This window comes from Arvicanthis niloticus, chromosome 17 (genome assembly GCF_011762505.2).
Source record: "Arvicanthis niloticus isolate mArvNil1 chromosome 17, mArvNil1.pat.X, whole genome shotgun sequence".
Taxonomy (NCBI): Eukaryota; Metazoa; Chordata; class Mammalia; order Rodentia; family Muridae; genus Arvicanthis; species Arvicanthis niloticus.
In genome coordinates this window covers 15,070,168-15,214,346 of record NC_047674.1, presented here as the reverse complement: position 1 = coordinate 15,214,346, position 144,179 = coordinate 15,070,168, and the positions used below count along the sequence as shown (strand labels likewise).

At 46.4% G+C, this 144,179-nt stretch overlaps 1 protein-coding gene across 2 annotated transcripts; it reads right to left on the bottom strand.

Annotated features, from left to right (window-relative positions):
• Positions 1 to 25,545: 25,545 nt before the first annotated feature.
• On the bottom strand, positions 25,546 to 132,748 carry Drc11 (dynein regulatory complex subunit 11). Of its 2 annotated transcripts, XM_034521801.1 has the most exons (19): positions 132,459 to 132,748; positions 124,054 to 124,378; positions 121,930 to 122,049; positions 120,858 to 121,049; positions 119,270 to 119,341; positions 109,891 to 110,096; positions 87,273 to 87,357; positions 80,645 to 80,785; positions 74,339 to 74,414; positions 65,902 to 66,008; positions 65,641 to 65,733; positions 62,692 to 62,759; positions 59,075 to 59,157; positions 51,911 to 52,018; positions 48,237 to 48,436; positions 36,582 to 36,668; positions 31,805 to 31,982; positions 29,948 to 30,186; positions 25,546 to 26,166 (listed from the first exon to the last, which is right to left on the bottom strand). In XM_034521801.1, exons 1-19 carry the CDS (start codon positions 132,467 to 132,469, stop codon positions 26,047 to 26,049), a joined length of 2,511 nt encoding a protein of 836 aa, XP_034377692.1. In that variant the 5' UTR covers positions 132,470 to 132,748; the 3' UTR covers positions 25,546 to 26,046. The 2 variants fall into 2 exon arrangements, with proteins under 2 accessions (XP_034377692.1, XP_076770937.1); XM_076914822.1 differs by lacking the exon at positions 29,948 to 30,186 and having other exon boundaries at positions 25,875 to 26,166.
• Between the last annotated feature and the right edge of the window lie 11,431 nt (positions 132,749 to 144,179).

Here is a 144,179-nt window from a genome sequence, read left to right as displayed (position 1 = left end):
GGAAGCCAACTGCAGAATGTGGCTTCCGATCTGAAGCCAGGTGATCTTTCTAGCAATCTCTGAATTAGACGATGTTCACAGTCACTGCCGGCTTCCTCCTCCCACACCTGTTTAAGGCTGGCCCTTTCCAGGAAGCAGCAGGACCAAAGGATACTTCTCAGTAGCAGAACCAAAGAGAACTCAGAAGGGACAAAGCCACACAGCAAACTCATTCTCATAAAAGTACTGAAGTACTCGCCAGGGATTGCCTGGGAAATGAGGGGGAGACCAAGAGCCTCTGGGAGTGTCTCATGGATTCAACTTTATAGTGCAAACTTTGTGTGTAAGGGAGCCTGAGGCCAAAGGCACCCCAGCAGTGTTCTCCCTTGTCTGCAAAGTTTTAGAAACTGAGCTAGGACAGAAACAGGAAATCAAAACAACACATGTCTTAAAAATCCTAAAACGTCAGGGCTGAGGAGATGGCTCAGTGGTTAAGAGCACTTACTGCTCTTGCAGAGGACTCGGGTTCTGTTCCCAGCACACACATGTTGGCTCATAATTGTCTGTGACTCCAGAAGAATCTAATGACTCTTCTGGTCTCTGCAAGCTCTTGCACACATGGTGTGTGTGAGCATCTGTGCTTGCACACAGGCACACACACAAATATATACTTAACAACTTGGGATGATCAATCAATCACTATCTGCAGATGATTTTGCTTGTTAGAAAACACAAAGACTGTGGATCTGGCTTAGTGTATAAAGTGTTTGCTGCACTTGTCTGCGGACCTGTGATCAGGTTCTTAGCACACGGGTCAAAAGCCAACAGTACATCTGTAGCCCCAGTGCTGGGGAGGCATAGGCAGGAGGGTCCCTGAAGCTAAACTGGGCAAATCTAGCCGAATGGGTGAGATCTGGGTTTAGTGAGAGGTTTTGTCTCAAAAAATAAGCTGGAGAGAGATTGAGGAAAACACTAATGTCAGCCTCTGGCCTCCACATGCATCTTCACATGTATGTGTGTATGTATACCTGAACACATGCGAGTGTATGTGTGTGAACACCTGAGCATACACGTGCTCAAACATAAGGCACACACAGGGAAGATCATACAAGCAGATCAACTGAAACATTTATTAGCACATGTAAAATACTCAGTAAGCAAGGCTATTACCTACAAAATGTCAAAAATAATAGCTTTTCTATAGACCAACAAAGTAGAAAATTGGACAAGGAGTGAGAAGGGACTCCTAAAAATCAAATCACATCGATGTTGAGGGAATTTAACAAAAGCAGCATGTCGGGAGAAAAACACACTCTGCCGAGTATGTACCAGCTACAGAGGGGTGTGGAGTAGCAACAGAAGAGTCCTGGGCAAAGGGGCCAAGGGGCCAAGGGCCTTTACAGCTAATTCACAAGGAAGCAAAACTACCACTAGATCATTCAAAGCAATGCTGAGTTTCATCATATGTAAAGAAATACAAATTTCAAGGAGACATCCAATTGACGAAGGACGACTTGCACACCCCTGGGACGGACATAGAGATATGGAGAGCTGAGCGTCTTGTCTGATTTCACATTTGGAAGTGTGCGTATGAAGTGAGGCAGAAAGAAAGAGGAAAGAGCCTAGCTACTATATCAACGGTCATCGCTTAACAAACATTTGTAGCTTGTCACTTTTCTGTAAGAAAATGCTGCTAGTTCTGTGACTAGTTGGTACTGGGAATAGACCCCAACACCTCATATGCTGTCTTAGTTAGGGTTTCATCGCTGTGAAGAGACAATGACCGTGCCAACTCCTATAAATGAAAACATTTAATTGGGTCTGGCTTACGGTTTCAGAAGTTTAGTCCATTATCATTCCGCGAGAAGCATGGCGGCGCGCAGGCAGACGTAGTATTAGAGAAGGAGCTGAGAGTTCTGCATCTTGATCCACAGGCAGGAGGAGGAGATTGTGTGTCACAATGGGCATAGCTTGAGCATGTAAGACCTCAAAGCCCACCTACATACTAACACACTTACTCCAACAAGGCCACACCCACTCCAACACGGCCACACCCACTCCAACAAGGCCACACCCACTTCAACAAGGCCACACCTCCGGATAGCACCATTTCAAATAGGTAAAGCACTCAAACGTGAGTACTTACCTATTCAAATAACTTCATATGATAACTGTGCAGTGCTCCACTGAGCTAAATCTCCAGTGCTCAAAGCTTTTTTTTTTTTTTTAATAATACATTTGTGAGAAAAGTTTAGAAAATGTTGAGTCAGTAGTAAAAACAGTGGCTCAAAGACAAGAGGAGACTGGGAGCGAGATATGGGCATGGGGATTAGAGGCTGATGGAGCGGAGAGGCACAATTGTCCTCAGTGGATGCTGGGTCTTAAAACTGTTGAGCTGGAGAACTGCCATTTGCAGGAGAGTGAGCCCTTTCTCCAGGGCGTTCTTCTTCGGGAGGGGCCATTTGATGAACCCCTGCAAGCTGGAACCAACCCAAACATCCACATGAGGGAATTGGCTCAGTAAACTGTGGTACGTTGGTCCTGTGGGCTCTGCGTCTGCGTGAGAGTGGGAGCGCTGTGATGGCGGGGGTATTTAATGGCACAGAAATTTGCTTACTGTTTATTGTTAAATGAGAATCTGTTTTTAAACCGTGTGAGGGATGGGTTTGATCGCTGCCAGGGATGCGCTTTTCAGGGGAAAGATGAGCAGGAATTTTAATTTTATCTGAGTTTTAAAAAAATTAGTGAAAAGCAGAAAAACAGATGTATTCAATGTGGTCACACTGGGGAGAGGGACAGAGAGATCCAGTGACCCCACAAAGTCTACCTTTGAGGACCTGGAGTGAGGCTATGGTTTAAGTAGAGAACAGAGTTATGCATATCTAAATGGTTCCCCAGGCAAGGTGTATTCCTACGCTCTATTGACCCATGTGTCGCCTCTGCAAATCACTCTAACAAGCTGTAAACTTCTTCTTTGAGAAGTTTCCCTTCTGACCGGTTCAGTCACTTTTCTATAGTGTGGGTTTTTTGTTTGTTTGTTTGTTTGTTTGCTCGTTTTGGTTTTTGTTTCCTGGGAGAACGTTTTAGATGCAGCTCACATTCAGTGAGCTGACCATGTGAGGAGACCTTTAGCCTCTGGACTCCAAACGCCAGAGATGCAAAGACAAAACCATTGTTTTGTGAGATGGAAGCTCAAAGCCACTCCACCCTGGTGCCTTTTCTTTAGGCTTCCTCTGGTTTTTGACAAGCTTCATGCAGCTAACTGCTCGAGTGGTGCTATACTTGGATGGTAGAGAGCAGATTAACAAGGTAAGAGGTCACATCCTTGTGTTTCTCTAGGCAGGTGAGTAATGGCAGAAGACAGAGAGACAGTGAGGGTCAGGAAGGCCAAGACCCACAGGGTGCATGGCTGTGGGGACAGGAGGGCCTCACCTGAGAGAGGAAGGTGAGCTACCCATGCGCAGGGACCTGCAAACCTGCAGATTTGGGTCAGGGTGGTTTAATAACTACATCTTCCAGAATTCTCTAGACATTTTTTCCAATTTTACATTTATTTTATTTTTTATTTCATGTGTATTGGTGTTTTTCCTGCCTGTGTATCTGTCTGTGTGAGGGTATCAGATCTCCTGAAACTGGAGTTACAGACAGTTATGAGCTGCCATGTGGGTGCTGAGAATTGAACCCGGGTCCTCTGGAAGAGCAGTCAGGGCTCTTAATCACTGGGCCAGCTCCCAAGCCCTTCAAATTTTAGTTTTTGAGTATGTAAATGTTTTCCTTGCATATATGCGTGTCATTTGCATCCAGTACTACAGAGGCCAGAAGAGGGTGCTGGGTCCCCTGGAACCATAATTATAGACAATTGTGAGCTGCGGTGTGGGTTCTGGGAACTGATCCTTGGTCCTCTTCAAAGCCAGTGCTTTAGCAGCAGCCGGTGCTCCTAACTGCTCTTCTGTCTTTCCAGTCCCATCTTCCAGGACTCCTGTCTAGAAGAACAGACAGAGGGCATCAGTAATAAGATTACCCAATAAACATTGAGAAGGTGCCAAAGACAGGGCTGTTGGCATGGTGATGCTTGATAGATGCAGAGAGGAGAGGGCTTCACAGGCAAACGGGAGGGACAGGCCAGAGAAGCAGAGGTCTGCACGGAGCCAGTGCAGGCAGGGATATACATGTGAAGGAATACGGAGACTCTGAGGGCAGGCTCTCATGCAGAGACTAGGTTTGGAGTGGAAACTATGGATCAGGCATTGTGAGACATTAGAGACTTGAGTGTGTGTATGCCCCATAAGGTGGAAGCTCCCTGAGAGGGACCTCACTCTACTGAGAGTGCTGGCAACAGAGGGGGAGAGAGGAGCAGGTGATCTGAGAGCGAGGGCCCCGGGCAGGGACATCCCACAGATGCTGGAGAGATGAGACAGCTGTGAGGCCATCCACCATCCAGACTGGTGAGAGTTCTCACAGTGTCTTCTGCAGAAGAGAAGTTGAAGTCACTTTCCCCCAGCAGGGCATGATGTTGGGATGGGGGAACTGAAACACAGCAGGGAAGATTAGAAGTTTGTGGCTGTTGGCAGGGACAGAAACTCATGGGGAGTGGAGAGCTGAGTGAGTGGAGTCAGATCTGTGAGTTTAAAAGCCAGTAGGATTTAGAAAGTGGAAATGTATTTGCCTAGATGGGGGGAGGGAAGAGAGTGAGCAAAGCGGAGAAACACATGCAGACTGGCCAGCAGAAGGCACCATGTGACCATGCTGCCCCGGGGACTGGACACTGGAAACTGGGTCCCTGGTTTTCAATGTCAACTGTCAGTGAGAATCTATTCAAGTTTTCTGGAGGCATCTTGTGACCCTGGAAGAATGTGGTTTGAGGAAGGTTAATCTGGCATAATTTATGGGCAGGGGAGGAAAGGGGACTCTGGGAATAAGGAGAACACTCCCTTGTCACAGACATCTAGAAAGAATGGCTAATGACTGGCAAAACAATGAGATTAAACAATCCATTGATTGTGCATTTAAACTTCTAATTTTAAATCTAGCACACTAATTAAGCATAAATTATTTTGCCATTCAAATGTATTCTGGTTGAAGCTTTCTCGCTGTTGGAGGTGACAGGGGAGGAGGGTGGAGGGGAAGTAACCTCAAGTCAACAATCAGCAGCATATCTGCTTCCCCCCAAGAGCTCTAGGCTGTGTGGCCTTGCTCGAGGGTCTTACCTCGGGCATGTGCAACTGGGGCCAGGTTCCAGTCTCCGAGACATGCCATTCTTAAAGGTGGACTGGAGCTGCCTTGGCCTTTCCAAGTCCTTGACTTGCCAAGGGCATCTGGAGTGGAGCACAGGAGCCAGATGCTTCTGTGCTAGAACAAGCCAGAAGGTAAACCAGATACCACACTGAATATATAGCCTTTAAATAAGGCTATGTGGGATACTAGCCATTGTCCTTGTGGTAAACCAGGAGGTGTGTGTCAAGTTTAAATGAGCAGAGAGAAGTGTAGTATCTTCAGCCATCCATGATGGGCCTGCCAGACTGCTTGGAGGAGAAGCAGGAAGAAAGGGAAAGGGAGGCAGAGAGGCAAGACTTGCTCCTTGTTTGCTTACGCATACAGCTGTGTCTGAGGACCTGTGTCTTCACAGAGCTTCTGTTGCTCTCTGACTTTTGGGGTGGATTCATTCTGCATGCCAGTCATGTTACTTTACCTGCTAGACAAAACCCCATTTGGGGTGGGAGTAAGCTCTCTTTCCTGGCCAGCTGACCCAGAGATGGGCCTCCATTTCTGGGGGGGGGGAATTCTGAGTGATTGATTATTGGTCTGAGCTGAGACTCAAGCAAAGTGAGTTCCTCCTGGCTTGGAGAAGGTGGAGGGTACAGTGTGACCTCATTCTGTGTGAGCTTTGAGACAAGACTGACAAGCCAACCAGACAACTATGAGTCTGTAGGATTAAAGGTAAGAAGCAAAGGTGGATCAGGTGACATTCATGCAATGACAGAGTCACAGAAGATGTCTGGGAACTCGGGTTTTATTCTGGAGAACGCCTGGAAGAGATGAGATGGAGCCTAGTCTGGAACAATGGATGCTGCCAAGAGGTAGATGGAGTCAGAGTGATCATCAGGGTACTGGGGATGTAGTGGTGAACCAGAGAAGGCCCTCACATCACAAGCACAGGTACTAGCTTGTGTGTGTGGGGAAGTGAGCTCATACATATTAGGGATCACAAGGTGGAACAAAGGAAGATGAGGGGTAGGGAATGCTGCGGGGGTTGGTGGATGCTGTGTAGAATGGCCACCTTTTGATTAGGTGACATTGGGGCACTATAGTGGGAGAAAGCTGTGAAGATACAATATATATATATCTATATCTATCTATCTATATATATCTATATAGATATATATCTATATCTATATATCTACCTATATATATAGATAGATATATAGATATATCTGTATTTATATATCTATATCTATATATCTCTCTATATAGATATCTATATCTATATCTATATCTATATCTATATCTATATCTATATCTATATCTATATATATCAGGGACAAAGGCATCTAAGCAAGGGTTATGCTGAAGCAGAATAAGGTCCAGTGAATGGGGGCTACATCATGGAGAGGCTTCAAGGTCATTGTAAGGACAGTGGCTCTTCTACAGGAGATGGAAGCTATTTAGGGTCTAAAGCAGCAGGCAGCTCAGCCTACTTAGTTATCCAGAGACAATCAGGGCAGACTGTAGGAATACGAAGGGAGGGGAGTGAAAAGAGGGCAAGAGGAGGAGCAGAGGGAGCACGGGGTTTTCGTGGACTCAGTGGGGAAGGACTAGAGAAGAGCTTTGTGGAGTTTGCTGTGGACTTTCGAAGAGCCGTTTGTCCATTCTGTGTCCAAGGGTAGGCTTGAACAGGAAATCGGAAACACACCTGCAAGTTTAGTTATAGAAAAACGTGATTTAAAGTGATTGGCACGTAGATGACATTTGGGATCTTTTATCTGGTGTGCTGTTATCTAAGGAGTGGTCTAGGGGATGAGAATCAGGCAGGTAGGAAAAAAAGGTGAGGGGTTACCACAGGAGAAAAACAGGGGCACAGTCAAGTCCCCTCCCCTCCCCTGTATGGTCTGAGCTTTGACAATGTATTTGGTCATGGAGTCACCCACTTCAGTACCACCACCTTGGGGAAAGAGAGGAAGTGGAAGTAATATTGTGGTGAGTGTTGGCAGAGGGACTGTCTCCTGTGCTGATGGTGTGGGGGTCTTCAGAGCATTCTCTATCTGGAAGCTCGGCAGCAAGCACCAGCCTAGGAAAGGCAGCTGAGACTCAGATGGGCTGTATGTGGCTCTGTTAACTGGGGTTTCCCCAGGAAGATGTGCCATAGAAGGACAATGGTGAGCCTCCCACAGTGGGGACATTTTCCCCAGAGAGAGAGGGAAACCCCAAACAAATCCAAAAATCCTTCGGCCTGTATTCAGTTGAATCACAGTTGAATCTCCACATTTAAAAAATACTTTATTTTAAAATTGTCGTGTGTGTGTCCATGAGTATAGGTGCAGGCGGAGGCCAGAAGAGAGTGCCAGGTCCCCAGGATCTGGCATTAGAGGCACCTGTGGTCTTGCCAACACTTGGGTGCTGGCAATTGAGCTCTTTTTGTCTGTAAGAACAAGGTCCACTTTAATCACCGAGACACCTCTCCAGCTCTGGATTCTCTCTTTTTAATCGAGTAGTTTGAGTTTTGACAAATGTATTTGGTCTTGGGCACACTGTTGAAGATAAGGATGAATTCTAGTGGGAAAAAAAATGTCTTTACCAGCTCCAGGCCAATGCCTTGGCTGTTCTTAGGCAGTGGTTCTGTAGGTGCTTGAGGCAGCTGTGCTGAACAGTTCAACAGTTAGTGAACAAAAGCCTGAGTCTGGCTCGTGGAGAAGTAAGCAAGGCAGTGTTTTATCACCTATAGCTTGTATGGAGAAGCTTGCCTGCCAGGTCATACATAGTGGGGCCTGGGATTTCTCTGTGAGTGTGATAGAGAGGCCGAATGTCCATCTAAGTACAAGTCCATCTTGCCTCGGGACTGAACACATTTCAGACCAGTATAGTACAGTACAGTACAGTGTTGACCTGGGTGAATTGTGGATTATTGTCTGTCCATGGGCTCAACTCCATTTCTGAAAGGCCTTGGATTCTTCCCTGGTAGGAATTATAAGATGGAAACCCTCCCTTGGGATAAGGGAGTGTTCCTATCCAAGCTTCTACCACTGCCTACACCAGGGAAGCTGGAGAGACTGCCTTTCAGGGAACCCCATCAACCAATCTCCACAGAGTACTCACTGTTGGTGAATGGAGAGGATGTTTTGATTCCAGGGATGACCTTTACTGGTCACTTAGAACTGGCAGAAGCTGGCTTTGCTCTCTCTCCCTGAGCAATGGCTGGAGGCACTGCAGTGATCAGCCAGCAGTGGGCAGCAGTGGGCAGCAGTTCCTTTGCCACTGCCAATTGCTGCCCGTCCTGGATGTGAGTGATAAGACTTAGGGAGGTGAGGCCCAGCAAGTGGTGATCAAAGAGATCTGCATGCTCACTCTGCGAAGGAGAAGTGGGTGTGGCTATAGAGATGGGGTTTAAGTGTAACTAACACAGCCATTGTAGCCTTTGAGGTGGATCTGGGTTAATATCACACCAGTCATGTGTGAATTGGGTTTTCTGTCCCTCAGTTGCCTTGTCTGTAAAGTGGGAGACCATGACACTTCTCTGGGCACCAGCACCTGGACAACTCTGTCTTGGATTTCATTGGCTGGATTCTGTGACCTTGTGGGGGACAGTGTTGGGGCAGTGTCTTTTCTTTTCTTTTCTTTTCTTTTCTTTTCTTTTCTTTCTTTCTTTCTTTTCTTTTTTCTTTTCTTTCTTTTTTTTTTTTTTGTGGATCACGTAGCCAAAGCTCTGTGTTTCTATGATTACCTTTCTGTGTCGAGGAGAGGAGTTGAGGTTTCTCCTGAGAAACATGGCTAATTGCAGAAAGTGCAGTCTCATAGGTCAATCACCAAAGTCAAGGCTGGATGTAGAATAAGATCAGGTTCTGTGATCTGTCCCTGTCTCAGTTTCTCTTCTATGTCAGTGGTGTCTCGGGCCATCTTATGTGCAGGGTCCTGTTTAGGTGTGAGATTCTCCAAAGGCAAAAAGGAGTGCACCAAAGAAATGGAAGGCGTTTCCCTGGCTGCCCAGAGTGCCGCTGGGTGAGCCAGTTTGGCTGGAAGCACCGAGCCTTCGCCTCCTGTGTCCAGGTTGGTTGGAGACGTTCTTGCTGATGGTCACTTCCTGTACTGTCAGGCTTGGCTGCTCTCTGCACGTCCAGAGATCAAACCAAGACAGCTTCTGGGTAGATGTAGGTGGGGACCAGGAGCCAGTCATGGTCGGGAGAAGTGAGGATGAAGGAGGGCAGAAGGGGGGAGATATGCTTGTTCAAGGATGGGCAGCACCGGCAAGGAAATGTGAGTCCATGTGAATACACACGAAACTAAGGTAATCTGAACAAGAGGCTTATGTCAACATGAGTATTTCTGTGATGTTGCACTATGTTTAACATTTAATAATAGGTGTGTGTGTGTGTGTGTGTGTGTGTGCACACGTGTGCATGCCCACATGCTCGTATGTGTGTGGGTACCTCTAGAGGCCAGAAAAGAGCATCAGATACCCTGCAGCTGGATACCCTGTAGGCTGTTGCTAGCCATCTGACATGGGTCCTGAGAACCAAACATCCTTTGCAAGAACTGAAAGAGCTCTTAGCCTCAGAACCATGTCTCTAGCCCCTGCATGCTTTTGTAAGGCATCGCCTCAGGGAAAAACACATAGAATCCTCCTCTGCTCTTGTGTTATTTATTACACAATTCAGTGCAAATGGACAGTGATCTCAAAATAGAAAGTGGTGTGTGTGTGTGTATATATGTATATTCATATGCATGTGCCTGTTTGCATGTGTGCAGTTTGCATATGTGTGTGCATGTTTGTATGTGTGCAGATGCACATGTATCTGAGGGTGTGCATGTGCAAGCCAGAGGACAACTTCCAGTGTTGTTCCTCAGGCACTGCCCTCCTTGGTTTGGAACTCACTGAGTTGTTTAAGCTGGACAATGAACCCCGGAAATCCACTTAGCTCTGCTTCCTGTTGGGATCAGTGAAGGAGCAAATGCCCCTCCTCAGAGGGGTGGGCCTCATGTCTGCAAACAGAGACATGGGTCCCATATGGCATCGCACCATACCGGAGCTGGTGCCTGTGGTGCTTCATTATAGCCATGTGGCTTTGCAGGAGTCTAGAGCAGCAGGTGACTGCCTCAGGCAGCCAATACACTGATGTCTTCCAGGTGCTGTCCCAGGTGCTGCCCCAGGTGCCAGGGACCTGTGTAGGTTCTCTATGTCCCACCATCACTCATCCACCTCTTGGTCTCAGGTGCCATGGATGATGCACAGCTCTGTCTTCCCCAAATCAGTGGCCAACTGTGGTCTCTTTCCATGTTGTAGGCATCTAATTTATGCTTCCTCTCCACACTCACTAGCTGGGTCCTCTCTGTAATCTGAGGGGCTCCTCTCAGAGACAGAGTCTGGTGGGCAAGCTGGAAGGTGTATTATTGCACTATAGCTGTTCCGAGACCTGCAGAGAGGTGGCAGCATGATAAATATGCTGTCCAAGCTTCCGGAGATCCATGGCAGTTGGCCCTTTGGTACTGGGGGAAGGTTCAGGGAGATTCAGGAGGGCTTATTTACCTGAAAACACACAGGGAGAAACCAGCATGTGCTTCTAACCTCCAAGTAGCTCTTAGTGACCCTAGTACGGTCACATGTTCCCTGTCCTCTGGTTCCTTTTACGATCCCCAGCCATTCTCTACCCTAGGGAGAACCAAGAATGAGGGAGGCTTTGAACCATCCTGCTCAAGGGACTTCAATTTATCTTCAGGGTCAATGGGGACCTTTAGGGTATAGGGTCCTAAAGAATTGTCCAGGATGACTAAACGGTCTTAATAGTGACTGCCATGCTTACATCTAGAGAGGAAGATTTGCATCATGGTGGGCAGCATGGACCTGATCTGGGGGTGACGGTGAATGGAGCCTGTATATGTTCGCTTTGAGATCCATGAAGCAGAAGTTACATGGGTGTCCCCTTGAGGTAAGCTCCGTTCAGAGGACCAAAAGTCCTCAAGCTTTCCCACGCTCCTGGAGCTGTGAGCCGTGGTCTCGTACTCACAGGGATGGACGGTGTGAGTTGAGCGACTGGCTGCATCTGCTCAGCGTGGGGACGTTGCTAAGTGTCCTTGGCCTTTAGGGGTGTTACCAGAAAGGAGACTGCCTGCCATTCTCTGCAGATACAATGGACACTTGAGTCTTTTCCTCACTCTGATACCTCTCTTCCAGTCAGTTGGTGGAGGGAGAGGCTGTTCTTCTTTTTCACAGAGCCCACAGTTGGGCTACTCTTACTAGCATCGAGCTCGCTGCCAAGTTGAGGAAGCCAGGCCCGTCAATGACAGCAGAGACACTAGCCTTCCTGGCTCTCGCGCTACCACGGTTGACCTCTGAATGACCCGTTCTTCCTCATTTTTCTGGGCCTTGAAGAAAAGACAGAGCTGTTTTCCCTGTGGCGACAGTTGTCCCAGCCCAAGTATTGATCCCGTGGAGGATGACACAGGCTAGTCTCCATAGGAACAAACAACCTGAACTCCGGCAGCCCTGAAGTTTCTCTCTGTCTGTATTCACGCCACCTCGCCACAGGGGCAAACACGGAATCGCGATGATTCGGTTTTGATTTGGGTTTTTTTTATCAGCTCATTACCGACAACGCTGTTTAATCCTGGTTGCGCAATAATCCTCCCCCTGTGTATGAGCGAGTATGTATTATGCGTGATTCAAAGCCCCTTGATGCTATGAGTAAAAAGACTCTGCATAGGGCAGAAATAATTTGCAAGACCAACTTGGGGTAGAGTATTCTCAAATGAACGCCAGTGGGTCCTACAGCTTTCATAGGGCCAGGCGGGCAGCGCTGGTGAAGGCCTGTGTGACAAAAGGCCTTGGCTGGGTGCATTGTAATTTGCTCTCATCAGTTCCAAAGTACTCGCATTTCCAACGATGAGAGGGAAATACCGATGGCACAGGACGTGGGCATTGTGCTTAGGATAAATACCCACACAAAGGCGAGGTGAGGCGGTTTCGGATGTCTTGTTGGGGAGAACGTAATTAAAAGTACTTTTGAGAAGGCTTTGAAGTCTGGGGCTCACCGTTTCATAGAAAGGTAGTGTTCCCATCAGTTGCTCTGCCAGTTGCAGAACGGTAGCAAATTGGGAAAGTTGTGGAGGCAGAATCAATTAGTTCCCACTCATAGGGCTGGTGTCCTCTCTGTCTCCATTGTGGTCAGTGCCAGCCTTAACTGGTGAGGACAGTGGACCTTGAGGGGTGCTGGCCGTCCACACAGCCACCAGTGTACATGGTGGAGAGGCCTCAGAGCACCCTGGCATCAGCCCAGGCCTAGCCTTGTTTGACTACCCTAAGGTGAGAAGCCTCTCCTCAGAGCCCTGTGACCCTTGCAGCCTGGCCAGTAGCTCATGGGTGCACAGCCATGTAAGTGGCACCACCCCCAACTGAAAGTGTTGGAAATGGTTCAGTGCTGTGTAGGTGACCTGTAAATGTGGGTGTCTGACTGGATTTGGAGGCTTGTTTCTTTCTCTCTCAGGGGAGTGGTTTCAGAGTAAGCTCCAGTTCATATCTATTTTCCCATTAGCCCCCTTTCTCAATCTTACACCATGTTCTTTAAGCTGCTGTCAGCAATCCTGTGTCTGTTCTGCACTTGCAGCTTTGACTCAGTCCTTATCCAGTGTGTCCCCTCTCTAGCATCCTGGAGTCTAAGAGACACTGTGAAAGAAAGGGGTGGCCATAGGCAAGTAGGCAGAAGGCTCCAGGACAAGGTAGGACAGAGCAAAGAGGACAAGCCAGGATAGCTAGATTGTGGATTTGTAGCTGGGCAGGGACTGTGTGAAGCTGTCTCAACCTCTGGTGCTTGCTGTGATTTTGTGGTTGGCCATGGGTGTCACAGACACGTGGGTGTCTGACCTAGCACTAAGCCAGGCCTGGAGAGCAGCAGCTAGGAGTGACGTCAGATGGCAGGTCTAGGTGACTGAGCTGGGTAGCCTTCTTTCCCTCCTGTTCCTTGTCTTCTGGTGTTTTTATTCTACAAATACTCAGAGGTCACCCTGTCCCTTTACTTCCTTGGACATTGGTTAGTAAGTATGTGTTCATTTGTCACACTGTCAGAATCAATTGATTTATTAAAACTTAACAGTTCCATAATTTGATAGGTTATCCTCTTAAAACCACTCTAAAAGGTTGTAGAAGTGTTTCCCTGGGATATGCTGAGAGAAGATACTAATACAAAAATTAAAATTAAGATAGACTACAGGACCAAGATATACACACACTTCCTTCAGCGGCCACTAAACTGATGGTACAGAAGAACCAGTTCTCTCCTCTCCTAAGCTTCACACAGCATAATGGTGGCCTCATCTCCATTTTTCCTCAGCAGTACCTGAGTACCATGAATCATACATGTTTAATTTTAATCACAAATATATAATATATTATATATACTACATAGAAAGGTCCTATCAAAAGATTTAAAAATGACAATGAAAATAAGCATTTCTGTGAGCCTACAGAAGACAACTGACCTTGGCACACATCCTTCTGATTCTATTTGCACATGTAAATCCTGAAATGCATCACAGTAAATAAACATTTTTCATACAGCTGTTTTTAGCTTAATCTTGGTAACTGTTAAGTGATAGAACGTCAGAGGAAAACATACAGTCTTCATGAATAGATTGAAAAGAAAACAGGCTGAAAAGGAGCCAAAGAGTTTTCTTTGTTCTGAGGAAATAGAGAGACTGAATGAGGTCACAAAAAAGAGTAGAAGGAAAGAAATTTAAAAAAAAAATACCAGAAATCAATAAAAAATTAAAAATGCTAGATACAGCCATCAAGTCCAAAAATTGACACTTTGAAAATTTTGGATTTATAGTTAAAAAGATAAAAGACCCTAAGAAGCTGGTAAGGGAAATGGAGAAGGCAGAAGTAGCCAACACCCAGAATGAAATGCAGTGTGACCTCACAGACATTGACACCAGGGCTGTTTGAATCTTACACGGGTTCAACACGAGAAGAGTATATTGTGATGGCTTTATGCTGAAAACATAAAAGAGGAAATAAATAAATTTCCCAGAAATATGACTTCCCAAAACTGACACTAGAGGAGATAGAAAATCTGAAATCTTATCTCACACTGACAAATGAGCTCGGGAAATTGGAATCCATTCTCCAAAGAAAACTTACCAGTGATTGCTACCAACCCGTTAAAGACACCACAGTGCTAATTTTATAGCGATCCTTTGAAGCATAGAAGAAGAAAGAATATTTTGTTGCTGATTTTTAGGAATTCTTGGCGTGAAAGTCTAGTAAGGATTTTGTATGAGAAGCACATTACACGACAGTTTCATGTAAGAACATATACAGTAGTTTAAACAACAGTATTAGCGAATGGATCTGAGGATGTGCAGAACAGATGGCAGATCACAAACACAAGCTTAGACTTGAGAACACAAGGCTGGTTTAATGATTAATAGTCAACCAGTTGTTATACAGTCATCAGAACAACTTTATTTAGCACAGTAACAGTATCAGATATCAAAGATCATATGGAAAAAATGGTGCACCCATGTATTGCTGCTGAAAATACAGTTTTTGCCAGTGAAGAAATTTCTTCTATCATATTTGGGTATTTGGCTCAAATTTTCACGGGAGAACAAACTCACTCCAAACCCCATTCACAAGTGCTTGTAGCAGCTTTATTTGAAATGGTAAAAGAAACCCGAACACCATCGTATATCTTTGTTAGAGGAATGAGTGAATGAACTGCAGGACATCTGTAGTGTGGAATGCAAACCACTGGGTCGCTGCTATACAAAAAATCTGGGATGCCTGTCTGCAATCACACTGAATAAAGAAAGCCACTTGCAAAGATAAGATTCTGTCCAATTGAGTTAGCCCACATATGCAGCATTCTTTATATGACAGCGTTTTACAAACAGGAAAGTTGTGACTACCAGGGGCTAAAGAGGCGTGGCAGGAAAGAAGAAGACTTGGTTATAACCGGACTGTGTGAGAACGGATCTTCTGGTATTAGAGTCACTCTGTGTTTTGACAATGGGCATAGATACACAGATACACAGATGGCAAAAGTTACATAAAACTCGATGATATAGCTAGCCTAGCTGGGTAGCTTGCTGTGTGTGTGTATGATGTGTGAGGGTATCCTTGTCCTCAACTTTTGAGTGCTAGAATAATGTGGGAAAGTTATACTGAGAAAGTCTGAATAAAATCAGTATGTTTTAATGACATAATAGTTATGTATAGTGTTACAACTGGAGGATAGTCAAAGTGTCCAGTGATCTCTCTGTTGTTTCTTATAAGGATGTGAATAAATAATTACCTCAATGGAAAATTCAATTAAAATCATTTAGTTAAATATAACATGACAACAAAATGAAAGAGAAAGGTGATTATCTCAACAGATAGAGAAAAGTACTTGATGCACATTCATACTGATTTTATTCAGACTTTCTCAGTATAACTTTACCCACATTATTCTAGCACTCAAAAGTTGAGGACAAGGATGCCCTTACACATTCATTGCCACACATCAAAAAATCTTAGCATGCCAAGTCTCATAATTAGGCCTTACCATTTATTTCACATGTTTCTCTGTGTGTGCATGTATATGCACAATCATGTATGTGGGCATGTGTGTGGCCACATGTGCATACATGTGGGTGTGTGTGGAAGCTTGAAGTTGGGAGTCTTTCTTCTCCACATTGTTCATGGACTCAGGGTTGCTCAGTTGAACCCAGAGCTTGATGATATGGCGAGCCTAGCTGAGTATCTTTCTCTCTCTCTCTCTCTCTCTCTCTCTCTCTCTCTCTCTCTCTCTCTCTCTCTCTCTGTGTGTGTGTGTGTGTGTGTGTGTGAGATGTGTGGGGTAAGGTGGATAGGTAGGTGGGGAGGATACTTGTTGTCAACCATCGTGTATTATTGTGCTAGAATGATAGCTGGCTGCTATGACAAGTTGGTATTTACATGAGCTTTGGAGAGCCCATGTAAACTCTGGTCCTCATGCTTGGATGCCAAGCACTCTCCCTGCTGAGGCATCTCCCTAGTCCCCAGCCGGGTTTTAATGTGACAAAGTAAGTTCATAAAACTTACATGGACTTTTGTGTTGACTAGCCACGTGCTGAATGTTCTTCCAGTGGAAGTTTGAGATTAACATTGCCTGTTGTGACTTCTATTCAACATCATAAAGAAAGGGCCGGTCCAGTGCGATGAAGCAAGAAAAAAATAATAAAAAATGATGGTTGCAAATAGATCAAGCTTATTTAAAGAGGCTATGATTATGAACATAGAGAATTACAGGTGATACTTAAAATTTGATTTGAAGGTAACATTTCTGGATATAAAATTAATATGAAAACTCAGTTTTTATTCTATCTATCAGCAATGAATTGGTTTTAAAGTCTCAAAAATAAAATTCATAATGTAAAGACATATACTTAAAAGTAAATATTAGGAAAGGTGTGTGAGATCTGCAGAGACACTCACTGGTAAATTCATTGCAGTGCAGTTCATAATACTGAGATATAAAATCAGCATAGCTGTCCACCACCAGATGGAGGGATAAAGAGAGTATGCTATTCTCTTTGTGTATATACAATGCATATATACAATGGAATTTATTGAGGTATAAAGGATAAAATTATGTCATTTGCAGGAAAATAGATGAAACCAGAGATACTCCTGTTAAAACAAACCAGACACAGGAAGACAGATGCCACTCATTCTCTTTCATGGACACAATCTGGGACTATTTGGGGGGAGATGGGGGCTCAGCAGGAGGGACACAGGAGCTAGGAAAGTGGGTCTGAATGAGCAAAGCTCACTGATACACTTAGAGAAAATGCCACAGTGGAACACAGTATTGTCTTGTGCACTGAAAGATAATTAAAACGTGTGAGATCCCTATGCATGAAGAACAAAGCATCACAAGAAAATTTAAAAGTCTAAGCTTCATGCTGGGAGACATAACGTTCATGGGCTGGAAAATTCAGTAATGCAAAGATGTCAGTTCTCAAACGAATATGTAGATTTGATATAATGTACGTTAAATACCAGGTGTTTTGGTGGAAATAGGCAAATCAACCCTAAATTTGTTTAGAAATGCAAATGGTCAAACCTATATGATGCTTTTGGAGCGAAACAAGGAAGGTAGGGCCATTTTACAGACACAAAGAATCTGTAAGCTCCTGGATGATTGAGACTCAGTGCAGCTAACTGGGGTGGGGCGTTCCTAAGGCACTTGTTGTGTCTATAAAGACCTATTTTAGTTTCTCATTGTTATTTTTGAATGTTTGTTTTGACAACACAGAGAGCCCTGCAGGGTAGCAGGCAAAGGAGTCTTTTTTAAATGAATGGTCCTGGGCCATTGGGTCAGATGTATATTCATACAGATTAAAAAAATAATAAGACTTAAGCTATTAGCAAAAGTCAATTCTAGGTGAACTGGTAGACACAAATCTGCTCCGTAAAATAACTAGACTTTCAAGAGATATCAGCAAGAAGACTCCCATAGCCTTGAAGCAGTTGAAGAATTCATTCACAAGACACAGTGAACCTTATATTCCCATGGAAAAACAGATTAGCAATGTGATATTAACATTAAGAATTTATGTTCATCAAAAACCCATTATGACAGCTGTATTTGTGGCTCATATACCCATATAAGTTTCCCCTGGACACTTCAAACTCCCTAGAAACCTAGAGTTGGGAAGAAAGATGACCTAGTGGACATGGGGCCAACCAGCTTCCCAGGCATGTAATACAGACTGTAGCAGGTGACTCTCACAGCCTAGGGAGAGCTGTGCCCTCCAGTAGTCACCAGGGGAAAGAAATTCAAATACGCCCGTGTGGAGTGAATTTATAATCCTAGTGCCTGTAGAAAAGACACACCATCCAGCTATTTCATTTGCAAGCCATAACCCTAGATTGGGCAGGTCTGGAGCTATACTCTCTTATTCTCCAGCTATAAAGTCTCTTGTTACTTGCTGTTTCTCTTCACCACATGGTCATGGCCCATCTCTTCTCATGGCAGCCTCTTCCACCTCCATCTTCTTTCTTCTCTCTCTCTACCTGCAACCCCCTCACTCATATATCAAGTCCCACCTTTCTCCCTCTACTGCCCAATCACAGGCTTTAGGCTTTTATTGACGAGTTAATTACTCCTCAGGGAGACAGGTTCACAAGACATCACTTGGTGTATGTGGGAATCTGCAAGCAGATCTCGAGAAACCAGTATTTAGCATTAGCATACAAGCAACATCAGGCCAACTCATACATCCCTGTGGCTCCCACTCCAGGGCAAGGACAGTGAGAACAGCTCACCACTCTGAGTGTGGAGATGATGTGGAATAGTGAGAGTCTGTCTGTGCTGATGGGGGAAGTGGGTAGCCTTGGCAATAAGCCATAGAACAGCCAATCACTTTGGCGGCTGCTCTGCCAGGAGAGCAGTAGCCCTCTCAGGTACCTCCCTAAAAGGGCTGTACACATGTATGTATCCATATATACACTTGTGTTCACAGCAACATCATATACAGAGCCCCCAATTTAAGGGCAAAGACAGATTCTCATTAACTCTGAAATAAAAACTCCACTGCAGTGTCTGCACAGCAATCCAGTTCCACAATGACAGTGGATGGATGCTGCTGCATAAGAAAAGCTCAAGAGACTCAGTTGCCATGTGAATGAGAAGAAGCCAGGCAGGAGAAGAGAGCATGGGCTCGCATCTCTGTGGAGTTCAGAATCGGGTGGGATTCACCTGGGCTACCTTCTCAGGGGGGATATGCAATATCTGAAGGAGATGGTCCACCTGGTCCATAGGGAGTCCTTTTCTGTATTGGTCAGCCTCCAGTAAACAACAGTGTTTACTCCCTCTAAGTTATTTGCATTTTGATAACCAGTCATGGGAAAGTTTCTCTTTCAAAAGAACAATGATATTCCAGACAGATGAGGGAATGGTGTTAATTGGACCACTGAAGATCTATCATCTACATATCTATTATCAATCATCTACCTGTTAATCATCCATCTGCCTGTCTGTCTGTCTGTCTGTCTGTCTATCTTTCGATCTAATCTAGCATCATCTATTTATTATCTACCTACCGATAATCTATATATTTATTATCTATCAACTGTCCATCCATCTGTCTATCATCTATGTATCTAACTTCTATTGTCTTTCTTTCTTTCTTTCTTTCTTTCTTTCTTTCTTTCTTTCTTTCTTTCCTTCTTCCTATCTATCTATCTAATCTATCATCTATTCATTATCTACTTATCAATCATCTATATATTTATCATCAACTGTCCATCTGCCTATCATCCCTGTATATAGCTTCTATTGTTTGTCTGTCCGTCCATCAGTCCATCCATCCATCCTATCATATAGCTGTCTGTCTTTAGTGTCTTTGCTTGGAAATAATGAATTTTTACTTGAATTGGGCATTTGGTCCCACAGCCTAAAAAGGGCCAACATATCTTCATGTCTCTGCCTGTGACGGAGGCTCGGCACACAAGCAGCCAGTTTCTCCCTTTTATTATACTTGGGTGTAGCTATGTCTGTGCTGAGAATGAGCTGCAGACATGTCCACACCACTGTGGGTCTGTCTCAGAAAGCCTTCCTCGTCCTGCTCATCCATAGGAAGCATGTGGTGTCTAGGGTGAACTTGGAAGGTGCTGGGTGCAAGCCCCTGAATACATCTACAACTTAAATGGCAGAGGAGTATTTACTGAATGACACTTTGGGAGTTTATTGGTAACAGTGGACTTCCTTTAATCTGTACTCTATTTATCAGGTGTTGAAGGCACACTGTTCTGAGGTCTGGAGACATGGTTAGAATCTGACTCTTTTGATCCTCTCCATCCACCAGAGCTTGGGGAACAAAGGGCAGATGCCTAGACATTGTGTCCAGAGGCTGCAAAGACTGAGAAAACACAAGGCAGGTTTACGTAAGAGTTGCTGGGCAGGGCATGACCACCAAGCTGGTAGTTTTTGAGCCAGGAGCAGGTAGCATCCTGGGTGTGGCAGAGGCAGCCCATCTTTCCCAGCAGCCTCCTGGGGCATAGGCACAGCCTGGCACAGATGGCCATGTGGGTAGCTAGCAAGGATCAAAGGTAAACATTACCTCTGCTGTCTGGGATAAAGGCAGCTTTGGACTAGAGTGTCTGTGGCACAGACACTAAAGCTTGGTCTTATATAAGCCAGTATGCTCAGAGGACCGTGTGCCCCGTGGGAGTTGGAGCTCAACCCTCCAGCTGTTCATGTCATTCCTGAGTATTGTGTCTTGTTCTTTCAGGATGGAAACCCTAACATGCTAGTCTATCTTCTGGGTGAATGATAAATACCACGCCTCACCTCCCGAACAGCTCAGTGTTTATCATGGCTAGGGCCCTGTGGATCTCTTGTCCTCAGAGTGACAGAAACTCAGTGATTGAAGGAGCAGTCTGGAGTCTCCCCAGGTCTTTCATGGATGAGGAAGAAAACAAGACCCCATATCATCCAAAGCCCCACTCGTGCCTACTACAGTCCAGTCAGAATTGGTGTCTCCCCCAGGCTTCTCTGAGTCCTGCTGCTTAGTGGAGATACCCTCACAATGTGGCCTGTATTCAAGGTGCTCTCCTGGGGAGCAGCTGTGGGTCCATCCTACAAAGCTTATGAATGAGGTCCATCTGGGGGTTGTGGCTCCAAGTGTCAGCCTTTCCTGACACAGCTGGGGTGTCTTTTGTCAGGAAGAGGATGTTTGCATAAAGTCTAGTGAGTAAACAGACAACAGGATTGGAACACCTGCCCGAGTGTTTTTCTGCATTTGCTTGGCTGGTTTGCTGTTTTGGTCCCTGCTGCAGCTTCCAGATGTGGCTTGAGGCCCAAGGTTGTACAGGCCAGAGGCACCTGCCACTATCCCTCCGAGGAAGTGGGGGCCTCAGGGCTGAGTGTGTGCATATGTGTGAACATGCTGTGTATATTTCTACATCTGCTTTTATGTTCATCTCTGTGCACATGTCTGCAGTGGGTGCTATGTGCATGTGTACACACATTCTGTATACATGTATGTACCTGGGTATGTGTGTGTATTTGGCATAGTTTGTATGTGAGCATGTGTGAGTTTATGAGTGTCACATGTAACCTGCACACAAGCATGAAAAGTGGTCTTCTGTGGGCATGTGTGCTTGTATGTGTGGGTGTGTTTGTATGTGTGCATGTGTATGTGTGTATGTGTAATATATGTCTGCGAGTGGCTTAGAACAGACCATGCCAGACCAAATGGTTCCAAGTGGGGTTTATTCAGGAGATAGGGCAAAGATGGGGGAGGGGAGAAGAAGAGGAAGAAGATGGAAGAAGAGAGAAAGGTCAGGGGGTTCTGCCTGTTTTATATGGGTGGTGATGTAGGCTCTTGCAGGTAAGGGTGGGAGGTAGCCAGGTGGATTCTGGGAATGTATGGTGGTTCCCTTGGCAATGATGTGGGGGTCCCTAGATGTGATGTCACTGGGTTCGCAGCCTGATACCAACAATGTGTATGTGGGTGTATTTGTATGTCTGTATGTATGTGTGTATGTGGGTGTGTTTGTATGTGTGTATGTATGTGTGAATGTATGTGTGTGTCTGTATGTATGTAGAGTACCGTGACCCTCCTCATAACATGCTACCTGGTTTAACTGTCAGGTTGGGGCTTGAGAAGAGGATGGAGACAGGGCTTCAGGGATGAGGTCAAGGTATTTCAGAGTGCTGTATAGCTGTGTCCTGGACCCCATCCCCCAAATGATTCTCCACCAGTAAAACAAATATGAAAGATTTGAGATGGAGGGATGAGGGTATCTGCAGAGGGTCCCCAAGTTCTATAAGGCTACAGGGGGACAGCTCTGCAGGTCCTCTAGCCTCTGGAAGGGTCTTCCTATCCTCCTGCAGGTAGAGACCTGGCTGTAGCAGTCCTGATGGGCAGAGCTTGCCTTTGCTGCTTGGAAACCCCTAAATGCTAGGTGGGGTACCCTGTGCTGGGCAGTCACTAACTTTCCACTGGGCTTGCTTCATTTCCCCATCCACAGCCCAGCATGCCAAGGCATAGTATATGACCATGAAAATACTGCATGCATGCAGAGCTAGCTTATTTTGTATGTAAACGGCCCTGGGTGTAGTCCCCAGCGCCCAAACAAAAACAAAATTGAAAGAAAAAAAGAAAAAAAAATTCCTATCTTTATAGAGCTGACAGAGTAGGCTGGGATAACAAGTGTGAGTCAGTCAGAGGCCTTGCTCCATACAAGTAAAATTGGCTGTCTAGTTACTTTTAAATTGATGAGTTCCTAATCCTTTGGCCAACAACAAAAAGAGTAGTTTCTAAGCTTGTTTTTTTTTTTTCCCCAAGTGGAGGAATTGAATTAAATGTCACCCAACAACAACAAAACCAGGGTGTGGTGGAGGATCCTGGGTTTCTCTTATCTCCAGAGAAAGCCCTCCTGGAGGCGGGCCCTGACTAACTGATGAGCTGTGTCCCTGCATCCCATGGGTTTCCTGGGTGACTACAGAGGTGTGGATTCAGGAGAGCTGACTCATGCCCCTCATAGGGCTCTGATACCTGAAGGTTCCTGGGAGAGGCTAGTGGCAGTGAGCCTGGCTTCTCGGCCCAGCCTCCAGGGCTGCCCAGAGCTTGTCTGTACCCTCATCCACACAGCATTTTATTGATGTTCTTGACCATCTGGGCCACCCAGCAACTTCTTGAGCATCACCTAGAAGGTGACAGCCCATTAGAAAGATCAAGAAGACTGCTAGGCTGCAACCAAGCCTCTGAGGAAACTGAATTGCTAAGGGACCTGTGCCAGCAAACATACTCCTGAGAAGGGCTGGTCCAGGGCTGAGCCAGGTGCTTTGAGCGGCAGTGCTTTGCTCCAGAGTCACCTGGGTTTTCCAAATCTTAGTGAGACAGCTGGCAGGCGGTTCCGGGATGCAGCTGTTTCTCCCTTCTGTGTTTGCTAACATCGCCCCTGCTTCCCTCGTGTAAATGCTTAAGGTTTCAGGTATATCACAACCCTCTTATCTCAGTGGCTTAGGTCCTACAGTAATGAAAAATAGCGTAGCTTTGGCACAGTTACCCTGTGGTCACCCATCACAATGCCCGCCTCGGTCACGGATGCCAAGGGAAAACCTCAAGAGCGGATTCTGCTATATTAGGTTTCTTAAACTTATGATTTCCGAGCAGGGGTGTTTGCCAAGGGTCTGCTGGTCTCTGGGGGCATTTTATATGGGATGCTGGGATGCTGGAACTGGGATATACTTCTTCACAAGTGCAGGCTGGGTGAAGAGCCACCGTGAGCTCTAATTCCACTCCAATCAGATGCAATTCCATAGTATACTCCCTTAATGAGGGTTAATGACATTAATTACTGCCCCCTTCACTCAGGAACACGCTCAAGAGGAGCTAATTGCTATGTAATGGCCCAGGGATAACTGAGACTCTGGCAGAACTGCAGAGGAGTGTGTCCCCTTTCCTCACCCGCCCCTCCACCCTACCCCTGCCACCACCTTGCTTCCTTTCCTCACCAGAAACTTCTGTGCATCCTGGGTTCACTGTCGTGGAGAGCCTAGGCTGGGTCTTAAGTGTCATTGCAGGCAAGTCTATCATGTTTGACAACTGCAACTTTTCTGTGGAATATGGTAGGACAGACTTCCCACAAGGCCTGAGTGACAGGTCTCTCCTCTGTACCCCTAGCCCCTGCAAAAGGGTGCAATTACAGAATCCAAAGAAAACACAGGTGATTGGGCCCAGAAGTTTCTCTTTTAGGATTTTTCTTGGACAACTGCATTCTCTGGTGTACACAGATCAAGGTTTGTACAGAGGGGCAGTGAGGGTCTCTGTATCTGCTCATATGTGCTGCCCTCCTCATACAGCACGGGCTGGGACATGTGTGGCTGGGGGACACTGAACGGTTAGTCTTCCTGTGGACCATGGGCCATGCTGCTGGGTCCTGGAGAACTGGGATGTCTGGCCTAGCCTGTTAGTGGGAGACATGGTGACTCTGTTGTACCCCAAACTGTTAGATGGGGTATCCTTAGCGTTGAAATGAAATCACCTTGTGAAAATAAAATTTGAAAGCAGCGTTGAAACATTCATGGTCAGCAAAGACCACCAACAATTTGTTAAATTTAGTCATAATAAAATATTAAGTCCCTGCAGGGGCAGGGTGACCAAAAATAAAGGCATGCAAGGGCGTGCCCAGACAAGTCCAAACAAGCCCAAGTCAGTAATGGGCTATCTGGTGTTTACCTCTCTCTCCCTCCCTTTCTGGAAGGTCCTAGGTGCTGCAAGTTCTGCCGGTTCTGCAAGTTGTTGATGTTTGAAATATCCAATCATGTGTAGCCGCGTGAAAGTGCAACCAATCATATGTAACCGTGCCAAATTTTCCCACTCTCCCCAACCCCTAACGATAAATATCCCAAGTTTCCTGGGTCCAGGGTCGGAATCTCTATCTCCTGCGTGAGATATGTTCCAGCCCGAGGGCCCTCGTCATTAAACCTCTTCTGCAATTGCATCAAGATGGTTTCTCGTGTGTCTTTGGGTTTGTGCAGGTCTGGACTTGGGTGAGGGGGTCTTTCAACCTCATCTCAGTAATCTCTTTCTGTAACTAAACCCCTCAACACTTTTTTTTTTTTTTTTTTTTGTTTTTTGAGACAGGGTTTCTCTGTATAGCCCTGGCTGTTCTGGAACTCACTCTGTAGACCAGGCTGGCCTCGAACTCAGAAATCCGCCTGCCTCTGCCTCCCAAGTGCTGGGATTAAAGGCGTGCACCACCACCGCCCGGCTCCTCAACACTTTTTAAAGTATTCTTTTTCATCAAATAGCCTGTTATGATTTTGCAAAATTTAAATTTCTGTTTTGATCCCTTACCTCAACCTATACTCAAATATTTTTATTTATCTCTTTATAGTTCCTCATTTGGGTTTTTATTGTATTTGCACTTACCCTGTTTTATTTTAAAAAAGGATTTATTATTTTTAGTTATGTGTGTGCATGTGTGTTTCTGTGTAGGTATACATAGGTGAGTGTGGGTGTCATGAGTGTGAGTGTCTTCAGAGGCTAGAGGGCGTGGTGGATTACTGGAAGTTGGGGTTAGGGATATTTGTGAGCTTTGGGCGTGCTAGGAACCCAACCCAGGACTTGTGCAAGCACATACACTGTCAACCATCTCTGCAGTCCCTACTCCATTTTTTATGTTGTTGTTTTTTTGCCAAGTCTTTGGCCTGCAGAAGTCAGGTAGCTTCTAGGAGCCAGGTACCTTCTAGGAGCCAGTTGTCTCAGAGGTCCAACTATCATCCGGGCCCACCACACTTCCTGAGCCCCGCCTAAACACTAGGAGACTGTCAGACTCCGCAACTGAGGATTTTGCTCAACTCCAGCGACCAAATTACTGAGTCAGTTCAAGGACAACAGCTTTATTTCATTATGTGATATTCATGACTACAGCAAATAATTAATTTATTAAAATATGTGCAACAAAATATACAATGGGTATGGGTTAACAAACAGCTAGTGCACCAACAGTACAATTACAGTGCTCTCGCCACTGGAGAGACCTCCCTATATGTTGTAATCTTGGTGCTAACTAATGGGACAAATGCGAGAGCTGGGGAGAGTAGGGGGCACGCGGGAAGCAAACTGGATATAGACAGACTTTGCATGAGTTAAGGAACAGTGGCAAGCAGTAGATATGGCTGTAAGGGACATCTCGCTTGGTGTGCAGCCTCCAAAAGGATAACAGGGAACACAGTGGTTAGGGTACAGTGCCTTGGAGTGGCTGCTTGCATCTTAGCTTCTTCGTGGGCTTCCCCAGGTGGGCAGGGATGAGCCTCTTCTCTGACAAGCTGGGGCCGACACCATCTCAGAGATGCTCAGGGTTGGCTGCTGAGGAAGACATTACTTCTTCTTTTTGCCCTTTTTTCCTTTCTTTCCTTTGTCCTTTTCCTTTTCTTTGTTGCCACCAACTGTTAGTGACAAGACTCGCTTTTTCCCCAGAGGGGTTTTGGCATACCAGTTCTGGAATAAAAAGATGTTTAGGAAATGATCAAATGACATGAACATGCTGAGATAATCCTGGAGGTAAAGCTGTAGACGCCTGCCAGAAAGGGGATGGTAAGTGGCTCTTACACATCTGATATGTGTTCAGTACATTTCCAACTTGGATTTCTGTGACTTGAAATGTGTCCTCTGGTAGTTAGTAGTTTTAGAGAACCACATACCAACTCCCGTGCACAGTCCTGCCTAGTTAAGACAGCCTGAGGGTGTGTCCTTCCTGGTAATGTGTATGGCTTCTGGCTCACATGTGGCCAGCCATTAGTAGCTCAATTGGTAGACACTTGTGACCACAGGAGGCCTCAACACCCTCTGAGGGAGGTGATGTAGAAAACATGGCACTGATAATACTTTATTCAAAACCCGAGAAACCTTTCAGTTTACAGATAATCTCAGAAATGATTATACTGGATATTAGTTATCAGTTTTCTTACAAATCAGTTAACAAAGATTTTTTTCCCTCTCTCCTCTGCCCTTTTCTTTCTTCCTGTGTAGGTGTGTGCGTGCGTGCGTGCGTGCATGCGTACGCTGATGTGTATGCAGGTACTTGGGGAGGCCAGAAGAGGGCTTCAGATCCCCTGGAGCTGGAATAAATAATGGCAGTTCTACATCACTTGATGTGGATGCTGGGAGCCAAACTAGGCATAGTTTAACTTGCTGTTACCAAGTTATTTTCTGTGAGTGGGAGGCTATTTGAGTCATTTGTCTTCAAATGACTTTGTTTCCTGTCATTTGGGTGCTAGTTTAGCAGGATATAAATACTAGCTAGATGATCATTCTTCCCCTTCCCCCTGCACTCTGAAGGTATAAGTCACTGTTTTCTAGTGTCTCATGCTGTCAAAGAGATGTTTGATTGCCTATGCTGATCTTTGGGGCAATTTGATAGCTTTTAAGCTTAGTTTGTTATCTTATTCTTAGACGTGTAATAATTGACAAAAATGAATTTGCTCCTGTTTGTCTAACTGGCTGCCTGGAATTTATGTTTAATCTGATAACTCATGCTTTTGATTTGAGTAAATGCTCTGCAAGTATTACTTTAGACTTACCCTATGTTCTTTTTTTTTTTTTTTCTTTCTGGGAATTCTGGGAATAATTAAAGGTCAACTCCATTCAACTTGTCTTTTGCAGGTTTTAATTTTACTTTTATAATTTTATCTGTTTTATTTTTCTGTGATGCCTTCCCTAGGGCCAATTTCTAGTTCTGTGGTCTGCTTTTGGACCTTTACTAGTCTAAGACCTTATCCTAGTTTTAATTTAATTAACTAGTATTTTTCATTTATAAGTATTGTTTTGTGATTTTAAAAGATTATTACCTTATTATTTAATTTAGTATTTTTTTCTGCTACAAAAGTTCATTTCTAGTGGACATCATATTTTCACTTATTTTCTTGAACATGAAATTATATGTATTCAAAGCATTTTATTCTTTGTGCAATTTAAAAAGTATGTTTTGAGATTATAATGTGATTATACCACTTACTCCTTCTTTTTCCTATCTCCAAACCTTCCCATGTACCTTTTGACAAATTTCTCAAATCAGTAATCGGAGCAGCACAATTGGGACCTCGACATTCTGGGACAGTCTCAATGGTTTAGGTCAGGGCATGGGTAGGGCTGTGTGCCTCCCGGAGTCCCCAGAAGAGAGGATGTTCTCTGGCCTGCTGCAGCTTCTGCAGACCCCTGCTCTTCCAGTCAGTGGTTCCCTGTCCAAGTAGACTAGTAACGCTGGGCTATGGGTATCCCTTCAATTGTCCCTCCCTCTAACTCTCTTTTGATCTCTTCCTCTCTTTTCAGGGTTCTATTGGACTAGAATAGTTCAGGCTTAGGCTGACGATCTTAGGGTCACCTGGCAGCAAACTTACTCTCCCTTTGCCTTGCAAGCTCTGTGAGCTCTGTGTATCAAGGTCCCTTTGCCAGGTGGTGGTGGTGGTGGTGGTGGCAGTGTGGGCCTTAATTCCAGCACAGGGGAGGCAGAGGCAGTGGATCTCTGAGTTTGAGGCCAGCCTGGTTTACAGAGTAAATTCTAGGACATCCAGGACTACATAGAAAACAGACAATGGGAAAACATTGATGTTTACATTATAATTCATAACGGCAGGAAAATTATAGTTAGCAAGTAGCAATGAAAGTGACTGACTGCATGGTTGGGGGTCAAGCACCATAAACATGAGGAGCGGTTTTAAAGGGTTGTAGCATGAGGAAGGTTGAGAACCACCGCTCTAAAGGAAAGAAAGAAGCCCTTGAGGAATGCCCGCCAGCCTAGGCACTAGGTCAAGGTTTCCTGACCATGCCTTGGCCCAGCTACAGAGATGAAGTTTTGGCCCTCAGCAGCTTCATTTTCTTTAGAAAGAAAGACATGAGATGAAGTCTCTCTAGGTCTCTGAAAGATAGAAAAATCATAAGTTGATTCCCTGAACCCTACTTTTAAAAGCAAAGACATAAAAACCTGTAAGTCAAACACTGTGTCGCCTCAGTCCCAGGAAATTAGCTGACCATTTGAACAGATGGCCCTAACTAAACAAACCTTAAGATTCATGGTGTCAGGATGCTATGGGCCCGAGATTAGCTTGGCCGGGCTTTGAACTAGCAGCCCTGAGACAGTTGGTGCCAGGATGCTAAAAGTTTGAGATAAGCCTGACCCCCTTGAACTGGAGCTCATGATATATAGTGTGAAACTACTTTGAAATAGCCAATTATAAAGTGACACACCATGCATCTTAGGAATTTGAGATCAAATGTATCCATGACCTAGTGACCTGTTCTCCCTCCTTCCCCCTTCCCTAACTCCACTCTCAGCCTTCCCTCTTCCCTAACTCCACCCCCACCTGGTTTGTAGATGCCCCCTTAAAAGCTGTAAACTTCTTTTGTTCTTTTGCTGAATTCCGCTGCCCCTGCGCGGGCTTGAAGGAAAGACAGCCCTGGCTAGCCAGTAAACCTCTTGCAATTTGCATCAAGTTGTGTTTCTCGTGAGTGATTTGGGGTGCGTCTGCAGTTCTCCACGGATCGGTGAGGTCCTTTTCATTTGGGTTTTACAGTCTCCTCTGGATCTAGAACCTCCCATGAATATACTGGAATGTCTCTCAACACTGGCAAACTGAATTTTGATGATCTGTATCATGTTTCTTACTGTGTGTACCCAGGAGACTGAGAGAGGAAGGACACTGAGGAGAGGGACCTGGGAGCTTCTGCTTGAAAGATGCACAGGCACAGTTTTCCCTGTCTCAAACCGCGTTCCCTGCTATAAAGTGTGAAGTGAAAGCAAATGGGAGGGAGGTGGGGAGGGCGGAGAGAGGGGGAGAGGGTGAGGGAGATGGGGAGGGAGGAGAGAGGGAAGATGGAGGAGAAAGGAAGGGGAAGAGGGAGATGGGGAGGGAGACGGACAGGGAGAGGTTTTGTTTTTGGCAGGCAGGGTTGGATGCTGAAACCAGGGCCTTGTACACTCTAGGCAAATGCTGTGCCACTGAGGCCGTGCCACTGAGCATCCTACCTTCCCAGCTCCGAAGTCAGTGGCTTTCAAGCTATCCCTTAATTCCACAATTTAGCCTTTACTCCAGCAGCCACTGATCAGCCTAGAAAACCAGTGCCTCCCAGGCACCAATAAATGCCTGAGCTGCACAGGACTCTGTGAGTTTCAAGTTTCTCCCTAAGGGCAGGACTCAAATCCACCGAGGCCAGGAAAATGCAGGGAGAGGGAGCTCGCGGACAAGTGTTTGCCTAGGATTTGTCTGGCAGGCTGTTCCATTACCTTAAAACTCTCTTCCTCCTCCCTGTACACCGGGTTCATGTTGGTCATCATGGAGATAAACTCCATGGCAGTGAGTGGCTTGTGAGCCTGCTGCCGGATTCTGCGTTCGGTGAGCACCTCTTTGATCACCTGGACGATCTGTCCCTGTGTGAAGCCATCAGTGACCTTTGATAGGCAACTAATGTTCAAGGAGTTGGTGAGCTCACCTCCGTGGCGTAGAATGATTTGTTTCCACAGAACTGTCACATCGGAGATAGTGGGAAAGAGAGAACAAAATTACGTAGAGCCGTCATTCTCACAGAGAGAGGAACTCTCAGAGAAACCCACCCCGGCTGGTTTGCAATTCAAATGAGCAGACAGTTGAATCAGTCTCCTCTGGAGGCTTTTCCAGCAGGGGGATGCTGACTGGAGACCCTCAGGTCTGTGGTTCCAACTCAGGTCTCTTGTAAATTGACAATGAAAAACGAAACTTGTGTGGTTTAATGTGAATGTGGCAACTTTCAAAATGGGAAATTGACCCCGGGTGTGTGTGGTTTCACTGCTCCTCCAAGTGTTGTGTTTCCACGAAAGTTTGGATAAGTGGGAGATGAATGACTTTCTCTTTTTAATTATAAGGTTCATTTCTTGTATTATTGTTGAAACTGGAATAAGAATATAAATTCCCATTTTCTATTAGCCGGTGCCAGGCTCCACACAGTAACACCACACAGGGGACCAAATAGAGCAAGTGTACTTTCTGCCTTCCCCCACCCCCCAGCCCCCCATGGCTGTCAACATGCTGGTTGACTGCAGCTCATCAGATGGGTGCTGGGGTTGGGGGAACCCTTCTGTTAGAGGCACTTCCTGCCTGTGAGAAAGGGATGCCTTTTCTACCACGATGATGAAGCCAGAAACCATTTAGGAACGTATCTACACTATGACCTAAGTGCTCGGAGGTGCCTGGCATTTTTTGTTTTTGGTCACAGACTCCAATTGCCTGTGATGTCTGTTGACAGCTTCCCGTTAAAGACTACAGTTTTGTTTGTTAGTCCTTTAAGATGACCACAGCATCTCTTTGCCATAAAGCAGTGTAAAATATGTGCAATAAGAGAAAAGGAAAAGTGAATGAGGTGAGGAGGGAGGGGAGCACTGAGGAAAATGGAGTGAATGAGATGAGGAAGGAGGGGGAGCACTGAGGGGAACGGAGTCCTCCATATTGCTGCAGGAGCAGGGTCCTCATCTCTCTGCCCTTCCCAGCCTAGCCTCCTCACTGGCCCCTGTTCTGCACAGCCTCTTCATTTCTCCTCATCTCTTCACACTGTCCTCATTTCCCCTCATCTCTGCCCAGCCTTCTCCACTGTTCCCTCCTTTTCTTTCCTGTTATGTCACCTGTGACACCTACCAATCCCCCTTCCCTCTGTTCTTCTGGCCTGGCTGGCCACTGTGGGCCGACATGACAGACAAGCCCCAGGTGGATAGAGACCTAACAGGTCCTAGTGTCTTCCTTGCTATGTGTGTAGTGTGGATTTTATGAAGCCAGGATCACACTCGTTGCAGATGGAGTGATTAACAACCTTGGCCCCTGAAGTGCTCACATTCATCTAAACCAGTGGTCCTCAACCTTCCTAATGGCGTGACCCTTTAATACAGTTCTCCTAACCATAAAGTTATTTCACAGCTACCTTGTAACTGTGATTTTCCTATTGTTATGAATCATGATGTAAATATCTGATATGTAGGATCTCTGATATGCAACTCCCCAAAGAGGTTGTGACCACAGATTGAGAAACACTGTTCTAAGCCCACCCACAGCTCTCCTGCTCTTCTCGCCTGCAAGCTGGCCCTTGGTGCCTCATGGAAAGTCGTGATGATACTTGCCATATCTGGAAGCATAGTCAGGTCTGGGAACCAAAATAATCTTTTGGTATACTCTGCAGAAGGGCTGGAGCTCGGCATCGAAAGGTCGATGTGTGGTCCCCACAATCAGGATCCTATCATCTGGTTTCAGGAGCTTCAGGAGTTTGGGGAGGTATCTTTTTAGGCGTTTTGGTTCATTCTGGGAGGAGGAGACAGGAGAAAGATTAGGCCACAGGGAGAAGAAAACTGAGAGCGGAGAACACGAAGGGGCACGTGTGGTGGTGTGGGCTCGGCGAGGCCACTTCGAGGCTCTGTTCGCAGCTTCTCCAAGTGTGACCCTGGATGCACCTTGGAAAGAGCCTCCTACTTGGCTGACTTTTTCTTGTGGCCATATCCTGCCTTTGGCCTCTGGCATTCAGACTTGGGATGGAGAAGGAAGGAAAGGAAGCACCTGCAGGAGAATCCAAGACCTTGACTCTCAATGGGCCATCCAAGAAGGCTAATTTCTTAGAGGAAGGAGCCCACTTTGTTCTGAGCTGTCTAGAAGATGGACTCAAGTTTTCCTTTGCTGCTCAAGGCACCACGAGGACCATGAGAGTCCTGGCTCTCATGTCACCAAGGAATCTGCCACTGTGTCAGCAGCTCAATGGCAGCTCCAGGCTGTAGTATTTCAGTGTCATATCCACACTGTTATGGTTTGTATATGCTCAGCCTAGAGAGTGGCATTATTAGAAGGTGTGGCTTTGTTGGAGTAGGTGTGGCCTTGTTGGAGTAGGTGTGGCTTTGTTGGAGTAGGTGTGGCCTTGTTGGAGTTGGTGTGTCACTGTGGGTGTGGGCTATAAGATCCTCGTCCTAGCTGCCTGGAAGTCAGTCTTCTCCTATCGGCCTTTAGATGAAGATGTAGACCTCTCAGCTCTGCCTGTACCACACCTTACTGGATGCTGCCATGCTCCTGCCTTGATGATAATGGACTGAACCTCTGAGCCTGTAAGCCAGCCCCAATTAAATATTGTTCCTTGGTCATGATGTCTGTTCACAGCAGTAAAACCCCAACTAAGACACACACCAAGAGGGAGAAGATGGAGTGTGGGTGAGTTCTGCTTGGGACCCCAGAGAGAGCCAGAGCTGGCCCTGCTGCCATGGGCAGTGCCTGCATTGGAGTTACGTCTCACTGGTACAGCTAGATGAGGAGGAAGCATGGAAAAGCAACTTAGGTCGAGATGCCCACGCCCAGGATTGGTCATCATGGCTCCTGTTAACTAGTGACTACCAGTATTCTGCATCTCCTCATGAGCTTAGTGGTCAATTGGTATCTCCTTTGGGAAGATGTAGATTTTAGCTCGTTAGAAATTGGGGGCTTCATTATTTTGTCTGGGTTTCTTGAATTTCCACACAAACTTAGGATTCGCTGTAAATGTGTGTGCATGAGTCACCTGCCATGCTTGTGAGGGTTGCACTGCACTGGTAGGTGGATCTTGGGGAGATACCATCTGGGCTGGTTAGTTTGTCAACACAAGCTAGGGGCATCTGGGAAGAGAGAGCCTCAGTGGAGAAACTGCCTCCATCAGATTGGCTGGTGAGCACTTCTTTGAGGCATCTTCTTGATTAATGCTTGGTGGGAGGTCCTAGACTACTGTGGGCGGGGCCACCCCGGGCAGGTGATCTGAGTTAAGAAAGCAGGATTGAGAAAGCAATGAGGGCCGTACCAGTGAGTGGTGTTCCTCCACGGTCTCTTCTCTGCTTCAGTTCCTGACCCTGGGTCCTGCTTGAACTCCTGCCCTGGCTTCCCTTAACGTACTCTTAAGAGGTAATACATCTTTTCCTTTATTAAGTTGGCTTGGGTCAGTATCACAGCTAGCAACCTAACTGGATCCATCTCAGCAACATCCAGCCTTCAACCCACGCATACTGAATGTCTTTAGGTCTGTTTAGGTCTTCGAAATCTCTCAATGGTTTTGTGAGGGGGGTGGGGGTGGGGCTTGTGCTGCTTCTGTGCTGTGGTGCTTTTCAGAAGCATTTTCTATGGAGTGGAGAGGGAATGGTGCCAGGCTGAGAGGAGATGCGCAGGGCAGACGAGGCCTTTAAGGAGCAAAGTAGAGCAAACAAGCCCTGTAGGTGGGTAGGATGTGAGGGGTGCACGTGTGAGCCCCGCAAAGACTGGTGGAGAAAGGATTGACCCGAGGGTTCTGGAAGCCTGGAAACAGGGACACACCTGCATGGCTGAGTCCGTTCACCCTTAGTAGCCCAGTTGCTATGGTGATGGCGGTGCCCACTTTCCCCTTTCTGAGGCGGGATATTGCTACTTGCTTGTCCTGAAATGGCAGGGAGAGCTGAAATTAAGTAGCCTATTTGGATGACAAATGTTGATCTTGGGTGGCATCCACGGGGACACTGTCACACTGAGGGGGTGTGCATTCTCTCGAGTGGGGAATGGGGAAGCAGGGGTGTGTTCATCCAGTCCACGGCTCCCCAGTACTCAGGCCAGTACAGTTCCATTTCAGAGCTGTTCATTCAGCACGGGCCTGCTCATCAATCATGCTGGGAAACAGCTCCTGATTAGCTGGCCACCTCCACATCCACCCCCCCCCCCCACGGCTGGCCTGCCAGTCTCTCATGACTGTATTACCGTGTGCAATTTCAAATTAGTGGCTAGCATCCACATGGCAATTTCAATTTGCTTTTCTGCAGTTAGCTCCACAAAATGAGCGTCGCAGCCAGCGCCAACAAAGCAAGCAATTCCCCGGTGGAGACCTATTGTGGCAGCAAGGAAGGCTGGGGCTCGATGAAGTAACAAAGGGTAATGGTGCAGTAAATGCAGGAGCAGGCGCCCTTGTCTCAGTCTGTACCTTCGTCTCTGACGTGACTGACCGTCTGCTTATAGCAACATCATGAGGCAGGTATCAGCAAGGGTCTGCCAGGGCAGAGCTGGGCTCTTCAAAGCAGCATGGGTCGGCCCCCACTCCCGCCCCGCCCACCCCCAAGACTGAACATTTTGAGGTGGCTGGGCTGACATGGAGGAACAGGGGTGAGCAGCAGAAGGAAGAGGAAGAGGAGGAAGAGGAAGAACAGGAAGAGGAAGAGGAGAAACAGGAGGAGGAGGAGAGGAGGAAGAGGAATTCCAGAATTTTTTCTCTTTGGCTCCTAAGGCAAGAGGTCTTCAAAGGCAGGTCCCTGGAGAAGTCTAGCATGGTCATGAGACAGAGAAGGATGGCTGGCTGGACCTGTAGCCGAAGGAAAAGTCATCTTTGCACTAAGGCTCTTCCAGCTGTGTGATTTGTGGTCTTCAAAAGCACGGAATTCCCCTGACGGCCAAGGATTTTTCTGCCCGGTGTGAACAGAGCAAAGATTTAATTTGTCCACAGTGGGGCTGTGCCTCCAGAACCTTCCATGTTCTACAGAACAGACCCAGCTATGGATGGCCTTTGTAGGGATCAGGGAGACAAGACAGGAAGGGTAGATGTGGGGCTTAAAGAGGTGGTTTATCTGTACCACCGACTTCTCCATCTCTGCCAGCTTCTGGCTTTGCTGGTTTCCTGTGTGAGGCATCTCGTCTTGCCGCCCATTTGGATCTCTCATTAATCACATTCCTCAGATTTTTTTACCCCCAGATTTGGTTTGCTCTAGAGCTAAGGGCTCTTGGGAGAGGAAGCCAGACAAATTTCCTGAACTCAGAGGTTCTTCTGGCTGGTGACTCAATAAGTAGAGACTAAGAGAGGTCAAGTTACTTGATGACAGACACACAGCCAGCTAAGGAGAATGGCAGAACCGGCCTGTAGCCCAGCCGAGTGTCATATCACCCAAGCTGGAGTCCTCTGGGAGAATGAATCACTATGTCTATTAGCAATCCACGTTATGATGACATCATACATGCGAACACTGGTTAAGCACAGCCCTGCATTGCTCCTTAGACTTCAGACTGGAACTTTTTCTTTTCTTTTTTCTTTTTTTTCCCCCTCTCTCAATGTCTCAACATGGTCAGCAGAGGGCGCTAACCACTGGCTCCCCAGATGAACTATATGTAACAAATGAGTCTTCCTAAGAGGTTTTGAAATGACAGGGCAATCAGGGCTCATTTGGAGAAGCAAAGATTGAGCTTTCGGGCTTTACCCAAATCACCTCTACCTGCTGAAAATGATGTATAATACATAAGTGATTAAAATCCTTACCGATTTAATCAGAAATTCACAGCTAACCACTATTTGCTTTGGTACAAATTGGTGTGGAATAACAAGCCCCAGTATCCGTGATTTTTTTTTTTTAACTTGTGGGAAATTTTCTGGTGATTTGTGGGGGGAAGAGTGGGGGAGGGGGCCATTGAAAGGAAAGAAAAGAAGGAAGGAAGCAATTGAGACGGAGCTCCCCAGAGGCTCTGGATGCAGGGCTTAGCTGTGCTGCTGCTGGCCTTTGTTGGGGAATTTCGGCCCCTTTGCTATTTATTTATTATGAACAATAGGAAATGGTAATAATAACTCTGTGTGTGCTTCTGGTTGGAACTGAGCAAAGTTCTCTGAACTGTTTCTTTCTGAATGATGTTTGGGTTGAAAAACTTCCCTCCTTCATTCTTTCTGCTTTTTTTTTCTCTCCCAAATTATGCCTCATAAAAACCAAGGCACTGGCTTCTTTCAAACACTGACAGGCACTTACGGCCTTACTTACTTCCACAGAGAGAACCTTCTGTGGAAGGACTTAAAGACCCCAGTCTCCTTGGAAAGCGAAGACGTTCTTGAAACCTGAAGATGCCCACCACCCCCGAGAGGAAACGTCAGAGAATGAAAACTCTGCGGCCGGGAGGACTCACCCGTTTCTCCGCCTGTGGGACTTTTTTGTAGAAGGTTTTCTCTGTGTCTTGGATCCACACCACGGAAGGCTGAAGCTGGCGAGCCACCTGCAGAGGACAAGAGCCAGCTTAGAGGTGAACATGCTTCTTCCTGAGGGACACTTGTCCTCTTTCCCTGAAGCATGACTGGGGGCATCCCTGGTGTACCTTGAGGAAGGCAGGCCCACAATGTCGTCTGGAAGTGAGCTTGTCCACCTGCCTCATCGAGGCTATCATCCATGCACTTTGCATCTCAGTACCTGCCCAGGAGGTGGGGCCAAAGAGGATGGGACAGGCCTCCACCACTGCAGTCCCATCTTAATGGACACATGCCTGGATCAGAGCCCAGAGCCCCTGCCTGGTTTGGTTTGTCATAAGCCACTGGTTCTCAGCTGAATGTGAATGGAAACCGGGCCACGTGCTCTAACCACAGGCTACTCACATTCCCAGGTTCATTCAAGTTTGCTTGCTCTGAGAAGACAGTTTCATCACAGGCTCCTGTGATGCTATTTGTGCCTCTCCGTTCACCTGTGCCTTTGTGACTGAGGCTCCCCTGCAGGATGGTAGCTCTGGGCCTTTCTAGAGTAAGAAGGGATTCATGGCAGAGCTGGGACTGGACTTAACCAAGGCATATGAATAATTGCCACCCGCCTAACAATCTCTTCAAAGCACCCGCCTAGTAGTGGAGTTCAGGTAGTTTTGCAACAATTTGCGCTTTGTGTGGAACTGTGGCGGGTGAAGGCAATAGCAGCTGTAGCATCCAGCCAGTGTTAGGAGCTCTAATTCATACATTTCTTGAAACACTGTTGAGGCAACATTATCTACTCACTGACTGATAGAAAAGTCATCGGGGCGGACGGCCAAGTCTGTTTCCCTGGCATTATGCGCCAAGTGAGAAAATAGATTGTGTATCTCCAGAGACAAGGTAGATGTTGACTGAACTCAATCCTATACCTGGATCACATGCATCTGTGTCCCCCAACACACTAGGACACTCAGCAAACTTTAGGAGCCAGCACAGTTGGGGAGGTATTAGGCTTTTAGACCCTAGGCCGCAGAGAATGAGAATTCAAGTCTTATTCTTAAACCCCAGTCCTCAGATGGTGTGGACTGTAACCGAGGGCAGTTCATCAGTGAACAGTTGGGCTGCTTTGTACCAGGCACAGGGCACAGGCATTGCACATGTCCGAGCCAGCATGCATGTGACACAGCCACCCCTTGTAGGGGCCTATCTGGGCTTCATATGCATGTGATGTCCTCAACTCAACCGCATAGAGTGTGTCCCATTAAAAACACCCTGCTTATAGACAGCCCCTAGGTAAAAAGCAAGTATAGTGGTATATGTATCCCAGTGCTGGGAGCTAGAGACAGAAGGATCCCTGGGGCCAAAGCAGGAAGATTCAGTCTCAGTGAGAGACCTTGTCTTAAAAACTAAGGTGGTAAATGATTGAGGACAAACAATGCTGACCTCTGGTTCCACACATATGGACAGGTAAGTACATTCATACACACACACACACACACACACAGAGGCACATACATGCACACACATGCATACATACACACACATACATGCACTCATGCACACACACATACACATGTGTGCACATGCAGAGGCATAGGCACAGGAACACTCACATACACACGCACTGGTGCACACACACATACATGTGCACACACACACACACACACACACACACACAACCATGCACATACAGTCCTTCAGACTGTGCTAGTTACAGATTAAAACAGCTTGTGTCTGGCCTGGCCCTTCTTACGCCATCTCCCTTCTCTTCAAATCCCAAGCCCACCACTGCCATCCCCTCAAACTCCGGTGTAGCTTTGCACGGCTGCTAGTGAAGGTGAGGCTGCCTGGTGGGGATAAAAATATCTCAAACCAGAGATCTGAGGAGTGACCAGGACAAACCAGCCACCTGCCCTGCAGCTGTCACTCTTGGGGCTGATACATGCCACAGGATAAAGGGACACCCTCTCTGTTCTTCTCTCCCTCATTTATAGTCTTTTATTTAATAAAATCAGTGCCCAGAGATGTCAAAGCAAATTATTAAATGACCCTGAAGCTTCAGTATTCTACGAGTCTCTAGGGAAGGCTGCACGTGCGCTGCAGACGGGGGGCTGGGGCCAGTGATTCTCCTCCAGACCTGCAGTGCGGAATCCATCATGTTTGGGTGGTGAGGACTCAGAGAGAGGGGCAGACACAGTGCAGGATGTAGGCTCCCCACGAACAGTGCCAGCCTGGCTTGGAAGCCGTGAGAGAGGACAGTCAGAGGGAGGCAGTATCAGGGAGTGCTGGCTGCCAGCCCTTTCTTAGAATTTTACTCCCCCATGTGTGCCTGTACGAATCGGTGGAAGGTACAGGAGGGAGCGAAGGAGGAGCCAGAGTAAGATCTGTGTGCAGCCTCCTTTCCTCACAGCACACTAGCTTTCCTAGGGATGACACTGGAGACTCTAGACAAGCGATTCTCAACCTGTGGGTCATGACCCCTCTGGGGGTCAAACTACCCTTTTGCAAGGGGTCTCCTAAGACCATGGGAAAACGCAAACATTTACATTATGATTCATGAGGGTAAGAACATTAAACTGCAGTTATGAAGTAGCAACAAAAGTAACTTTATGGTTGGGGGTCACCACCACGTGAGGAACTGTATTACAGGGTCACAGCCTTAGGAAGATGGAGACCCATGGCTCCAGATCATCATGTCCTGGCTGAGAAATGGCACTTAAGTGTCTGGATAACATCTGCCGTCAGAGTTTTTAGATTTTAAAAGTTATGATTATAGATGGTTATTTGAGGCCATTTTCATACATATGTATAATACATATGTATACTTTGAGCAGATTACACTATACTTCCTCCCCTCCCATCATTCCCTTCGGTTTCCCATGACCCTCCCCCTCCCCATTACGCCCTCTCTCCTCACTTCCTGTCTACTTTCATTGGGCCCTATAATCACCTGTCCTTTCTTCTTTCAGCCTAGCAGAAAGGTCATGAGAAACATAGTCACCTTACTCCTGGGAGCATGACTCTCTAATTCTCCTGTCCTTTCTGTGAGGAAGCTGAGTGGAGGTGGCCACAGGACTTCTAGTGCCTGTGCAGTGCTGGACAGAGAGGAGAGGCCTGGATAGCTCAGCAGTGAGGCAGGATTAGAGGGACAGAGGCTGCTCTTCATGGTGACTGAGGACATAGGGGTGAGGAACTGAGGAGACGGGGTAGCTTTCCCAATTCCGGCCTGAATGTAGAATGAAAGTTATGTTCCCTTTCTTCCTTTAGAGGCCAGGAGCAGAGAAGTTCTAAGGCACCATATTGACTGGGCCATAAAGATCAGTCTTTAATGCAGGAACCAGTTTCAAGGAGCTAGGGCCACAAGGATCTGGGAAAGCAGGAGAGGACAGGTGTGAATCTGCAGGTGGTTCAAGGACAGTGAAGAGAGGGTGGTAGGGACAAGACGGATGAAGACTGAAGGCACAGACTAAAGCAGACAGAGCTTCGAGGTTTCAAGATGGCCATACTGGAAGGAGAAATTACCTGTCCTGCTCTGGGTGGGAGCCAGATCTTGGGCACTGGGCATAACTCATAGCACAAAGGCTTTTTAGGGTGGTCCCAAGGGGGCCAGAGGCAGGAGTCATGTGATGAAATTTGTTTACATATTAGAAGCCATGGATAGCCTGGGAAGACTCCAAGGTCCTATCTGTGTTCAGGTCAGTGTGTAAGAACTGCTGTAGTTGGCACTAAGCTGAGATGTGGGCCACCTTGGCTCTGTGGGTAGTGGGCATGGCTGAAGGACATCGGAAAGGATGAGGTGGGAGGGAAATAGAGCTTCTGAAGGGAGCAGGGGCATCAGAAGTGGGGAGTGCTTCGGAGGGCTGGAATGGACTCAGGGGCATGGAGTTGGTCATACATACAAAAAGTAGATATGGAGTGACCAAGGGGATAGTGAGATTAGAAAGGACCAGGCGAGGGAGGACATGACGAGGTCAGTGTGTGCCAACATGAGCTGTGGGAACCTGACATCAGAAAAGACCAGTGGTCCAGGAGGGAGATGATCCAGGAATGCAAGGATCTGCAAGAGGAGAGAAGGGTTGGATAGCTAATGGCTGGGACAGAGCCTAAGGACTGACTATTCCAGGAAGCCAACAATGAAGGAAGATGGGGCCTTGGAGGGCAAGCCATCCTGGAAGCAGGTGCAAGATGGAATAGTTGGCTGTTAGCAATGATGGCCAGGAAGTTGAGCAGCTAGGATGTCAACATCCTCCATCCCTGGTGAACAGGCAGGGACTACCACAAGAAGGCTAAAGCACATACACTCTGGGCCACTAATCTGTCACCTGTTAAAAGTGTAGCACGAACTTTCTTTGTCCAGGTCCTTATACTCTTTCAAAGCATTGTGACAAAATAGCAGCTTAGGCCACAAGGCCCAAATGCCCACTCGGTGTTAAGTCTGCTACCAGCATTGCCGTAGATAATGCCGCTGGCTTGGGGGTTATGACGAATAGTGGTCAACTAGGCCACCTTGCAAAACTTGAAAGCTGCTGTGGTGGATTGAACAAGAGTGGCCCCTATTGGCTTATATATTTGAACGCTTGGTCATTAGGGAGTGGCACTATTTGAGAAGGATTAGGAGGATTAGGAGGCGTGGCCCTGTTGGAGAGTTTGTGTCACTGGGAATGGACTTTGAGGTTTCAAAAGGCCATGCCAGGCCCAGTCTCTTTCTACAAAGTTCTCTTTCAACTTTCTCCTATGGCACTTGCTGGCATTCAGTCTCATGCTGGTATTTAGTCTTAGATGGAGTTCACACTTTGGGCTGTATTCCCAAGCAACCTGACTCTGGGAAGAAGCAGGCCCAGCATGCCTCGGCTGCTACTGGCCTCACAGTGTTCATGGTCACTGCGTGGATCTCATCAGAGACAGGGGCTGAAAGGGCACAAAATACTAGACTGTGCTTTCATATCCTATCTGTGCCTTCACTGTTTAACTGGGGTCAGACTCACCCCAGACCTGCATATAGACGGTTTGACTATTTAAAAAGTATTCTGCCAAAGATAATTCAGAGTGAATGTGGCCAGTTGCCTGCTGGAACGGGCATGTTCCTTCCAACACAATCTTGCATTATTCCACCAACTTAATCACTGAATATCAGTAAGAGTAATATCATTAGAGGACCAGGACATTTGTGCAAGGTGATTCTGGCCTCAGTAGCCTAGCAGTTCCTTGATGATGTTGACTGTCTACTAACTCACCCAAGTGCAAGGCCAGGCTGTTTCCACCCTGAAAGAAAAGTTTTTAAAGTCACCATGATGGGTGCCAAACTGTAGCCGGGTCCCTAATCAACAAATGGAGCAATCAGGTGACTCAGCTCAGCATGGTGCCTTTGGCTTGAGTTGAAGAGGTCTGAATGGCTGGAACGGCAGGGTCTCATCTATGCTATTTCCTTGTCTTAAGAACCCAACATTCACTGTCACTGGAGGCTCTACCTGTCCCTCAACCTTCTAGAACCCTTGCCTGCCTATCTATCCATCCGTCTGTCCTCCGTCCGTCTGTCCGTTGGAGGCTCTGTTTACAAACAGTAAGTGCTTGGGTCTGCTAGTCCATACTCCTTTTTCGTGTGTGAGAATAAACCAAAAAAGAGAGAGATTTGATAATTTGCTAATGAAAAATGGTCTCCTTTGCTCTTTTCACTTAGTTATGGAGAAGCTTCATTTAAATTATGCAGATAGTTTGAGGTCATGGCCAATTAAATGTAATTGAACCTCTAAAGTTGTGTGGGCGAGTTCACTCTGTGGCCAGCAGAGGGCTCTTCAGTCCTATCAAATATCAAATGTCTCTGTCAATTACTGACTAAGCCTGATCTTCATCAAAACAAGGAGGCCTCTATTGCTGAGTTCTAGGAGTCTTCCGAGTGCACTGACCAATGGTCACCACAGGCATCAGACCACAGAGCACACTGGCTTAGCTGTTAGAACATGCTTACACGGCTAAGTAAGTTATGTAAGTTACAGACACGAGCCCTGGATGTTTTAGGGTTCTTCACCGGATATGGAGAACTTTCGGAAAATAACAGTAAAACCCGACAACTGCTTTCTAAGCTACTGCCTCAGTTTACCAAGCTGGAACCACACATACCCATTCCTTCACAGGTTCGCTCTTTATTCCATGAATACTGGCAGATCATTTGCAGAAGGGAGGGAAGGTTTGGTGGTGGCAGGAAGGAGGCACCTTTGGTGGTGGGAACCCCCTCCCTGCCTGCAGGTATGTAGTGTCCATGGTCTGTATGTGAGGTGCTGCCATGCTGGAGAGGAATGGAAAGCCTCAGGCTATGGTGGGTTCACATTCTAAATTCACCCTACTAAGTGGGGGTCCATTTGAACAGCACATAAAGATGTTTTCTTCTATACCCCCGTATTCGACATTCTATTGTTAATCACTATTTTCTTGTGCTTCATTTTATACAATCAACGAAGTGATTTCAAGTTCTAGCAAGAAGATACCTTTGTTCTGAAACTGATAAGCAACCAAAAAGCAGAAGTATCCTAAAACTGGGAGCCTGGCTGATGAAATGGAGGTAAACTGAGGCAGGGGAGGGGACTAGGGATGCAGGGACTCATGACTAGGGCTGCTCACTCTGGTGGGCAGTGTGTTGTGGGCGGGCCAGGATTAATAGAAACTGGACAGAACGATGCTGGGTGCTGTTACTGTACATAGGGGAAAGGGTTCGGATGAAAGGGCGGTTACTGTACATAGGGGAAAGGGTTCGGATGAAAGGGCGGTGTAGTCACACGTGTAGTGACTTTGTGCTGAAAGCCCAGCTTCTCCCAGCTTCTACATAAGGGCTGAAGGGCTCACTCCAGGCTGCACCAATGCTGGGGCAACTTGGGAAGAACAGGATATACAAGGGCCGAATACACAGGCACGAGTACCTCCCCAGGGCAGGGTTAACTAAATCAATACTTCATCTCCCCTCTAAGTGTGTCCAGGGTGGGGAAGCATCCTTCTATCCGAGCCTGGTCATAGGTTACCCACCCCCAAACTGCCATATACAACACCAACAGCTTCTGATCCTGTACTCAGGGACTTGATGTCCACAGTGCGTTCCCTCACACCCTGCTAGTGATGCAGGTGCCTACAGTCTGATGGTCTCTTCTCTTTGGAACCTCATATGTCCTTGGAGGGCAGTTAAAACTGGTACCTCCATGGAGGTTTCTCCTTGTTTCTTTAATCCCCTTCTCACCAGAGCCAGAGACACAGCTACACCTACCATGTGGCTCTGTGGCCAAGGGACCTTATCATTCTTCTGTTTTCTTTTCCTTTGTTCAAGGCTACTATGTCCTCAATTTGGGGTGGACTTTCTCACATAGTTCAGTCTGGGCTCCTTCTCTGATGTTCTCCCCTTTGACTCTGTCCCCCCAGGACTAAGTGCCGAAGGCTCAGTACAAGACAAGAGAGAGATCTCTCTGGCTACCCAGATGCCCACTACTAAAAGGTAAGCATGATGAAGCATGGTCCTGTATAGTGTTGATGGCATGACATCGTGGGTTCTGGACCAGAGCGCCCGTGCATTGTGGGATGCTGGTGGTCGTGGAGACGAGTCCAGTGCACTCTCCACACACCCTGCTTAAACCTGCCATTGACTTAAAACTGCTAGAAGCCAAGTACACACACAGGAAAAGGTTTGGGGATCCACCTGTACCCCATCCCTTAATCTGAAACCGCCCTCAACACACTGTGGAAGGTGACCTTCATACAGAGACTTTTTCAGGATTTATGCCCCATGTCCAGGTCTCTTGATCTTCACACCAATGCTGTACTGAGGCACTGTACATGATGCACTGTTTCTGGTCCCCCTTTCCCTCTTCCTGATTCTCTTCCTCCTCATTCCCACACTATATATGCATGTGTGGGTTTGCACGCTCGTGTCTGCGTGCATGCACGTATGTATATGTGCATGTGGTGCCAGAGAACAACCTTAGATATCATTCCCTGAGTCCATCCTCCTTGTTTTTTTTGAGACGGGACTTTTCACTGGGATCTGGGGCTTGCTGATAAGGCTGGGATGGACAGACCAGCCAGCAACAGGGATCCTTCTGACTATACCTTCCCGGCGCTGGGATGACCACAGCTGGCTTTTTGTGTGGATGCATGGGATGGATCTGAAGCTCTCATAATGCTGAGCAAGCACTTTACTGACAGAGCCATCTTTCCAGTTGCCCCCTTCCTTTCTTCATTTAGTCAGCTCGTTTGAGGTCAGGTGTGGCCCGTGTCACATATATGTCACATTCTTCACAGATCTAGGTTAGTTGCACCACCGTACACAACAGTAGTGTCTTGAAGTTATTCATCAGAGTCCTCATCCCCAGGAGCTAGGGAGCAGAGCTGTCTGGCTCCTCTTGGGACTGTGGTATGAGCCTTGGAGAGCAGCACATCTGGACAGGGCCCTCTCCTGGAGAAGGGACTGGGCATAAGAGCTTTGTGCATCCTTTGCTCGCTGGCTACAGGCTACCGTGTCTGCATGACCTAGATGTGACCTCCCGGCAGAGCAGCCATCTTCACCTTCTTCCTCTAGGACCTCACTGCTGTGCTGGCCCTCAGCTGTGTCATTGTGCAGGAGGAGAAAAAATAGAGCCATAGGCTGTCATGGAAGAGCCAGCATCACTCCTGAGTCTAGGTGCAGGCTGGGGTCCTGCTGTTGTCCACCTCCAGCAAATCCCACAGAAGTCAGCATTGCTGCTCTGGAGCCATGGCCTGCCTCCCATGTTCTATAGTGAGCCACACCCTCTGGCTTCCTGGGCACTGTGAGCCTCATCCAAAGGCTTCCTGCCCTTCACTCATCTAAGCAAGCCCCTTAATCCTGCCTTCCTCTGGTTAATTAAATGCAGATGGCCGCTCTGTCAGTCATGGGGCAGTTGCAGCATATGGGGGGTGGGGGGGGTGGGGGCGACAGTGGCCTCTTGGAGCAATCTTTAATTGAATGACTCCCACTCTTGAGACTTCTGGGTCTTTCATTAATCAGCTACACACACAACAAAGGTGAAACCTAATGAGGTGTGTGTCAAGCGCCCGACACCAAGAGGTCTAGGTGGATGATGGGTTGTTCTACATTTTAATGGCCTGACACCTCGCATCTCCTGTCCACATGATGTCGGGTTGTGATAATCCTGGTAAGTGCAGCAACCGCTTATCTATGATCAAGACAAGGGCTCTCACTTTCTAACATGCTGAACACAATGATCAGGTCACTGGCTGTGCCCAGAGTCAAAGCAGGAGCTAGGTGGGGAGTGAAGGCACTAGCTGTGTGTTCATAACTCAGGCTATGAAACATGGAGGCTGGAGCTGGACTCTGGGCGTCTCAGAACAACACTATGACCCAGTTCTTTCCTCACTTTGTGCCTCTGTCCATAGGCCATTGTGGGACATGAATAGGTTAGTTTTATTTCTGTGGCTGTGATAAAATATCCAGACTGAAAGCAACAGTGAAACGGGGTGTCCGGGTTCATTGTCTTGTTTTTTGAGACAGAGTTTGCCTGTGTAGCCCTGGCTGTCATCCTGGATCTCATTCTGTAGACCAGGCTGGCTTCAGATTCACAGAGCCTACCTCTGCCTCCCAAGTGTTGGGATTAAAGGTGAGTGCCACCCCTGCAAGGTGGGGTGTTGGGGTTTAACCCAGTGGTGCAGTGCTTACATAGCAAGCAAAAGACTCTGGGTTTGGACCTCAGCTCCAGGGGGGATGGGGTGGAGGGAGGGGAAGGAACATAGCATAGGAAGAAGTTATTTGGCTTAGACTTCTAAGTTGCAGTCCTTCATTGCGGGGAAGGCAAGGCAGAAAGTATGGCTAGTCACACACATTCACCATCAGGAGCAGAGGGGACTAGATGCATGCTGCCTTCTTGCTTGCTTGCTTCAGCTCGTTTTCTTTATTCTTACACAGCTCCTGCCCACTGCCTAGTAAACGGTGCTGCCCACAGAGGACTATAATGTTCTACGTTGACTAACCATCAAGACAATCCCCACGGACCAACCTGACCTAGGTAGTTCCTCTTTGAGACTCGTTTCCCAAGTGATTCTAGGTGTTGTCAAGTTGACAGCTTGAACTAACCAGCACAGATGACACAGCAACATGCGCAAGAATGTCCAGGGGTAGTAAGATGCTTGGAAATGCTGATGCTTATAATTCATGTGTGATGAGTCTTGCATCTAGGATATACAAATAATTCTAATAAACCCTGAAGCCAATAGCCTATGGAAGGAAGGTAAGCAGCAAAGGGGCCGGCAAGATATCGAGATAGTGCTCACTATATAAGCATGAAGACTTGAACTGGCTCGCAGCTTAGTATCCACTTAAAACAGCTAGGTACTGGTGTATGCTCCTAATTAATTCCAAGGCTGGGCCGGTGGACACAGAACGATCTCTGGTGCTTGCTAGCCAGCTGGCCTACTTAGTGAGTCCAGACCAGAGAGAGGCCCTGTCTCCTAAAATGAGGTGGATGTATCTGACACCCAAGGTTGACCTCTGGCTTTCACATGTGCTGACGCACACAGCTACATGCTAATCCCTACTTACACAAGTGTATCCCACACATGCAAACAAAAGCACACACCTGCTCGTCCATCCATCCACACAAAGTGGGCAAGGTCCTCAGATAGTTTTTGCAAGAGGAGTCGTACAAGCAGAGCCCATCAGGTAGGCGTACCATTCCCAGAAGTGTTGTGCTATAGAGTTCCTTTGCTACAGTCTTGAAAGAAGGGAAGAGCGACACTCTCTAGGGCCCTGTGGTAAGAGGTGGCTGAAGGAACAGAGCCCTCTGCTCCCTCCTCTCCTCTGGGATGTACTGGATCAGCATCCCCAGGAGGGACTCACTTCTACTCCTGTGGCATTGACACTACCACCCCCATACTTTATAGCTCTGAGAAGGCAGAGTCAGCCAGCCTAGTGCCCAGCTGGAACGGTATGTGCAGTCACAGTAGATTCTATAGTCAAAGCTGAGACTGTAACAGTTAAGGTGGGTTGATCAGCAGGGGAGTAACCTCGAGGTCCTCAGCCAGATAGAAATTACATCTTGTAAAATCTTCATATCACGTATAGAGGATTTGTATCTGAGTTCTTTAAGGTTCCTTCATTCTGGTGATGGGAGCCAGAGAGGCTGTTAAAAACTTAACTATAGTCACAGAGCTGACAGTGCATTTGGTCCTCTGAGATGCTGTCTGTGACCCTTTGTCATCCTTGTCTGTGACCCTCCAATGCTGGGCCTAGCTTCCTGAAGGTTCCCCCCTTTAGACCTGTCAAAAGAGCTCACGCTCAGAGAGTAATGGAGTGCCGTAATTTGTACCACATGAGAAACAGTACAAAGGTGATCAGGACAGTGAGATGAGCTGAGGAGATAAAACATGGGTTTGATTTTCCAGGAGACCTAGCCAACCCTGTGGCTTCAGGAGCCAGGTCTGGACATTATGGTAGGGTGTTTATGCTCCAAAGAAGATGTTTCTAATTGTGGGATTCTCAGCCAGATGTGGAAAAGAGTTAACTTATGGGAGTGTGAAAGGAGAGCTCAACACAGATGTGTCTGTTGCTCTAGAAAAATGACCTGCAGGAACCGAGTGTCATTTGTAAGAGGAAGGGCACGTACCTTGAAGACCAAGTGTATCATCATCTGCAGACCGGTTTTGCCTGGGTACTTCCCTGCAATGTTTGAGGCAGACAGGTTGAAGAGGTTAGCTCCTGTTTCGGTGCAGATGGCATGGACCAGCATTTTCTTCCCTACCCCTGAGGGTCCAGCCAATAGCAGCGACTTCACCAAGGGAGCTCTCTCATGCACTTCTGCGGACCCTGGAAAAGACAGAGAGGCCAGTGCTGTTGAGTATGCCAAGAAAACCAGAGGCCTTTATGCTAGGGTGCTGCATTGTGTGAAGGAGTCTGTGACCATGGTGAATACGTGGAAATCAAGTCAAGCCCAAGGCTCACCTTCTGCCTCAATGGTTTCTGGGGCCCCTGGGGTCCTCCAGGCCAGCTTTTCCTCCCTTGGGCCTGCATTTTTTTTCCACAAAGATCATTCTTATAATAGCTTATCCAAATTGTTTTTTAAAATTTGTATTATTTATTTATTTGGTGGTGGTGCAATAGATTGCAGAGAGACAATAAGGTCAGCTAAGACATGGTCTTTCCCTAGGAACCTTCTTTTCTGCTATGTATTGAAGTGTATGAGACATAGGGAAAGGCCAAGAGATCTTTCTCCTGAGCTGGCCCCAGACTGTCAGGATCAAAGCCCACCTGGCACATGACGACAGAACAACTTGGATTATCACTGTTCCCGCTTTCTGTTCTCATCTGCCCAGTCTGTACTTCAAGCCAGGTAGGGCAAGGGTCAGAGTGGCAGAACAGAGTGGGCACTCAGTAGGTATAAGATGCACAGAATTCAGTGCTGGTCAATGTGGGGAGGGGAGCAGCTATCCTCAATAGGCTCTGGTTTTGGAAACTCTGGGTACCTATGTCTTGGCTATTAATATGTGAATATAATAATATTAATTATAAAACATGAGGCAGGTTCTTACCTTATAGCCCAGGCTGGCCTGATCCTTTCTCTCTGCCTTGCTAATGCTAGGATCATAGCCATGTGCCATCATGCCTGGCTCAATATAATTTGCCCTTTCCTTTCCTTCCTGGTATAATTGAAAAGACAGGGGATTGTTTGAAAGTCAGAAAGGTATCTTAGAGTGGCTCAATGTTCTACATGTTCTTTCTGGTGACATAACCGAGGTTTATGTGGTCAGAGAGGGTTACAGGAACATGACATGATGAAGGAACAATTTTCTGGTGGTAGGAGAGAGAGGCTATTTACTCCTCTTTCTTTCATACTTGGATATGGAAGGATGCTTTGGGTGTGGCTCTGGCAAGCCCTGGGTGCTCTCCTGTGGCTGAGTAGGGTGGGTTTAAAATATGGAAAAATCTTAAGATGTGCTGCTGAGGGTTTATGGTTAGAAGAAAGCTGAGCCCCAAGGAGGTGAGCCTGCAGTGGGAAGCCAAGATGGTGCTGAACCAGCAATGGGAGGCAAAGGGTTCTTGGAACCTTGAGATCTTCAGATATTGGAGAAGCTAAAATTCAGCTAGAAGTCTCAGTTGGACCTTGGGAAAAGGAGCCATATATGTGGGACTTTGGAGTAGGGCATCCCAGGAGCAGTGTGTGAGAAGGGTCCCCATGATGGAGGCACAGTGTCTGATCAGGTTGGTCTTAAGGGAGCAGCATACATTTTGACTGGTGAGGTATCAGGGGACAGTGATGGGGCAGGTGAGGAGACTGCTGACAGTAGTCGGCTGTCTGAAAGGTGGATGGGATTGTAAGGTTGCCAAGGGTGTTGGATGGGGCCAGCACTGGGAGAAGTCTGGGAAGAGGTGGCAGGAGGATGGGAGGGACCTCAGGGAGGATGTGCCAGACTCAAATGTAGGACATCACTTTTCTAGGGAGAGATCACCCAGGCCCCTCAGAGGTGAAGAGGGTGGTCCAGGGAAGGTCCTTCTGCTTGGGACCCAGCTAACACAGGGATCCTCATTCTCATGGTGTGGTCTAGAGATTTGGGACACTTCTAGCTTTGGGCATAGCATCTGTCTAATGGATAGAGGACTGTAGAGAAACAAGAGGCCTGGTGTTCTGGATCCTGACCCTACTTCTGTCTCTCCCTAACTTTACTGTCATCTGGAGATGTAGGATTGTGGAGGGTACAAGACCATAAAAAGAAACCTTTGGACAATGATCCACATTTACTCAGGAAAGCACCCTCCCTGTCTCCCCTAGGTCTTCCAGGACCTTATCCGACATGTCCTGGGCTTTCTCTTATACCATTAGGGGTCTAGGAAGCCTTAATCCTAGTCCTAGCCACTTAGGATGGGGTTCTGTTTCACCACCAGGTGTGGAAACCAGCCTGTGTGGGCTTCTGCCAGTGGCCACCACTGGAGTCATCCAAACAATTACTGTCCTCCTAAGGCCTTGCCTCGTTCTGTTTGTAACAGGATGCACTTTCTACATGAGGGTTCCCCTATGAATGTGTGTGTGGGGTGGGGGGAGGAGACAAGGGGCAGCTTCAGGAACTGTGCTGGCAAATGCCAGCATCTCCCCAGGTCACTTTCACGTGCAGCTGGAGGTGACACGTGAAGTTTAGATTAAACACCTGGAGACATATCTGCACATACAGCTCATCTGTCCTACTTGTGTCTGCATTCTTGACCCGTGACATAAAACTATCTCAGGAGAGCCAGCTCTCCAGCTGACTCTGTGGTGGAGCTTGGCAGCTGTTGATTTCAGCACAGGATGGGGGCAGGGTATGGGGTGGGGTGAGGATAGGGTGGGGTGGGGGAGTAGGTGGTGGTGGGAGGATTCTCCATGACAAAGGGGTGAAGGGAGGTAGGGGTGGAGTCCTTTTGAAGCAGAAGGGAAAACCGTGCACAGCAGGGACTTGCAGGCCAAGGGGACAAATGTAGTGTACACTCAGGCAGGAGGAGTACCTTATACACCTACTGGCTCATTGCATTTTCTGACTCCCATTATGTTACAATAAGGTGTGAGGCTCAATGTATTTTATTAAGTTGGCCCCGTGAATGCTACATATTGAATTTTTTGACATTAAATCTTGGGCTCCAATATGTTATATCTGTATGTGATGCAATATGAAATATAGTATCTGTACATTTATATTGCCCTCAAATTACATTTACTACTTCTGACGTAATGTCAGGAGAGGACTTAAAGCTTTCTTGCCAACAGACTTAAGTTCTTAAGTCAAAGCGGGAGAGAGTTATTGAAGTAGGTGAAGCAAGCCGTAAGTTTTAGTTTCAGAGTGGCAGGCAGAGCTCTGTCTGTTGTTGGGCTGCCCTCCTGCAGCAACCACTGAACAGGAAGGAAGGGGCTACATGCCTCCTGCATCCCTAGGCACACCCTTGAGCTGTGTCTGAACAACCATGATGGAGCTTTCTTGGCAGTGAGAAGGGACTGTGGGGGCGATCAGGACACGGCCATAGAAGGTAGAATGTGAAGGCACGCAGCCACCTTAGCTAGCTCTTGGGCTCAGCTCACTGACTTCACAGAGACCATCTCTCTCCAGCTGATTGCCATAATGTGAACCAGACCCAGAGATGGCACAGAAGCTCTCTTCCCAGCATGCCCTTCTCTGCTGGGCATGTACTATGGAAGTAAGACAAGGCTTCACATCCTCAGTTGGGAATAGGAAACACTGTTTTGGTGTCAAATAGGAGATAACATCAAAGCAAGAAGGGAGGCTGCTGTCCCAGCTTGTGGGAATGGCCAGTCCTTACCCAGAGGCAAGATTCCATACAGTGTGATGAGCTGTCTGACGTCCAGGAGGGAGGGCATGGGCTCTATGGCCACCTGGCGCAGAGTCGTCCCCAGGTAGCTGTACTCACCTGGGGAGGAAGGAAACATGGATGAGTGACTGGGAAACCAGGCTGGTCTGAAAAACGAAAGGACAGAGAATACAACACAATATGGAAGAGCTACCATGGGGTGGGGATATCGATCCTACTCATATTAAACTATGAACCTGACAACCTAGAGTTATCACAAAGGAAGGACTGATCTGTGGCCATGTGTATGAGGGCTGGTGTGGAAAGGCTCAGCCCATGGTGGGCAGCATCATCCCTAGGCAGGCAGTTGTCCAGATTATTAATTGATGTAGGAAGACTCAGTCCATAGTGGGCGGCACCATCCCTAGGCAGGTGGTCCTGGCTGTATAAGAAAGCTAGCTGAGCTTGGGTGAGTAAGTGAGCAAAAGCCAGAACAGCTAGCCAGTGAGCAGTCCTCCTCCATGAGTGGTTCCTGCTTTGAGTTCCTGTCCTGACTTCTGTCAATGATGACCTGTGACCTGGAGGTGTAAATCAAATAATCTCTTTCTTCCCCAAGTTGCCTTTGGTCAGAGAGGTGTTTTTTGTCTGTCTGTCTGTCTGTCTGTTTTTTTTTTTTTTAATTTAAATCACAGCCACAGAATGAACCCAGGGCATCTTCTCTTAGATAAGGTTTGAAGAGAAACCAGGCAAGAAAGCATGGCTATACTAGTTGCAATAAGAGGCAAATGACATGAACTGTTACAATAATCTCCTATGGAGAAAAACACTGTCTGCCTCGCATGCTTCAGCCCCAGGCTTGATCCTCAGCCTGGTCACTCAGAATCACTTAAAAAGAAAAGAAAATAAAAAGCACTATAGGGTTGTGTGAAGTGAGATAAAGTTCTGAGTGACATACAAAAAAGCTAAAATATTGCAGGTTTTTTTTCAGACTCTAAAAGATTATGTCTAATATTGGCAGAAAGTTCCACCATAAATTATGTAAGATCCATGTGGAATGTGTGCCCAAGAAGTGCAGTGTGAAAGGAAGGGTCTGAGTCTAATTTAGGACAAATAGAAACAGCTCCTGTTGAGGGTAATATTAATTTACATTTTTATCATTTTTAAAGGGTTACCAAAGGAATAATATAGAGATAAATCTCTACAGGTTTAATTAAAGATATCAAAGGGCTTAATTGTAACTAGCCATAAATCTGAAGTGTTATTTTCTAACTCATTTAGATAAGGTCACCAAGAAAATTAGTTTGGCTGTCTCCATTTGTCACAAGGATGGACCTTTATGTACCGCTATGATTCCCGTGATCTGTTTCTGAATGCACAGTGAAGATACTCCCAGAATGAGGCAGGACGTTTGATTGTCTCCTTCACCCTCAGACTCATTCTCTTGTTCTTTCCTACTTCAGGTGCTTACTCTGTGTGTGTGTGTGTGTGTGTGTGTGTGTGTGTGTGTGTGTGTGTGTGTGATGCAAGGAGTGCATTCCCGTGTGTGAAATGCTGAAGACGCTCAGTGCTTAGAGCATTTCCAAACGTGAGGAAAATTAGAGCTGAAGCCGAGAGCCTGGCTGCTGTCTTGTGCAGGGCAGCCTTCCAAATTCTCAGCATTAAAAAAAAGAAGCCCTTGGCAAGGACAACAGTATTGGTTGGCGGGATGAGTGATAGTGGACTCTCCCATTACAGATCCAGAGACTCCTGCATTTTAACGAGCAGGTAATAAATAGCAGAATGGTTAATTTAGCCTCTACCAGAAGGGAAAGAGACCCTGTAGCAACCGTTAAATCTAGTGCTTGCTTGCCAGTAAACACGACATTAGGGGGGCAGTGAAAGCAACCTCAATTTTCTTGCTTGTGTAAATCCATATTAATATCCAGGCGGACCATATTTTCTGGAACCTAGCAGATTTTACTTAAACAAATTATATTAAATTAAATTAGTGGGTGTTGGTTCTGATAGAGAGAAGGATCCAACTAGCCTGGGCTGTTTGCCAAGTTAGGAGCCTCACTCTGAAAGCATGTCTCTGTGTTTTATGGCTGCCTAAAGTGGTAGTCATTCTCTCTTCCCATCTACAAAGTCAGGGTACAGAAAGTTCTGGATCCCCTGCACAAGCACCAGATCATCCAGACAGGAGAAAAGATGAAAGCAGGAGAGAGGGTCTTTGAGATAGAGGGTGTGACACAGGGCTAGGAAATGCACAGCAGATGCAAGAAGAGAGACAGAGCGTGCTCAGAGTGCTGAACTTAGTTCTGGTACAATCTGTGTGTTGGCATCCTCAAGCCCAGTTCTCTCTGTGTGACTTTATCTAGGAGGAGCATCTGTGAAGATGCTTTTGGACAATGAGTCCACCAGAGGCCAAAAAATTAGCAGGATTCCTGTCCTAATAGGAATGGGGAAACTGGATACAGAGAAAGACAGACCTGGAGGGAGGATAGGAGCCAAAGATGAATATGCAGATGGGGTGAAGCATCCACTTATCAAGTGACACCAGAAAGAGCAGTGAGCACCAGAAGCAGAGGGGATGTGGGCTGAGCGTTTTCCTCAAAGCCTCAGAAGGAACCCAACCCCCATGTCTCAACCTTGGACTTCCAGTCTGCAGAAACGAGAGTCAGTTCGTTTCTACTGTTTAAGCTACTAGGATTGTTGTCCCTGTTAAGACAGCTGTAGCTCAGGCATGGAGTGTGCAAAATGAAGAGAAGCAGCGTGGAAGAGCATAGCTGAACACTTCCAGAAACACAAAGGACCCGGGAGATCAAAACAAGGTCAGCAACTTGTATTTCCATTCTATTCAATATAGCTATAAGAAAGGAATGGAGAATGAAGTAGTTTATAAAAATAATTCACGGTGTGTGTGTGTGTGTGTGTGACTCTGCATTTTGGAGGCTGGAGGTCAATCTCTGCTATTCCCCAGAAGCTATCTGTCTACCTTGGTTTTAAGACAGGGTCTCTCCCTGGCCTGGAGCTCAGTAGGTAGGCTAGGCTTATTGTCCTGTCTCTGCTTTCTCAGTGCTAGGAGGCATCACCACACCTGCCTTGTTTTCTACAAGTTCTGGGGATAGAACTCAGATCCTCATGTTTGCACAGCAAGCGTTTTACTGACTGACCCATCTCCACAGCCAGTAATCTAGGTTCTTAAAGAAATCCTTCAGGGATGGGGTGAGGGCACACAGGAGGGTCTATGAACATAAACAGGGTTCCTTGGCACACCACAGACATCAGCTATCTAGCCTCTGCAGCTCAGTGCTCACTACATATGGTGGGGACGGCTTGTAGCATGGCACTCTATGGACAAACCAGCTGCTATGTGGCTACAGAGTTAAAATCCAGCCTTAATGACACATGCCGAACATTTCTGGAAATGTTGAGGAACTACGTTTGTATTTGGCGCAAGCTCCTTGGTTTTCAAAAAGAGTACAAATATCAAGTGACCCAAGAGACACCTCCAGGTAAACTGTTGCAAGGTCACGCCTGTGCACAATGCTGGCACAATCTGCAGCTTCTAGGACTGGAGTTTTGGAAGCTTCCGGCTTTAGTAGAGGTGATGAGCACCAAGGAGAATGGGGACTGGCTTTAAGAAGGCTTTGGTCTGTTTCTCATCATGCACTGCAGCTGCTGAGCCGTGGTGTGCCAGGTCCACTCAGGAGCATCTTCAGTTGTTCATAGGTGACTGGGTCTCTTGGTGCTCTGAGTAGATGTGAGGTAGGAGGGTATGGGGGGTGCGGAGCACCCTAAAGATAACGACCCTTTTCATGGTGACACCCCAAGCCCACCAATGAAAGTGGCAACAGCATCAGCAGAGGAATAGTGGGAGCAGCATCTAATGAAGGGCTGAGAACTTGGGGTGTGGCTTGCTCAGCGTTGACATCTATTTACTGAGGCTGCTGCTGCTGTCATTTCCATCCCACAGAAGTGGAGGCATCAAAAGAACAGGGATTCTGAGGCAAGAGTGGACTAGCCATGCGTATCTGGATCAAGGGTCCTGGTCCCAAACACTGGACATCTAGTCTTAACACTGTGGCAAAGGAGCCTGCATCGGAGAAGTGTCCAGAATACTTTGCATGTGAACCTGGAAGCTCACTACGTCCAGGGTGGCATATGGGCTCTTCAAAATGAGCACGTTTGAACACCATTTGACCATGCAGTGCTTGCCAAGCCAAATTAGATGTTTTGTTTCCTGGGTACCTGAGATCTGGCCAGGAGCCTGCTCTCCTGAGCTTTTGGGCATGGGACCAGTGCTTGGAGCTGAGCATCTTGGCAGGGGCAGAGCCGAGGGCAGAGCCGAGGGCAGAGAGGGTATCCCTGACCTGCTGTGGTGTGGATGATGTCTGGGATCTTAAGGGAGCCAGGAGGAGAGAAGAGACCACCAGGCCCTAAAAGCTGACTTCAGGCCTTAACATCGTTGAACACTCACCATGGACCTGCACCTGCCCCCTTGGTCTTTGAAGTGTGCTGGCTGTGCAGTCTTCTGTGTATGAGGTCCCTACTCTCTCCCATTTGGAGACCTGGTCTACACACTTGCTCTCCTGTCCATATACAGGAACATCAGCCTGCTGAGGAAGCATCTTTCACAAGGTATGAGTTACCCAGGGCCAGCTTGGGGGACACCTCTGTGTAAAACTGCTAAAGAAACCAAGAAAATAAAAAACCCAAACCAGTGTGTAGGAGGACAAGTGAGAGCTGGTCATTTTCACTCTAAGGATGAGAGAGAAGAACAGAAACAAACTGGCTGAATGATGCTGAGATCAAGGCCAGTGGTGGGCGGTGTTTAAGAACATCTCACACATACTTGATCACAGTTCCCTTAACATAGGAAGTCTGTTCAGCTTCTCTGTTGAAGGAAACCTGCAGTCTTGAGCAGTCCCTGAATCAGAAATGAATTTGGAGAGGTAATGACCAATATCAAAGTGCTAGCCAAAGCCCCCTCCATCTGGCTGGCTGGTCTACACCCAGTCACAGGCTGGTGAGTGAAGGAATGGATTGTAAAATGGCCTCCTGTGTTGTCCAGCTCTACCAAGAGGGTTGAGTTGGGTTAAAGGAGGTGAAGGAAACCTGGACTGGGGATATGGCACAGAGGGTAAAGTGTGTGCTGAGCGATCACGAGGTATGGAGTCTGTGAAAGGCGGGCTCAGTTACAGTTATATCTGTAACCCCAGTGCTGGGGAGGGAGGCAGAGAGGGAGGCAGAGGCAGGAGGATGTTGGGGAGTTCATTGTCTAGCCAGCCAAATCTGTGAGCTCCAGGTTCAATGAGAGAGGCTATCTCAAAATATAAGATGGGGTGCAACTTATATTATATTGTGGAGATGCCAGGTGTCAATCTCAGCTCTCCACAAGCCTGTGCACATACTTGCACATATACAAACATGTACGTAAAATACATGCAAACATTTAAAAAAGTAAACCATGGGGTGGTGGTATAATGAAGGAATCTGTAAGACCACAGAACATAAGAAGAAGCCATAATCAAAGTTCAACAATCCAAGCTAAATTCCGGAGCAAACAAGGGTTATACGAGGCTTGCCCGAGTGTACAGGCCTGCCCTGTAATCTGAGAGACGGAGAGGTGAGCGTATCTGGGTGGAAAAAAAAATCACCACTAGATTCTCAGTTGTTTGCATGAAAGATGGCTTGGTACATCTCTAAAGCCCCATGTCCCACCCCAGGGACTGTTCGCCGTCTGCAAAGGGAGAGAGGAAGCTTTCCAAGGGAGATTCTGAGGACAGCTCTGTCACCACACAGTTCAGTGTTCACCAGGTGAGACAAAGAGGCACTAAGTGCCCCTTGTGGGAGACCCAAGGACACACACCAGTGCATGCAGTTTTCTTGCCAAACCCACTGAACCTGGATGAAACAACAAAGAAACCATCGAAGAAACCCAATGCAGGGGCAGCCTGTAAAGCATCCCAGATTCTTCAGAGAGGGGCAGCAGTGAGCAGCCCAGGAAGGTAAATGTCCCTGCTCAGGTTTGCTTCTGTCGAACTGGCAACTGGCACGGCTGGAGTCATCCAGGAAGAGGAAATCTTGGGTGGGGAAATGCCTCCACCGGATTGGCTTACGGGCAAGTCTGTAGGCCATTTCCTTGGTAATGATTGATGGGGGAGGGGCCAAGCCCGTTATGGGTGGGGCCACTCCAAGGCAGGTATTAGGGATTAGAAAACTGGACTGAGAAACGCTATGGGAAGCAAATCAGTAAGCAGCATTCCTCCATGGCCTCTGCACTGCGTCCTGCCCTGACTTCCCTCAGTGACAGACTGTGATCTTAGTGTGTAAGCTGTGGAAACCCTCTCCTGCCTCAGGTGCTTTTGGTTGTGATGTTTATGACAGCAAAAGAAACGTAACTAAAATGGAAGTGACGGTGTTCTCCACAGAAGGAGTTGCAGGAGAGTAGAGGGTCACAACCTCACGCACATCCTCCATGGGACCCGGGACTGGAGAAGGCATGCAGCTGTGAAGAACACATGCGGGACGGGGGGTGGGGGGAGACTGCATGCCAAGTACACATTAGGCGACAGTGTTTGACTTAATGTTCCATTTTCTGAGCGTCAGTGCTCTTTCTGGTTCTGTTGGAGACTGTCCTTGACCACAAGAGATGTTTTCTTCTCCAGAGTAAACACAACACCTCCTCCACCAGGGTACAGAATCCTGAGAAATTGTAAGCAGCTGGCATGTTCTTAGGTCAACATAGATACATTTTTAATTTAAAAAAAAAATGGACACAAACCCTTAGTTGAAGATTGCAGTCACAACTGTCCTCCTCTCTCCTCTGAACACGTCTGACCAACCCTAAAAGTTTCTGCAAAGAAACCCTGTGAAAGGGTTGCACACCACAGAAGCACCACATGAATGCTCGACCCACTCATTTCTTCACATCAGGTCATGCCAGAAAGAACTGGCCGAGGGAGTCTGCTAATGGGTTGAAAAGCTGGCTTCTGCCCTATTAAGGGACTGGTTTTATTCACGGAGCCCTTGTGTTTACAGTAACCCTGCCCCCTCAGGTTGTTAAAAATCAGGCTACAAGTAACCACCATGACCCGGCTTCTGTTTGAAAAGAGACACAATGAAATGCATTTCTAGAACCCATGGAGTGCCACATGACACATGACAGATGCACAGTGTGCCTGTGTACTTTACCAATGTAATCCGAGAGGTTGACCTTCAGAGCCTGGATCAGCAGGCCTTCCTCAACCAGCTCCTGGTACAGGGACTCGATGGTCCTGGGGACAAAGTACATCGTCTCCGTCATCAGTACACACTAACAAAGTAGGACGCAGACCTCAGTTGCTCTGAGATATGCTTTCATGTATGCAAATAAATGCGCTTTTGAAATATTTCTACAATTTGGGGATAAATTAGGCTTTTTGAAAACTATTTTCAGCCAACCATGTAGATACTGGATGTTTCCCATTAATAAGAATTATATTTGTGGGCATCTGAGACCAACTATGACTCCATCAGTCTTTATGATGGTCCAAATATGAATTAGAAATTACTTGATAATAGTAATACAATGGGCCTGGGATTTTATATTCAGTTAGCATCTGTGAGCCATAGATCATTAGCCTTCGTGAAGTTTCTGTTTCTTTTTAACTTGTTAGTGCAGTGGTTTAATATCTACAAGGAGCAAGGATGGCTGAAACGAGATAATTCTGTCTCTGTCTGTCTTTCTGTCTCTGTATCTATCTTTATGTCTCTGTCTGTGTCTCTGTCTGTGTCTCTGTCTTTCTGTCTGTCTATCTCTGTCCTCTCTCTCTCTGTCTCTCTCTCTCTGTGTCTGTCTCTGTCTGTCTGTCTGTCTGTCTGTCTGTCTCTCTGTCTGTCTGTCTGTCTCTCTCTCTCTCTGTGTATGTGTGTGTGTCAGAGGTTGATTTAGGTTGTTTTCCTCAATTTATTTCTATCTTATTTTTCCGAGACATGGTTTCTCACTGAACCTGGAGCTCACTGATTTATATGCTGACCAAGCCATCTTCCCAGTCTTTAAGATAATTTTTTGGGGGGGAGCAAAAGGTCTCTCTCTCTAGCTCTGGCTGTCTGGAACTCACCATGTAGATCAAGCTAACCTCAGACCCATAAAGATCCCCCTGAGTGCCGGATTAAAGGCATGTGTCACCGTGTCCCACCTGAAGATAATTCTTTTTTTGTTTGAGACAGTCTCATTATGTGGCTTTGGCTGTCCTGGAATTTACTATGTAGACCAGGCTGTCCTTGAACTCACAAAGCTCTGCTTGCCTCTGCTTCCCGAGTACTGGGACTAAGGGTGTTTCCTACAATTCCTGGCTGAAGATAATTCATATATGGAGACAAGTTATTCAAAGCTGTGTGTATGTTGGGAGGGTGTAGTTCTGTGTTGTGTACTTGTGCCTAAACAACCACCACCACCACAGCAACACACTTCTCAAAGAATGGCTTGGGAAGACAGCCAGGACACGGATAATTTATAACAGCTGAAAATGATAGTCACGGTATTCTGCCTAATGGGTGAAATCCCCGATGATGCTAACTGGGGTTTGGCTCACGGAAATGCAGTAGGTTAAGCTTGAATATCATTCAATGAGATCCTCAGGGGCAGCTTGTCCTTTCGTTTCCTCTGTCCTTCCAGCCTATGCTTGCCCTTTATTTGTTGGAAGTCAAAATTGTAACTGTATAGAAAAAGCTTTCTCCCTGTATGGTGTTTTGAATGAACAAGATTAAAATGATTTTAAAAAGACCCAAGAATGTTATGTTAGAGTCAAGCCAAATCCCACCAGGGCAGTTTCAGGTCAGACACCTTTGGCCTTGGTTGACTGAGTCTGTGTTTGCCAATCATATTTAAAATGTACTCTCTCTGGACAACTGATGAAGGTTTGATTGCTATGACAGTTGGAGTGACAGGACCCAAACAATGTCACAGAAGTGCCAAGTGTAGCATTTCCATGGGAATACACACTTAATGTAAATGTGTACCATAGGCATCAAATATTAACATGAAATTGAAAAAGATTCTCTAACACGATGAAAATATATTAGGAATTTCCAAACCCAAACCTGTATTTGGATTTCTTTTCATAGTTAAGTAAACTTCTGATATGGAAACAAGAATTCCAATTTGAAAATGGCCTTAAAGTATATTGACTTTATTGGTTTAAAGATTTCTTAGTTTGATGAGAGAAACAGAAGTTCTCTTACAGTATTACTGCAGAGCTAACAGGATCTTAGAGGCTGGAAGGATTCAACTTTAGGATTAAAGTTGAAGGGATGAAGTGGCTGCCAGTGGATTTATATTTCTGGACATTGAAATGAATGGAAAACACGGTCTCAGATCTTTTCACCAGGGAGCTGTGCTCTAGTTAGCTTTAACCCTCCACGGGATACAGCTTACGAGTCACCGAGAAGGTCATCTAGATCAGAGTGACCTGTGAGTATTCCTGTAGGGAATTGTCTTTATCATAAACTGATATAGGAGAGGCCAGCCCACTGTGGGTGACACCATTCCCTAGCAACAGATTGCTTCTGACTGAGGCATGCCAGAACACCTTCAGTATCTAGCAGTCATTGTCTACTGTCCTTCTGCAGCCATGCTGATCAGTACCACTGTATCTGGTGATACTTCAAAGGCAAAGGAAACTGGGTGAAGACTTTTCACTAGGAGCAGAGTCATATGGAAAGACCCCTTTGGTTTCTTATTACTTCACTCCGCTTTGGGATCAAGGCAAGAACAAAGAAGGAAGAAACAATATAAAAGCTCCTGAAACACACCTGTGGCTCTAGGGTCTGCCTGGCCAGAGCCCCCTCACAATGACCATCTATCTCTGTCTTGGCAGTTTCATCACTGATACAATGACAGATGTCTGTCTTTCCATGAATGAGGGTACTGGAGTCTCAAAATGTACCCCAGGACCCCCCATAGGCACCAGCTAGCCAAACAATGCAACCTCAAGGCGGGATGCTTCCAAGCAAGCTGTGGGGTACTCTGACTGCCTCAGGGGCTACTGCAGACAGACTAACAGAGAATCCAGGTAGGCTTCTTTTCCCATGGTTGTCACTCATGTCTACTGTGAGCAAAACCCACCGTGAGAGAGAAGGGTGCTTCAGAATGGTGCCTGGCCTCCAACCAGCAGGGTGTTAACTGAACTCCTTGACACTGTGGTGTCTGCATGCCCACATGCTGAGTTTACAAAACACAGGCACCTTAAGCCAGGTATTAGTCTGAAGTTAGACTAGCAAAACTCAAGGATCATAAACATCCCTGTGGAGACTCAGCCATATTGCATCTCTGTATGAGCACCCTCAGCAAGCAGGAAGGAGTGCATGGGGGCAGAGCATGTGTGTGGGGTGGGGTGGGGTGGAGAGGTGGGTGAGAGAGTAGGGTGAGGCTGTAAAGGGAGGTTCCCTCCGTCCAGAAGGAACTCAGCGTGCATGTTCTGAGGTTTCATGATGTTATTTCCTAAGCCATTTTTAATAAACATTAACCCCCTGACTTCCATGAATCAGAATTTTGAAAAGTTACAGGAATTCAGATGTGACAGGCAGCTTTCCCTCCAGGCAGGTGGTCTTGTTGCATATTTTTACCCAATCTAGAGTCTATATAGGGTTTTCTCCTGTGCCCACTGCTCCCTACACTCTGTCCAGGAGGGGCGTGGTAGGGCTGAGAGGGGCTGTCTTGCCCTGGCCTGCTCTGGGATTTGGGGTGCATCTCCGCATGTCTTATTTTCTCTGCCGTCCACTCCCCAGATTTGTCGTCCCTCCTGCCCCCGAACAAACCCACCCCTCACCTGTCAGCCGTCAGGTCTTTTTCCTTCTTTCCCCGTTTCCCTTTCCGGCCTTTCCTCCCTTTATTTTGCTGAAAGAAATAAGCAAGGATGTCATTGAAAACGAGCAAGCAGATGAGTCCTGAAGGCTTCCTCTTGACAAAAATTAGTTATGTGTTTGTGTGCACAGGGCTGCCTGGGCCCTCTATCCTGTTCCATATACATCCACCTGTCTGTCGATCTGTCTGCCTGTCAGTCTGTATGTCTGTATTCTCTTATGAACATAGCATAGTGTTGATAAACACATCTGTGCTATATGGAGGTAAATGCCTTCTATACCTAACTTGTTGAGAATTTTTCTCACGAAAGAATATTGAACTCTGTCACATTCTTTTCCACCCTTCGTCTCTGAAATGACACAGAAGACCAAGGCAGTTGATCATAACAATGAATGATTCGAGCTTCGAGTGCCACTCCATCAGTGTGGTGGGCACAGCGACCTATCTGTGCATGTCCTTGTTCCGCATGGCCCTGCAGCAAAACCCACATAAGTGCTGGCAAATTCAGTTTGCAAATGTTTCCTTGGAGATATGTGAGTTCCTGTAAATCAGGAATATTGATGCCTAGTTTTTTTTGTTTTTTTTTTTTAATTTTTCTGTCTTTATCTGGGTTTGATTTTAGGGTGCTAGAAGGCTCATAAAAATAGCTTAGAAGACTCTCTTCCTCTATTATTATTGGAAACTTATTTTTAAATTCATTTCTTAATTATCCAAAGGCTTTATATATTTAGAAATGCTTAATTAACAATTAGCCCACACAATTAGAGTTGTTTCCCAGTGTCTAACCTTAAGACATAAATCATTACCCAGGACCATCTTGGACCCAAGTGTGGTTCTCCATGGCTCCTAAATCTCTCCTCTCTCCAATTTTTTTTAAAACTAACTTTTCTCTTTCACTTTCACTTTCCAAGATACTAATTAAGTCTATGGTCTCAGTCCACATAGCAACTAGACTTAACAATTAATCCATCCATACAATAATATCTATTAAGGGTTTGATTTGAGCCAGAAGTTACTAATGTCTACACATTTCTACATTCATCGCCCGTAAGTAGAAGAAAGATATTAACATGGTGTCCTCAGTGAATGTATCACCGTCTAGTTATGAAGCTCAAGTAAGACATGCCCCAGGCTGCCATGATATGCAAAGAAACAAGAGCCACTCTGGGGTTTCCAAAGACCTCCCTCAGGAAGACCATTGTCTGTTCCTGAAAGACAGAGATGGCCTTAGAGGCTGTGAATGAAGAGTGTCCAACTCAGACTTGTGTTCAGGAAGGACCACTCTGGATGTTAGGTAAGTTCTAAGTCACCACCTCCAGCAAGTGCTGGAAAACTGTCACGTGCTGTCCTTCTCTGTGTCCCATCCCTGGCTAGCAGTCTCCCTTATAAGACTCTCTGTTACCAGTTAAGCTTTGGCTTGTCTTGAAGTTCATCCTTAGGTCACCAGGGCTGGGCCCCGGCTCTACAAACTCTTCTAGCTACACAAAAAGGAATGAACTCTTCTAGCTCTTGAAGGTACCTGATACCCGTTGTGACATGGTGGCATCTTGTAGATTGCAGGAAATGAGACGGGGTCAGAGGAGGGAAGTAAGACTGGTGTGGCCTTGGGCTTGGCTGCTGAGGAGAAAGCCTGCCCTCTGAGAGGAGGTTATGGCTAACTCTGAAATACATTTCCCACTGTGATCAGCTTAGTTTTCATGTCTAGTCATGAGCACACACTCCTTTTTATAAATAAAGATACATAAGGAATTGAAAAGGGCATCCAGAGGTATGCCTGTAAAGGAGAGAGTACTACACCAGGCCAGTGAGTTGTATCTTTAGAACAGAGCTCCAAGGGACAACCTAACTGACATTGAGTTGCTCCATATGTTCAGCACAAAATGGACCAAGAGAGGTATCCCAAGACAACTTAGGATACCAAGACCCAACACAGTGCAACTGAGCTCCTGAGTCCCAGGCTAGGTGGCTTAGTGTTTCCAAGCCACAGATTTCTTGTATCTTTGATAGCACTGCCAGGGAAGAATCTTGGACAGTGTCTTTCGGGCCTTCTGGCCCAGTTGCAGGGTTGTCTGTGTGGGATAAAGGTGCAAACAGGAGGCTAATGGAGCCAAGTGTACACCCTTCAGTTCCACTGGCTGCCACAAACCACCATGAGATGGATTCGTGACAGTGTAAGAGTTGATCTGCCCAGTTTCTTTCAGTCTGATTCCCCTATTCACAAACCCTACTTGATGCTACTGGCTTTCTCTACAGGAGGAGATGGGGGAGGAAGGATTGGGGCATTTGCTGTGTCCCTCCAATAGCACTCACTCTTGTAGGGCTTGGGTGCTGTAAATTTGTAATGGGTTGGTCCTGGGGAGGATCCACTCTGCTGGCAGGGTTAATCCCATTTAAAGGCCTTATCTTTGAGCACTGGGTGGTGAACAGTGAGATCTGCCAGCAGGGATGCTGGGTGTCACAGTCAGTGTTCTATTGCTGTGAAGAGACGTCATGACCAAGACAACACTTATAAAAGAAAGCCTCTAGTTGGGGCTTGCTAAGGGTCTCAGAAGTTTAGTCCTGCATTATGGCAGGAAGCATGGTGGGCATGCAGGCAGACATGGTGCTGGAGAAGTAGCTGAGAGTTCTACATTAATATTTATAGGCAGCAGGAGAGGAGAGAGCCACTGGGTCTGGCTTGGACTTCTGAAACCTCAAAGCCCAGCCCTAAGTGACACACTTCTTTCAACAAGTCCATACCTCTCAATACTTCCCAGTAGTACAATTTCCTTGATGACCAAGCATTCAAATATATGAGCCTGGAGGGGGAGCATTCTTATTCAAACCACCACACTTGATGCAGGGCATCCTAGGTGTAACCAGCCGCCCAGCAGGCACTGCCTTCTGTGGCTGACCCTGCTTGTTTGACACTCACCTTTTTCCCTTTCTTTGCCCGGGGTAGGATTTCCATCTCTTTGTTCACAGCCAGCTTAAGGTTTTTCAGTTCCTGTCTCATGAGTTCATCCACCTAGGAGAGAATGCAAGGGACATATGCTGCATTCACGTGACTTTGAATTGCCTTGTGTGTCCTCGGGGTAAAGTCTTGGCTTGCTCATCAGTTTGGAAACCATGAAAAGTGTAGTCATTGCAGCAAATGACTCCCCCATCCCCTTACTGGAGGTAAGCATAGCCATACCTGAACCCTTATCTCCATTTCTAATTCTTTTCGTTTTTCCTCCTTGATCAGTTCTGGGTCATAGTCCTGAGGGAAATTCCAAGATTCATCTTTATTCATCCACATGTCTATAAGCCACAGGGACAGAGAAAAAAGAAATGGACAAAAAAAATTACATTCAATATCTAGGTTAATGAGGGCTGTTACTCTAATCTGTACATACACCAATCTGTCCTGTTTCCAGAACAGGGATTTGAATAAAGAAGCTGAAGCATGAGTAGGATTCATAGACCTGTTATATGATATCAGGGAGGGAGGGATGGAAGGAGGGAAGGAGGGAGGGAGGGAGGGAGAGAGAGAGAGAGAGAGAGAGAGAGAGAGAAAAGTATCAGGTAAGGACATGGTTGTGGTTGGCTTTGTCAGCTTGCTACACCCTAGAATCTCCAGAGCACAGAGCCTCAGTTGAGAAATTGTCTAGACCAGGAATTGTGATGTGCCATTTTGGGGAGGTCTGAGCCAAGAGCCCTTGGAAAGAAATAGCTTCAGGAAGACATGGACACAAAGGTCTAGTTTCTAAACTGTGTGTCAGGCCTGCAAGCTATACACCCCAACCCAGTGGCTACATGCACAAGTGAGGTGCTCCCACTTTACTTCCTAGGCAAACTCTGAGGTCGGCAGATGTTGTCAGGAACAGAACCTGGATAGATTCCAGCACCAGTGAGGAGGGCTTTCACTCACCTCCCCTATGTCCTGCCTGAGAAAGATGAGGGCTGAGCTGGGTGTGGTTATCAGAGTCTCCATCTTACCACAATATAGTCTTCACAACCAAGATATGTGGGTAAGCCTGTGGGTGATGTCAGAGGGGAGGCAGGTGCTTGAAATTGCAGAATGTGGACTTACAAGAAACATAAAAAAGTTCTATTTCCAACTATTGTATTTGTCATAGATCTAGTTCTTCCATGTACCCTCCCCTAGACAGGGCAGCTGTGTGAGAAGTGCCTCAATAACTGGGTCCAGAGCACAGGGTGGATGCTGGAGTCAGGAGGGCGCATGAATGGTACCACTGGGAGGAAGCTAGTTTGACAGTGGTGAGAGAGCTGAAGTTCAGGGTGTATCATCATCTGGTCTGAGAGGGGACAGGTGTGGGGTAGTTTCCTATGAGAAGTTGTTGGTCAGTGAAGCCCCATAGATCCCATGAAAGCAACACAGGCTATGACCATTACTTTTGGCTGCTCATCATAACCATACGGTTAAGACTCTATTGCTAAAGACATATAGAAAGAAAGCTGGCATGCACCAGGAAGCTTGCTCCCTGCTGGCTAGATTTCATAAAGCCAGAAGGTGCTATGCAGCTGCTGGGGAAGAAAAGCCATACACAGTCTTACCTAGAGTTGAACCCTGCAAGCTTCGAGGCAGGATGTGCTCACTGCTGTACCACTGGCATTACCACTGTGGGGTAACCAACCACTTTCTGATTGGATTTGAGGACTGCTCTACAGAAAGGAATTTATGCCTAAAACTGTAAACCCATGGCCATGGAAGCCATAGGCCCTAGTGGGAACCCGTTACTGTTGTCTTGATAAGTAGACATGTTGTCAAACTGCCTTCTAAGTGTTTATGTCTATACCCAGAGATCAGGGCTACCCTTAACTCTGGTGAGAAGCATCTGTCTGGAATGAGCAGCCATTAATGGGCAAAGTGCTAATAAGTGCTGTTGAGTGCTTATCTCCAAACAGGCTATCTATACCAATCTCACCAAGGCTCAGGGAACATTTCGGACAAAGGAAAGAATGTGAGAGCAGGAAGATGCGGAGGAGAGCTATGAAATTCTGGCTTCTGGACAAGACATGACCATTGTACCTGAGATGCCAAATCCTTTAAGTTCAGACTCCATTTCAGAAAACCTGACCTAAGTTTAAACTCAGGTAAACAAACAGGCTGGTACCTAGCATTAGTCTCCAGGTTGCCCCCCACCCCAACAAAACCCAAGCCTAGCTCCAGTCTCTAGGCTAATCCCTAACAAGACCAGTGTCTCCAGGTTACACTCTCAATAAGAACAGTGTCTCTAGGTTATCGCCCCAACAAACCTGCACCTCAAGTTTACAAGCCCACTCCCTGCCTAATGACTACCAATGCAGAGGGGAGCAGAAGTTAAGTTTATGATATGACTCCCAGCACCAGCCAATTATGTTAAAGGCCACAGGAGCTTTCCAATTAGATGCTTGCACACATACTCGCTGCTTGCTGCTTACTATAAAGAGTTGCCCTGATAGACATTAGGGGCTCCACCACCACCAAAACTGTCCTGCATGATGGTGGTGCACTGGAAGGGCCAGAGCTAGCTCGAATAGAATAAAGACCCTGCTGTGAGTTACATCAAATCAGTTTCTGTCTGTTTTTTTTTTTTTTGGGGGGGGGGGATCACTAACATTTCCTTGGTACTATACACCCATGAGTTCACAGCACCTGCACAAGATCAAACCAGTCAGCATTTCAGCATGGGTGGGGAAGGGGCTCATTAAGCCCCACTAAGCTAATAGATGCATAGCTAAGGATCTGTTGGAAGTTTATGGCTGCTCGGGGGTGTCGTTTTCCTTTGGGGTACTACTGCTGTGGTCACCCATGGTCTGGTGGATGTTTCCACACCATGTACATGTGGGAAGCACTACTGACTCAGTAGAATACATAAAAAAGAGAAACATGAGGGTGAGAGGGAATGTGGTGAGGGATTCAGGGAAAGAGGGAGAGGGGAGCTGGGAGTCGCTATGATCAAAACACATTTTATACATATATGGAAACTGTCAAGGAGTAAATAAAAATATTTTTAATTGTTGCAGGATATTTGATCACACTGTGAACCCCAAGACTGTGTTATCTAGTGAAAAGCCCTGTTTCTGGTTGTGGAGTGGCTTAGCACTTAACACATACACCTTTAATCCCTCTGGCTGGAATACAGACACACATTTAGTAGACACCTTTAATCTCAAACAATGAAGGTAAAGTTAGTTTGTAGAAGGAAGTAGCCATGTCTGAAAATGATGTCTAATTGAGTGGCAGATAAAGTGATGAATCAGAGAAAGATTTGACAGAATAGGATGTGCCCAACTCTCATGAGAAGAGAGAGGAAAGGGAAGCTACTTAAGGGAGAGACAGCTGATACAGGAAAGAGAGAGTATAGTATAGGAACAAGGTAGAGTTTGTGGAGAGCAGTACAGTAGAGAGGGAGAGGGAGGCAGTTTTATGGGGACAGTTGTTCAGAGACAGATTGAAGAGTGAATAAGCTAGTCACAGGTGAAGACAGAATGAGCCAGAGAATGAAAAGGAGCCAGAAGATTAGAACAGATTGGCAGAAATAGTTTGAGGTCAAGCACAGCAGTTAAGGAGAAGCCTGGAGGAGCCAGATTGAATCAGTCACCTGGGGGAGGAGTTTGAGCCAGAACGGCTGAGTTGAACCAGCCAGCCAGAGTTCAGAAAGAACAAGGAAGGGTGAGTTTATTCAGCAGCAAGTCTCAGAGGCTGAAAACATTCTAGGTCTACATTAGACTGTACAGAGGCTAGAAGCTTCCAGGACCAGGTCTAGGTTAGCAGACTGAGGCAGTAAGCCTCTCAGACGACAATTACAACAAGAGAATAAAAGTTGCATTTACACTTCAGAAGCTCATCTCCTGAAATACACAGTATTCTAAATGTAGGGCTTCCAGACACCCCCTTTTCTGAAACAAGGTCTCACAATGTAGTCCAATCTTGCCTTGACCTAGGTCTTCTATTTTAGCCTTCTAAGTTGACAGGATTGATTGTCGTGCCTGCCCCGCTGGCTTCCTTCTATGTGTTAAAAAGAAATCTTAGGTTTCCCCTTGATGATAGTAAAAATCTTCAAATGTTATAAAGATGTGCCATTTCCTAATGATGGCCTGACAGGTTTCCAGCTCGCAGCATTTGATAAGTTTTCAACTACCACACAGTTTACCTGTGACATTAAGACATCAGAGAACAAAGTTGCTTTGCTATTTACAGGGACCCACTTCTTGGTGTTGCTAGAGAGACTCCCCCAGCTCTGAGAACAAGGCTTTCTGTAATAGTAGGAGCGTGGAATACTTAGCAGGGAGGGAGCCACAACTCCCTGTATTCCTGTAACATTCACAGTGACACAGTCACACACTGGAGTCTCTGCTTTACAATACAGCGCCTCACAAGGAGCCCTCTGATCTCCCCTCTAGAAGGTCTCAGTGGGCAGAGTTTGCCATGGAAATGTTGCTTTCTCATGACACTTCTGCACGGGGCACTTCTCAATCCCTTCAGGAATTTCATGGGCATTTGTAAATGCAGGAAGCTGCTTGGGACCCTCAGAGGGCACTTGGTGCCCTCACTCTCCTGCAGCCAGAAAGAGCTTTTTATTCCAAGACTGTGAAAAGCAGGCCAGGGCCCTTTCACATGGAAGGGAGGGGAGGGCAGCATGGTGAAGAGGGCTGGAGGGGGCTTAATCTTAGTGATTAAGATGCTAATGTTTTATTTGAGAAGGCAAAACCTTTGGTTTTAATGAAAGGGATTCAAGGATGAAGAGATCCCTATTTAAGTTACTGAAGACCTGGAAGATGATAGCCAAGGCCTCCAGCTGACAGACACTTGAGGCTCCTCCCTGCTTCCTTGGATTTCATGCAAACAGACTGTGCCCATTAGATTGTGGTGATTAAGGCAGGGGTATTGCAGGTTGCAAGACCTGGCTTCCCATGGGAATGCCAAATCTCCTCCACCCCCCACCTCCTCGGCCACCCAAAATTCAGTTTTGCTTTTTTTTTTTTTTTTTTTTTTCTTTTCAAACATTAAACATTCACACACTGCTTGCAAGAGAGTGTTAAAAAGACAGTGAAAATGAAATTCTTGTGCCATCTGCCTCCGGGTCACACCGTCTGATAACGTATCCATACTCCCTCACTCACGAGGAAAAAGTAAATTCAGTGTTAATTATGGTGCCGCTTCCAGAGCAAGTAGGTGACAGGTCCTGCCTTTTGGGACTTAGGCCCCATTGCGGGGGAAACCACACACCCATTGCTTGGCATCTGAGGTGGGTACAAAGGGACAAAGTGGGGTGCAGGTGGAGAGGAGACTGCCACTCTGTAGAGGCCCCTAGGGAGGCCTTCTTGGCACAAGGCCTGAGGGACGAGCATTGTGAGCAAGAGGAGCAGGTGGCACACAGCTGCTGTGAGATGCGCTGGGCATGCTAGGACAAGAGAGGTGTCAGCGGGGCCTGAGAGGTGGCCTTGGGAGCTCCTTCAGCCGGTGCATGCATTGCTGCCTCTATTCTGTGCTCTCTAGTAAGTTCAGACTGGCACTTCTGAGTGCCTAGTGTTCTGAGGGAAGATTTCTCCCCTGGCGTATCTTCCTCTGCCTTCCTTTTCTCTGAGAAGTTGTGTGAGTAGGGAAGAAGTCAGGCTTTCCAAATTTTGAAGGTGAGCAGGGGCACGGTGCCCTGTACTGGGGTCCTTCCTGCTCAGGAGATCTTGGGTGGTTGTAAAGGAGAGTGGAGAAAGCAAGAGTGTAGCTGGCTGTGAGCAGAGGCCAGGGAGGCCTACCATGGTTGTGAGGGTCTGGAGGGCTCCCAGGAGAGGGCCCAGGAGAAAATGAATGTGGCAATACTCTGTGTGGAAACCATCCCGACAGCTCGTGGGAGACAATGAACACATAGCACAAACAAGTTGGCATAGAGGCCAATGTGAGGAGCCGTATTCGCCATTATAAGATGGCGCTGGCTTCTGCTTCCTGGTTCTTCACGGAAGCTTTACTTGAGAATGCGCCTGCGCATGGTGCGAAAACTGAGTATGACAATTGGATGAAAGATTTGAGCCAATTAGGGATCTGCACGTCTCCCAAAGCTCTATTTAAGCAGCGGGCTTTCTGAGCTCGGCGTCCTTCCCCTTTTCTCCATCTTGAAGAGCTGTTCAATAAATGCTGTCAGAAGAATCCTGAGTGTTGTGTGCTCCTTATCGGCGAGGCTGTGCGCTACAGGCCAAGAGACAAGACTGGGTAATGCAGTGTCTTGCCAATCACCATTCTTGTATACATGCACACCCATACACCAGTGGAACCCCAGTCAGGCTGGGACTTGCAGGGTGGATTGCTGAAGGTCCTGACTGTGCTTGGGACTCATCTCTGCTTTCATCCTTATTCACAGAACTGCCTGGCTTGGGCCCTCCCATCTGCCGCTGCTGCAACACTCGAAGCCCTGTAGGCATGCTGATGACTGATGTCATTTTGGGGTCTTCAGATCAGTATCACATCCAACATGGTGGAGACAATCAGTTTGCCAAGTGAGTATACAAGTGGACGGGTGTTTTTGATAGCAACTCTTCTGCTCCATTGCATGTAAATGTCTGGATAAAATCTCAAACTTTAAACAGCAGGCTTCCCAGTGGTCCTTCCTAACAAGAGACTGTGTTCATTTTCTGCTTCCTATGAAGACTCAATGACATGGCACAGAAAGCATTTGTCTGCATGCTTTGGGTACCCAATAAATGTTGCGTGATCTCTTTGACTTTCTTCCTCCTCAATGGTGCCAAAAGCTAACAGCATCATGGTCATCTCTGAATCTTTAAGAGTCCCTGCCTCTAGTTGTCTGATAGCAGGTTCCTGCTAGAATATATTTAGCATAGCAAATATTATATTTTAGTTTATATTATACTATAACTATAATAAAGTTGTTATTAAGGATATAACTCAATTTACTGGGATAAACACATTGGATCAACATTAAACGTGTACATCTCCATCCATCCATCCATCCATCCATCCATCCATCCATCCATTCATCCATCCATCTATCCATCTATCCATCCATCCATCCATCCATCCATCCATCCATCCATCCATCTACTTAACTACCTATCTACCTATCTCTATTATCTATCTATCCATCAGTCTATCAGTTCATCCATCCATCCATCCATCCATCCATCCATCCATCCATCCATCCCTCTCTCTCATCTATCTATCCATTAAGCTACCTACCTACCTACCTACCTACCTACTTGATTCATTGTTGTCCAGATCCCACTCAGACTGAGGAGGAGGTCCACAATTGACTGACATTTGAAGAATTTTTTTCTTTATATCATTATTACACTGCTCAGAAATTTCTACAACAAAATTATGGGCCAGGGTCACACTGGCCAATCATCTGCTGTTAAGATTTATCCCAAGGGTATGGTGAAACTAAGGAGTTGGATAACAGTCCTGGCAAATTATGATGAAGATCTCTGAAAGGGCAGAGCCCATCCGCTGACACACGCTGCCAGGTTCTTGCTACGCTAATGGAATTGAACCATAGACAAAGCAATTGTCAGAACTGAGACGGGTCTTGGTCTGAGAGGATTAAGATTTGTACATATGGAATTCATTTCCTTAATGTAATTCCTTTCTTCATGCCACTAAGCAAGAGCATGGTCAGCTGAGGGGTGCAAAGCCAGGGAAAGTTATAGAACATTTCCAGCCTGTGCGTGTGTGTTTCACCTCAGTTTTCTTAGTTTCATTTCTATTGCTGTGACAAATACCCCAACCCCCCCCCCCCCAAAGCCCACAACTTAGGGAATGAGGGTTTATTTGGCTACAGTCCATCAGTGTAGGGAAGTCAAAGGAGGGGCTCAGATGAACAGTCCCGATATATCCAGTCAAGAGCAGGGAGAAAAAAGTTACCCATACTACCTTACTGTCACCCAGCAAGCCCTCTATACTCATACAGTCCAAGGCTTCAAGCCAGTGAAATGGCTTTTCTCACATCAATGAACATAATTGAGACAATCCCCCACAGACACGCCCATGGGCTGACTTCATCCAGACAATTCTTTGAGAGTCTCCTGGGTAATTTTGGGTTGTGCCAAGTTGACAATGAAAACCTACCTATGCTGGTTAGTTTATTTTTATTTTTATGTTTTTTTTACTAGCTTAACATAAACTAGAGTCATCTGGGAAACTTAGTTTTAAAAATGCGTCCATCAGGTTGGCCTGTAGCCAAATCTAGGTGGACATTTCTTGATTAATGTGGGAGGGCCCAGCCCACTGTGGGCGGCGCTATCCCTGGACAGGTGGTACTATTAAAAGAAAGCATGTTGAAGCAGCCATTAGGAGCAAGCCAGTAAGCAGTGCTCCTACATGGTCTCTGCTTCAGCTCCTCCCTCCAGGTTCCTGCCTTGAGGACTGGCCTGACTTCCCATCATGGCAGACTATAAAAGCTGGAATCAGCTCTTTCTTTCCAAGGTTGTTTTTGTTAAACTAGGACAGTAGCCATACAACAATGCTATGCTCTTAGGAACCATAAGAAGCTGGAAAGGGACAGTTTTTTTGCTGGATTTATACAACACAGTTTAAACCATACTTGACCACTTAAAGACCTGTTGACCTACTAGAACCTGGGCACACTTAACAGATAGGGAGACCCCTGGAGTACCATGCATTCTCCAGAACTAACCTTTGTATAAGCTATTTCCTTCCTCCATCAACTGAAGGAAAAGACTTGGTGACATCTTCCACTCTTCATCTTCTTCCTGTTTAGAGCAGAATAATATTCATGTTAATTACAGGTGCAATTTATATGTTAAGACTAAACAGCAAAAGGCACACATGTCGTGGCTGACAAGACTGGAGGTCTCACCCTGTCCACAAGAGACATTCCTTTGCTAGTGACCCACCAGCACTGGAAGCATGAATGGCCAGGCTACTGAGACATCAGTAGGACAGGTGCTATCTCTGCATGGTGGCTTTCTCACAATTCACAGGCCAGGTTTGGGTCCCGCCTTGTAAAGACTCGCTCAATGCTGTCTGAATGCTGCACCCTCAGCTTGGATCCTGTCTGTATCTCTTCCCAGTGTCCCCATAGCCAAGCTTTAAGCTTCTCTTCACCGTTGGCTTCTGGGCTTCTGTGTGTACAAGTGCTCTCCTTGTTTTTCATTTATCCTGTTCCTGAGCCTGGGAATTAGCCACGGCCACTTTCTACCTGGGAATGAACTGCCTTCCTTTACAAAGTCAGGACCTGGAGAACTTGGAGTCATGAGTTCCCACTTCGGAGAGCCCAAACATGTTGCCCTTGGTGTCTTCCATCAATTCCTATTGAGACAGGAGACTGCCGTCTGCCAGCTGTGTGGTGGCTAGCTCTGCCCTGAGCCCCTCTGTCCCTCCATCCTGGTTGTAAGAACTAGCCCTGCAGACTCTCATTTGATGTTTCTATCATATCAATAGTTTCTGGTGACAAATGCCATGGCTATTGTTACTGTGAAAAAGGATCAAAGGAAGCCTGCTGGTCACTGGGACCACAAAGAGTCCCCAGAGCTTCCTACATGTGCTTAGCACCAACGTTAGAGAGGACTGCTTGCTGTCATGAGACTCTCTTCACTGTGGATGCTGTGAGGTCCCCAGACACTAGATAACTGACAGCCCTTCTTTTTCTGGGCTCTGTGTTGGCCTCCGTGGTGGCACTCACCACTGTGTGTCCAGACTCCCTGGAGACCACATGACCTTTGTACCTCCGATCCCCACAGCTTTCCCTCCTTGCTTTCATAGGCAAATGGGCACCAAACCTCACCTGTTTGCACTTCCTGAGATCTTTCTGTTTTCTTATCTCAGTCATCCCCGTTAGTATGAAACAGTGGGCACAGGCATACAGGTATGTGTGTGTGCAGGAGAGGGCGGAGGGGGGAAACGAGAAATCCACACAGACAAGCAGAGAGGAAAAAAGTCGAGCCAAAAGGAAGAGCCTCAGAAGGCCCCAGAGGTGAACTCTGCACAGACCCTGGCCTTGGCCGAAGGGCAGGGCAGCAGAGGTGAATGGTTGCCAGGACTCTGCTTTGGCTGGAACAGGCATAGGAACACTGCAGGGGAGGCTTTCCCCCTAATAAGGGATCTGTTTCTCTGTGCATATTATGGACTATCAGTGTGCTTGCCATTGCTGCTCTGGGCTGAGCATGGCAAGGATACGATCTCTCACATGCTTCTTGCTCTGTCTGAAACCAATGCGTAGCTCTGTATGCAACAGGTGTTTGAGGCAGAGACATAAAAGCAAAACTGGAGGCCTGCTTTTATTTCTACAACAAAGTTCAAGTTCTCAAGGGCAAAACCCATTATGAGACTGTTTTGGAAAACATCTAATCCTGGTGATTTTAAAGAGAGAACATGAGACATTCCCATGACATAATAGGGTCTGGCTTTCCATGCAGTAATGACATAATTGACAGTTACATGAGCTGCCTTCTTATTGGAGGGGAAAGTGCAGCATGAAGCTTTTGCTTCCCCCTCGAAATGCATTTCTTTCTTTGACAAAGAGCCTTCAGCTTCATTGAGCAACCCCTTCTTTGGCTGCTGTTCTAAGCATTCGGTATATCACTTCTTCGAATGGGTACTAGACTTTCCTCCAGGAAGTTTGAATGTGCCATCTTAATCCTAAGGGCATTCAGTTCCCCTGAATCTTTACTTGGATAGGGAAATATGGAAACTTTCTGGCCATGACCCTGCTATTCTCAACCCAGCCAAGTGGCTGGAGATTGAGTGCTGGGCTCTTGTGGGAAAAATGAGTGTCATGCATACAGCTTGTTCAGCATTGAGCTTGGGAAGGCAAAGGCCAGGTGGGTGAGAGGTGAGAACCTGGTCTTAGTTTTACACAGACACAGACACAGACACAGACACAGACACAGACACAGACACAGACACAGACACAGACACAGACACAGACACAGACACAGACACACACACACACACACACACACACACACACACGCTTTAAAAATACATTTATTTCTCTTTCAGAAGAGATAGAAGAGGGAGTTGGCTCATGAATCTGAGTTCTTAGCCTCTTCCACTCCAGGCCAGGAAGGTCACACTTCTTGTCCATTGTACTTTGCGTGACCCCTGTCTCATGTTATCATTTGATGACTTAGCAAGCTTGTTTTTGCCACCCAATAAGCCTGGTGCTTCCAGGTGAGGAGTGTGAGCCCTTGCGTTTCTTCAGAGCTATTCAAAAGTCTCTCAGGACCTGTTTGGTTTACACGCTGTCCACCATGCCAAATTGCTGGCTCCCCTGAAGGCATTAACACTCCTCTTTGGATCCTCTTGCTGCACCTCGGCAGAACGCTACCCCCACAGCACCGTGCAAAATCTAAAACTCGAAGGAAGAAGGCTACCCTCATTGCTCTTTGCCAAAGGAACTGATCATTGTTCTTTGCTGTTTGCCTGCATGTGTGCCACCTGTCCATCATACCTCAATGCCAAAAAGTTCCAGGTTCTACCAGCTGAATAGGTGCAACACGTCACGTCACGTCACGTCACTTCTGATTCTTACTTTGTTGGCAAACTTCATCTGCACTGCCCCACCCTCAATATACACACACATACTCCATACCCTGCCACCTCTTGTGGGTGACTAGGAGTGTTGTCTCCATGCTGTTGCTTTGGAAAAAACCCAAGGTCATCCTTCTGACAAAGGTTAAATGCACAATCATCAAGAAAACTGAGACAGATCTGGGTCACAGCACCATAGTGTTAGGTTTTGCATTTCAGATTCTATCAGCTCGGTTGCTGATTTTGTGTGGATGAGAAAAGCCTCCTCAAACCCTGACAGGCACGAACAACTCCAAGCCTCTGATGGATAGAACGTGACACTCAACTGCAAAATCAAAAATAGCTCTGACACACTGAACTATATATACATACATACATATATATATATATATATATGTGTGTGTACATTCAATATAAATATGGAATATTATATATGTACACATATAAATATAGTATAAAATAACAAACAATATGTATAATATATAATTTTATATTATGTATATATTATATATATAAATATTGAATAAATAGGAATATATATATTCCTATTTATTTAAGTTACTATGCTGTTAGGTGATGTTGGCACACTTTTATCTTAAAACACAGTTCCTAGCTGTCTTAGTCAGGGTTTCTATTACTGCAACAAAACACCATGACCAAAAAGCCAGTTGGGGAGGAAAGGGTTTATTTGGCTCACACTTCCAGATCACAGTCCATCATTGGAGGAAGTCAGGACAGGAACTCCAGCAGGGCTGGAACCTGGAGGCAGGAGCTGACACAGAGGCCTTAGAGGGTGCTGCTTACTGGTTTGCTTCCCATGGCTTACTCAGCCTGCTTTCCTTTAGAACCCAAGTGCCCAGGGATGGCACCACCCACAATGGTCTGGGCCCTCTCCCACTGAACACTAATTGAGAAAATGCCTTACAGCTGGATCTCATGGAGGCATTTCCTCAACTGAGGTTCCTTCCTCTGCTTACTCTAACTTGTGTCAAGCTGACATACAATGCCACCCAGGACACCAGCCAAGATTCTTATCATTCTGAGATGGCATCTACCTCTAGATCTTAGATCTAGAGAAGGGAAGATGTTCCACACCAGATGGTTTTTTTCCCCTACCCCAGGACACTGACCAAGGAGAGGAGGAGACCTGCAGCTGCCAACGGATCATCTCTCCCACCCTTCTCCAGTTTGAAAACCATTTTGGATGCATTTTATTATTTATATTATGCATATTTGTGTCTTGCCTGCATGTGTCTATGTATGTGTACCATGTGCGTGCCTGGTGCTTGCACAAGTTGGATGAGAGCATTGGATCCCTTAACACCAGAGTTATGAATGGTTGTGAGACGCTACATGGGTGCTGGGAACTAAACCCAGGTCCTCTGCAGCAGCAACAATTGCAACTACAGAGTCAACTCTCTAGCCTAGACCCTTCTTCAGTTTTTGAGGAGAGTCACCATTTTTAAGAAGCTTTTTAAAGAGACTTTGTCTCTGTTACATTCTTAGCTGTCTCTTCTCACAGCTGAGGGACAGAAAGCAACATTCTTTTATCCTTGCATACACGGGCACAGTTGGGCAGTTAAATATGGTCTTCATGCTGCTGGCTTTCTTCCTTGTCCCAGGACGTTTCTGCCCCTCATTGGTGTTATCTGAAGGTTTATGTGATGGTTACTCTTTGTTGCCAACCTAATTGGATTTGCAATCACCAAGGAAACAAGCCTTTTGGTGTGACCATGACAGAGTCCAGGAAGGTTTAAAAGAGCAGGGCATATATGCTCTGAATGTTGATAGCACCATCCCATGGCTGGGGACCAACTGTTCAATGTAGAACTCCATGGGCCAAGAGACGAGAGAAGATTGTGGCTAATCATGGCTGCATGATGCCATCAACCAAGAACTGTTAGGACTGATTATGCTGTGCAGGGGCCCAAAGGTCACTGGGAAGTCACGTTTTGTTCCAGTCAAAGCACTGACAACAATTTGCAGTGGTGTACTGTGTGGCTTTTACAAAGAGGGTGCAGTTGTACAATGGGCTCATTTCTCTGGTGTTCGTTCCTGAAGCCAGCATGAGGACCATGAGAGCCCAGCCAGATAAATGAGATTACTCTGCTGCTGACAGCATGTTTGCAGAAGTGGCTGTACATTGGTTAAAAAAAAAAATGACCTTCTGGCCTCAGTGGTCCCTCACAAAAGTATCCCTTTTGGAAATTGTTTTTTTCTCATGAAGGTATCTATCATGGAAGTATCCACTCATCCACCCCATAGAGGTGTTCACTCATGAAAGGATCCTCCATCCAGGTAGTCACTAATTCAGATAGTCTCTATGGAGGTGTCCCTCATTGAGGTGTCCCCAATGGAGGTATACCCCAGTGGAGGTGTCCCCCCAATGGAGATGTGCCTCCTGGATGTGTCCCCATGGAGGTGTTCCTCAGTGGAGGTGTCCCCCATGGAGGTGTCCCCAATGGAGGTATCTCTCCTGGAAGTGTCCCCATGGAGGTGTCCCCAGTGGAGGTGTCCCCAATGGAGGTATACCCCAGTGGAGGTGTCCCCAATGGAGGTGTCCCTCCTGGAAATGTCTCCATGGAGGTGTCCCTCAGTGGAGGTGTCCCCCATGGAGGTGTTCCCATAGAGTTGTCCCCCATGAAGGTATCCCCCAATGGAGTTATCCCCCAGTGGAGGTGTCCCCCATGGAGGTGTTCCCATAGAGGTGTCCCCATAGAGGTGTCCTCCAGTGGAAGTGTCCCCCAATAGAGGTGTCCCCCAGTGGAGGTGTCACCCATGGAGACATCCCCCAATGGAGGCATCACCCAGTGGAGGTCTCCCCCAGTGGAGGTGTCTCCCATGGAGGTGTCCCATCATGATGTTGTATGGGAGTAGGAACTCATTGTCTGAAATCCTAAACAGCTGTGATGACAAACCGAAAATCTCCTGAAAAGTCTTTCTTTAAACGGTGAGAATTCATTAAACATCCAATATATCATGAGGTAGTTTGTGAGTATCTTCTTCCAGCTGCAGCTTGCTATTTCATTGTTACTTTTATTTTGGTTTTTAAGCATTTTTTTTCCACTTTACATCTTGATTGCTGCCCCTCCTTACCCCTCACCATTTCACTTTTAAAAATCCTCCTTGTCAGCTCATTCATGTTGCAAGAGGTTTTGAATTTGATGGAGCCCAGCTTGTCAGGCATAGAAGGGATTCTCCTCTCCTGTTTTCCTGGATGTACATGCAACCATCTCCTGGAGTAAATGCTCGTTGCCTACACTGTATCGATGATTTTCAAAGGTGCTGTTGAGGCATACTCTCAGTCTCAGTGGTATGTATGTATGTATGTATGTATGTATGTTCTGAGACAGGGTTTCTCAGGCTTTCGCCTTGGCCTGAGAGCCGAGCAAAGACAGAGTGAAGAAAAAAGAGAATCAGTCTTGTAAAATTCTCACACGCTCCTTACCTTCACTGTCTTTTCTTTTGGGATGACCTTCTTCTCCTTCTCCTTTTTGCTTTTTTTGGTCTTACCCTCCTTGTCTTCTTTCTTCTTTTTCTTCTTAAATTTTTCTTCCTCCTCTTGGGTGGCTATGATATCCTCAATAACCTACGGAAAAGACCAAAACCATCATAGCACCTCACACGCACCAGTCAGGAGGAGGACTGTTTCTCCGTCCTGTTGGGCTCCATACCTGCTCTGCTCTCCTGCTTGAAGGTGTCACCTATGCTGAGGAGGATGAATGGGGGTCTCTCTCCATAGCTCCATACTTTTCAGGGGTTGCATTGACACTCCAAGAGGCCATGCTTCCCTCAGCTGGCCAGCGACACGCATGCATGGCAGCTCTGTTACACTCAGTACTCTGGTAATCCAACCTGAGGGCTGCTTTGTTTTCTACCTGAACTCTGTGTGTGTGTGTGTGTGTGTGTGTGTGTGTGTGTGTGTGTGTGTGTGAGAGAGAGAGAGAGAGAGAGAGAGAGAGAGAGAGAGAGAGAGAGCATTCCTGCTGCGAGGGGGCCCTGGAGGGCCATCTATAGCAAACTTGGTTGTCATAGCACACCTCAAGGCAAGGTGTTTGTTTTAGATGCATCACCTTCATGCCAAGGGCAAGAGCCAGTCACACACACACACACACACACACACACACACACACACACACACGTTAAACATGTGTGCATGCATATGGAAGCTAGAGTTTTTCAAGCCTTTGCTCACCTCAGTAGGCTGCTAACAAATAATGTTTTAATCTGGCAGAGCTGGGTATCCTCAGTTATCTATTTTCTGACTAAAGAATAGCCCTCACCCTCACCCTCTCTGCCCTTGGAGGCTCCAACAAATAATGCTATACTATTAGAATATTTTGATCAATTATGTCTCTAGGATGATGTTTGGTAGAGCTGGGGGTTTGTGATACTGATCATTCCTACCTGAGTCCTCCCTTCCCTGCCCCTGTTGTCTAGCCTGTGACTCTCGGCACACAGTCATTTTTGAGTTTATCCCAGGCGTTGCATCTTGATGACGGTTTGCTGCTCTCAATGGCTTTTGTGGTGTTTTCTCTCTACAGGTGTTTGCACACACAGATCTGCTGCTCTGCACACTAATAGTATAAGGCTCCTCTTTCAGCCCTCATTATTCAGTTCCTCAGTCATTCTTGTTGCTTCTCTGTATATAAGACACATCTGCAGTAGGCAATTCCTTGCCTGTTCCAATTTCTGTGTCTTTGCCCTTTGTCTTGACTGAGAGTGCACAGTTCATATAGTATAGTGTCTAATAATGGTGGTGGAACGACCATTCGTGTGTGTTTCTACCATTAGTGGAACTATTTCTCATGAACTTAATTAGGCATGACATTGGGTTTCAAACCAAGATGGAAATACGTTGTTATGTTAAAGAAGGCTACATATATTTCAATTCTATTTTTCATTGAGAATTTCATGCGTGCGTGTAAAGTGTTTTGATCAGGCCCATCCTCTATGCTTTCCCTCTCCAATATCTCCCCTATCCCCTCAACTATTTCCTCCTAACTCCATGTGCTTGCTCCTTAAAATAGACAAACAGACAAACAGAAAAAGACAGACAGACAGACAGAGGCAGACATTGTCTCTACTTGGTGCTTCCTGCATGTATGTGAGTGGATGTAGGACCATTGGCTGGAACATGGGCAGCCTTTTTAGGGGCCACATCACTGAAGAGACCTGACTCTCTCTTCCTCAGCAGCCACCAAGGGCAAGTTGCTCCTTAGCTGTGAATTCCTGAGCCTCCCCCCACCACCCCGCCCATGCCCCATGCTGGGATTTTTACTGGCTTGATCTTGTTCAGGTCTTGTATTTTCAGCCATAGGTGCTTTGATCTGCTGTCATGTCACTGTTTCTCTGTGGACATCCACTTCCCATGGCTCTTATAATCTTTCTACTCCTCCCACAGTTGAGCAGGTTATTGCTCGGTCTACCTAGCAGGATACTAGTTAGTATCCTAACTAGCAGGCTCTCCCTATGACCTATCCAGCCACGGGGTTCGGGCACAATCAACAGTATCAGGTACAAATTCTGTCTCGTGGAGCTAATCAGAAAATATCTGGTTACATCAAGAATATTCACGACACTATTACACCTGTGGGCATAACTTGCCAGACTAGTCAGTGTTGTGGTCCATGGGTTTCACAGCTGAGCGAGGTTGCTGAATACTTTTCTCTTTCAGTATTATAAATAGAACAACCTTCTGGCACTATAAAAGCTAGCCAGTGAAGATGAAACATCCAAGTCAGTACTACGTCGATTTCTTCATGTCCTGTGAGTCAAGTGTATAGTATCTACAGCAATAGCGTCTTACCATCAAGTTCTATAAGGTAATCAAGAGTATTAGCAATTACTTGTATTGTTTGACGGTGTCTTTGGAAACTTACTGACCAACAACTCAAAAGAGGATTTTATTTTTCAGCATCAGGGAGAGATGCCGAGTTTGGAGCCTCCATAACCATGTGATGAATTCATGCTCTTTTCTTGGGGTCACTTCCCATGATGCAGTGCAGTCACACATACCTTAAACTCAAAGTGTTGTCTCATTCTGAATTAACTGCCGTGGTTTACCACTTTAGCGTGCTGCTAGTTTTAGTATGTCAGTATCCCACCCTCCCCCACTTTGGCAGTGCTGGGAATTGAACTCAGGGCTTGATGGATGATCTCTCGTCTGTTCACACATGGTCTAGGCAGGAAGCTATGGCCTGATTGCCATCTCTAGACAGGTAGGCCCAGGCTGCAGACACAGCCTATGGTGGAATGTGGTCTGGAATGGCTGGTCTTTCCTCTCTCCATCATCTGTCATTTAATGTTAAGCTTCCCTGTGGTCCCCTTTGCTTTATTGGAATGTATTAACCAGATGCCCTTGGGTTTGTTTTTAGTTTGACTAGAGTCAACGCCTCGTTTTCATGTTTCTTGTGGACAACTGAGACATTCCACCAACATTCTTAATCCTGTAATCACTGCTCTCTAAACTATGGTGAAGCATGTTTGGCTGGATGCCCTGGTCTGACTTTCAAGATCCTGCTTGTTCCTAAAGACTTAGCTGCAGGGTCGAGACTGACACACACACACACACACACACACACACACACACACACACACACAGAGAGAGAGAGAGAGAGAGAGAGAGAGAGAGAGAGAGAGAGAGAGTAAAAAACATGAAGCTAATCCCTCAGGGCAGGGCCTGTTGAATTGCCAAATAACAGTGCTGGTATTACATGCATACAGTATTCTGGGGGAGGGCAGAGTATGTTCTGGAGGGATAAGAAAGATGATGGCCTCTGATACGTGCCTGTGGTGGTACATGCCTGTAACCCCAGTACTTAGAAAATAGAGTCAGGAGGATCTGAAGGTCAAAGTTATCCTTGATACATAATGAGTTTTCAGTAAGCCTGGGCTACAAAGACTATTTCAACACAGACACACAGACACACAGACACACAGACACACAGACACAGACACAGACACAGACACACACACACACACACACACACACACACACACACTTTGGTTTATGTAAGGGGTTGCTTTAAACAAGGCAGACATGAGCAAACTGTGGCAGGGGATAGTGAGGGATGGTAGTCTGGTCAGATCCACACAGCTTGATCACTTGTATACAGTTGTATACATACATACAAAAGCATACAGTTGTATGGCTTGTCTTCCTTTCTATCATGATAGTGCATAACAGCTATGCTGGAGTGTATCCATGCACAGCCTAAGGTCTTTACCATTTGTCCCTGTGTGAAAGAGGCTGCCATTTCTAGCTTTCAGCAACCTGCCTTGTTATTTTCTTTAGTATAAATTCTTCAAATGGTGTCTCTCAGGTGAAGAGAGTCCACACTGAAATTCTGCATGTCGGCTAGGTCCATGACCCTTTAATAAATGCCTTGCTAATGAATTCTCCCAGCCACAGTGTTTGAGAGTGACATTTTCCTACGTGTACACCAGACTTGTTTTCTAACTTAAAATTTTTATTTGTTGTGTGGATAAAGAGACACAGCAGAACTGTTTTTATACTGGAAACGTTTTTCCTTAAAAAAGTTCTGTTTGTATTTTTGATGTCTTTTCTACTGAGATGTTCAGAAGATTCATTATTTTCCAAGGACTCTTTAAATATGAATGAACTGCTCATCAGAGATGCCGCAAGCATTTTCCTTAGTTTTTCATGACTTACTTCACTTATGGTGGTTTCCTTTCAACTGCTTGAGTTTTATGCAGACAATTATACCAGTCTTTTCTCTTTATGACTTCTGCCTGTGGCAACATGCTTCCAAAATTATTCCTCACCCTTCTGATTATTAAATATTCTAGCAATTTCTTCTGTCTATTTGTGGTCTAATATTTTTACAGGTAAATATTCATGTAAAAAGGGATTTATTTTGTAAGTAAGAATCTACTAAATTCTGCCAAGCAGTGAGCAGACTTCGCTGTCCCTTTACCTGTTGGTCCATTCTCCCTTCTTTGAAAGACAGGATGACTGACTTCCAATTTGTGTTTGAATTGGCTTCTGAACCTTATTCTCATGTCGGCCTCTGTGGTTTGAATTTAAGAACCACAGTTTATTAACTGTGAGTTTGCCCAAGCTGACTGATCTTCCTGGGGTTGATTTACATGTGTTTTGCATAGCACATTTGATTTGCATGTGTTTTGCATAGCAGCTGGCACTGGATATTTTCTCAGTGAGTGAATGTGCCACTGTTGCTGCTGTCCTCTGCCTATTCTTTCTGTAATTCTATGTTGTCACCACCATTTTGGATTCTTTTACTAGATATTTTCAGAGATTTCCACATATTCTTCTATAAAATATGTTCGTCAATACAAAAATTATTTTGGTTTTAATAACATTGCATTAAGAGTGGGGACTAGTGGACAAAATACAATTCTATTATATTGAGTCTTCAGGGAAATGACCCATCAATCTTTGTTTAACTAAGGCTTCTCTTGCCTCCCCAGTAAAAGGTTTATCCATGTAATTCTGGAGAACTGTGTGTCTGTCAGTGTGATTTCATGTGGAGATTACAGCATCTTCTAAGAAGATAACCCATCATGTGAAAAAATAAACTGTCACTTAAAGCATTTATAAATGTCTGTTTTAAAATCTTACTGTATTTGCTAGAGTTGCCAAGGGAATGTTAATAGATCTGAGAGAAGTCAACTTAGAGCTAAGGAGAGCAGTCTGAGATTTAGGAAGACAGGAGAGAGCAACCTGAGATGTGGGGGGACAGGAGGGAGCATCTGAGATGTGGGGGGATGGGAGGGAGCATCTGAGATGTGGGGGACAGGAGGGAGCAGATGAGATGTTGGGGACAGGAGGGAACAGCCTGAGATGTGGGGGACAGGAGGGAACAGCCTGAGATGTGGGGGGACAGGAGGGAACAGCCTGAGATGTGGGGGGACAGGAGGGAGCAGCCTGAGATGTGTGTAGGGGGGCAGGAGGGAGCATCTGAGATGTGGGGGGACAGGAGGGAGCATCTGAGATGTGGGGGGACAGGAGGGAGCATCTGAGATGTGGGGGGACAGGAGGGAGCATCTGAGATGTGGGAGACAGGAGGGAGCATCTGAGATGTGGGGGGACAGGAGGGAGCATCTGAGATGTGGGGGACAGGAGGGAGCAGCCTGAGATGTGGGGGGACAGGAGGGAGCAGCCTGAGATGTGGGGGGGGGGCAGGAGGGAGCATCTGAGATGTGGGGGGACAGGAGGGAGCATCTGAGATGTGGGGGGACAGGAGGGAGCATCTGAGATGGGGAACAGGAGGGAGCATCTGAGATGTGGGAGACAGGAGGGAGCATCTGAGATGTGGGGGGACAGGAGGGAGCATCTGAGATGTGGGGGACAGGAGGGAGCAGCCTGAGATGTTGGGGGACAGGAGGGAGCAGCCTGAGATGTGGGGGAACAGGAGGGAACAGCCTGAGATGTGGGGGGACAGGAAGGAGCAGCCTGAGATGTGGGGGGACAGGAGGGAGCAGCCTGATATGTGGGGGACAGGAGGGAGCAGCTGAGATGTGGGGGACAGGAGGGAACAGCTGAGATATGGGGGGACAGGAGGGAGCAGCCTGAGATGTGGGGGACAGGAGGGAGCAGCTGAGATGTGGGGGACAGGAAGGAGCAGCCTGAGATGTGGGGGGACAGGAGGGAGTATCTGAGATGTGGGGGACAGGAGGGAGCATCTGAGATGTGGGAAGACAGGAGGGAGCATCTGAGATGTGGGGGACAGGAGGGAGCAGCCTGAGATGTGGGGGGACAGGAGGGAGCAGCTGGGGAGTGAACTGCTGGAGTCAGAGGCCTGATGGTGGGGAGGGAGGAGAGATGGAGAGGTAAGAGGGGCCAGAACTCAGACTGCTTGGGACAGACATGATGTTCTTTGCCATCACAGCTTTTTCAAAGACTGGACAGGGGAAGGCATAGATTGATTGTAAAACAAATCAGAAAGAGCATGTGAAAAGATATTCACCTCGATTGGGGCGTGAGCAGTCTAGGAAAACAGTGGAGAGGCAGCACATTGTGACTTTGCATTCAAGTCTAAGGAGAGATCACTGCGGAGTGACCACGTTTTACTTCTCGCACATTTCTTTACCTGTTCTGGGGTTTTGTTGGAAAAGATGAGAGCTGAGCCTCCATCTTCCTCATTGGGGTATTCTGGGAATGTGCCCGTCAAATTCCTGCAGAGGGAAACAGTGTGAGAGCAGAGAGAATAAGATGAGTTTTTTGGTAATGCCCTGCTTGCCAACACATGTGAGTGTACATCAGTTAGGTGATGGATCTTCAGGGTGAGGCTTCCTGTCCCCAAGGCTGGGCAGCATCTCTGAGCCACAGAGGATCAGTGACAAGCAGCCTGAGGTTTCCTGTTAGTCTGAGGTGGACATCTTTCTCTTTCTCTTAGATAGATTCTGTTTTTCTTCCTCTGCCTCCACCCCTCCCCCACTTTAATATCAAGATGCCTTGGGATTTAGTTTCAACAAAGACAGAAACACAAATCATTTCTTCCTGTTTAAAACTTAGGGTAAACACAGAACTTTGAAGCTAAACAGAAGGGAGGAGTCGTACAAATGGCATGTCCAGCAAGTGTCCGAAACACACATGCAGTTGGTTTTAGGAAGTTTGGGGCCCCATGTTTGATAGGGTCCAACAAGTATTTCTTTCTGCAAAAACATAATTTCCCCACAAAGAAAGCAGGCTGTGGAATTTAGTGTGGAGAATTACCAAAGGGGTGTGTGGTCATTATTTAAAAGAGAAACTGAGTTGGACATAAGTGTTAGACTTACTCCATGTGTGGGGAAATAGACTAGCTGCTGAGTTAACAGCCTTTCATTCCCAGAAGCAGAGATCCCAAGTCTTGGAAGAGGTGGTCATGTTTAACTACTTCTCAAACTCATGCCTCAAGATATTCTTCACACTTAACAATTTTTGAGGACCTCTAAGGGTTTCTGTTTATGCAGGCCACACTACTGATATTTACCCTATTAGACATCAAAACTCAGAAAATTCTAAAATATGTATTTTCTAGTTCACTTAAAAATAATAAACCCATTATCAGAGGAGGGAGGTAATTACTGATTTTATCCAGCTCTGAACGCTCTGAGAGACAATAGCTGCAGGCCTAGTAACACATGCCTATGTCTGCAATAGTGGTGCAAATGTCATGGGCGGAACCAACCAGATTCTCATTGAATTTAAGTCCTGCTTCACAAGATGAAACTCATACCTGGCACCATTTCTTAGGCCAAGAACCCAATGGCTAGACAAGTCATAGACCCTAGGAAAGAGCTTAGTGCTATTATTCTGTTAAGTGAAGATGGTATTGAACCAACTCCTAATGACTCAGACCTATAGATTAGTATATCTTTCAACTTTCATTAGAGATGCTTCTATTTGAAGTAGATGGTGATAGTGCTGGCTACTTTTCAGTCAACTGGATACAGGTTAGCATCATCTGAGAGATGGCAACGCTCACCGAGCCTCCAGAAGATCAGTCTATGGGCAAGCCTGTAGAGCATTTTCTTAATCAGCTACTGACTAGGGAGGACCATTCCTGGGTTGTATATAATAATGCTGATCAGGCCAATACGAGCAAGCCAGTAAGCAGCACCTCCCCATGACCCCTGCATCAGCAGCACCTCCCCATGGCCCCTGCATCAGCAGCACCTCCCCATGGCCCCTGCATCAGCTCCTGCCTTCAGGTTATGGTTCTACTTGAATTCCTGTCCTGACTTCCTTCAATGATAGACTACAGTGGGAAGCCTAAGCCATCTGAACCCAACTTGCTTTTGTGTTGTTTCCCCAAGGCAACAGTGACCTTGACGAGGGCAATGATTGACGTAGAGACCCATAACTGTTCAAAGCAAAGAGAAGAAGAGCCTGCAGATTTCTCAGCCCTAAGTGGGACATTCAAGTCACACTCCCTCCTCCCAGGGTTCAGGAATCACTATGAAATAGGGAACCAAGACAGTGTGTAAGACCCAGACGCAGTGGAGGACTACAGGGAGATACAAGGAGACAAAGACACAGGGAGACAGTGCCTTCTGCAAGGTGAGAATATCTGGGCAGCTCAAATGGCCTCGAGGAGTAGAAGAAAAAGGAGAAAACAAAGTCAGGTGGGAAGGAAAAGGGTCGCTGACCTGGGAAGACTCAGGAAGTCGAGATGGGTGTGATCAAAACATATGGTACAAAATCCCGAAAGAACTAAAGCTTAAAAGTAAAAACAAACAAGCAAACAAACAAGTACACACATGCATGCGAGTGTGTGCGCACGCGCGCACACACACACACACACATTTATATGTCCATATATACATATATATATATAATTTTATGAACAATAAATACAGTACTCAAGGCCATAATCTTTCCAAGTCTATTAGAGTCTGGTTTATCGAAAGCTTGCTAGATGCTCCACTCTGCCTCCACGCTTCAATGCTTGCAATATGTTGTGCTAGCTGAGAGTTCAGGAAGAAAATCTGGACTCACACACACCTGTAAGTGTGAAAGGAAGGCCTGTGCTGACAGTCATCCAGGCAGCTTTGAGCATCCCGCTGTGACTCTGCCCTGCAGCTGAATGAGTGCAGTTTCCTGTGGTTGCTTGTGATAAGCAATGACCACGTCAAGGAACCTCCCCTCTGTCACTGAAGCACTGGTCTGGTGGGCCTATCAGGGGTGTCTGGGAATGTTATGCCTTGCTCGTTTAGATGATGGTCCACTTGGTTCTGGACTGGATATAAAGGGAAAAAGTAAGGGCACCTTGGAGTCAGAGGAGAGCAGGTCTCTGTGAGTTCTAAGCCAGCCTTGCCTAGATGGTAAGACTTGCTTCAAGGAAAGAGAGATACAAAAGAGGGAGAAAGTTGTATTTGTGTATTTGGAAACACACATGTATGCACACAGACACAGACACTCAGACACAGGCAAGCCACACACACACACACACAAACATACACACACCCTACCGCCACTACCACCAATGGCACTGCCACCACCAATTAATGAAAAACGAGGTCATGGATTTAAAAGAGAGCAAGGAGGGTGTATGGGAGAGCTTGGGGGAGGAAAGGGAAGGGAGGGATGATGTAATTATAATCTTAAAAAAATAAAGGAGAGAGGGAGAGAGGAGAGAGAGAGAGGGAGAGAGAGGAGTGAGGAGAGAGGGGAGAGGGAAAGAGAGAGGGAGAGAGAGAGGTTGAGCACCAGTGCCATATTAATTTTTTATGCTTCCCAGCTACAGATACCTCTCGCTCCTGCTTCCATCACTTCCCTGCCGCCTCAGATTGTGCCCTCAACTGTGAGCCAGATTCACTTCTCAATCCCTGTTACACAACAGCTGCATTTGGCTTGGAGGTTGCGACAGTTTACCTAACCACGCCCACTCACAAGACTTCTGAAGGTGACTTCATCAGACGACTCTCTGCTTGCGTTGTCAAACCTAGAAGTTTTTAGGGCTCACAACAGATTTAGTGCCTCTGCATATTGGTTTTCATTGCATGTATATGTGTGTCTGTGGGAGCATAGGCTGCCTGTAGGTGCCTTCGAAGCCAGAGGTGTTAGGTCTCCAATAGCTGGAGTTACAGGAGGTTGGTGCTGGGAATTGAACTCAGGTCCCTTGGAAAACCAATACATGATTTTAACTTTAACAGCTGAGCCATGTCTCTAGCCTTGTGGCTTACTTAAAACAAAACAAAACAAAACAAAACAAAACAAAACAAACCCAATGCACACGATCTCATTTTGCAGGTTACCTCTTAATTTTAGAATGTATCAATTTTCATAGTAAGAGTTAATATTAAACTCCATAGTAATTTTTTTTTGGTAAAATAATATTAACTGATTGTACTTTACTCCTTGTAATTTAGGTCCTGAGTGTCCTGAGCATGTTAGAATCAGCTCCAGTGGGCGTGAGAGCTGCAGGGTAGATAGTCTTGCAAGATGGAACAGAGAATGTTCTTTGGGTTCCCATGGTAATTTTGGCATTAAACAGCTGGGGCTTGACAGCTGTGACTGCAGGTGATGCCCTCCTGGAGCCTCCCAGCAGGAACTGAAGACCCCAAATTATACAGTGTCAGGACCCTAAATTATACAGTGTCAGCCCCCAAGACGTTTTTGATTAACAGTGGAAAACAAAGTCTCTGTCTTGGGGAATCCTGTGCCTCTAGCTCCCATCCCCCATGGCACCCTCTCCCCCACAGTACTGGATCCTATGGTTGGTGGAAGCTGCCTTCTCCTGGACACCTGGGCACACGCAGTCACACTACCCGTGGGATCAGAAATCCATAGGTCAGTCCCTGGAATGCTTGGCTGTGCTTCAGAATAAAGCACTGAGTGTGGGGACCTTTTACTGATGGGCACTTGCTTCTTTATATGCTCCTACAGCCAGGTACCCCATCCACCAAAGAGCCACAACCTCCCTGTCACCTCCTGCAGACACACTTCTGTCCTTGAGGGCTTAGCTTTGCTCTTTGGGCTTGACCTCAGGAGCCACTCTTCTTGGGTTCTTTCTCCCTTTAGTCTTGCATCCCTTCTTTACTCCCCCTGACCCTTCTCCCTTCCTCCCCTCCTCATCTGCCACCCTGTGAATCCTGCAGCCCCTCCTTTGGCATGCTCACTTTCCCTAGCTCTCACCTCTTGAACTCAGCTGGGAGAACAGTCCACATCCACGGATTATCCATTAAGATAGTTCTCACAGGTGTGGAGTGTTGAACTGTGGCCCTGACCCCAAAGATGCATTCGTGGAAGTGCTAACTTCAGCACCTTAGGATATGGCCTTGTTGGAAAGGGGATCCTTGCAGCTGTGCTTGGTTAAGACCAGGCTCCACCTCACAGTCTCCAGAAAGAGCCAACCTGCTGACACTCTGGGCTTCCTGCCCAGAACCCAGACGATATATTCCTGCTGCTCGGCCACCCAGATTCAGGACCATAATTATGGAAGTTGGGGCCTAGCATCCTAGTATACAGCTTATGGTCTAGTGTGGGTCTGCTGCCTTCTAAAGGGCATTTCGTCTTGATGCTGTGTCTTAGGGTTTTTATTGCTGTGACTAAAACACTGTCCAGCATAAGCAATGTGGGCAGGAAAGGGTTTATTTTAGCTTACAGTTCCCTACCACAGTCCATCTCTGAGATAAGTGAGGACAGGAACTTAAGCGGGACAGGAACCTGGAGGCAGGAGCTGATGCAGAGGCCATGGAGGGGTGCTGCCTACTTGCTTGCTCCTCATGGCTTACTCAGCCTGCTTTCTTACAGCACCCAGGACCGCCAGCCCCAAATGGCATTACTCACAGTGATCATTACTCACAGTGATCATTACTCACAGTGATCTTGGCTCTCACACATCAGTAATCAATCATCAACCAAGAAAACGCATCACAGGCTTGCCCATGGGCTAATCGGATGGTGTGTTTTCTAAATTGAAGTTCCCTCTTTCCAAAGGACACTCTGGCTTGTGTCAAGTTGACATAAAACTAACCAGCACGCGCTGTATAGCAGTTGAAAGGCACAGCTCTGTTTCTGAAAGGGTTCTCTTGCCCCGGTTTGGTTTCCAGTGCTCTGCGTCTCCCTGCTTCTTCCTCTCTTGCTAAGCACCTTCTCTCTTCCACATACAGTACAGGGAAGTTCCTGCCCCCCCTCTTGGCCTGAATGCTCTGTGGGTTCGCTTTCTCACACAGATCCCCTGTCTTGCCCCGTCTCACAGCTTGGCTCAGCACCTGCGTGCTCGGCTCTTTAACACTGACTCCACTTCCCACCTTTCTCTGGCTCTCACCTCTCCCCGGCACTGACCCAGACCCAGTTGTCCACCCCAAAACCCAGAAGCACACAAGTTCTGAGATTAAGTGTCTGCCACTCAAACCTTCTCACTGCTGTGATGCTCAAACTCTCTTCCGATTGCAGAGCCTCTGTTCTGGATACTCCAAGGTGTGCTCCAGGGAGCACTACCTGGAGTCATTCTCAGCTGTCTCTTTCCCATTGGTTCCATCGTCCTAGTATGTCTTGAGAGTGACTGGTAAACATCACTGCATCAGGCCCAGGATACTGCCTCCAAGCATTCACTTACACCATGATCCGGTCTCTTTCTGTTCTATAGCCCTACCTCAGGTGGCAGGTAAGTGACCCTTTTAAAACACGAGTCATGCTATGTCATTTATTTGCTCAAAGGTCACCATTCTTTCAAAACAAAACTTTTGCCCATATCATCAGGTTAAGCACTGTTCCAACTCACTTAGAACAACTGATACCAGGGACCCTTTTGTTCTTAAAACTGAACTGGTTTGGGCCTTAAGTTACAAGGCTTCTCTGATAACCCTGGCCCATGTGACAGTGCCCACAGGCTCTATTACCCTGACTCCGGTAATAGACCTTTCCCTGCATGTCTAGTTCTGGCTGCTCTGGCTGCTTTCTGGATCCCATTCTCTCAATTGGAAAAATGCATCAAGTGGCCAATTTCTTCCTCATTTTAAATCTGCTTAAATGTCATAGTGTCAGACAGCTCTTGCCTAACTACACTGTATGGCATATGCTGACCAAATGTAATATTTTATCTCATTTTACAACCAAGAAAACCTGTTAGAGGCACACATCCTTGATGAGAGAACACCAAATTACTTTGGGGATGATAACCTGGGTGTCTCTCTCTCTCTCTCTCTCTCTCTCTCTCTCTAGTCTGGAAAATGGTTTAATGGAGGAAAGAATCTTTTCTATTTAAAATGAATTTTGAGGCATAATTTTCTGCACAGTTCTGAGAGGTTCAATATGCTGAGATTGTGCATAATTGTTAAAATTACAGCTTTCCCTCAACTATGATTTCAAAGCCTTGATTATCTTCAATCTTTCACTGTCTTGCTGACATACAGCCGGTAGCATGTGAGACTGCCATTCCAGAATCTGGCCTCCTCCCCATCTCCCTGCCCACTTCCCTTCACCCTCAAATTGCTGCAACAGGCAATTCAAGTGAACATCAGAACCACCAGGTGGTACGATTGATGCAGAAAGCTTCCTGGGAAATAGACAAAGCCAACTCCCTGGACCTACCTATTCACCCTTGTCTATAGAACAAAGCAGGCAATGGGGCAGGGGGGCGAGGAGAGGAGAGAGGAGGAGGAGGAGGAGGAGGAGGAGGAGGAGGAGGAGGAGGAGGAGGAGGAGGAGGAGGAGGAGGAGGAAGAGGAAGAGGAAGAGGAAGAAAAAGAGAGGATGAAGAGGAGGAAGAGGAGGAAGAGGAAGAGAGAGGAGGAGGAAGAGGAAGAGAGAGGAGAGAGGAGGAGGAAGAGGAGGAAGAGGAAGAGAAGGAGGAGGAGGAGGAAGAGGAGGAGGCAGCTGTCAAGGAACAGAAAGCTTGAAAATGGATGCTGTGTTGGTAAAACAAAGCAAACACTGGCATATATTATAGGGATGGCGTTTTCTAAAGCAACCTTTTCAACTTTGAGGGGGCACTTATTGCATATGCATGTTCACATGTGTGCACGTGTGTACTCATGTACTCATGCATATGGAGGTCAGAAACCACCTTTGACGTTGTTGTAACAGGGTCTCCCAGTGGCCTGGAGCTCAGTAGGTAGGCTGGCTGTCCAGTGAGCCCCAGAGATCTCCTGTCTCTCTACTTTTCCCATTTAGGATGTTTGCTACTATTAGGCTGGGAGCCCTGATCATCCCCTGCACAAGCTGGGAACCCCCCGACCCTACCTTCACAGAGACCCCCCAATTCCCTACACCCACCCTCCCACTCCCCCGCCCTCACCTTTTCTTGGAGAAAACTCTGGCCTGACTCGTCATCTCTCCTCACATCCCTGTTCCCGACAACCCACCCAAGAGTGCCCGCCCAGGGGCTCAGTTTCTGACCATGTATGGACACAGTCCCTGCTCCTAGCTGTCATGTCATCACTCCTTGCCCAGGCTCTATAAAACCCCCTTGCTTTGGCCTGGATGTGTGACTTTACCTTCACTACAGTGACTTCATGGTGAGATCTGTGAACCCACCCCAGCTGTCTCCCTATAAACTTGCCCTTATCTACTTTTACTCTGGTCTAATCTGGCTTATATTTACATCACCAAGGGAGAGAAAATGCCTATCAGTTACGTGGATGGGCTCTGCTGTTGGTTCCTGACCTTGCAAGGGGCAAACTTACTGAGCGACTTATCTGCCCCAACCCATGATATTTAAATATCCATGATATTTAAATTCCAGAAATATATGGAGAAAATGAAAACATGACATTTTAGATAGAGATTCTTTAATATTTTAAAGAGGATGAATGTCACCTCCCCATCACTAAGTCCAAGTCACCTCTGGAATGCTGGAAAATGAAACCCAGAAAGCAAGCGGACCAGGCAAGGGGAAGCTGGAGCATTCATCCCTGATGGAAGCCAGGCTCCAGCTTTCTATGCTGTGGTGCCTTGAAGCTTCATTGGGGTGGGATCGATCTAGACAGTAAGTAGCTTTTGGTCTTTCCTTTTCTTCTTCTAGGGCCAATCACAGGGCTTGACCCAGGATGCTCTGACCCCAAATTCTCCAAGGGGACTCCTCCTCCACTGTGACAGTGGCCTCAGGACCTGGCTCTTCCCCTGTTGTCTTGCCTCTCACAGATGTGGTAGTGCCCTGAGCCTGCCTCAGTCTCAGATAAGAACCTCTGGTCAGACACCATGGAGCTGCCCACTCAATATTGGGCCAGCAGGCCTGTTAGTGTCTTTCTTCCCACAGGGGATTTTATACCATGTATATTTGTGTGGCATATATCTGGCTTCTGGAAGACTCAGATAGGACCTAATGCTTTTGCCCTGTCCTGTCCATTAAAGGCCACACCCATGTCCTTCTCAGCTCCAAGGCAGAGGCTACCCTGGGGACTCTGAAGTCCTGTGGGATACAGCAGCCAGCCTGTCCTGCCCTGTACAGACCCACTCAGTCTTCCTCAGCCACTTCAGATTGCATCCTGTGGGCATCTCTGTTAATCATGGCAGACTGTTCTGCAACATCAGATGCTTTGTGCAAGAAATATTTTCCAGGAGTTAAGTTCTCATGGTTTTGAGTGGAGAGAGCAGAGCTGTGTGCACAGTCACCACATTCTTCCTCTCAGTGGGTGTTTGCAGGATGTTGGAAGTGCACCCGGAACTCATCAGTCCCTGAACTGAACACACAGCTCTCTCTGTTAGAAAGACCTGGCATTGGGTGCACCCTGTGCCCTTGTCTTCAGGTTATGACCTGAGGGTGGGCTGGGGCAAGACTGGTGAGTTCTAATCCACTTCAGTATCTCTTTCTTCAACACAGCAAGTAGGAATGACGTGTCAAATCAAATACGCTGCAGAGCAAAGCAGTTTATAATCAAAGTAACTGTCAGACTCGGCTGGTTTCTCTCCTTTCTTAGAGTCTTATTACTAAGTAGACCTCATAATTTTGGCAGTGGTTTTTTCCAATTTTACTTTCAAATATTTACGCTTTTGCGGTGTCTCTTCCAGGACATTAAATTCACTGTTTCTGTTACCAGTCAGCTCTAACAATGTAGTGACTGTAACTATTCTTCTGTGCTGGCTCCCTTTTAAAAAATGCATTTATCAGGAATTACTTCTTCCATCTGTGTCTGTCAGCTTCAGGCCCCCCTCTTAGTCCATTGATCTATGCAGACGCTCTCTTATTAGCGCCAAGTAGTTGTCTTATTTTTCTTTATAATATACTTTAGAATACGTGGCCATTTGTTCTTCCTTGTTGCTCTTAGTTTCGTATTTTAATCCTAATGACTTTAATAATTACATTTCATGTTTAACAAATAATCCTGTTGGGATTTTTAATTGAAACCGTGTTATCCCTATAAATCTCTGGGGGGGGGGTACAATTCATATCTGTCCACCTAGCAAGGAGCAGAGTCCGTCTCTCCATCTCTCCCCGTGGCTTTCTTGCTTCTGACCATCATGGATGGCTCTCATTTTGCACAGCTCTGATGCTGCTCATGCATATGCTTCCCAACAACACTTAACAGTACAGCTTCCTGCTTTCCGTCCAACATTCATTCCTGTTATTTCCCCTTTGTATGAGCCTGGTTATCAATACTCACTCATATCGTGGTGCCAGTTACACACAAGTAGGGACAAAGGTTGTGCCCATTGCCTGTGAAGTGTCTCCACTGAGGACTGAGTATTTTTGATGCATTCACTGGCCCTGCATCTGTTCATTAACAGTGTGTTCACTTAGTATGTGTGGTGTGCTCCACAGTGTCTGCGGCCCTGAGAAAAATCAGCAGGTAGAAGATATAATAGTCTCTTTAAACACGGTTTGCATCTTGTCATGCCTAACTAAATGTCATGACGGTTTATGTCCTTTCTCCTGTGTTTTAGATTTTCAGGCAAGAAGGACACGTTTATCGTGGTTGAAAGCTTTCTCTGCAGCACAAGCAGTAACGATCATGTGGCTTCAGGGATGAGGATAATCAATGCCCAGCTTCCCTGGAGTGTGTAGCTAACTGCATTTGGAAGGACGAATACTAACATTTGAATTGTGCATCTTTTGGAAAGGCCAAAGTGCTTTTGAAGTAACTAAATGATTTGAAGAAATTCTGAATGTACCAGAGAGTAGGAAGTGAGCGATCAAAATGGGATGCACGGGTACCACGGAAGTCCATTCAGTTTTGCCCAGTAAGAAACCAACGGCACGAGCCCCGCCCACTCCCTGCCTGCCCTTCCCCATTGCCTGTAGAATGCAAAGCAAAACACTAGGGACAATTCTGAGAGCAGTAAAGGGTGAGCAGGCTCTCCTGAGCTAGGGTTCCTGGGAAGGAGAGGGAAACCACGTAGCCTTTGACAAAGAGGTGTCCCGGGTGCCTGAGAGTCCAGACATTCTGACACCAGCATAACATGTCACACTTGCCCCCAGGGCCTTTGACAGGACTGTTACAGCTGTGTGTGTGCATGTGTGAGTATGTGTCTATGTGTGTGTGTGTGTGCATGTGAATCTGTGTGTATATGTGTGCAGTATATGTGTGCACACACATGCATGTGTGTATGTTTACATGTATGTCAGAATGTGTATGTGTAGGTTTGAGAGTTTGTATTTCTCTCTTTGTGTATGAGTGTGAGTGTGTGTGTGTGTATGTGTGTGTGTATTGGGGACTAAACCCAGGGCCAAGTCCATGTGTACATTAGGACATACATCTCTATGACTGAGTTACATCTTCAAAGACTTTTGGCTTTATTTGAGCCAAAGTCTTGCTATATTGCCCAGGTTGGCCTTGAACTCACTCTGTAGCCCAGATAGGTCTTGAATTTCAGATCCTCCAGTTCAGCCTCTGCAGTAGCTGGGATTACAGGTCTGTGCCACCAGATCCCTCTCTGCTTTAGGATTTTAAAAAATGGATATAGCGCCAGGTGTGCTGACACACTTATAACACAGCACTGAGGAAACTGAGGCAGGCAAGCACACTGCTCACGTGGATGCCAAGAACGTGAGCTTAGCATAGTCTCACATGGGCCAAGGAGCAGTTGGGAGACTAGAAATATGATAAACAGGATTTGACCAGAAATGATGAAAGCTGTATGGTAGCTGCCACTGGCTACTCTTGTGATGGGGGGAAAAGTAGGAGGTCACCTTGGACTGGCCTGTGGGATGGCTCAGCAGGTAACTCCTCCCACTGCTGCTTCCAGTCAAGCCTAGCAGTCTTGAGTTCAATCCCTGGAACCCACAGGAAGGTGGAAGGAGAAAACTGACTCCACAAAGCTGTCCCCTGACTTCTGTCCATGTGCTATGGCATGTGCACACGCAAACAATAATATAAATTACATAAAAAGATCTCCACTGGGCTGGAGAGATGTCTCAGTGGTTAAGAGCACTGACTGCTCTTCCAGAGGTCCTGAGTTCAATTCCCAGCAACCACATGGTGGCTCACAACCCTCTGTAATGGGATCTGATGCCTTCTTCTGGTGTGTCTGAAAACAGCTACAGTGTACTCATATATATATAATAAATAATTCTTTTCAAACAAACTTCCACTGGGACTGGGGCATTTCCACTTTTGCAAAACTTTAGGTTTGTTGTTTTAAAATAGAACCTTGTGCCCTCTGGGCCATTTTTATATTTCCTTTGACTTTGGAAACTCTACAGTTTACATGTGACCAATGATGGGGCTGATGTTAACTTCTTATAAAATTTATTCATCGACTAATGTTGTCTTTCTCGCTAAAAACGTGATGGACAATGAGTGCTATTTTCCTGTTCTTTTATCTGAGTGAGCTGAAGGAAAACGCTCTGGCCTCGTATTTTTCTGTTAACAAATGGGAGGTGTGGTACTTGGTAAAAGTTGGGGCCTATTAAAAATTTATGGATAGTGTCAAAAATTCTCATACAAATGTGCAAATGGCCAGTCTGGAGTTCACAGTGATTTAGAAAGCAGAACTCCTTGAATGATAAATTTCCCCCTGAGGCCCGACACCAAGCTTCGACGGGTCTCACCGTCTCAGACGTGCAGGACAGAGATTTATCTGTGTTTCATCAAGTATGAAAAATATATGGATGGAGGGGTTTCCGGCCGGTCCCCCCCACCCCCAGTCATCCAGCCACCTCCATTAATGTCAGCAGCCCCATAAATTTCTCCCGAGTTCTAAAGTAAGCAGCTTGTGCCACTGCACAGAAGCCTCCAAAGGTGTCACTTGCTGCCCATAAATTCACAGGCACTCAATAAAGGCAATGGACTACACATGGACTTGATTATGTGGCCTCCTTGGGACATCACCAAGTGGACCTGTGCTCAGAAGAGACCAGGAGAGCCCTGTGCACCCAGCCTCTTGATCCCATAGTGCTGGATAGGAGAATCAATCTATTCACAGACACCTTAGTCTTATTAGTGGATGTTATTACCGTATCGTAAGTCAGGATCAAGACTTCCTTCTTGGTCCAAGAATATCATCTTGAATTCTGCTCCTGTTTGAGTGCGACAAACCTCCCCCAAACCCATACAGCCAGCCTGCTCTCCCCTTTCAAATTTAATTAAAAGGACCAATACATTAGGGGGTTACTTGAGAATCTATGTTGGCTTGCTCCTCGGTTAAGAAAGTGACAAACAGGTTTTATTTCTGTTTTCCTATCCCAAATGCAGTTTATGTGGGAGAATCAGTACTCAGGACAGAGCTGACCCTGCCAGGATGAAAGCGAAGGTCTTTCTTCACTGTCTCCCATTCCCTTCAAGACATGGCTTGAAGCCCAGCCAGAGTCCTCCATGACCCTTCCTCATCAGAAGGAACTTTGTCTGTCCTGCCCTTTTTCAACCTCCTTTGCTTGTTTGATCAAGTGTCAAGTGTGTGTCACTATATTTATGAAACATGAAGGTGTGTGGCTGTTTGTGTCCAAGCAGTGTCTACACAAAGCCATGAAGTGCAAGGATAAAGGGCTTCTGTCTGTTCCAAACTGCAAGACCCTGAGTGTGAAAACCCATTCCGTGTTCTGTCCCTAAAGTTCTCAGTCCCCTCAAGGAGGTGGCCCCACTGCCATCCTACTTCCTGGTACATACACACACTGCAGGAGAAATACTTAGATCTGAGGGCTCCCACACCTAAGCCTAAGGCACACCTTCATTCTTTGGTGGTGTTTAGTCACACTTGGAGACAGGAGCTATGCTGAGGGCAGTGGTAAGTAGGACTGGTGACCAGCATGCTTTTGAGAAGCCACTATCAGGGAAAGAGTGCTCTGTCCTTGCAGTCTGTGGGGTACACTGAGAATGCAAAGGGCCCATGGCTTGTTTCTGGGCCTGTTTATGGGTCTAGGCAAAGGGAATTAGCATACTGCATTTGCTGAAGAGCCTAGTGTCTATCTTTCATTGAGCCCTACTGAAGACTAAAAGAGCCCCTAGGTGCTGGGTGCTCTTTATTTGACTTACTGTGATGATCCACATCAAAATATATGGTTTCACATGGGCTATGAACCTGTCCCCGAGGCCTGAACCTTGAGTTCCTACCTGCCCTTCTCATGCCCCTGTTGAACCTCATATATTTTCCATGGAAACGATGGCAGAGAGGAAGATAACTTGGCCTCTTACTTGAATAAGCCACATGTGTTTGCCTCTCCTCTGCTGACGGCAGCTGCTTTTGAGAATTCACTGAATATGTAATTACACAAAGAATCCACAATAACAAGCCCTAGACTCATCTCTCCATGTGTGACCATCCCCCTGTCTTCCTCAGACTTCTGCTACATTCTGAACGTACCTCAGGATCCCTGTGGAAAAATACAGAAAACAGGAAGGAAAAAAAAAAATCAAATATAGCTGGGATTCCCAGCCATCCAGAGGGCATTTGACAGGAGCAGGCTGGTGGCTTCTTTTCATGTCACTGAAAGTTCTCAGAAGGAAGCTTTGCCCTTTCCCTGGAGACCACCCTGGAGCTACAGAATGCTCACATTTCTAAAGGTCTCTCCCCTCCATCTAGAAGCTTCTCTATCTGCTAGTCACTAGGTGGACTTCTAGCCAAGTTGTCTAACTTCCACAAGCCCACAGTGTCTCATGGGACAAGCCACAACTGGCTTTCTCAAATCCCAGAATTCTCCTCCTTCTCTTCTCTCCTCACCCAGCTTTCTCTCTCAGTGGCTCGCTCTTTTCCTTTTAAGTACATTGCATGGAGACATGAAGCTGCCGAGGGAAGAGGAGGAGTTAGGAGTGAGGAAAGACCTGGGCTCCCAGGTGAGACCTAATGAGTCCATGGCTGTGGGCACCATTATGGCTTGTGTGTTTGAACACTCAGTTCCCACCTGTGGTGCTGTTTCAGAAGGCTTTAGGACCTTTAAAAGGTGGTGCATCATGGGAGGAAGTAGTCACTGAATGTGAGCTCTGAGAATTGATAGCCTGGCTTCACTTTTTGACTGTTGTCTCTCTACTTCCTGTCTGCAAGCTCCCTTACTCTCCCACTCCCATGCCTTCTCTACCATGAGTGATTTTCTCCTCAAATTGAAAGTCAAAATAAGCCATTCCTCTTTTAGGTTGCTTCTTGCCAGCCAGCAAATTTCTGTTCTCAGCCTGACCATCACAGGGTCCAAGCATGAAGACTCTGCATTGATAGAGTCCCCAATGCATGATGGGAGGGAGAAGACAGGTCCCTGCACCTAAAGTCTCTCCGACTTAAAAATACCAAAGCTTAATGCACAGAACTGTGCACTTAAGATGGGGTGTGGGAAACGGACTTAATGTCATTTAAACTATAATTTTTAAAACACAAAAACTCCCAAATGACCGAAACCCCCTCCAGAAAGAATGCACATCTGCAGGTGATCCCAGACAAGCTGCTCTCCTGCCCCGAGGCCTGAGCACATTCCACACTTGCTGTTTTGTGACACGGACCCTTTTATGACCCCTCTCCCATCTGCATCTACCCCTCCCTCTCAGACCTTCCCCTCTCAGACCTTCCCCTCTGCACCGCCCACCACCAGCCGATCTATCCTTTGTAGGTTGGTAGGCAGCGCTGTGACTAAGGGGCCACAAAATGTGCCTATGGCTGTGGATGTCAGAGTACTAGACCTAGGGATGAAACATGGGGTGCCACAGATGCAACAAATGTTCTGAACCATAAGTTGTGTGTCTGATGGAGTGCCATGTGTCCACATTATTCTGATTGTGTCATATTTATCTATCTATCCTAATCTATCCTGTTCATGAAGTAGGCATTAAGACTGTCCCCACCACCAATGTACATTTAGACGAGGGAGCAAATACAGAGAGAGCAGGTATGGCTCAAGGTCACAAAGACTTAAAGTGGTAGAGTGGAGATTTGAACCCATGCAGCCTCTACTCTAGAATCTCCACTCCCAGATTAGTTCGAAAGCTTGTGTGTATAGGCAACATTCACAGTATGTTTGCTTGTTGTCTATACAGGATGCATCGTTGCATCATAACATTAACAGGCAGTGGTGGTGGCGACATCTCCAGCCACATGACCACACTGCTGAGGTCCAGTTTACTCTCCAGAGTCATTTCATTTGACCTTCACAATGACAATTGTATCTACTGGAAAAACAACATAAGCCTGTATACAATTCACAGCACTCTTTGGTTTGAATGTCAAATGTCACCCATAAACTCATGTTTCAAACACTTGGTCCCCAGCTGGTGACACTAAAGGCTGTGGAACCTTTAGGATGTGGAGCTTCAGTGGAGGTAGTTCAACAGGGGTGGACCTCGAGGGTTCTGAGTCCTGCTGTATTTCATTTTTGCTTCCTGCTTTTCGACTGCAGACGCAGTATGTCCAGCCATATCCAAGGCTCACCTGCCACATCTTCCCAGTTACAACACATGTGTCCCCTCAAATTGTGAATCACAGGGAGAAGTTCTTCTCTTAAATTCCTTCTTGTTAGGCACTTGATCACAGCAATGAGAATAGTAGCATGAGAGTCTGCAGAAATGTCCCTGGAGAGGCCATCAGGCTGGTCTGACTCCTACACTGTAGCCCCCTTTGAAAGGCTCCCTGGAAGTCAGAGCACCTTTAAACAAAGTGCCATTTAGTTTTAACTGTTGCCACAACCTAGAATAACCTGAGAAGAAAGCCTCAATGTGGAATTGTCCAGATCAGGTTGGTTTGTGGGCCTGTCTCTGGGGAATTGTCTTAATTATTACTTGACCCAAACCCACTATGGGTGGCACTACTCCTTAGGCTGGGTCCTGAACTGTACATGTTAAGAGAAAGCAGTGGAAGCTTAGAGCAGAAGCAGGGAACTTGGGTGCATTGTCTCCCCAAACCCCCTCTCTTTTGGTTTTTTTTTTTTTTTTTTTTTTTTTTTGTGAGATAGGATTTCTTTATGTACAGAGCCCTGGCTGACCTGGAACTCATTCTGTAGACCAGGCTGGCCTTGAACTCACAGAGATCTGCCTGCCACTGCCTCTCCAGTACTGAGATTAAAGGCATGTGCCACCATGCCAGCTGTATTAGTTTTCTTTGTTCTTGAGTGGATATGATATGATCAATTGCTTCAAGCTCCTGCCTTGGTGACTTCTCTGCCATGATGGACCTAGGATTATAATACAAATAAAACTTCTATCCTTCTATCCTATGCTTCATGTCAGGGTGCTCATTCACAGCAACAGAAATTAAACCAAGTCATTCAGCAATGAACTGCAGAAATACCATAAGGCATCCAAACTGTCTTGGGGTTTTCGTTTGTAAGACCTATAATTAGTCCCAGTTTTCTGGTGATGAAGGCCACTTACATGGTGCTGATGGAAGGAGGAAAGACTGTTGCATCTTCAGGGGTGAGAGTCCCTGTTCCATAGACTGGCTGTGGGTGTTGTGGCCAAGTTAGGTCTCAGTTGTGCATTGGAGGAAGCTATGGCTAAGACCCCTTCATAAGACTTCGGGATAAAATTCACAGTTGAGTCAAGAAACTCAACACAGTGCATGGTGGACTCAAGTGAAGACACACACCAAGTATAGCAAGTGCTGTCTGGAAACATCCCCCATGGTTGTACTTCTCAACATGGTAGCCACTAGGGACATGTGGTTGTCTAAACCTGCATTCAAATTAAATAAAATGAAGTAAGCAGCTGCTACTCAACTATGTCCCTTAAATGCAAAGTTGGAAAGCATGTTAAAGTGGAAAGTGCATTTAATATACCTGCCCTGCCACTTGTCCCAGATGGACCACACAGCACAGCACAGATTGCCCATGAGGTCATGGGGCTGACTGGGAGTTGTGCCCCTGTCTCCAACTCCCTGCTACTACTCATGACTGCCCATCACCAAGGATCAGAGGACATAGCTCTAGCCAAGAACAAGGTCCATGTTTAATTTAGGAAAGCGGTTTCTTCTGGATGTGCCCTGCTTTACACAGAGCCAAGCTGAGCCTTTGTAAGTTGGAGCCAGTTCACATAGCCCGACTAAGACTTCTACTACTGTGCTTAGCTGTCAGAACCTAGAGCATTTCCAGTGCTGCAGAGAGTCCTGTTAGATGGTAACTGTGTAGACCAACCCAAAGTCCTGTAGTTTGGTCCTCATTATTCTGCCTGTGGGTGGAAAGAATGCAGTGCCATCTCACAGGGCTGTGAGTATGTGGTGGGCTGAACAGTGAACTCTAAAGACCCTTGTCCTAAACCCAGGAGTCTATGATACTGTACATGTTCTGGAAGATGTGACTGAACATCTGGTAGGGGGTTTCTGTATCTTGTGATATTCCTTCTGTGTTGTCCTCAGTACTGTGCAAAACATGCAGAGTGGTCACAGACACACAGAGGAGAGGGTAATGTGACCACTGATGTAAGGTGAAGTGACCTAGACACATAAGCCAAGGAGTGGCAGCCACCACCAGGGGTTGGAAGAAACAATGACTGGGTCATCCTTGGAGTGTCTACAGCTCTGCTTTTTCACCTCAGACCTCCAATGTCCAGTTAAATCACCAAGATGGCAGATTTAATCCAACAACAACAGCAAAGCAACACAGAGGCAACAAGTTCATATGTAAAGCATTCTGGATGTAGAATAAGTAATTGGGCAATAATAGTCTCTCCCTTCTCCCTGAATGCACACAGACCTGATGTACCTAGTCACTAAGATGGCTATGATTACAAGTGAGATCCTGGGAGTTACAGTGGAGAATCACACATCGGAGTTTTGACCCTGAGGCTAGGAGGAGGGAAAAAGGCAAAATCCAGGAAGTTGGTTATTCCTTGACCAATCTGAAGTAGCCTCTAACTGGTTATGCTTCCCAGACTGACCTCTTTAAATAGCCCTTATTACAAATACACCAAAGATGATGCACACACAGCTGCACTCTAAAGAAGACCCTAGGGCCTTACAGTGTAAAAGAGGGAGAGAAGACAAGGCAAAGGAGAGGTGTGGAAGGTCTCTGGCAAGGGGGGGATTGCTTCCTAAAGATAATAATGACAAATGAAAACTCAGACAGTCATTATTCTAATAATACACCGGAGCTTAAGGATCTTTAATATTTATATATGTGTATATGAATATTAAATATATAAATATAAATATATGAATATATTATGTAGATAGATGATATATTTTATATAAATTATATTCATATATTTATATAAGTTATATAAATATATATGAATATTTTATATGAATATATAAACATGTAATATATTATATATGTAATTCACACACACACACACACACACACACACACACACACACACACACACATCAGAGATCCCTCAAAGAAGAAAATCCCTGACACCATGACACACAGAAATAGAAGCAAGTAAATGGCAGAACAGCTCAGAGAAGAACAACAAACAAAAACACCTCAAATAAGTTGGGGGTGCACACCTGTAACCCTGGTACTGAAGAGGCTGAGACAGGAGGATCTGGAATTCAAGGCTATCCTGGGCTGCATAGATAGACTCTGTCTCAAAACAAAAACAAAAAATGAAAAGTATTCCCCAACCTCTAAATAATCAAATTAATACAAATTCCAAGATCACTTGATAACCATTTTTTTTACCAGCTCTGCAAAATATTAAAAAGATTACACTCAGTTTATTAACCAGTGCACCCATGCAATTCAATGCCAAGCATTCATTAAAAAAAAATATTTTGGAAAGCATTACAAGGCCGTGGGAAAGTTCAATGTTGAAGTTTTAAACATTAGCAAAAATATGAATAAATAAAGCTACTTAAAACATATATTGGAGGGAAAAGAGACAGGAAGGAATGCCACCAAGAAATGTTCACAGTAGCTGTCTGTTTGTTGAAACTATACATAGGTTACATTTTCTTCATTAAACGCTACCTCAAATGAACAGGTGTTATTTTTGAAGTTTAACTTCTCAGTGGGAGGCACCGGTGTAGGGAGAGAATAAGGACTGAAAACAACTAAGTCATTATATTCATGTGTGAAACTGTCTGATAATTTTTAAAAACTATCTAAAATATCTTAAAAGTTGGCTTAAAAAAAAAAACCAAATAATCAGAAGGTGTGGTAAGGCACACCTGTTACCCAGCCCCTGGGAGGTCAACATGGCCCTCAGCAACACGTTGAGTTAGAGCCTGTGCGAGCTGACCAGATGAGCTGAGAGAGGGTGTTTGTCCCTTACAGCTTCTCATGATCGCCTGACCTGCCCCTGAACATCTTTGGGGATTTATTCTGAGAACTGACCGTATTCTGCACTTCAGAAAGACAATATTTGCTTTTATTTGCCTCTGATTCAAAAAAGCAAGGCGAAGGCTCTTTATCAAAGCCCATCAGATGACTTTAATCGAATTATGAAAATAAATTTGCCCTCGACCTTACACATTACTTCAAAAAAGAGGAATTTTTATGCCTTTGTGAATTCTGCCCAATGTACCCACGAGGGGACCTCTGACCAGCCCCTGGACGATGGGGTCAGCGACACCAGGAGGAAGTGTCCTCAGAGGACCCACCAGCTGCATTTTCAAAGAATCTCATAAATGCTGAAATAACAGCGAGTTCCCAGAGTGACAGCCAGGGTCTCTCGGAACTCAGGTAGGGAAGATGCCTCAACTCAGTTGCCATCCTACCTAATTCTGCATCAGGAACAACAGCCAAGCCTGTGATGAAGACATGCTAGTAAACTATTTCCCTAAAACCCGAGTGTCCTAAATATTTTTAAATCAATGCAAGCAGATTGCCTCCCCACCAAATGTATTTTTGACTGTTTTTTTAAAATTGTAAAAACAATACTTTTTATAGAAACAAAAGAGTTCTCTTAGTACAGAAGACAGATGGATTCTACAGTGACCCCTCCCCCAGAGCCTGACTGGAGGCAGCCTTCACTTTCTGCTGCACTCCCCAAAAGCTTCCTACACATGTGCACAAAAAAGCTTAAGGTGCTCCACATGTTGTGGGCACTGCAGCCCCCTTATCTGCACTTCTGCCCTCTGTGGTTTTGCCTGTGACCTGCTGTCAACTGTGATCTGAAAACACTTAGTATAGGATTCCAGAATAAACAGTTTGTGCCTTTTAAACGGTGTACCATTTGGAGTAGTGTGATAGAACAGTGTGCTGTGCTATCCCACATATTCTGTACACTACTGCTACTACCACGCGCGTGAGCACGCATGCATGCACGCGCACACACACGCACACACATGCACACATGCACACACACGCACACACACAATCTAGAAGCTTCATGGTGTCCAGTCATGAAGGAGGTTTGGGCATCTAGAGCTCTGTGTGTGTGTGTGTGTGTGTGTGTGTGTGTGTGTGTACACCTGTGATGGACACACAACAGTAAACTCACTCAACCTACCACCTCATTTTCCATCACATGACCCAGTATTAAGGTGCTATTTAAAGGGTGTCTGTCCATGTGTATTGTCTGCTCATTCTTTGCCCAGGCACTGTTCTGGGTGTTTGAAGGTCAGCTCTTTATGTATACAGGCAGGCTCCATAAGAAGAGAAGTCATGCAAGATTCTTGAAATCTGAACTGATCACACATCATGTATAAAACACAGTTGACCGGAGGAGGCTATTTTAGACCAGAACTCCAAATGGTAAACCATTTAAAGGCATGAACTGTTTATTCTGGACACCTGACACCCACCATGAAGTTTTGGGTGACTTCATGAAGGGAACAAGTATTTGATTTCCACATGACGTCAGTATAGGGAGGTGAAAAGCAGTTATGGACAGAGATTGGCTGTTTAGCTTTTGGAACAACACCCCTCCCACCTACGCACCCCCAGTGCCCTGCCCCCCATTGTTGTTTCCTGGGAGCCTCTCTATGTCCCTTGCCTCATGGGCCTCAACAGTGACAAGCAAGTGGATGCTGAAACAGAGGAAGGTGAGTTCCCATCAGTAGCCCTGGGCTCTTTTTCTGTAAAGGGTCTTACTAAATTCAAACCAGGAGGACTCCCAGATGTCTGCTCACAGCCTGCCTCCCCCACCCCTGCATCCCCCTCTCTCCCTGGTTTGATTTTATTTTTTTAAAAAAATTGATTTTTCTATTTCCGACCATTCAGTTCTCCAATCCCAATGAGCTGACCAGTGTTGTCGTGTTGAGTGTCTCAGGACCTTATATTGCAATGATGCAGCACCCTGACATGGGAAGAGATGTCTGAATCTCTTTCCTCAGCACCTGATCATGACAGAGAACCCTTAATTCTTCTCCCTTGAGATTAAACATACTTAAAACTGTTCCAGCAAACAAGTCTTAGACCGTTTATCATTTCATTTAAAAGCAGTAGGAAGTCTAATATAAGAACAGGTCTGGGGCCTTGGCCTACAAACTCCTAGTGACATATCATTTAGGGAATCCTAGGTCCCAGCACTCACAGCTGGCTCCTAGACTGAGGGTGTGCCAGAGTCTGAGAGCCCGAAGTGATAGATCACTGGTTCCCAATGGAGAGGCAGTCAGACCTGACTATTTCCCGTTCCCTGGGCTTTAGACACACCTGGCTGTCCAGACACCCTACCTATCACATTCTATTTTATGCGGTCACAGAGTAGTGCATGGGCCATATTTCCATATTATAAAAAGCAAACACAGGCCAAGAACCAATTTAATTAAAAACATTTCTGAATCCCCAGCGATAATATTTGAGTTTTTAAAAATGAAGTCAAGACACCTCACATGTCCATACTGGATGCCTTGGTGTCCAAGAATACAACAAGCCAGGTGGTCCCTCATGTTTATAATCCCAGGACTCCAGAGCTGAAGCAAGAGGTTTCCTTTAAATTCAAACCTGGCTTGGACTAAACAATGAGACCTTTTCACAAAAACAAAATAAACAAACGAACAACAAAACCAAAGGAAGGAGCTGAGCCACCCATGAGGAGACCCATCACCTGCATTCAATGAACCACTGCCGGATCTGGTCCTGAAGTTGCTCCTTGATGTCCGGGCCTTCCAGCATCCTCAGGTCCTCTTTGATATTGATTAGGGCTTCCTGGTAGTCTTGTTCATGTTTTAGCTGTACCTCGTTCCGTAGACTCGACACTTGTTCGGACTGGACAATGGCATCACTGACTTCGTTGAAGAGAGGGGGTGGTTTCTGGAAATAAACCCCCCCAAAAGTTGAGACGCTAAAAGTCACAGGACTGCAGAAAACATGAGAAGCAAATCAAATGGGTTGTCTTTGGAGGAATCTTACCACAGACACATTTTTTAAAAATATATCTAGAGCATAAGATCAAAACTGGTGTGAGCACCTGAGGAGCTCACACACTGTGGAGGAGAGATGACACATGCCACCTCACGCACAGATGTGGGTCCAAGGCAGCCAGAACCCACCAATTATGAACAAAATTCTGAGGTAAAAGAACTCTTATATTTTAAGTCGATCATCTCAGATATTGTTATAATGACAGAAAAATTACTACATTCAGTAAGCCTAAAAAACATTCCCTACACTTCAGAAACTAAAGTTTTCCCCAATCTTCTTGATCAGAGGAGGAAGGAGAATGCAGAAGAGGGAAGTGTTTGTCACAAAACCTACTTAAAGGAGTTGTATTCTGCTTATTCAGAATGACCTAAACATCAACTCTGAAAATCAACTCCGGACTCTCCAAAGAAAGACATTATGCAGCTTAATTCCGAAATACATCCCAACACATCTTATAGAAGTTCTTCTTCCACATCTGTCAATCAGCAGATCTGGAAACAGTCCGTGTGGAGCATCTTCTGGCTCCCGTGTCCGAGCCACACCCAGCATCTGCACAAAGTTGTAGATAGACATTCTTCAAATGGTGTTAGGATAAAATTCAGTTCATCTGAAGCCCCAAGAGAGCAAAATCGGGTAGATCAGCCTGTATGACTATGCAGCCATCTATCCAAGGACGATGCTGTAATGGATAGGGTATGCAGAAGGAGTCAAGCCTGGCTCTTACCATCCCCCAGATCATAAATAGGAGAGCAGAGGACAGGACTCCTGTACAGGGGAAGAACCCGCCCGCCCTCTAGAGACATCCAGAGGTTCAACCGAGGCTCTCAAGTCAAAAGCACAGTAATGTGGTACTAAAGGTAGCCTTCCATGGGTTTTGAGAGCCAGAGTCCATTCTTTGGAAATTTGCATGTTGATGTTAAACACGGGTATCTTTAAATCTTAAATTGTAAGAAACAATTGAAGTCAATTATGTTGCTAAACCACGCTTGCGATACTCAGAACTCAGAACAAAGATCTTCTGAACTCCTTTCCCGCCATGTGCGCTCTTCTGGGTATTTATATCTGTTGTCTCTCTGGCAACGCCTGCTGCAATACTTTGAGTAACTTCTTAACTGTCTGGGGGAGTAGCTCTCGGCAGTTCCAGGCGACAGTGTGTTAGCCAGTGGGCTGAAGGGTTTGGCGCTGAGGTCACAGGCAGATCAAAGGCCAGATTCAGTTGTTATCATGGCCACTGGGTAAAACAAGCTTCCTCGTATGTGCATACACACATGCACACACGCATGTACGCAACCTAAGGAACACTTCTGGACCTCCATGGGGGACAGATTGTTTCACCTCTGCATCTTCTAGAGTTTAGAATCCTTAAAACCAATCAATCAAGTGAAATAGAAGAGGAAGCTATACATGTAATACTTTATAAATGCACCCACTAGAAACGTTAAGAAATGATCCAATTTTCTCCTTTAGTATAAAAGAGAATTAGGGACAAACAGTATACTTTTTGTTAAGATGAGAATGCCCTAAAATACATGAAGAGTGAATCTGGAGTGAGAATTGCAAAATCTTTTCTTTCTTTCTTTTTTCTTTTTTTGCATGTCGGTGTACATGCAGGTACATGTTTGTGTGTGTGTGTGTGTGTGTGTGTGTGTGTGTGTGTGTGTGTGTGTAGGGCAGAGGCTGACATTGAGGTTCCTGAGATCTGCTTGACCTCCTGAGAGCTGAAGTTGTAAGTGAGCTGCCATGTCCATCCAGGATTTATTTGTGGGCTGGGGATCTGAGCTCCAGGTCTCATGTTTGTTCAGTCAAAGCTTTGACCCACTGAGCCATCTCTTTGGCCCTTATGAAGTTGTTCTACAGGCAGATCTCATTATCTTACGGGTTCATTGTACACCGTCCCACTGTGTCTCTTCAGTGATTCTTACATTCATCTTCGGAGGCAGAAATGAGAGCAAGGAGAAGCTGCCACTGGACAGATGTGAAAGCAGAGGTCTCATGCCCATGAAGATGGCCACGGCAAGCTCCAAGCTCCCTCTACTCCGTGTTGTGTAGCTCTGTGCTGCATTTTTCAGATGGGAGCAGCCAAGCATGGTTTTTCCATATAGATTTTCTCTGGCAAGAACTCATGTGGGTCGTTTGTAACTCCCTCCTCTTGCTGTTTTTGCACTTGAAGGTTCTAATAAATTTACATCCTATACTAACGAGCATCCTGTCCTTTGGGTGCAAACATCTTTTCTTCTTTAGCGACTCTGGTCTTATGAATTCAAATTTGTTAACTGGCCACATAAACAGCAACTCATTTAAAAATAAATTAGGGATATTAAAAGGAGAGGGGAACATGATAACACACGATGTATTGAAATGCATGGGTTGTAGATTAATGCATCTTAATGAAGGCTCCCCATGTGAGCAAGCCATTACATTTGCCAGCTCTCCACAGTTAACGACCCAGAACGGAATAACGAAACCTACATTTCCAGTGAGGTCCTCTGTCAGCAAAACACACACACATTAATAATTGATGTTGCTGCAGAAATGTGACGTGAAGCGACACTTCCTGAGCTGGGGGGGGGAAGCGAGACTCCACGCTCCGTTAATGCCGATGCTTAGCTAATGGTCGACGGGCTTTAGATTTTAAACCCTTGTTGAAATTGGGAAGAGAAACGGTCATTTATGAAAATCTGCTCAGTGTATCCGTCCCAAATAGACTGGGAATTATGTGGCATGGTGCTTGGGATTATCCAAAGATCTTCTGTCTCAGAAGAGGCGGTGGTTGTCACCCTAAGGGGAAGAACAGATCTCTGCCAGTGGCCTTGTTACACACGCTCTCCCAGGGCCTGAATGTGTGCATTGATGCTTGGGGGTGGCGCTTAGAAGGGTGGCCTTGGCATCCAGGGTCTCTGGTTTCATACAAGGAAGACCTCAGGTTGCAGACCCAACTCTTCACCAGGTCCCATTGAGATTGTACCGAGTGGTGGGTGGCCCATCATTTCAAAGTCACCTGTTTGTATATATAGCTGTGGGTCCACAAACATAACTACTCTATGCAATAATGGGTCCACAAACCCGCCTACTCTGCACAAGGACAGGCAGAAGCAGATGTGAAGGTCTTTAGGGAGAGATCATTTTTGTTTGGTTCTCTGGGTTGAACAAGTTCAGTATGAATCTTTAAGACCCACCATGTTAGCAAGCACTGATCTGTTCAAGAGCAAGAGTGTTTTCTAGCCCATTGGAGTTCATCTCTTTAAGAGTTCAGTATTTTTTTTTAAATGCTTATTTAAGAACTATGATAGGATAGGGTGCTGTGAGCTTTCAAATCTTTAGTGGCTGAGGCTGAGGCTGAGGCTGAGGCTGAGGCTGAGGCTGAGGCTGAGGCTGAGGCTGAGGCTGAGGCTGAGGCTGAGGCTGAGGCTGAGGCTGAGGCTGAGGCTGAGGCTGAGGCTGAGGCTGAGGCTGAGGCTGAGGCTATCCGCTTTGTGCTCTCACACCTTAAAACCAGTGCCTTGAGACAAGTTGGAGTAGCTTATAAATACAGGTTCAATTACTCCGCACAGAGCCACCTTAAGCAGAGAGAGTGTTACTACTTACATCTTGTGTATAAGGAAATGGAGGCACAGAGATATCAAGGGCCTTGTCCAGGCTCACACAGGCAGGACACAGACCACTCCTATTTTCTGTGTTTGATGCCTCTTTGCTGAGTCTCAGGCTTAATCCATTTTGTCTGGAAATAGTTTCTCACAGACGCCATGGATCATACTTTGGAACCGACATGTATTGACCTTGGTTATTGGTGAACTGCCTTGCACAGTGGTTTTACACAAGGCATTTTCCCTGTCGAGCCTGTGACAGCGCCGTTCCAAGGCTTTATGGTGACATAAGAACCTTCGTGGCCCCTATCTAACTTAAATGGGTTAAAAAAAAAACTGGAAGAAAAAACCATCTAGCACTTTAATGACCATGGCTGAGTTGCAATGACGCTGGTATCTAACCCAGGATCTTAAGCTGTCTGGAGAGCAGAGCAGACCATGGTTGGCCACTGCTCACTGTTCTCACTGGACACAGCTTCATATGATTTACGCTGTACGGGAGAAAATGGCGGAACCAAAAAGCTCAGGAGACCTTAGCTATGCCCATGGTCCATGCAGCATTGAGAGGCTTTGTACAGGGCTCCTGTGAGGTGAATGAAGGCAGACTACCAGTTCAAGGGAATCCACGAAGGACTTCTGAGGCCAGGGAATGAAGATAGGGCAAAGAAAAGAATCATTTTGTCATTTAATGTCGGATGACCTGGAAACCTGGGACCATGATTAAGCAGACAGAATATTAACAACAAGAAATAATATGTATGTGTGTGTATGTATGTATGTATGTATGTATACCCACATATATTAATAAGACTTGAAATCAAATTAAGGTGTCAGGCCAGGAAACTGAAAGGTAAAACCCTACTTAATAGAAAAGACAGGGGTGGCTTTGCCTTCTCTCCAAAGCCTCTCAAGTGGATCATGCATTTGTTTCTTTTTGAAACAGAGCCTCACACTGTAGCCCAGGCTGGCTTGAAACTTGTAAAAATCTCTTTTTCTTGATGTCCAGGATTCCAGGCATGGTATTGGGGGTCATGCCCAGCTGAAGTAGGCTTTTGAAGTCAGTCACTAAGCACTTTGGGGAAGCCTCCTCACCAGAGGGTGTGGTGGGTAGGGAGTGGCTTGCTGCCTCTTCAGGATTTCCTCTGCCTTTTGCCTTGGGGAGTCTCCAGATGACCCCTTTGTAGCTAGATAGGGAAGCGTTGGGCCAGACTCAGCCCCGTGGACTTTTCCAGACCAAATTTTGACAGGCTAGATTTCAGTACACAGGATTAGTAGGATGAGACAGGGCTTGGATATGCTGCATTTTGAGGCCTTTGTTACACGTGTTTTCTACAAGAGCTTATTTTGGAGTGTTTTGTGATTTTGTACGTGAACTTTCTGGACGTCTTCACAGTGTTCTGTTGCAAGGATCACTCCACCATCTTTACATCTTAGCATCTGCCAAGACAACATAAACCACATTCCTCAGAGGTGTTTCGAACCTCATGCTCCAGGTGGGGCCTCTCCCTTGAGACTCTTGGATGTCCCGCTTGCTGCCCCAGGATAGAGGCAGTACTCTGTTGGCCTTTCTCCAAAAGGAAACTGAGGCTCCCAGGTAAGGTGTGTGAGTTGTGAGGCCCTGGCCCTGGCGACAGACAGAACTGGGCTTTGAACTAAGTCTGTCTGCCTCTAAGGTACATGTTGCCAACTAGAGGCTCCAGAGGGGTCCGGTCACTGCAGGGTAAATGTGTGTGGCTGGATGCTTTCTCTGCTGGGACACTGAGGGGACAGACAGCTCTTCTAATGTTAAAAGATCTATCAGGGGCTCTAAGAGCCTCAGTCATAGGGTATTCTTATTAGCCTGTGCTGGAGCTAATAAGAATAAAATTTTAATTTATTATCCTCAAAGTGATGGAGAAAATAGCTTGTTTGATGGTAGAGAATGAAAGTGAACGGGTTTATAGTGCTTTCAGGATTCCGATGATGTTTGTAGAAGCCACAGGCCTTCCGCTTTAATAAGTAACCCCAGAGTTCCTCATTACAATGCAAACAGCGATGGCTTCAGGGTAAAGTGAAATATGCAGGGCCCTGACTGCAGGACGGATGGCTGTGAGGGGTCCCTGGAAGAGAATGGATCTTGTTCATTAAGTTCCCCTACGCTGGCTCCATGCCACTGGCTCGGCCAATTAAAATAGCTGGACGTGATTTTCAGAACACCATTTATTTTCCTCTGTAGACTTCATGATTTAAAATTTTAAAACGGCAGTATCAACAAAAGATAATTTATGGTTAAGAGAAATGTTTGGTTGGGGTGGAAGGTGGAGCGATGTCCCTTGCCCTGAGTCTGTTTTCAGAGGCTAGATCATCACTTCAGGAAGTGTGATGGGCTTTTCTGAAAACACAAGCGCAGCTGGGACCGACTAAGCCGCTGGTTTTTACATTGAAACATCATGGATCCAGATGAACCAATGGAAAACTGAGATTTGACACAAGGAGGCACCACCCTCATCAACGACAGAGTGGGAAATGTATTCAATTGAAAACATGCTCTTGGTTTGGCATGGCAGATTTTGTATGGTCATCAGCCAGCATATTGCAGATAACATTCTTTCAAAAATTGAATCTATGTATGTCTCAGTGGTTAACATTTCAATAGAACATGTAATATCAAGGTTGGGCATACTGGGAGGAACAGCGTGCAGAAACAGACGAATGGAACACACAGCGGGGGGAGCTGTTCTCTTCGTGTCATGCAAACTGCACAGTGGAGAAATTCTCTTTTGAGCCCAGTACATGGAAATTAGAGAGGAAAGCGGAGGGTCTGCATCATACACGGATGATTTGTCTCTGAATGGTACCAGGGTAGGCAGTCAAGATTGAAGGGTGAATGCAACAGTGTTTGGTCATTACCTGGGATTCTGAACTTTTTTTTTTTTTAATACAGAAGATGGCCAGTAAATAAATGTAGACTGAATCACATTAAACGGAAGTTTACTCAAATAGAAGCAATTGAGTCAAAAGTTTGACTACTGTGAATTTTTACTTGGTACTTAAATAAATGCTATGAGCCTTAGATTGCTAATTTGATTTTTAAAGTAAAACAGCCAATATAAGCAGTTTATTTTTTACATGTATATGTATGTGGTGTGTGTGTGTGTGTGTGTGTGTGTTTATGTGGGCACTTGTATGTGTGTAGGCATACCTGTGCGTGTATGGTGCATGCGCGTGGAGGCCAGAGGCTGATGTTGGAGGTCTTCAGTGATTGACCTTTACCTTATACAAGGAGTCAGGGTCTTTCACATGAACTGGATTTGGCTAGTTTAGCCAGCAGACTTCCTCTGTGAATCCTTACTCTCTGCCTCCTGCACACTGGGCAATCAGACTGGCCTGCAGCCATGTTTGTGAGGGATTGTCTTGGTTGATGACTGATCTGAGAGGCCCAGCCCATTGTGAGCGTGTGGCATTTCAGGTGTCAAGGCTATGTAACCAACTAGGTACTGTCTAAGGCTTATTCAGTTTTTGGTTTGTGTTTTTGACCTGAAGTCCACAGCCAAGCTTGCTTTCTTCTTCTATTGTCTCTTTCTCTGGTTTGACCCAATGCTTCTTGTCCCTTTTCCGAGTGTTATGTTTTGAAGGGGGTTAGAAACTGCTTATGATTTATTTTCCAACAATAATTTGAAGACATGTTAAAAAAAAAAAAAAGGCCCAGTCCCTCTCTCTATGAACACTCAACAACAGCGGCCCTTCATCCACTTGCACAGGCTATGGAGGTGGCAGCAGGGGCGGAATTGAGCAGGTGTTTTGCTGCAGTGATGGCGGGTGTGTGTGTGTGTGTGTGTGTGTGTGTGTGTGTGTGTGTGTGGAGCAGTGGCCTTGGTTCATAACTCCACCTCACCGTGGTCTGCACAGCCCCAACTATGACAGAGATGGTGTTTGACCGAAGCCGCTTCTTGTTGGCAATTCACTCTGCCTCCCAAGTGAAAATCAATTCTATTTCATTGGTTTTGTTTTGTCTTGTTTTGGCAACAGAAGTGCTCTCTCCAGAGTCTGACTGTATCTGAAATACTTAGGTTGATGAGTGGAACAGGGTGTGGATGTACTTCTTCTCCTTCATGGACAAGCGCCTCAAGCCTCAGGAAGCGCTAGCTTGCACTGGCATTAGTAATCAGCCATACAGGTACACAGTACCACCTGAGCTACCTCCACTGCTCTGACTGGGGTCAGCTCCACCCTGGTTTTCCGAACGGCTCTGGAGGCTGCTAACACTCTGACTTTGCTGAAGCACTGGGTAAAGACCACTGTTCTTGGTGCCCAACTCCCTGACTAACCTGGAGAATCTGCTGAATTAAGGTTTCTTGTGGCTTCTGAATACATGAGCCCTGTTCAGAGGCCCTAAGAGCCATGGGCATTCGGAGGCCCCATACTCCATGCACAAAAGATGCTGAGGACCCCTTGTACCAGACTCTAAGGCAGTGGTTCTCAACCTTCCAAATGCTGTGACATTTGACCACCAACCATAAAATTATTTTATTGCTATTTCATAACTGTAATTTTGCCTCTGTTACAAATATTAATATAAATATCTGTGTTTTCTGGTGGTCTTAGGTGAACTTGTCGAAACAGTTGTTTAACGCCCACTGGGGTTGCAACCCACAGGTTGAGAAATGCTGCTCTAAAGGGATTCCAGTGCCCTGCCTCCGGGTCCCTAAACCCTGCTGTAACCCCTCTTTGAGGCCTTTTACTCACGTTTAACTAACGACAGGGCAATGGTGAAGGACTGCATGCAATGTGTAGACCTTCTTCCCAGATGTCTCTGGGGAAGCACACTGCCACATGGAAGACTCGAAGGTCCATGAGACCAGGCTCTGAGCTGTCTCCAGCTGGGATCTGCCAAAGAACTGATGATGCTAGTCTTACTGTCCACAAGGAGGGATGCCATCCATGACTTCATGACCTTGGAGGCAGATCCTTCCCCACCCGAACCTCAGTTGAGAACCTAGCCTCAATGGTACAACAGCAGCCATATGACACCAGGCAGAGAATGAAGCTGTGCCAGTCTCCTGAGCCATGGGACATGTGCCATAACACAGGTGGTTGCCCAAGCTGCTGTTTTATGTTGACACAGCTAGATAGCAATACACAACAAGTGTATTCTAACCTGTGACTTGCTAATCACTGTGGAAGTGGGCCCTTCAACCCCAGCTGGATCAAAACAATTCCATTCTCACCCGAAAGACCCTCATGAAGCCAAGGGCTCTGCTGACACCAGTCAAGCGGGGGATATTTCTGACTCTGCAGCCTGTCTTCCATCTGGAGCACTCTGCATTTTGCAGAGACATATGATGGACACTCCTGACCTCTTGGATCCCCTGCAGGCTTCTGATCAGCCAGACACTTCCAGTCTCTTAAGACACCTATTCAGGTTTCCTTCCTTTTCTTGGAAACTCCCTGGAGAAGTTGCACACCCCACAGGCGCTACTCTCTATGTAGTGAACTTACCATACCCAGGAATACCATCTCCTCTTCCCGCTCCTTCACTGTTTTCTTGCACTGATAGAAACCTCGCCAAACCTGCAAGCAAATGCCTAATTACTCCTGGAAGAAGTTCTCCTGTAGAAACTGCCCGTCCCAAGTATCGTAACAATCAGTTCCAGCCTGCACACTGGTGTTATTTTTTTTTTAAATGTTGGGGTAACAGGCAGCAACTTTCTTTTCTTTTGTAATACTTTTTTGTTTTATTTACTCTTCTCTCAAAAAACACATCCTGCCTGCAGCCTGCTCTTCCTCTCCTCCTCCTAGCTCCTTCTCCCCCAACCTCCCTTCTTCCCTGGATCCTCCATTTCCCTTCAGGAAGGAGCAGGCCTCCCAGCAATATCAACGGAACACAGCATCCAATAGGACTAGGCTCAACCCCTCAGGTCAAGGCTGGATGAGGTAGCAAGTTTCTTAAGATTTTATTTTATGTTCTCTGTTGGAATGTTTTGTATGTATATGCAATTCATAGTGCCAACAGCCACAGAGACCAGAGGAAAGTATCAGAAACTGAAGTTACAGATGGTTGCAAGCTGCCATGTAGGTACTAGGACTTGAATCCAGGTCCTCTGGAAGAGCAGCCAGTGCTCTTAACCACTGAGCCATCTCTGTAGCCCCACACTCAACAGTTTTAAAGAAGGACAATTACAGAAATGACCTGTAGCTGTCTTTGAATCTTACTTGAGAGTCTTTAAAAGAAACTTCTGGCAATCAGAAGAGTGAAGCTAGACCTGAGGATAGTACTTCATGGTTATAGAACCAAAATCTTCTAAAGCAACGTGGGAAGGAGCCTCCCAAACCTCCACAACCAAAGCTTAGCTTAGGGTCATGAGGCCACAGAGACAGCAAAGAAAGGGATCTGTCTGTCCTTCCCACTGCCTTCTCTCTGTCTACCCATGCACAGCTGGGACAGTGTCCTGCCCTCCAGGCTCCTTGGTATGGCCCCATACTTGTTTTCTTTTAAATTTAGTTCTTATTGGTGCCACACGGATGTAGTCTACATTTTCCACAAGAAACCTTGCCTGCCATTAGGAGAAAGGCAGGGTACACTCTAGTTATAGTATCTGAGAAGTGAAATTGGTCCCCATGGGCCCCTGGAGAAGGAATTCCGAGGTTCTGGCCCTTAGTCATGGTGGCTGGAGTGTGCTAAGTGGAGAGCCTGTTTTCAAGCTCAGACGAGCTGCTTCTGGCCTCTCCTCTCTGCAACTGTCTCAGCGTGGATGTGGTTTTGATTTTTTTTTTTAAAACCTCATTGTGAATTTTCATCTTCACTGGATTCTAGCTACATTCTTTCCAACAATTACTGGTGCCCTTTTGGCAGTCTTTGAACACAGTGTTCTGCATCTTAAACATCCTAGTTTACAATAAACAAAACAAAAACAAGACGATGTTTCTCCAGGCTAAGCCAATAAATCTTTGTGGGGTTTGCTAACTCAACCCAGCTTTCCTATAGGTAGGGCTTTGGGTTTTGCATTTCAGAGTTCAGCCCCAAGGCTGGAACATGTTGCCTGTCCTCTCCTCCCCCATCCAGAAGCCCCATCCCCCAAGTCCGTACTTTCTGAATCTGGAGTGCTGCCAAGCCGGTGTCTGAAAGTCTCTGTCCCAACAGCTTCATCTCCCTGGCTCTGCACTCCTGAAGGAAAATCTGCTTCATGAACAGCGCCCTGAGGCGGCCCTGCCTTGCGCGCTCGGCTATCTGGATCATTTTAACGGCCTCTTCCAATGCTATACTCTTTACAGCGTATTTCTGCGGGGGTTGGGGAATACAACCAAAAGAAAATCAGGCAAATCAATATTATACATGTGAATTGAACTCATGAGATGACTCAGCAAGTGAGAGTGCTTGCTGCTAGCGTATGCTACACTATGCCAACTGTAGACTGTGACCCTGACTTAAAAACATAATGTGCCTAGTTTGATTTTCTGTTGCTGTGATGGACATTATGTCCAAAAGCAACCTGGAGAGTAAGGTTTTCTTTATTCTTTCACTTTACAAGTCACAGTTCAACATCAAGGGAAGCCAAGGCGGGTGTTCAAGACAGGAGCTTGAAACAAACACCACAAAGGCACACTGCTTACCAGCTTGTTTCCAGGCTCACTGCTCGCTATCTTTCTATACAGCCTAGGTCCATCTGCGGAGGGACGCTACCACCACAGTGGGCTGGGATCTACACCAGCTGCCAATCAGGGGGATGCTCCATACTACTAAGAGTGGGAGAATTAGTTTCTTCCAGGGACAAGTTCCCAAATAAAAAGACCAATTCTAAGTGGAAATCCTGTTTCACATGTACACATGAGCAATGTTAAATGAAAGTGGTAGGTAGTATATACATGTATGAATATATATGATACATTACATAATATACTATCTTATATATACTATATTTAATTACATAGTGTATATATAATGCATATACGTGCAGCAATAGTAATTAAAGAAGGGATCTTACATTTGGAAGAGGGCAGAGTCAATGGAAGAGTTATGTAATCCTGTCTAGACCTCATATAGCAAGCTGGGAAGGGAGATGCCTTCCTCACCTTGAAAATAAAGAGTTTCTTACACAGTCAGGGGCATGGTAGAGCAGTTTACAAAGACCACGATGAACACTTTTTAAAACAATACAAACCATGTCAGGGAGGTTCAAGCCACATTCGGTTAAGATCTGAGCAAGGATCTTCTCTCTTCCTTTTATGACTTCCAACCTCTCCTTCAGAAAATACCTCGGTATGGGGACATCCAACTGTTGCTGAAGAAGGGAAGAGAAATGGAAGACCATTCTGTTAGGATCCCAGGATTCGGGTTCACCTGGAATCATGGTGGAGTGAGCAAATCAATGAGACTTGCTTGGGGGTAGGGCTAGAGAGGTGGGTCATTGGGTAAGGATGCCTGCTGCAGAAGCATGGAGATCTGAGTTTAAGGCCAGCTAGTGACATAGCATCTTGAGGAACTCATGGGACCAAGGGCAGGGGTGGGGATAAAGATGGATTGTTCTTCCTCCTTCACTTTCCTTCTGGCTCTAACTCTGTTCCTTCCAATCTTTAGAGTTTCCAGTTGACCAAGGCTCCAAGGGCTGTCAGATTGGGGAAGCCAGTTCAGATCAGAGACAGACCATCCACTTCCTGCTTCAGACTCTCTCAGGGAGGGCCGGCCTGATACAACTTCCCAGGTGTCTCAGTCTCTGTGATGAGGACATAAGTCCTACCATGTGAGCACCTGGGGGCTGTCCAAAGTGTGGACTTTGTGAGAGAGTGGCCACAGTGGCCAAGCGTGGAGGATCCTGGCTGAATGTTCCATTCCAAAGTCAGGGACATTCCCAAGGCTTGCTTCTTTGCCACTACACTCTTTACAGACCCTAGATACTACTGGTGGCCCAATGTTCTGGCCCTTGCATGCCAAAGACATCATATGGCTTGCCCATCTATCAGTTCCAAGGCTGGTAGAGAACACTGTTGGTGTTACATCCTACAATATAGACTTCCAGGGCGATGTCTGGTCCCCTGTCTCCCCTCTCCTCCCTGTGCATAGTTGTTTTCTCACAGCGGCAGCACTTCTTAGTTATAAGGACAGTGAGCAGCTGAAAGCTCAGGGCACTGTGAATAGAAGGGGAAATGGAGGGGTCCTGGGATGTAAGCCCCCAAACCTCTTTAGTCTGTAACCATTTAACAGCCTTGAAATTAGATTTAGAGCTTGAATGTCACCTTACTAATTAAATTTCACATTTGGTCCTTGCTGTTCTTCATGCTTTCACACTGGCGAGCCAAGCACACCTGACTCAATGTGCTGTTCTAGCTTTTGTTCTTATAAACTTATAAAATGCACGTGCAAATTCTGGAATGTTTTGGACTCATTCCAATTTCTCTCTTTAGTCTATTTTGATGTCATCAGATAACAGTACAAGAAGAGTCTTCCCCAGAAAGAGAAAGGACCTTTGCAAAAGTCAAAATGTTTTAAAAGTGAAGAGACATTAAGCTCCGTGTAAAGAGATTTTGTCTTTTTAATTTCACTTGAGGGAACCATCTTTTCAAAACCAAGGGTGAACTCCTAGGGCCCACAGCTGGAAGAAATGAGGTGTTCAGTGGTCTCTGGGAGCAAAGCCAGCCAGGATATTAGAGGCACCTCAGGCAGATTTCTGTCAGCAAGGAGGAAAAGGCTAGGTGGCAGGGTTTGAATGACCACAGGAGATGCCCCAGCCACCAGGTGGTAGAGAGGGGCTCCTTGGGCAATAAGGAGGGATATTTCCTTCTGCTGAGGCCAAGGAGCAAAGGCCACAGCTGTAAACTTACTGGGTCAGTACTGACCCAAAGCAAAGAAAGAGGTGCATTCAGCTGGGCATGAGAACTGAGCCATTCAAGGTTACCACCCAGTGAAGGCAGGATAAGAAGCAGTAGGGCATTGTGGAACCAGCTGGGGGTGTGGCCCAGAGAGAATGGGAGAGCTTGGGCTATGGGGTTTTTGTAAGAGTCCAGTTCACTCCATTTCAACCATCTTGACAGTGTGGCATCTCTGTGATAACGGACCTCAGGGTCAAACAGACCCAAGGGCTGTGTAGAGATTGATCAGTATAGACAAGGAAGCAGCCAACACCTGCATCATGATGGTGGGGTGTGAGTGAAGAGAATGTTCAGGCTTTTAATTCAACATGGTCATCTTGTTTAAACCTGGCTAAGAAGTCTGCAGATAATCGGACACAGCCTTACATATCTTATTTACAACAAAACCCCAGCAAGGAAAACAGTAACAAAACACTCACGGGAGACAACTTCAGGTCCTGTAAGATATCATCAAAATAATGAAACTCAGTCATTTCCAGCTCTACCATCTCATTCTTCAGTTCCAGAATGCGACCCATCACTCCATCCAGGACCTTGCGGATCAGCATGCGTTTCTGTGGATGGACTATCTGGTCGTAGACATTCTCCATGTTCCTGAAGATCTGCACATACTTTATGTAGAAGGTGGCTAACATATGAAAGACTATGACCTTGTTTCTTTGTGGTTCGGTCATCTTCTGAGACTCTTTGTCAAGCAGAGAATTGAGGGCTTCTTGGGTCTGGTGCCACATCTTATTGTACATTCTGGGGAAGACACAGAGTTTAGACAACCTCATGGATAAGTGTTATCCACTGGGCACATTTGGCATCACTAACAGAACACACAGGCAGGGGTGAATTCAGGACATGGTAAGTGGCTGGAAGGCTCTCTGGACAACTTATGGTGTTTTGAAATACTTGTGGGTTTTGAATGTTGTTTTGCAAAACCATTGCTATGATTAGTAAACAGTTTTAAAAGCTTCTTTATGGGCTGGAGAGATGGTTCAGTGGTTAAGAGAACTGACTGCTCTTCCAGAAGTCCTGAGTTCAATTCCCAGCAACCACATGGTGGCTCACAACCATCTATAATGGAATCTGATGCCCTCTTCTGGTGTGTTTGAGGACAGCTACAGTGTAACCATATACAATAAATAAATATTAAAAGCTTCTTTATAAATAATATAATTGCTCTTCAGCATGTCTGTGAAGCTGGTTACTAAACTAATTTAAATAATAAAGTAATTTATATCCAGAACTGACTTATTTATTTAAATGTATACATATATATATATATATATATATATATATATATATATATATATTTGTGTGTATACATATACACACACACACACACACACACATATATATACACACATTTATATGATGTATATATGATGGGTAGTGTACATTGAAACTATGATGTTGGAAAGTAATTCCACATTACATTGTAAAGTTAGATGTGTACAGACACTGTGGATAAAGCTATGTATGCTCCAGAGAGACTTATGACTCTGCATCAAGTTTGATTGTAGTAAATATTTTTTCCTGTGCTAAGGTAAGAATTCAGTGCTTTGTGCATGCTAGGTGTTCTACCACCATACTATATCCCTAGCTGTTGGGTGTTGGTCTTGTATATTCAGATATATACTGTATATTCAGATAGTGATTTTTGTGCTCAGACATCTGGTTAAAGTTTGGACGATGGCATGGTCAAGCATCTCTAGTCTCAATGTTATCTAAAAGTTGTTTTCAATCATCTCTGATTGGTTAATAAAGAACTATCAGTCTATGACTGGGCAGGAGAGGACAATGGAGGTGGAACATTGGATCCTTGTGAGAGGGTCCCAGGTACAGAGAGAACAGCAGAAAGAGACAAAAGGTGTGGAGAGGCCACGCGGAGACATCAGAGAATTCACCATGGGGACACACATGGAGCAGAACATGCCAGAGCAAGATTCAGATGGCAAGTAAAGGGGCATTTATCGGGTCATTAACAGCCTAGTTGGGTTAGAATAGTTCAGAATCAGCCTAGCAGAGTGCCAGCAGCTTGTTAACAAAAATACCAGGTCTCTGTGTCTTTTATTTAGGAGCTATATGGGCTAAAGTGGCCATAGAAAACCCTGCAGATATTTGGAGGCAAAAGGGGTCTAATAACCTTCTCATAATAACACTAGACCTAGCCCTTCAGATTCTTGGTGTGTGTGTAGGTCAACCTTCATGTCATTTCTCAGGACACAACTGCCTTGCAGTTGCCCTGAGATAGTTCAGCCTCACAAGCATACAGACTTGAATTTACTTTTTTAAAAAGCTGAGTATGATGTCACACTCTTATAATCCCAACACTTGAGAGGCAGAAAAACAGGGATCCCTAGAGACTCACTGGCCAGCCAGTCTAGCCTACCGGATGAATCCCAAGGCAAGTGAGACCTGGAATTTTTATTAACAAGCTGCTGACATACAATGTCTGGCTACACAGATCTAGCTGAAGAAAATTCTAGAATACAGAAGTTGAGAACATACAGAAGACAAGATCTGCTCCTGCCCAAAGATATAAAACAGAAAACAGAAAAGTCTGGGGGGGGGGGTGATTAAATCATATTAAATCAGCTCTGGGCTGGTTCCTCTTGCTTCACTTTACTGGGCAGAGTCTATACAATCAGAAGCTCATTGGATAAGCATGTGAAATGTGAACTGTTCCATGCCCTTCCTGGGGTAGGGGTCAGCTGAAGGCTGGGGACATCATTCACCAAAGGGACTACCAGGGCACCACCCATCCCCTCTGTCTCTGGATAGTTTTGTCATTGGATTTGCTCACCCTGCCTGTTCTGAGATTCCCCCTATCCATTTTTTATTTTGCTTTTTAAATATATATATACTTAAGAATTAAGATGGAAAATAGCTGGTAAATGGACAGAGGCTTCTCTGGAAAGGGTGATGATGGTGATGGTGGTCATGATAGTGGTGATAGTGGTGATGATCATGATGGTGGTGATAGTGATGATAGTCGTGATGGTGGTGATGGTGGTCATGATGGTGGTTGATGGTGGTGATTGGTGTTTATGATGGTGGTGATGGTGGTCATGATGGTGGTGATGTTGGTAGTGGTAGTTAATGATGGTGATGGTGGTAATGGTAGTTGATGGTGATGGTGGTCATGATGGTGGTGATGGTCATGATGGTGGTAGTGGTAGTTGATGATGGTCATGGTGGTCATGATGGTGGTTGATTATGGTGATGGTGTTCATGATGGTGGTTGATTGTGGTGATGGTTGATGGTGGTGATGGTGGTTGATGGTGGTCATGATTGATGATGGTGATGGTGGTCATGACGGTGGTGATGGTGGTCATGATGGTGGTGATGGTGGCCATGATGGTAGTGATGGTGGTCATGATTGTGGTTGATGGTGGTGATGGTGGTCATGATGATGGTGATGGTGGTCATGATGGTGGTCATGATGGTGGTTGATGATGGTGATGGTGGTTGATGGTAGTGATGGTGGTTGATGGAGGTGATGGTGGTCATGATGGTGGTTGATGGTGGTTGATGATGGTGATAGTGGTTGATGGTAGTGATGGTGGTTGATGGTGGTGATGGTGGTCATGATGGTGGTGATGGTGGCCATGATTGTGGTGATGGTGGTGATGGTGGTAGTGTGATAATGGTGACAGAAATGACATATAAATGATTGCTCTGGTTTATATACGTGGAGACTAAAGCATTCAGAAGCTATTGTTCAAGTCACAGATATGAGAGCAGACTCCATATCTTGAAGTTCTGGCTCCAGGGCTCATTGTCTGCCTGTTAAACTTTATGCTTCCTGTTTGTCAGGAAGAAAGCAAACATGGGTAGTTGCCATGCACAGACACAAGGTCACCATGAGAAGCAAAGACTGTGTGAATCCCAGATCAGAGCTTTTCCTGTCTTCCATCCCATTGAGGTAGGAAGCTGAGTGTGGCACCTGACACTGTCTGCAGTGTGTGCAAGCACCGAACTTCCCAAAACTCAACAACAATTAGAAGATTCTGCTAGGGAAAGAGTGCCCTGCTTGGTAGCTTCTCACAGAATGGAACAGGACTGCCAGGAATTCAGAGCTCTGATTATTATAGGGCATTTTGCTCCCTACAAACTTAGTAGCTAATGGCAGGTATTACTAATATGAAATAATATGACCCTGGAAATTAGGAGTAAAAGAGAAAGAGGGGGTTGACAAAAAATATTGTTTTAACACTGCTCTTTGTACATGGTTTAACTGCCAAATGCAAGGAAACCATGACAGTAAATGACATCCATTAAAACAGAAAGGTTGCAAGGCTCAGACAACACCTACATAAATGAAGGGCAGAGAAAAAAATAGAGAGAAACTCCAGATACATCTCAGTTCAAACAAAATGCATTAAAGGATACTGGGGGCTACACAGATGTAGCTGAAGAAAATTCTAGAATACAGAAGTTGAGAACAAACAGAAGACAAGATCTGCTCCTGCCCAAAGATACAAAACAGAAAACAGAAAAGTCTGGGGGTGATTAAATCATATACACATATACATACACATACACATACACATACACATACACATACACATACACATACACATACACATACACATACACACACATACACACACACACACACACACACACACACACACATATATACACACACATACAATTTAATATGAACAAAAACTAGGAACTGGGAGTAAGTGTAATTTTAATGTAGGCATGGAATGAATATTAAAGGATGAAAGACAACTGTCTTGGTAAATTTTCAATTACCATAACAAACTATGACCGAAGTAACTTAGAAAAAGATTTAATTGGACGAACATGGGTCCAGAGGATTAGGGTCCATGACTGTCACGGCAGAGAGTATGGCTGAGGGCAGGGAGGCAGGTGCTGGAGCAGTAGCCAAGAGCTTACATCTTATCAGTACGCTAGGAAGCAGACGAACTAACTGGGAGTGTTGTGAGCTTTTGAAACCTCAAAGCCCTCCCCCATTGTCATACCTCCTCCAACACGGTCACACCTCCTCATCCTTCCCAAACAGTTCCACTAACTGGGATTCTATATTCAAATATACGAGCCAATGGGGGGCATTCTTATTTAAACAACCACAGCAACTTATACTTCAAATTGCTTATCTCTGCAGCAAGCACTATAAGGAGGCAGTCTCCTAACAGTGTGGGTGGGCAGCTTCACCTCACCCAGACCCACACGCATCAAGAGACTCAGGCTTCCATCATGGGATTCTCCAGATGCCCCAATGGAGCAGAAATGCAGGGTGACTGGATGCCGTGATCAGCCAGGCAGGGAGATGCAGCCAGGCAGGCTCATGTAGGGTCTGTGGCCTGCATAGAGTCTATGCCCTCATGCATTTACTTCAGACAGGGTTAGGGCAGCAGGGGCCTTTCAAGGCCATGGCAGATTGGCTATAGCTGTAACACTGAGTCAAAGACACTCTTGATGGCTGGAGCCCCACAGGTCCTCCCTCTAGCCTGAAGCTTCTCGCTTCCTCACCTGCACCTTTCAAGGACCCTAAGCCGTTGCTCTGCTTGAAGAGAAATGTGGAGTGGTAGATAAACCAGTGGATTCCATGTCTTGACCTGATTTCTAAACCACTGACGATGGCTCCATCTCTTTCTGACAGACCCGATCCTTGGAGACTGGTTTCCTGCCTTGATCCCTTCTATGTATCTATAGTCACACTCCACCATTCTGGCCTGCCCGGGATCTAACAACCATGCCTAGGCCACATCGGCCTGTGGAGTGCTGGCCTCCCTCATAGACCTGGCGTGGCATGAGCCCACACACCATCCCTGCTGTGTCTGGTCCTTCTGCTTGTGTGGGACCCATGATGATAATGTGAGCTGAGGTACAGCAAGAGCATCATGGAGACATATTTTACAACCCACCAGGGACCTTGCCTTCATGGGTGCAATGTTTCGGCTTTAGTGTATTCACTGTGCTGTATAGCCAGCACCACTGTCCAGCTCTAGAATGTTTCCACCACTCTAAGAGAATCCTGTTCAGTCCAACTGTCACTCCCAAGCCTTCCTCCTCCCAGTCCTTGGCCAAGAATCCCACATCTGCCTCTGTTGGCCTCATCCAGCCAGTCCCATACATAGCTGTGCCTGACACACATATCCTAAACGAAAATGACCAGTCTCGGCAGCCTGGCACACTGCAGTGTGGTTGTTTCCCTCTTTATTAGGGTTTTTGAGACTGAGCATCTAGAAAACCAGGTATAATTCATTAGCCCAAATCCACCTTCATAACTCATAGGTATGTCATTTACTGAATCCCAATGGCTTTTATATCTCCATGAAGCAGAGAGAGTGTAAGTTGAACCATCGTAAGCCAGAGGCTATCTGTAAACAGTCTGTCCTAAGTTGCTTTCCGTGAGTGACTTCCTGTACTCATACCCAGTGGCAAGTTCGCTCAGGTTGTACCACAAGCCAGGTGTTCTTTTGGTTTAATGTCAAAGAACCTGTGGTGCTGTGGGCACACCCTTATGTGGCTTACCCACCACCAATCAAAGAACCCCTGGAACATTTCTGCCCTGTCCCGAGCATTCTGCTGCTACTGCAGCCGGCCACATAATTCTTTGTGCAGACAAGGGATTGCTTTTTGGGCTGCGGCCAGGTTGGGGGTCAAAGGGGAGAGTGCAGCAATGAGAAAGCTGCCCTTCCTTTCAAGGTAGCTAGGTACAGGCAGACCTGGCCACCTCCCGTGCTCACAAATCCTTAGGAGCAGATCCATGTCCCTAAGAGGGTTTTTTGAGGGGCCTTGTCAAGGTATGGCGGTGCAGAGGATTTAGCTGTATTTCAACCTCAAGACTGCCTAGTGATTTAAATGGTCTGTGATAGATTTCAGATTTGAGCACATAAACGTAGAAACGTGACAAAATTTGAAGTCAGGATGGTGGGGGGTGAGGGCTGAGAAGGACCACATGGCCGTGCTGTAGCTTGATGGATTCTTCCTGTCACTTGACGGCTGGGGAGGGACCATGAGCTGAGCGTCCTTGGGAAGTCTAAGTGTGTAAATGGGAATTATCTCCTGTGCTTGACAGTAATGGAACCTTCCCTCTTCCCACTGGGACCATGGTCACCTCTTCTAGCATGCTCCCCCCTAGCGCTCCTCTCTCTTTCTCTCTCTTTCTCTTTCTCTCTCCCTCTTCCTCCTCTCTCTCTCTCTCTCTCTCTCTCTCTCTCTCTCTCTCTCTCTCTCTCTCTGTGTGTGTGCATGTGCATATATGGGGGATGCTCTTTAATGTGGGGTCCCCTTCTGCATGGAACCCTTCTGTCCTAGCTGTGTGCTGTTCCAGGGGCCTCCTGGCTATCCATACCACCTCTAGACCCCCTCTCTTCTCAACTCCTAGCTCTGAGTGCCACATCCTCAGTGGCTGACATTGCTGCCCTCTCTGTTATCTTCTGTATTCCCTTTTCTCAGAACACTCTATTTTGCTTTCCATCCAGATGTTCAGCTATATTCAGTTTTGTTGAACAAAACTGATACCCCGCACTGTCTGCTGGGTCAAGGGCTCTCATCGGCTTTCATCATCAAGGGTGGCACCTGACTCCTCTTGGCCTCCTCCTCCCTCACCACTGGGTATTCTTTCGGTTTTGTTTGTTTGTTCCTTTGTTGTTTTTACTTATACACCGTAGCTGTCTTCAGACACACTAGCAGAGGGCATCAGATCCCATTACATATGGTGGTTGCTGGGAATTGAACTCAGGACCTCAGGAACAGCAGATGCTCTTAACAGCTGAGCCATCTCACCAGCCCGGTAAACAGAGTTTTTACATTCAAAACTCCCTGCCTCTCCTGTCCTCTGCCATGGTGACCACCCCATCCCTTTCCACTGTGGGAAACTCTCGGGCTTTCACTGCACTGCAATTTCACCTCTCCTGGCTCCAGACTGATTTTTCTGGCCCATCACTTCACCATCAGTTACGAGTAGAGACCTTAGACTGCTCGTTTGGTTTCCATTTTTGCCTCTCCATAGACTTACCCTAGGAGCACTGGGAAGAACCTGTTCTCCCTCCCAGCACCATTTTCCCATGGAGGGAGGGGCTTTGGGTCCTTTGCTGTGCTAGCTCTTCTTCTGCTGACCCAGGCTTGCCTTCTTCCCTACACTTGCTCTGTGTCTCATATGGACCATCCCCGGTCCACACTATCAGGTTTCTACTTCATCTCCATGGAGCTGAGAGCTGATGTTCAACAGCCTTCTTTCCAGTTCCACAGGCCTCAGTCTGCTCTCCTGATCTCCCCATCCCCCACACCTCACCTCCCCGCTTAGGATTCCTGAAAGTCAGTATTGAGAAGTTGGGGTTGGGGCTGTGGTATACGGCTGGTATGCATTGATGCTGTGAGCCTCTGCCCTGTGGAGATGTCTTTTCAACAATATGGAAACAGCATTCAGAGCCATACCACGTGCTCTGAATGTGGAGTGACTGCAGAGCTAAGTACACAGGGTGGGGACAGAGACACACAGGGCAAAGGCCTGGTGGGATGGTGGGTGAGCAACAGAGCACTGATGCTTCCCTCAAATCTTTCTGAAACTCCACTTAGGAGCTGGTGCTCTCACAAGCAACCCCTTTATGACTAATAGAAAAGCCACCTCAGTCACCCATGACATGTCATGAAGGCCCGGAGATCTTACCCTGGGGAAGGAGGGAAACAGTCTAGAGTCCCTTGCCAAAACAGGGAGAGTCATTCCCGAGGCATATTGAACTTGATAAAAGATAAAAAGGAGGGGAGAGGAGGAAGAGGAGAGAAGGGGAAAGGGCAGAAGCCACTCTGTCCAGGCGACCCCGGCTAAGGCAGTAGTAACCCACCACTTACAGGTTCGACATGGTTGGCCTCTTTCCGTCTTTCCTTCACCCACGGGAAAGCTCTTCTTGGGCCTCTAAAGGCTGGCCTACTGCCGAAGTTGGGGGAACTCCCCCTAGAGGTTTTCAGAGGTTGGGGGTTCCTCTGGAGGGAAAGACAGGGATGGAGGACAGCCTGTCTCTTAGGGCAGGGAGAAGCTTGGCAGGGTTAGTCACCCCGCTGCCACCCTCCGGGAGCGAAGGCTCTGACTGGGGTTCCCTCGCTCTGGTTGCTGCCTCGGGCTCTGGAACCCCACTTCTCCCACTAGAGCGACTCCAGGTGGCCCTAGCAACAGGGACTCTATGTCTGCGCAGTGCCTACTTGCGTTTCCCGTTTCCGTGGCAACTGCAAGGAAGGGCTCCTGAGGAGCTGGGGGCGGGGCAAGTTCTGCAGCTGATTCGGTGGGAGGAGCTACGGCCGGGCTTTCCAGGTCCTGCTTGGCCGCGTCCTCCTGGCTCTGCCTGGAACCTTGGACACGGACCTCTAACCATCTTCAGACAGAGTGGGCACAGAAGTTGCGCACTCTGGCAAGCGCAGGAGCCGGCACTCCATAAGGGGGAGGTGCCCTGTGTATGTGAGCCTTTAGCGACCCGCAAGAAGGCTTTCTTTCCTGCTTTTTAGTCTTCATCCTTAGTTAATGTTGAAATTTAACGGCAAACTTTAGAAAGAGTCTGCAGTTCCTTTAAGGGCATGTCCTGAACCGCGCAATGGAGAGACAGGATTGGGGAGGGAGGAAAAAGTGAAGGGGAGAGGGGAAAGAGGAGAGCGACACAGGAAGCAACAGACCCAAACTATAGACCCTTCATGCCAGTACCAAGGGAGAGAACAAAGGAGATACAAACCTCTCCCCAACCCAGTAGCAATATGAACCTCCACCTAGAAGCTGCAATGGAGACCTGATCTATAGTAGGCCCAGTTCCCAAAGTCTTTGTGGGGAAAGCAGCCTGGTAGACAGCACACCAAGGCACTCAGGGATGCTCTTTGATGAACGAACTCAACAGAGAAAGGAGTTAGGAAAAGCTGAGAAAGGTGAAAGGCCAGGCACAACTCAGGTGTCCTGACCTCGAGGAAACCCGAGTCAACCATAGTGACTGTGGCGGGGTAAGACGGAGACCTGTGGGCAGCTAAAAAAGGGTTCGCTGATGTTCTTGGGGGAAGGGGGAGCTTCTAGGATTGTGGAGATCATTAAATTCCCCATGGAAAAAAAGCACCCATGGGGAAAAAAAGCCAGGTTCTGTGGCACACATTTCTGATTCCTTTGCAGACAAGAGGATCCCTGGGGTGCACTGCCAGCTAATTTAGTCTGTTTTATAAGATCCAGGTTCAGGGAGAGACTTTGTCTCAAAAAATGAGGTGGAGAGAAGTTGAGGAAGAAACCTGATGTTGATTCTGGCCTTTATCTATGTGCCCCCCCCCCCCACACAGGGAAATATAGACATGTAAGATAATATAATTTTATATATAAAAAAGTTCTTATTGTATTCTGGGAGAACCAAGAGGGAGCAAGACAACACCAGGAGCCACGCTGGCTCTCAGCAACAAGTGCTTTCAGTGCGAAATACAAAGTGCAAAGCTCCCAGGGGAAAATAAGGAGCCACATAGTTGTCTCAAGTAGGAAAGCCATCAAGCTCTTAACTAGCGTGTTAAATGTAAATAGAGAACTCCGGATCCCACAGCCTAACTGTAAGAACACATATAAACTACCTTGATTCACGTGCATTCCCAGGCAGAGGTAGAAGGACTAACCCAGTCAGCACTCAGCTAACAGAGGGCAGTGCCAGCTGCTCTATGAGGCAAGTCTCATGTGAGCTCTTCAAAAGCCAAGTGCTTGACAATGGTGCTCAGAGAGCCGAAGAAGGCATGCAGTTCCGACTTTGATGCTAGGGTCTCAAGCATAGTCTTGTGACGTTGGCCATCACCTCCCTGGACAGTTACGCAAGGTGGAAACTGAGAGCCAGAGGGTGCAAGCAACTATTTCCAAGGCCACACTCAAATGGACACGGGAGTATCCCGTGTATCACTAGCTTTTTGGGTCTTTGAAGACCACTCGAAGTTTCCCACCTCATAAAGATGGGAACTACACCTTTCCTGATGATGCCCTTGAGAAGACAGGTGACTACGTGTCAGGCCCCAAGTGGTCTTGATGAGGGGACAAACAGCTGAAGGTCTCTTGTCTCTGTGTGGGTGCTCTAATTGTGCCCCAATGAAAATGTTCCCCTGACAAAGCCGAGGAGCCTTTAGCACATCTCAGCCAAAAGACACAGTACCTGTCAATCAACAGTCACCAAACCCACCCTGCCCCAGCTGTCCTGTCCTCAGCTGTTCCCAAGATGAGGACAGGAGCAGGTGCTGCTGACATATGGCTCCGTCTTTGTATTCAGAGCCACGAGGCCAGAACCACAGGCTTGGATCTTCCTGTTGCCCTGGTGTGTTTGTAGTGAACCCAGGACAGTGCACTTCCTAGCTCTGCTTCTCTGTCTACCTCCTCAGAAATCATTTTAATGATCTCCACCGATTCCTGGGATCATAGGAAGTTCACAGTCGTCAACTCGACTTTCTTATCAGTGAGACATTAGTTCCCCGATGTAATTCTTCATGGCCTTAGTCTTCATGACCCCATGATTATCCTGTCAGAGCAGGAATTTGCCTCCCCAGGCACACCTCAGTGTCTCCACCCCAGCCCAGACCTTATCTGCCTAGACTCTCAGAGATAACTCATGCTGCAAGAGTCAGCAGAGCCTTTCCTTGCCACCAGGGAAGGCACAGCACCACTGTCCACACCAGTGAGACCCCATGGGGACTCTGGAAACATGTTCTCAAGGTCCCACTGTCCTCCTTGCCTCCTTCCCTAACACCTGCCCATTCCCCAGAAATAACAAGACAAATAAAGGCAGGAAAACCCTGCACTAGGGGACCAAGGGACAAACATCCAACATAAGCAGAAAAGAGACTCTCAGAGCTTGCTAGGCAGCCTTGGAGAAAGATAACAGGTAACCTTGATCCAAGGAGAGGGTTAGTCCCTCAGAGACACAATCACCTCTAGACTTCCCGGGATGCCTGGGCTCTGACCCCTCTGACCTCTGAGCTGTTGATGGGTGTTCAGAGGTCACCACACAGGCCACCATGTGTGGTGAAGTTTCTTCTTTGTCTACAGGAACACTTTGGTACCTGTAGTCTGCTGGGGGGCCAAGCCATTGCTCTAGTTTGTCCTTCTAGGGAGTGCCTTGCATGTGATGTCTCTTCTGCAGTTGTTCCATTTTTGTCTTAAATAACAGATGCCTTGTTTCATGCAAAATGTGAATGTCTTCTTGACCAGCCTCCTGACAATACTACCAGGTCTTTGGGGAAGTGCATCTTTCTTGTCCTTTTGACATATATGAAATCAGTAGGACAATATTGACTGGTGCTTCCTCCTGCTGTGAAAGAACCGTATTCCTTGCAGTAGCATGGAAAGCACAGTACTCCGCTCAGTGCTCTGCTAATACTCTACTCAATACTATGCAAAACACAGTGCTCTGTGCAGCCATAGAAAAGGGAGCTCTGGTAGGACCTGACCTTCGAGAGGAGAGTGGAAGACGAAGGCAGGGCCCTAATGCAAAGTCCTCTGTGACTGTAGGAGAGAGAGGGTCTCTTTGCCCTCCGCACAGTAAATGGTTTTATACAGCAGGGGAAAACAAGCTGGCTATGTGGAATTTAATCAGAGGAAGTGAGAACATTCTCGATGGGGGAAAACAGGTGAACTAAGGCACAGGTGTGGAGTTGGCGGGTTTTCACAGTGGCATGCAAAGCTTCCAATCAACATGGAAACAGGTTTGTCACTGTGGGGCGGGGTTGCAGGGTGACTGTATTTGGCTGTGGACGAGGATATTGTACTGACCCACATAGTATCTACTCCAGAACCAATGGGTGCTATACAGGCAGGGGGTTGCATGATTGGGATGCAGGCGCCAACAAAAAGACAGGAAGCTCAGGTGGGTGGATAAATAGAACATGCTTTCTACATACCATGGAGCACCTGCAGCCATGAGAAGGAATGAGGGTCAGACACGGGTGGCGACATGTGTGAGCCTGGAGACTATTGCACAGTCCAAATAAGCTAGATGTACAAAGCCAGGGACTGTCTGACCACACTTAATATGAGGTATTCAGAATACATAAATTCATTGGGCAGTGGTGGTGCACGCCTTTAATCCCAGCACTTGGGAGGCAGAGGCAGGCAGATTTCTGAGTTTGAGCCCAGCTTGGTCTACAAAGTGTATTCCAGGACAGCCAGGGCTACACAGAGAAACCCTGTCTCAAAATAAATAAATAAATAAATAAATAAATAAATAAATAAATAAATAAATAACAGAATACATAAATTCACAGAGAAGGATTAGAGGTTACCACGGACTAGGGAAGGGTCCGGGGAAGGGTGAGGGAGTTCTATGAGGCATGAGACAAGTGCAACATTTTAAAACCACAAAGGCACCTATGCAACCCAAGGAATTCACTTGATGTTGTGGAGTTGTGCATTTATCATGATAAAAATGACAACTTTGAAAATGTTTATCTTTAATATATATATATATATATATATATATATATGGACATTTGCCTCCATGTATATCTGTGTACAACATGTGTGCAGTACCCATGGAGGCCAGAAGAGGGTGTGGAGTCCTCTGGAATTGGAGCTACAGAGATTGTGAGCTGCATGTGGGTGCTAGGAACCACATCCAGGTTCACTGGAAAAGCAGCCAGTGCTCTTAAACACTGAACGACCTCTCCGCAAATCATTGGATTATAAAACTATCAGGAAGTACCTTTTGAATATAGACTTCTCTTTTTTCCAGAACCCTCTGTGCTCCCTCAGCACAAAGATACCTGTCCTGGGTGTTCTGGTGACAAGACTTAACCCCTAAGGAATTCATGGACCTAAGCCACAGTGTGCACTTTTGGTAACTCTGGGAAGTTTTCTGTAAGACTGCAACTATGTGCCAGTAAGACCACATCCACATGTCACATTCTTAGGGGACAGCGGGAAGTTGTGTCCTTTCTTTACTCATTGCATTGCGTATTTCCTATAATATCTCTGGCCCACGGACCTTGCTCACTGTTCTGCATAGCACAGGGCATGGCTTATTTCCCATTAGCACTTTATAATACTTGCTATTAGAAAAAAAGGTCGTGTTTAAATAACAGGAGTAAAACTATGGTCAATCAACATGTCTAGGCTCTGTTCTTCCATCTTGAATTGATGCCAGTAACACCTTTAAACCCCAGTCTGCCTCTACAGAGTGAGTCCTTTGTTATTATTCCAAGTACATGGTAGTGTGTCTCTTGATAGTTTTTTTTTTTTTTAAAGAGATTAATTTTAATATGTGTGTGGGTTTGTGTCTCTGTGTGGATGTGCATGTGAGGCCAGTACCTGAAGAGGCCAGAAGAGGGCATCAGACTTCCTGGTGCTGGAATTAAGAGGAGTTTTACTCTGCCTGGCATTGGAGTTAGAACTGAGCTTGCGTCCTCTGAAAGTACAGCATATATTTTAAATTACTGAGCCACAGTCACCCTCCAGTTTTTTTCAAAACCACTGTGTACTAGAAAACTAGGAAGTGTGGCCTTGTGTGTTTATATCAGAGTGATCACCTGACCCTCAAGGTTTCAAAGACAGACTCAGCATCAGCTACCTAAAAGGAAGAAAGGTTCATACTGATTCCCAGTTTCAGAGGTGTGTGTCCATCATGATGGGGGTATTGAATGAAGCAGGGCTGCTTGCTCACGGAGTCCTGGAAGTAGAGAAAAGTCCAGGGTGAAATAGTCATCTGCTTCCAGGAGCTGCTTCTAACTTCCTAAGGGTCCCACCACAACCTCTGAAAAAAGGTACCACCAGCTGGACCCATCCTTGAGTCATGCGGGCAGGGGGACACTTTCATTGACAAACTCTGCCAGACTCCTCTGATAATCAGGGCTGTGGCATTGTCTTCAGTGTTCCTTGCTTCCCTCACTGAACCCAGGCAGGAGGAGTAGAGTGTGGAGATGAGTTTCCTCAGACTGTGCAGAGAGAGCGTGGGAGTCCAACAGTACTTCCGGATCCAGTCATCGTTTGATGGGCACTTCAAGGACCCGTGAAAAGAAAGCGGGGAGTTTCCGGTTGACTTTGATTCCGTCCAGCTCACTATTCAGGTAGGCTGCAGAAAGAGACAAGCACCAGGCTAGATGAAAGCCGAGGTACCTGAAGTTCACTCGGAATTGGAAGGCCCTGCTCCTCCAAACTGAGATGTAAGAAACACTTCTGTGCTCTGGAGTTGGAAATGTCATTCTTCAGAGAGGAGCATTTCAAGATGACAGCTATGGAGCTGTCTGCTGTCGTGGGCCACTTTTATAGTAGGCGTCAAGTCCACACAGAAGAAGTGGATGAGAGCTGGGTTTGTTACATTTGTAACTTGTATCTGGACCGGAGTAACAGCCGCCTTTCGCTAATGCAGATTTGTTAAGGCCTATGTTGATGGGACCTTCACCAAGATTACAAGAGAGACAACCACAGACTTCACTCTTCCTGTTAGCCCACAAGGTCCCTGGGGAGTTACAGTTGTGACAGGGAGACTTCTGACTTTCTTCAGGCAGTTATGGGGATTAAATAGTGCATTGAAGGCACTGAATGCAAAATTGAACCTGCCTTCGGCAGGGAGTTAGGTAAGTCCATAAGCTATGTGGAGTCTATGGCTCTCTCCTCAGAACCAACAGCGTTCATACTTTGGGGCTGCCAAGAACATCTCCTCTCTCTCTCTCTCTCTCTCTCTCTCTCTCTCTCTCTCTCTCTCTCTCTGTGTGTGTGTGTGTGTGTAGGGGGCACATTTGCACGTGTGTGTATGTATGTGGCTATCCATGTGGAGGTTGATGTCTGAAATCTTCCTCAATGACTCTCCCTCCATCCTGTTCATGGAAGCAAGTATCTTAGTTGAACCCAGAGCTCACTTACACAGTCAGTCTAGCTAACCAGCTTGCTTCCCGGACTCACTGGGTCCTAGTTTGGTTTCTGTTGTTGTAAAGTCATCATGACCAGAAGTAACTTGGGGACCAAAATCAAACATTCTGGCTCTCATCGAGGGAACGCAAGGCAGGAACTCAAGGCAAGAACCCTGGAGGCAGGAACTGACGTAGGGACCCAGATGAATGCTGCTTACTGGCTCACTCAGTTACTTTTCTTATGCTCCCCAACTCCACCTGCCCATGGGTGGCAACACCCACACCTCCTGCATCAATTAGCAACCAGTAAAATGCCCCACAGGTATGCCCACGGGGCTATCTGATAGAAGCAGATATTCAGTTGAGAGTCCCCCCTCCCAGATGAATCGAGGTTTTCGTCAACTTGACAAAAACTAACCAGCACATATCACATCCTCATATGAGCACTGGAATTATAGGTGGCCTGCCACAACCTCCTGGGATCTGCATCTGTCCTGAAGGCTTAAGTGTGAACAGCAAGCGCGTTAACCTTGGAGCCATCTCTTTAGCCCCCACGGACTAGCCAGGCATCTTAGAGCAGATGCCAGGCATCCAGTGTCAGCTCCATACAGGTCTCCAGACAGAGCTTTGCACAGGTGTCCCTGGGAGCAGCTGTCCTTGAAACCCTGCCAGGCCAGGTCATTCCCAGGCTGCACCGTTTGGCTGCCAATCTTGGCTTCCCTCCAGTTGTCACAATTGTGCCTCCAAGCACTGTGTATCCTGGAAATGAGTCCGATTTGCTCAACTCCACTGAGAGGAAGTTGTTGAACTAAAGGGGATGTGAGCAACTGAACACAACATTCTGGACAGAGTTTCCGGGAGGAAAAAAAAAAAAAGCTCCCACAGACACCAGAGCCGAATTATGTCAGGTAAAGTTCACTTCCCCTGGGGAATGTGTGTGCCTGTAGGTGTGTATGTTTGTGTACGCCTGTGAATGTGTGCCTGTGAGTGTGTTCATGTGCGTGTGCTTTTGAGCGTGTGTGAGAGTATGCGTATGCATGTGTGTGAAGTGTGTATGAGTGTGTGCATGTGTGTGTGCTTTTGAGCGTGTACGAGAGAGGGTGTGTGCCTGTGTGTGCAAGTTTGTGTGCCTATAAGTGTGTGTTTGAGAGTGTGCATATGCATGTGTGTCAGTGTGTGCATGTGTGTGTACCTATAAGCACGTGTGTGAGAGTGTGTGTGTGTGTGTGTTCTAAGCCACTTCTGTTATCTATAAATAAAGCTGGTCCTCGTGAGAAAAGGGTGGAAAGGCTCTCCACAGCGCAGGGCAGGATGTTGTTTTTTATTATTGTTCTGTTTCTTCCCAAACACCAAGGCAGCCTTCCTAGCCCCAGCAGAGGTCACTTCTCATTGTTTGAACACCTGCTCTCTTCGAAAAGGAACACAACTTCCCCAAGCCATTGAGAAATCCAGCCCCCCACCCCCACCCATGACGGTCTCCCATATTTCACTCCTGATAAATACTTCCGAGTAAATAACACGTGTCCATCCAGCTTCTGCCCGTTTGTTTTGGGGTTTCACGTCCCGTCTCTTGCGATATCATTTTTCACAAGGCTTATAATAAGACAATGGGCTTGGTACCCACGCCATGGAGCTCACTGCAAACAACAGCTGGCCTGTTCATAAAACAAAAGTGGCATGTTTAGTCACCCACGAGACAAGGGAGACAAGGATTACCCACATCCCAACAACATAAGCAAGGCGCAGCTGAAGAGGAGGGAAATCAGCTAGTTGGTTGGGTTTTTTTTTTTTGTCTACCCCATTAAACTGTCAGGGTTTGTGAAAACATCTTAGTTTTAAGACAGGAGGCTGGAAGGTTGTTTACTGCTTCTCCCCATGGGCCCCTCTCCTCAGCCCCGGTTGCCTCCTGGGTTGGTTTCAGTTTAGCATTCCCTAGACCTAGCCTTGACCCATACCAGGCCAAGGTTGTTAGAAGCCCACATCTCCTGAAGGTTGAGCTTCTTCTGTGGCATTTTTCCGAGCATTTTATGGGCTCAAGTTTCAGATGATGAAGCCTGCCTGTACTGTGGAGGAGGAATATAAATACCAAAGGAAAACCTTCTGCGGATGTGCCTGCTTCAGCATCTCGGTTGGTTGTATGGCTAATCCTTCTGATGCCAAAGACATTTCTTTGGTGTCATCTTGACTGTCTCAGAGAGATAGCATTTCAGAAAACAGCTGGAGAAGATGGCTCAGTGGTTAAGGACACTTGCCACTGCTCTTGCAGAGGACCGAGTTCAGTTGCCGGTACCCACAACAGCTCACGAAAGCCTGCAGCTCCCATTCCGAGGGATCCACAAGCCTCGCCTTCACTGCCCTTGCATGCACATACCCACATACTGACACACAGGCATATATGTAATTAAAAACATAAAAAATAAATCTTACAGAACAAAAACTCAGTAAAACTGAGTTCACAAAGAAATACCAGTCTGGGCTGCCACTGGGGGCTCTCTGCATTGCTCAGCTGCCTGTGTTCAGAACTGCAAAGTTTTTGCCCATGTGTTTATGTAGGATAATCTGTGATTTTAACAACGGTGTCCTGTCAGTGTTTTCAGGGTTGCATTGGCTTCATAAGATGGGACTCGTTCCTTTCTTATATTTTCTGAGAATTTATGTAAGGTCGGTATTGTGTCTCTATGCTTGGGAGAAACCAGCTGAGTCTGGAATTTTCTTTGCAGAAAGTTTTCAATGAAGAAATGGCAGTATGGCTTATAGCACAACTTCCTGTTTCTTCTGGTCTGTTTCGGCAGGTTGTGTTTTGCATCTGTCAGTTCTATCATTTCATGTGAGCTGTGGGATTTCTTTTATTCAGTTGCCTGTGATACTTGACACTGTCGCTTTAGTATCCAAAGGCTCTGTGGTAACTGCACACAGTCTCTCTAATATCAGGGAGGTCTTTGGTGACTCCACACCATCTCTCTAATATCAGCAGGGTGTTAATAACTCCATGTTATCTCTCTAATACCTGTAGTGTCTGTGGTGACCATGCCCCCTCCAATACCTTTGCCATGCCTGCTGGGTAACCACTGCTTTGCTTTTCTCTTTGTCTTTGTTCTGTTCCGTATTTTGGAGGATGCCCTTGCCCAATTAATTTTTTTATTTATTTCTTGCATAACAAGTGAGCACCCCTGCCTCTGTATAACTTAGACAACATGTCACACACATTGACCCTGAGTTCTGTCCATGCCTGAAGACTGCTCATAGGCTGAGGAGTCTAAGGGTTGGCTCAAAGGCATCATCCAACCACCTGACTTGGGGGTAGGAGCAGCCTCCAGGCTGGCTCACAGAGCTGTCAGCAGGGCCGGGATCCTGTCCCCTCAGCTGTTGGCTTGAAGAATCTAGAGTTCTTTGTTGGCACTGGTCAAAGAGGCTCTCTTTGTTTCAGTCCACAGTGGAGGTGAGAGACTTGCCACAGGCTGGTCACAGCATGGTGACTAACTCTGGGAGAGTGAGCAAGCAGGATGGAGCTTCGAGGAACAGCAGGAGGAGGGGAGAGCCAGAGACACCTGGCCACCTTGTCTCCCAGAAGCCAGGACACCAGAAGCCAAGGCTCCTCTTAACTGCTTCACTCTTCTTTCAAGTTCTGTACTTCCTAATGCCCCCCCCCAGAACCCCCCAAACAGGAGGGTCACAGAATTGGTCCATTCTATGATTTCTGTGATAAGAATTCAATAGTGACTGAGGAATGGGGAAGAATTATTAGTATTTAGTATTGGCTATTCATATTTTGATCAGTAATTTCCTTAGTCTTTTAGGTTCTTTCTCATCGATGGTTTGTAGCTTTGCATGAAATTCTTGACCGATGCTCTCTGCCTTGGAACTGTGTTTTAGCTTCTGCTCTCACCATGTCTAGACCCAATGATATGAACAGCGTGGCAGCAGGGGCTGTTTAAAAATCAAGGCAGTTCCTTCCACCTGCAGCTCTGATGGCTTTTCCACACCTGTAGCTGATGGGGCTCAGGCGGTTGTTTCACAAAGGGACTGGGTCACAAAGCACTGCACTGTAGAGCCAGGACTTAACGATGGGCACTCAAAACCAAACACACTTACGCTGCTTATTTATTTGTGTGTGTATGTGTGTCTCTGCGTGTGAGTACGTCTGTGGGCACACACACACCACAATGTGCATGTGGAGGTCAGAGGACAACTAGCAGAGGTCAACTCTGTGTGGGTTCCCTGGGTTGAACTCGGGTTATCAGAGTTGGCTACAAGCACCTTTTTAGCAGCTGAGCCATCTTGCCTGAAGCTGGGTCTTCCGCCAATTCCATAACTCACCATTATAGCTAGGCAGGCTGGCCAGGGTGGTCCAGGGAGTCTTCCCTTTCTGCCCCCATAGCCTTGGGGTGCACACAGATTTTCTGGGATTTGAACTAAGGTCTGCATGTTTTCAGCTCTTTAGCCATTGACCCACTTGCTCAGCCTTAATTCACGTAAGTTTTAGACCTGTCCTCCCCTTGTAACTCCTACTCACCACGAAGTCACCTTCCAGTCTGGTGCTGCACATCCGTCTAGGCACTGGCATGCCCCAGGCTTCCTTTGGGAACTGAGACCATCACCCCTGTTCCTTGAAATGAACAAGGGGAAGTGAGGGAACCCTAAGACCTGAAGACAGGAGAACAGGTGTATAGGACCATCTACTATATAAATAGCTATATATACAGTATATACACAGTATGTACACACACACACACACACACACACACA

What these genes read in the sequence shown, in the direction of transcription:
- Drc11 (XM_034521801.1), bottom strand. An exon ending in GCTTGAACCTCCCTGACATG is followed by an intron (nt 121,050 to 121,929) that starts GTTTGTATTGTT and finishes CAACCCCCGCAG; the next exon opens with AAATACGCTGTAAAGAGTAT. An exon ending in GGGCAAAGAAAGGGAAAAAG is followed by an intron (nt 62,760 to 65,640) that starts GTGAGTGTCAAA and finishes TATTTCTTTCAG; the next exon opens with CAAAATAAAGGGAGGAAAGG.